Source organism: Physella acuta, unplaced genomic scaffold (assembly GCF_028476545.2).
Source record: "Physella acuta isolate Inbredline_101_S28 unplaced genomic scaffold, ASM2847654v3 ptg000544l, whole genome shotgun sequence".
Lineage (NCBI taxonomy): Eukaryota > Metazoa > Mollusca > Gastropoda > Physidae > Physella > Physella acuta.
The window spans coordinates 615,105-721,486 of record NW_026732063.1 but is presented as its reverse complement, the minus strand read 5'-3'; the positions used below and the strand labels follow the sequence as shown (position 1 = coordinate 721,486).

The 106,382-nt window shown below is 34.7% G+C and overlaps 11 protein-coding genes and 1 long non-coding RNA gene across 16 annotated transcripts in view; 7 read left to right on the top strand and 5 right to left on the bottom strand.

Annotated features, from left to right (window-relative positions):
• Positions 1–12,770: 12,770 nt before the first annotated feature.
• LOC131946061 (uncharacterized) lies at positions 12,771–17,049 on the top strand. Of its 4 annotated transcripts, none has more exons than XM_059306696.1 (8): positions 13,107–13,183; positions 13,455–13,662; positions 13,793–13,916; positions 14,133–14,198; positions 14,354–14,637; positions 14,790–14,885; positions 15,120–15,189; positions 15,453–17,049. In XM_059306696.1, exons 2-7 carry the CDS (start codon positions 13,552–13,554, stop codon positions 15,150–15,152), a joined length of 714 nt encoding a protein of 237 aa, XP_059162679.1. In that variant the 5' UTR covers positions 13,107–13,183; positions 13,455–13,551; the 3' UTR covers positions 15,153–15,189; positions 15,453–17,049. The 4 variants fall into 4 exon arrangements, with proteins under 4 accessions (XP_059162678.1, XP_059162679.1, XP_059162680.1 ...); XM_059306697.1 differs by having other exon boundaries at positions 15,303–17,049; XM_059306695.1 differs by lacking the exon at positions 13,107–13,183 and adding an exon at positions 12,771–12,852 and having other exon boundaries at positions 15,120–17,049.
• A 6,161-nt stretch (positions 17,050–23,210) lies between these two features.
• LOC131946058 (putative leucine-rich repeat-containing protein DDB_G0290503) lies at positions 23,211–28,815 on the bottom strand. 2 transcript variants are annotated; one of them, XM_059306691.1, is made up of 7 exons: positions 28,714–28,815; positions 28,421–28,523; positions 28,167–28,293; positions 27,276–27,410; positions 26,681–27,159; positions 25,913–26,057; positions 23,211–24,157 (listed from the first exon to the last, which is right to left on the bottom strand). In XM_059306691.1, the coding sequence occupies exons 2-7, from the start codon at positions 28,517–28,519 to the stop codon at positions 23,766–23,768; spliced, it is 1,377 nt and encodes a 458-aa protein (XP_059162674.1). In that variant the 5' UTR covers positions 28,520–28,523; positions 28,714–28,815; the 3' UTR covers positions 23,211–23,765. The 2 variants fall into 2 exon arrangements, with proteins under 2 accessions (XP_059162674.1, XP_059162673.1); XM_059306690.1 differs by having other exon boundaries at positions 28,421–28,536; positions 28,714–28,806.
• A 3,492-nt stretch (positions 28,816–32,307) lies between these two features.
• On the bottom strand, positions 32,308–36,448 carry LOC131946084 (uncharacterized). Its single transcript, XM_059306726.1, has 6 exons — positions 36,350–36,448; positions 36,095–36,221; positions 35,204–35,338; positions 34,615–35,088; positions 33,949–34,098; positions 32,308–33,170 (listed from the first exon to the last, which is right to left on the bottom strand). Exons 1-6 carry the CDS (start codon positions 36,446–36,448, stop codon positions 32,779–32,781), a joined length of 1,377 nt encoding a protein of 458 aa, XP_059162709.1. The 3' UTR covers positions 32,308–32,778.
• A 1,929-nt stretch (positions 36,449–38,377) lies between these two features.
• LOC131946083 (uncharacterized) lies at positions 38,378–39,811 on the bottom strand. The gene is made up of 2 exons (XM_059306725.1): positions 39,488–39,811; positions 38,378–38,591 (listed from the first exon to the last, which is right to left on the bottom strand). The coding sequence occupies exons 1-2, from the start codon at positions 39,775–39,777 to the stop codon at positions 38,378–38,380; spliced, it is 504 nt and encodes a 167-aa protein (XP_059162708.1). The 5' UTR covers positions 39,778–39,811.
• A 1,627-nt stretch (positions 39,812–41,438) lies between these two features.
• On the bottom strand, positions 41,439–42,266 carry LOC131946062 (uncharacterized). The gene is made up of 2 exons (XM_059306698.1): positions 41,981–42,266; positions 41,439–41,898 (listed from the first exon to the last, which is right to left on the bottom strand). Exons 1-2 carry the CDS (start codon positions 42,262–42,264, stop codon positions 41,709–41,711), a joined length of 474 nt encoding a protein of 157 aa, XP_059162681.1. The 5' UTR covers positions 42,265–42,266; the 3' UTR covers positions 41,439–41,708.
• Positions 42,267–42,972: 706 nt separating this feature from the next.
• On the bottom strand, positions 42,973–50,227 carry LOC131946060 (uncharacterized). The gene is made up of 7 exons (XM_059306692.1): positions 50,145–50,227; positions 48,408–48,506; positions 48,186–48,312; positions 47,741–47,872; positions 47,218–47,585; positions 46,169–46,223; positions 42,973–44,335 (listed from the first exon to the last, which is right to left on the bottom strand). Exons 2-7 carry the CDS (start codon positions 48,504–48,506, stop codon positions 43,944–43,946), a joined length of 1,173 nt encoding a protein of 390 aa, XP_059162675.1. The 5' UTR covers positions 50,145–50,227; the 3' UTR covers positions 42,973–43,943.
• An 8,879-nt stretch (positions 50,228–59,106) lies between these two features.
• On the top strand, positions 59,107–59,730 carry LOC131946082 (integumentary mucin A.1-like). The gene has a single exon (XM_059306724.1). The coding sequence runs from the start codon at positions 59,107–59,109 to the stop codon at positions 59,728–59,730; it is 624 nt and encodes a 207-aa protein (XP_059162707.1).
• A 5,726-nt stretch (positions 59,731–65,456) lies between these two features.
• LOC131946057 (synaptonemal complex protein 1) lies at positions 65,457–71,565 on the top strand. Its single transcript, XM_059306689.1, has 7 exons — positions 65,457–65,584; positions 67,230–67,328; positions 67,929–68,055; positions 68,196–68,327; positions 68,461–68,915; positions 69,830–70,304; positions 71,103–71,565. Exons 2-7 carry the CDS (start codon positions 67,230–67,232, stop codon positions 71,492–71,494), a joined length of 1,680 nt encoding a protein of 559 aa, XP_059162672.1. The 5' UTR covers positions 65,457–65,584; the 3' UTR covers positions 71,495–71,565.
• Positions 71,566–81,391: 9,826 nt separating this feature from the next.
• On the top strand, positions 81,392–84,233 carry LOC131946081 (heavy metal-binding protein HIP). The gene is made up of 4 exons (XM_059306722.1): positions 81,392–81,487; positions 81,702–81,803; positions 81,893–81,965; positions 83,842–84,233. Exons 1-4 carry the CDS (start codon positions 81,392–81,394, stop codon positions 84,231–84,233), a joined length of 663 nt encoding a protein of 220 aa, XP_059162705.1.
• Positions 84,234–87,360: 3,127 nt separating this feature from the next.
• On the top strand, positions 87,361–89,844 carry LOC131946147 (uncharacterized). Its single transcript, XR_009387664.1, has 3 exons — positions 87,361–87,487; positions 88,433–88,531; positions 89,807–89,844. It is a non-coding gene; the product is annotated as an uncharacterized LOC131946147 (long non-coding RNA).
• A 5-nt stretch (positions 89,845–89,849) lies between these two features.
• Positions 89,850–96,420, top strand: LOC131946146 (heavy metal-binding protein HIP). The gene is made up of 5 exons (XM_059306799.1): positions 89,850–89,933; positions 90,081–90,221; positions 90,357–90,805; positions 95,194–95,428; positions 96,015–96,420. Exons 3-5 carry the CDS (start codon positions 90,647–90,649, stop codon positions 96,404–96,406), a joined length of 786 nt encoding a protein of 261 aa, XP_059162782.1. The 5' UTR covers positions 89,850–89,933; positions 90,081–90,221; positions 90,357–90,646; the 3' UTR covers positions 96,407–96,420.
• A 9,033-nt stretch (positions 96,421–105,453) lies between these two features.
• The window catches only part of LOC131946150 (uncharacterized), a 1,015-nt gene continuing 86 nt past the window's right edge, over positions 105,454–106,382 (top strand). Inside the window, exons 1-2 of the mRNA XM_059306802.1 lie at positions 105,454–105,884; positions 106,364–106,382. The exon at positions 106,364–106,382 is cut by the window's right edge and continues 86 nt beyond it. Coding sequence (XP_059162785.1) covers positions 105,528–105,884; positions 106,364–106,382 — 376 coding nt within the window. The 5' untranslated portion in view covers positions 105,454–105,527. The remainder of the gene's footprint in view (positions 105,885–106,363) is intronic.

Here is a 106,382-nt window from a genome sequence, read left to right as displayed (position 1 = left end):
CAAAAGAATTCTATGATAGTATAAAAACTTGAATTTTTAAAATGGCGGATTGTTTACTTCCGTGGAAGTGAATCTTGATACAATTTGATTTTAATTTTATTTTTTTCAATTTTAAACATAAAATTTTAACATAGTATCACTCATCCAGTAAATTGAAAAGGTTAGTTAACTACGATTTAACTATTCGTCTTATTTAGAATTAAACGTAATTGTTAACAATATAACTTTAGTATAGAAGATATAGATCTACTATCATCGTTCAATGGTAGAATACCGGATATAAGATCTAGATCTATATACCAAACGTTAATAACTGCTTTTGTGTTACATCTTTTATTAAACCTACCAAACTGTCAATCATGGCATGCTAATCCTACATTTACTAAGTGAAAATGTTAAGGGCTGGCGTTCAAAACATGAGCTCGAAATTTAAACTATCAACTGTTTATTAATCAAAGGGCAGCTTTACCAAAGTATATGGTAAGTTGTATTTGTTGAATATAATTTTCACTAGAAAATTGATACTAAATATTATATTTTATAGAAGTAGTTAATCGTAACATTCTGCAGACATCTGATTTCCCCGCCGATGCAAGTCTCCCATTCCCGCTCATTTCACTGTACACGCCCGTTTAACATGATCTAATTAGAACACTTTGATTGTAAACATCTTTGCAAAATACTCGTACAGGGTTTATATATATATATATATATATATATATATATATATATATATATATATATATATATATATATATATATATATATATATATATATATATATATATATATATATATATATGGTGACATGACATATGATCTCAGACAAAATATCACAGACAAAATATATCACGGACAAATGATCTCAGGACAAATGATCTCAGGACAAATGATCTCAGGACAAATGATCTCAGGACAAATGATCTCAAGGTCTAATTATCCCATGGACAAAAGAGACCAGGACAAAATATATCAGGACAAATGATACGATGGACAATTGATTTCAGATAAAATATCTCACATATCTGTAGGCTAAGGGAAGCATGAAGGTGTGTGGGTTTGTGTGGGTGTGTTTGTGTGTGTATAACTTTAAGCCGAGATAATTATATTTATATATATGTGTGTGTGTGTGAGTGTGTGTAACTGTAAACGAAGAGGATTATATATGTATGTGTTTGTGTGTGTAACTATATGCTAAGAGAAATAAGTTGCTTGTGTTTGTATATAACTGTAAGAGTGGTGTGTGTCCTTCCTATGGTATCAGTGGGAGCGTGAATCGAGCAGTGTGTACATTCTCTGTGTACTAATCACAACAGGTACACCTAGCGCACTATTATTGAAACCACTAAACTCACAGACGGGTTTAAGTATTGTTATTTTCTTAGATGCGTCCAGAACTCCAGGTTAAGCAAGTTACAGAGAAAACAAAATATTTGGAAGAACATTTAACCATTCTGGAACGGGTTACTGAGTCTATGAAACATGTAAGACATAAGTGATTCGTAATGTATTCATTGTTGTACCAGTACTTTGTATATTGGAACTAACTGTGAATTATAGTTAAACACTGACATTGTTTCATTTTAGAAAGTTTTTATTAATTTTCTTATTTAATCAGGCATTAGAAAAAAGCAAGACTTGGATAGAAGATAAAAATGACAAGCCGTCTATCACCTACATAGAGCTATGCCAGGAACTTGATTCAGTGACCACGTCAGTGTTGGATGTAGCGGCAAAGATTATAAATAAACAGTTAAACAATAACTTGACATACGATTTAGGTAAGTACTAGAGTACTAAATTACCTCTCAAGACTTCCGTGATTCATAACTCCAAAATTAATTGACAACAAAATAGCAATTGATTAATTTAATAATTTTATTCATAAATTGTAAAACACATTTTTAGAGAACGCAAAATCAACGTAAATTACTTGTATTTTCTCTATTAACAATACGCAAGCGAATGGTGCAAAAAAACCTGAAGATAAAAGGAACAACTTTGACGAAGAAAACGGAAATTTCATTCAGTCTACACCCCAAAATATAACAATGGAAAAACATGATCATCAAATTACTGAACTATGTGAAAAAACAGATGATATAAATAGTTCTCTTTCACGGTTAAAATATAATAAAACAAGTACCTATCTATGTAATTATTAATTGAAGGGGTAATGGTCAAACTTAGTTATTAGAACACTAGGCAATTATTATTATCGATTTATTAATTTATAATATATTCCAGATATAGTGACTCGGCTGGAATTGATAGAGACAGCTCTCTCTTCGCTACAAGACACAAAACAAAAGACTGAAGACGATATATCAGAAATAAAACAATGGAGAGACACATTTGTGTCAGAACAAAATGATACGGCTTTAAAAACTGAGCAGTTTTTTAGACGCGAGATAGAAAATATTGAAAGCCTTAGAGAACAAATGAGTGAATACGAGAACCTAGTAAAGGAGCTGAACAAAGAAATTGAAAGCTTAAAAGAAAAAGATTTCAAGTCAAACAAAACGCTAGAGAAACTGTCTCTAGATATGAAGTGTAACGTTAACCTATCTATCAGCCAAATAGAAGGAGAACGTCCCCGGATTCTTTTTTCGGGGTCATATGCAAATGCCTTACGGCCAAAGTGGATGAACACTTAACACAATGACCACTAGGGCTCGAATTTAATGTCTAGGGAAGCTAGTGATACTATTGTAATTAACACTCATCCAATCTACATACGACCTTTTAATCAGCGAACTCAGAAGTGGCAGAACACAAAGATGAACTAGATAAAATATTTAATGTATAAAATATCAAAAACCCAACTTACACAATGTAGGAAAAAACACTATCACAGATTTCTACACTGTCTAAAGAACAGCTACAGGCCACACAACACGGCTGTAGCTCCAGGAATTACTTAACGACAAGTAATATTAAACTAGAAGATTAAATCACTTAAGAAAGCAAGGCACACACAGGTCTTAAGTACTCTCACGTTCAAATGGTCAGAGTCTATAGCCGGACAATATGGACGGCTGCCCGACTAAGGAAAACGGCCTCGTAGACTTTTAGGTCAAGAAAAACTGCCTCGTGTTGCGAGTTTGCAGGGCAATTAAAGACTTCTGTGACAGGGGAGGTTATCCTCAACTCATGTCGCCATTGGTTGGGATAATCATCTGATCAGAATCATTCAATCAGATTTTAATGGAAAATTTCTATGTCTCAAACACCTTAATAGTCAATGGAAAAACCCCAGGTGTTACACAATCATTCCATATAAGGAATTATACAATGTCAAAATAAAAATGACTCGACCTAAGTAGGTCACATCCCCTCCCTTTTTGGAAGTGACAGATAGGTTCCACAAAAACATACATAAGGAACCAATCTGGCAATGAAATAACAAAAATGTTTTACAAATGTAGGCAATCAAAATCATAATACCAGATGAAAATATCCCTGAACATAAAAGGGAAGTAACTCCAACTTTTACAATTGGTGAAAGGGGAGTAACCCTTCAAAAAGTAATTATACATCAAAATCCCTCAAAAAAGGGTATTACAATATTTCCATGTGGATATTAAAAGTGGTAAACCCGCCAGGGTAAGACCTTTATTTCAATGACTAGCTACAATATCAATTGAGTCATATGAGACATTTTATTATAACAGATTACATATAATCAAAAACTACCTTTAATTAAGGTTCACCTGAAAATAAACAAAATATTCAACAGGATTGGAATTTTGAAAAAAATTCAAAACTCACACCACTCATTTTCATATGAGTGACACTCAAACAAAACCTGTTTATGGTCCTAATGAACCACAAAGCATGTCACATGATCAATGTGTACAATAAGATTTTACATCCTTGACAAACAATCAGCCACAACATTATCACTACCCTTAATGTGTGAAATTTCCAGATTAAAATTTTGGAAATATAAGCACCATCTCAATATTCTTTGATTTGTCTGTCCTAACTTAGAGGTAAATTTCAGGGGATCATGGTCAGAAAACACTCTGACTGGATTGGTTGAAGAAGAGACATAGACTTCAAAATGTTGTAATGACAAAACTAAAGCTAAAGCTTCTTTTTCAATAGTAGAATAATTCTTTTGGTTCTCATTTAATTTCCTGGAAAAAAAGGCAATGGGATGGTCAATTCCCATGTTGTCTTCTTGAAATAGGACTGAGCCAATGGCTAAGTTGCTAGCATCAATGGCAAGTTTAAAGGGCTTGCTAAAATTTGGTGCAGCCATAACAGGAGCATTTGATAGAAATGACTTAATGGTTAAAAAAGCTTCTTGACATTTATCTGACCATTCAAACTCAACACCCTTTTTCAATAATGCAGTAAGAGGTTCAGCAATAGCTGAAAAGTTTTGACAGAACCGCCTATAGTAACCAGCCATCCCAAGGAACTTTTTGATCTCTTTACAATTTTTGGGAGGTGGCAACTTTACAATAGCATCTACTTTAGCTTCAATGGGCCGAACTTGGTTCGTTCCCACTTGATAACCCAAATAGGTAATTGAAGCTTTACAGAAATCACTTTTATGTAAGTTTACAGTAAAATTAACTTCAGACAATTTTCTAAAAAGGTTAGTCAATTGAACAATATGTTCTTCAAAAGTATTAGAAAATACAACTATATCATCTATGTAGGCCTCACATTGGTCTATGTCAGCAATGACAGAGTTAATGACCCTCTGGAAAGTTTGACCAGCATTTCGCATACCAAAGGGCATACGTTTGTATCTATAAAAACCATTAGGGGTTACAAAAGCAGATATTTCTTTTGCACGGTCAGATAAGGGGATTTGCCAGTATCCTGAAAGTAAATCAATTTTGGAAATTATCTTAGCCTGACCAACTTTATCAATAACGTCCTCTATCCGAGGTAAGGGATAGGAATCAGCTTTGGTGAGCGCATTCACCTTCCTAAAGTCGGTCACAAACCTGAAAGATCCACCGTCTTTCGGGACTAGGAGACATGGGGAACTCCAGTTGCTGAAACTGGGCTCAATGATATCATTCTTGAGCATATAATCAATTTCATCTTTTATCAAAGCAGCTTTTTCCGGGTTAACTCTATAGGGGTGTTGTTTAATGGGTTTTGCGTCACCAACGTCTACATCATGAGGTGGAACCTTCGCTTCTTTGGGGACATCCCCAAAAATAGAGGGAAATGTCTCAAATAACTGAGACAATCTATGGCTTTCCTCTGTGGACAAATGCATAAGGTGGACATTCAAATTATCTAAAAAGGAAGAATTTACCAATTTTGGGGGTTTCAATTTATCATGTATCACATCATCAGAAACATTTGAACATACAGGTAAAGTAATTTTAGCTGTGGAATGAAGATTGTTACAATTATCATAATACTTTTTCAGTGAGTTGACATGATACACTGTCTGTTTCTTTCTTCTGTCGGGCGTATTGACAACATAGTTCAAATCACTTAATTTTGAATGCACAGTAAAGGGTCCACAATATCTCAAGGATAACGCATTGTTCAGATTAGGTACTAGCACAAGAACTTTGTCGCCTGGATTGAATGTTCGTTTACAAGAACTCTTATCATACAGTCCTTTCATTCTCACTTGGGCCCTTCTTAAGTTCTTGTGAGCCATTTCGCACACGGCTTTCAGTCGAACGTGAAAATCGTCGAAGTTTTCCACAGGATGATCGCTGGTACCTGTCCACCGTTCGTGTATCAGCTTCAGGGGACCACGGACAGAATGTCCAAACACAAGTTGAAAAGGCGAGTAGCCTAAAGAGTCCTGGACACAGTCCCTCGCGGCGAAAATAATCCAAGGAACAGACTCATCCCATTGGGTGTTACTGTTAGCGAATGTCCTTAGCATGGTTTTGAGGGTTTGGTGGAACCTCTCAAGTACGCCTTGAGACTGAGGGTGGTAGGCTGAGCTGGTGATGTGGGTAACGCCTAGCTTGGCTAGCGCTTCCTGAAAATGGTGACTGGTGAAGTTGCTGCCTTGATCTGTTTGCACGATTCTAGGTAATCCAAAGGTAGTGAAGAACCGGGTCATGGCTCTGACTACAGTCTTTGCCTTAATGTTCCGTAAGGGAATCGCCTCGGGAAAACGGGTACTTGAACACATAAAGGTAAGTAGGTACTCGTTGCCCGCCTTGGTTTTAGGCAAGGGTCCTACACAGTCCATGACGATTTTAGAAAAAGGTTCTTCTAACACAGGAATCGGACTCAAAGGGGCCTTAGGAATTGTCTGGTTTGGCTTTCCGGCCAACTGACAGTTCGTGCAACTTCTGCAGTAACGCGACACATCTTTTCTCATTTTGGGCCAAAAGAACAGTTCTTTGATCTTCGCCGTCGTTTTAGTGACACCTGGGTGCGCTGACATTGGATGGTCATGTGCCAGCTTAAGTATTTCATGCCTATAAGGTGGAGGGACCCACAGCTGGTTTTTACCCAACCATGGTTCGGCCGGTGAGGCAATCACTGGTATAGCGCGACGAAAGAAGAGGCCGTTCTCGGCGAAATATTCTCCATCGTCAGATGATAGAGATTTTTCGACCGTTGCTTTGAGTTCCGCGTCGACTTGTTGAGCTTTAATGATGTCTTCCTGAGATATCCTCAGGGGTAAGCCCAGGCTTGTGTTTTCTGGAAGCATAGACTCCAGTTTGGGAGTCGAATTTCTTGACGATGATGGTAGATGTGGTTCAGACGTTGTGTCAGCCAATTGTTTGGTCTGGCTTCTTGTCACCGCACATGCAGGATACAGTTCATAATCATTATCTGGAACTGTTGACGAAGGGTCTGAAACCGTACAGGGGTATACTTTGCTTCCCGCAAGGTCATTCCCTAGAAGTAGGTGTACTCCTGGGACTGGAATACTATCTATCACACCTAAAATGACCTCACCTTCGACGAGATGATGTTTCAGGGCAAACTTGTGTAGAGGGACGACAGTAGATTTCGTCCCTACTCCCTGGATAATGGAAATCCTTCCGGTGTTCGTCTCAGGTGAAATGTCCATTGAACTTTTCAAAAGGAGTGATTGCGACGCTCCTGTGTCTCTTAGAACGGTGATATTCTTCTGAGACAACGGATCACCTGGTTTGCTAATGATGGCTTCGGCAATAAAAGATGAAAAGTCAACTTTTCTCGATCTCTCGAGATCGGTAGACTCGAAAGAAACTGGATGGTGGCGAGAACAGTCAAAATGTGACTGCACATAATGTGTGGAGACTTGACTACCTTCTTGCGGACACTTAGGGTTAGAGTCCTTTTGAATTCTAGAGTTCATAGTTGAACTGGCTGCTTGAGGGGATAGAGCATAGTGCGCGGAAGTACGCACCACCTCTCTGTTATTCTGAAGACGTTTGTAACAGTCCTTGACAAGATGCCCAGACCTTTTGCAGAACTGGCATACTGCTCGACGATTGAGAGTTGATCTTGGTTTCTCTCTGGACTGTGATGCCTTCAAATGTTGGCCAACAGGATGATTGCTGCCAAAAAGGGGAAGCACGGGGTTGAGGCGGTTTCCTGACACTGGTGGTTTCTTATGCACCAACATATATGTGTCAGCCGACTCAGCAGCCTTCTGGATGTCAGTTATCTTGTTATCCAGTATGTGTAGTCGTATCTCTTCTGGCAGGGACGATAGGAATTCTTCCCTTAGGATAAGAGACCTGAGTTTCTCAAACTCAGAAACTTCCTCAGAGTGTAGCCACCTTGAGAATATTTTCTCCTTTTCAAAGAGAAATTCCACATATGATTGTGTGGGTAACTTGCGGAGTGTTCGGAATTTTGTCCGATAGGCCTCGGGCGTCAGTGCGTAGGCCTTTAAAATGGCAGTCTTGACCAAACTATAGTTATTTTGAACGTTGTGAGAGAGTGCCTGGTATGTTTTTGCAGCTTTCCCAGTAAGGACAGAGCTCAATAAAGCAGTAATGGAAGTTTCGGGCCATTCACATGTCTTCGCTAAACTCTCAAACGAGTTAAAGAAAACGACCAAATCTGTTTCATCAAATTTAGGAACTAATTTCCCAAATTTGGCAATCACTTGCCCTACCGACAACTTTTTTGGATCTACCAGAGAAGTGACATCACTAACTTGACCAAACTCTAATTCCAACCTCCTCTTATCTAAAGCAATTTTAGCCTCTAACTCCTGTTTCTCTAGAGCAACTTTCTCCTTCTCTAGAGCACTTTTAGTTTCAAACTCCTTTTCTTTTAATAGAAGCTCCCTCTCTTCTATAGATTTCTCCTCGCGGAGCAACACACTAGCTAACAAACTTTCGTCAAATACTCCTTCATTAATGAAATGAACAACAATTTTATCTCTCAACACCTCTGACTTCTGCGTAACAGAATAATCCAATTTCAATTCCTTAACAACACTAACCAAAACTTTTCTACTCAACTTTTCTACATCTTCAACAGTAGGATTAGCCAAAAAAGACTCCATAACACTACTTGAAAATCACAACAAGCCTAGATCCTTTAAATTAACACACCGTGTAGGGCCGTGTACTCGACCTCTAAATGTAGGACGACACGTCTGCTTATTTGACCTAGATACTCTAGCCTGAGCGCGCGTTGTAAGAACACTGCGCTACTGGATATAAAAACAACTAAATCCAACTAACCTTAGTATTCAACTGATATAACCAACAACTGGAACGACAGATTAAATCTCGGCGAGCTCCCACTTTGTAACGTTAACCTATCTATCAGCCAAATAGAAGGAGAACGTCCCCGGATTCTTTTTTCGGGGTCATATGCAAATGCCTTACGGCCAAAGTGGATGAACACTTAACACAATGACCACTAGGGCTCGAATTTAATGTCTAGGGAAGCTAGTGATACTATTGTAATTAACACTCATCCAATCTACATACGACCTTTTAATCAGCGAACTCAGAAGTGGCAGAACACAAAGATGAACTAGATAAAATATTTAATGTATAAAATATCAAAAACCCAACTTACACAATGTAGGAAAAAACACTATCACAGATTTCTACACTGTCTAAAGAACAGCTACAGGCCACACAACACGGCTGTAGCTCCAGGAATTACTTAACGACAAGTAATATTAAACTAGAAGATTAAATCACTTAAGAAAGCAAGGCACACACAGGTCTTAAGTACTCTCACGTTCAAATGGTCAGAGTCTATAGCCGGACAATATGGACGGCTGCCCGACTAAGGAAAACGGCCTCGTAGACTTTTAGGTCAAGAAAAACTGCCTCGTGTTGCGAGTTTGCAGGGCAATTAAAGACTTCTGTGACAGGGGAGGTTATCCTCAACTCATGTCGCCATTGGTTGGGATAATCATCTGATCAGAATCATTCAATCAGATTTTAATGGAAAATTTCTATGTCTCAAACACCTTAATAGTCAATGGAAAAACCCCAGGTGTTACACAATCATTCCATATAAGGAATTATACAATGTCAAAATAAAAATGACTCGACCTAAGTAGGTCACAGAAGGAATATGAAAACAACTTACTCAAAATAAATAAAGAGATGCAAGATCACACAGATAAAACAGACAGTATAACACAAGAAGTTAGGATCCATTGCTCAATTATTTCTACTCTACAAGATAATACAGCATTCAAATGTGAGGATAATTTTAAAAAGGTAATGCATTTTATTTTTTGCTGATTAAAGTGCAGTATAATGAAGTACAGTTTCGAATCGATATTCCATGTCCAGGTAGAGTTGATTTGAAGTGACCACCGCATTTTTGCCAGGTACCCATCAGAGCTAAGATGAGAAACCGCGAATCGAACTCGAGACTTTTAAGTTCGCAGTTGTATGCTTTATTATCCGACCACACCGTCACACACAAGTGCAGTATGATAATAAAAAAAAGTTTGTAACAATGTGTTTTTTAAATGTTGAATCAGCGGGACATATACAACAAGGTATAAAAGACCACTGCGCAGAATGTCGTATTCGGTTCTCAATGAATGAATTTTTTTATTGTAATTAAACCTTCTATTTTCCATTTCAAAGCTTGAAAACCAAGTGAATGGTGCACTCAAGTTCTCAGAAAACCTTAAAGCTTTTGGTAACTTTGGTAGATAATTTAAAAATAATTAAAACAACTCACTGGCATGTTCATCTTTGTTAAAAAAAAAACATGTCGCTAGTAACGGGTATGTTACAGATAACTTACAGATGTCATATACATAAATGCCAGCAAAACTTACAGATGTCTTATAAAATAAGTGTCAGTAGAACATACAGATGTCATATAACTCTATGTCAGTGGAAATATTATACGCTAAAGAAAAAAAAGTTAAGCCTCCCTCGACACAAAAACACAAAACTATCTCAATTTGTATTCTAAGTCATCACTATTGTAATATACTTTGACACAGAGACCAGCATATGTCACCACTAATGTAATATACTTTGACACAGAGACCAGCGCTTGTCAGCCTTACGTCTGTCAAATCCACCTTGACAACGACACACTTGTGACTGTTGGAAATATTATGGCTAGATTCTATGTAGTGTGGGAATCTTACGGCAGATGTTTCAACAAAACAACAGGAAAACTTGTAGCTCCAGAGGACGGTTTATACCTCGTCAATGTCAACCTACTGGAGAATGAGGATCATTTTATCAAAGTGGCCGTTTTTTTGGGCGATGTTTTATGCAATGAAATTTTTGTCAATTCTGCCTTAACATCAGCTTGTGGGTCGACGGTTGTTCCCATGAAAAAAGGGGAAGAACTTTTCTTTAAAGTGGCTGAGGCGGATGAGGGGGCTAAGTTACAGGGTGGAAGTGGTTTTACCATTGTCGGATTATAAACTTATTGTGTTTACCTTACCAAATACATTTGCTTGTATGAAAATACACAACAGTTAATAAATATATAGGTTTAGATTTCTTACCATCTGACGCTATATTTACAATAGATTACACTTATGTTAAACAATTTTAAAATATCCGACCGTATATGTTACTGATATGTAAAATGTGAATATGCTGTCCAAGATGGCAATGTTTTAGCATTGTAAAGTTTTGGTTTAACTTAATTAAAGTTTTTCAATAACATGTTTTCAATTGTTTATAACATGTAGTATTGTGCCGAGTGCCTATTTAATAGAAGTGATGTTTTGTGTATGTGTATTTTGTGCTTGCAAGACGTATAAATACTTGGAGTTAATGTCTGTTTCTTAAAAATTAAAACGTATATTATGCATAAATAAATACTGTATTTCTATGTTGAATTATTTTATTGTAACCGTCGGTGCGTTTATTAGATAATGATATATTTTAACTAGTGAGCTTTAATATATCAATTCAGGCGAAAACATTGGATTATTTACAAATATTATGTTTTCTACTAAAGAAGTCTATTTTGTTAGAGAAACGCCACTGAATGCAGGTTAATTTATTTTTTAAATGTATCTAGTATAAAAATTAGCTCTAAACCTAGCGCAGTGCAATCCCAGTCAGTGAGTAGATAAAGATGTGGGCCATCCGATGTGTTGTAGTTCGGCAGCTGATGACGTCCATTATCTGCTGCACCTTAAAACTACAACATACAAGACAATCTGTCAACCTTTCTTGCGGCCAACCCGGAATGGGTGAATGGAACCACCCCATTTGTGGATGGGGATGTGGAAGTTTCTACCACAGAGAGCTGTGTTGCTAACCTCAGACTCGTCTACAATATCAGCCCTGTGTACAAAACGCCTGTCACAGTGGCCTACTCAAAAAAAGGAGCGGGGAGGGAGTTTTTTCCCAGCTATGTAAGTTTTCAATCACACATACATTTTCAAGCATACAGACATTTCCGAAAAATGGTAAACGTATATTTTCTATATAAGCTGTATGTCGTTATATCAAGAGTTGCCTAAAAGTAACTTGAAAGTTGACCAAGCTTAGCCCCCGCCAAAATGCCGATTCTTGATAAACATCCATTTTCAAAGACATTTTTTTGTCGTTTCCGGTTACAATTGTAGTTTGAGATGGTGATTTTGATTTTAGTTTCGGTTTAGAGTAAATAGACAACAAAATCAACCCAGCGCCCGTTGCATTTTACCTTCAACGGACTATTTATCTCGTAATTTGATATTTACTCTAATCTATGAACATTTATAGTATGCTACAGTTTGTATATATATATATATATATATATATATATATATATATATATATACATATATATATATATATATATAGGCCTATATATCATATAGTTTTTGTGTCGAAATTAGAATATTATACATCCTTATACTGTCACAAGCTATTAAATTCATTAGTTCTTATTTTAAAACACAATTTAAACCATTTAAATAGGGATTTCCCAATGTGATATTCTAAGGAAAACTGAAACTATTTAAAATACGTACATATCAACAGACAGAACCTTATTTAAGTTCATAAAGTGTTTATAAAAACAACAATTATGTGCTTCATGTTATTCGTCGTTCTTAATTTTTAGTGCTGGAAGGGATCAAGCCTTATCTGCCCGAGGGTTCGAACTTGAGACTTTTCTGTTTAGCAACCATGAGCTTTACCGACTCGACCGCGCTATGTATTTATACCGTAAAAACATAGTTTTTTAATATGTTAAAATAATGTGGAAGCACATCGATATATGTCATTCCTGGAACAACTTGTACAAATAAACCTACACACATGCCACATAGCTGTCATGTTGAATATCTAGCTGCTGAAAATGTTTCAATTTAGGATTTTTGTTACATAACACGCACCCAACAAATGGAAAGTGAAACTGTTTATATCGACAAAGGTCGGAAATTCCCGATAATGATTCCTAGAATCTCGCCACGTAGAAAAATCTAGTGTTGTTTACCTATGTAAGGTAAGTTAAACTACATTTTGTGGACTATCAATATGTTACCATCATAATTTTGTTACAATGTATCAATATAGAGCTATATATTAGTAACACGGTTTATATATTTAATGATTGTATGCTATTGTAGTGTTATAGTTATAAGCATCCTATAAACCCAACACAACAAAATATTTCTGAGAGTAACGCTATGTAAAGTTTACAAGCACCTAAATAATTTACTGCAATTTAATAAGTACACACATAGTAATTTATGACCGTATATGATCTGTGTCGTAGCTAGATAGGAGAGGAGGGCGTTCGCCCCAGGCGTCGCCTTAGATGATCAATAAACAGGGTAAGAAAACATGGTATATTCAATTAAGGCTGCCTGACACAGGTACACATAAAAAGAAACAACACTTACACACAGACAATTTTCTTAAACTCTTTAGATTGTAGGAAGCGCACTTTCGATCTTTTCATATTTATTGTATACTGCTATTTGTATGCATTTAGTATTACAAGAGCAATGTTATGTTAGTTGCACACCATAACAGATTATAAATTTAAGCCAGTGAATTTCATACATCATGGTGGATAAGTATTTCTCTTGTGTTTGTATTCAGCCCTGTTGTTTAAAGAAGCAATAAGGATCGTCCATAGAAAGTTCACACTAGTAGAGAACTGTGCGTATTGGACTTTACCTAATCAACAGGATATACAATGGCCAGCCAAAGTGAAGAGAAAAGAGCCACGTTCGTAAAACAACGGCTAGAAACCCTGCTCACAGAGAAGGCAACTTTGTATGAAAAAATAGACCAACACGTCAAAATGGTAATACAAAATTACAGTTGTACAAATTTAAATCAATTTAGTTTGTTTACATGATTCAATGGCTTTAAATTAAATGTCAGAGACTTTAATTATATTTTAAGCATTCACTTTTGTCTATTACATATTACAGGTGGAAGATAGAACAAATGCTTGGATGAACAACCCTGGCTCATCTCTTGAGAGCTACCTGGATATCTGTAGTCTACTGGAGACAGCAGTGGATTCGATTTCACAGAAGGCTGATTGTTTTTCTGGTGATTCATAGAAATTTATTTTTTTACGTTTGATAAAAATCTAATTTAGGTCAGCATATATATTATACCGAGTTCAATTAAACTTATTCCGAATATATTACTTAAATATGTGTATATATATATATATATATATATATATATATATATATATATATATATATATATATATATATATATATCGAGATGTATAATATGTGATGTGTTATTTCCATATAGAGCCAGCAGGGGTTGGGAGTTTACCCAAAGGCCAGTGTGATACATCTTTCAAAACAAGAATATCTGGTAAATTAATATTTTGTATTTGGTCCCATATCAATGTTTTTAATAGCAGGAACCAAAATCAATTACAATTATGTACTCCAATATTTTTAAACAAAAGCAGACTTTTAAATTAACTAAACTATTGTATTTTAGAGTGTTTCTTTTTAACTTATTAGATGACAAAGAAGCCAATATATTCGATCGCCTTAAAAAGCTGGAAATGGCCATGTATGCCCGTTCAGATATAAAATCGACCATCCAGGAAGAATTCGAACAACTTTTAAGAGACCAAAATATAAAAGTTAAAACACTTGTTACTCAATTGAACCATCAGAGCCAGTCAATAAAGAGGATAAAAATGGAAATCAACTCCTTAAATGCAAGCGAATCCCATTTAAACCAAATAGTTGAAAATCTGGCGATTGACACAGAAACACAATTTCAGGACGTGATGTTGAAGGTAAAGTTAACACTTTTAAACACAAATACAGCAGATGTATGGCACAGTGATATGCTCATAACATCGTAATAATAATCACCCTATCGTTTATCACACAAAACAATAAAATTTACAAATATCTGATATTTAAAGCAACATGTATTACATTTAAGTATGGCGTGGTGTGTCAACTGTTTCAACAAAGATTGTATTCCATGGATAAATTGATTGAACTGTTCAATCAGAAAATGGATGTGAGTAAACAAACAGTAAGTAAAAATATTAAAAATTTAACACAATGTAACGTTGGGTACTTAGTTTGTAACAAACCTACGCTATTAGTGTTTGCGTTTAAAGTAGATTTAAAACACACAAAATATGCTCGTTTCTTATATTATGTTAGCTTATTCCATATAGTACAAGTTTTGGAATGTCTTTGTTAAATACACGTTCCGTTTATTGATTACCTCGTAAAGGTAAATGTTTTATGTTCTATATTTTAGGATGAAAATAAACCTCAAACGACCACACAATAATTAACCGTTCTCCTTGCTTCGAGTATCCTTTCATTTGGTATATTGCTGTTTTTTTACACCAAAATTTAAAGTGCTTTTTATTTCACGTGAATTAAACATTACTAAGATTTTTTTTTGCCGTTTGATAATTAATGATTTTATTACTTACAGATATTATTATATTTCTAACATAGGTAATTAATACTTTTATTTTTTACATACTCTTTTATAAATTATTGAGTTAGTGATATTTGCTGAAGTTAAGCTAAAACTAAATACAATATTTTAAAATAATTTGATTCAATAATTAATTATTATTAGCAATGCCGCAAATGATGGATCCAAATACTGGTTGTATTGCTTCAAGTGCATACAGAACAAAGTACATCATCATCATATCGTTCAGACAAGTGAAAAGTAACGTTGGAAACCACCTTAACCCAAGTACTGGGGTTTTTAAAGCCCCTTTTAATGGATCGTTTACTGTGGTCATTGCAATCAGACAAACAGGGATGCAGAATGTAATGGTGGAAGTTAACCGAACGGGTGGTGTTTCGTCTCCTTGGCAAAATCAAGTCGGTAAAGTTTGTACTACACAGAAAAGTGGAGAAGTTTCCATCTATCGGTTGTAAAATTTAAGGTTTTAACAGTTTCTGATCCGTAAATTTTGCCTATGTGTTCTCTTAAAAAGCATGTTTATCTTAAATGTATTCAAACTGTTGTATGTGCTATATTTTAATTTATGTATTGATTGCTATTTAGTTGCTAATGCACTCCCATATGTGTGGTGTATTTTGTAACAGTTCTAAAAGAGCTAAAACACTATACGAATGACAATGCTTTTTTTTTACTTTCTCGTACATACGAGGTATAGAAAAAGTCTTGTAATCGTGCAAAAAAGAAAAACGAATTTTTGCAAATCTCGACGTTTTCGGGCTCCCTGAGTCGTAAAAACATATTTTGCAATCTTGTCCGTATGTCTGTGTCTGTGTGTCTGTGTGTCTGTAAACAAGATAACTTGAGTGCCGTTACAGCTAGGTTTATGAAATTTCATACATAAGTATTATATCAAATCGTAATCCCTATCAGCTTTTGAGCGATTTCCGATAATCGGAAGTGGAACTTTTTCTACTTTTAATTTTACAAAAGCATATAACTTGAGTACTATTTTTAAGATAGATAAATGAATTTCACATGTAAGTAAAACATCTAATGCTCTGCCTTCTATCAAATTTTGAGTAATTTCCGTTGACCGGAAGTAGTAATTAACGCTATTTCCGATTTCTCAAAAAAACAACAAAAAAAAAACGCATGTGAATTTATAAAGTACTATTAATATCCCGCATTTTTTTGCACATTTTCATTAGCGTTCTTTTGGTGTGCAATTCTTTTTTCTACGAGATTATATTCTGTTATAAAAAGTTTAAGTAATGTCCCGAGTTGCCATCCAATGTAGTGTTATATTAGAATATTCGAGAAAGTATCGGGGAATCACTTCAGGTTTATTTTTATCGCAATGGTAACTGTATCCTGTGATGTAATTGTGTCTAGAGAATTTTAAAAATATCATTCTCAAGCTTATTTTAAACTTATATAAATGTGAGTATGCATGTAATATAAACGATTATTATTTATTTAAAGTTTGTAAAACACAGTTTAAAAAAAAATAATGTATTACATTTGGAGAAATGTATTTATTGTTTTATTGTCGTGTAAACAAATTCCTTACCCACTTGTATGTCTAACTGTATTACCTTTCTTGTGAGGTTATTATTATTCTTATTTGTATAAATTATCTTTGAATGTAATAATAAATTTCAGTTTCTAATGCATTATTCTTTGAGTATCAATTAGTTTCATACCAATTGGTGTAATTTTAAAATAATAATTTTAAAAATTTCAATTTAAAATAAATAATTTTCTTTTAAAGTGATTTTATTTTAATATATGTGTTGATTCATTAAATATACATATCAGAGTTGTGTATATATATATATATATATATATATATATATATATATATATATATATATATATATATATATATGTGTGTGTGTGTGTGTGTGTGTGTGTTTGAGTTAAAACTGACAGCACGGGTTCTGAAATCAACATTGATGAGTATATCAGGACGCCTGATTTCCAGAAGATAATGAAATATACCTTACGGGATTGTAATAAGCCGTCTGATGCATTTATTAGATAACGATATATTTAAATTAGTGAGTTTTAATATACCTACTCACCATTCAAAATGGCGAAAAACGTTTTGGAATATTTTGAAACATATTTTATAGTATTCTACAAAATAAATCTTTTTTGTTAAAGAAACGCCACTGAATGCTCTTAACTTAGCGCAGTGCAAGCACAGTCAGTGACTATATGAAGATGTTGTAGTTCTGCAGCTCATATATCTGCTGCACCTTAAACTACAACATACAGGATAAACTGTCAATTTTTCTTGCGGCCAACCCGGAATGGGCGAATGCAACCACCCCATTTGTGGATGGGGATGTGGTAGCTTCTACCACAGAGAGCTGTGTGGCCAACCTCAGCCCTGTGTACAACATCAGCCCTGTGTACAACATTAGCCCAGTGTACAACCTCAGCCCTGTGTACAACCTCAGCCCTGTGTACAACCTCAGCCCTGTGTACAACATCAGCCCTGTGTACAACATCAGCCCTGTGTACAACCTCAGCCCTGTGTACAACATCAGCCCTGTGTACAACATTAGCCCAGTGTACAACCTCAGCCCTGTGTACAACCTCAGCCCTGTGTACAACCTCAGCCCTGTGTACAACATCAGCCCTGTGTACAACATTAGCCCAGTGTACAACCTCAGCCCTGTGTACAACCTCAGCCCTGTGTACAACATCAGCCCTGTGTACAACATCAGCCCTGTGTACAACCTCAGCCCTGTGTACAACCTCAGCCCTGTGTACAACCTCAGCCCTGTGTACAACATCAGCCCTGTGTACAACATCAGCCCTGTGTACAACCTCAGCCCTGTGTACAACATCAGCCCTGTGTACAACATCAGCCCTGTGTACAACCTCAGCCCTGTGTACAACCTCAGCCCTGTGTACAACATCAGCCCTGTGTACAACCTCAGCACTGTGTACAACCTCAGCCCTGCGTACAACCTCAGCCCTGTGTACAACATCAGCCCTGTGTACAACAATAGCCTGGCACCATGGGACCCTGCCTGCCCAGTGACCTACACAAGAGAGGATTGGGGAGAGAGCTTTTTCCTCAGGTATGTAAGTTTTCAGTCATACAGACATTTTCAGTCATACAGACAATTTCAGTCATACAGACATGTTCAGTCATACAGACATTTTCAGTCATACATACATTTTCAGTCATAGAGACATTTTCAGTCATACAGACATTTTCAGTCATACAGGCATTTCAGTCACACAGACATTTTCAGTCATACAGACATTTTAAATCATATAGAAAACAGGATGGCTACATTATGGAATCACTAGATAAGAACGATACAAATACAATGTTTTAAACGTGAAAGATAAGATTTTAAATAGGTTAACATTTTTAAATAAACATTACATAATAGTCTAGTTCGCTCTCTGAAGCTTGTAATATTCATTTCATATTCTACACATAATTGCGAAAGACTATGAAATTTATTACGAATTAGATATACAATATGCATTCAAGTTTAGATTTTCAAGTTGCAGAAATAATTTGAAAACTTTAAACAAATTTACGTCGATGTTTGTTAAAAAAAAATTTAGATCGACAATAATTAAGTCACTGGCAGATAATTTTTTTTTCGTTTTTTATAGTATTTAAAATCGAGGGCAGAGTGGTTCAAAGATAAACCGTTTAAGTAGTTGTGAGTTATAAATAAGATTGTATGTCTGTAAGCCCAAATCATTTGAGGCGATTTGCTTTGGGACAAATCAAAGGCTAGATTACTCCAGCATGCACGAGAGATGCTCGATGCTTAACATCTTTCTAGGCTTCTTTGCTAATAAGCTGGAAATTAATTTTGTATTCCACATAGAAAACAAAAATTTGAGTTAAACTCTAATGATGTGATTACGGTGATTTTTTATTTTAATTGTACAAATTTCAGGTATATAGTTCAGGCACAATGCCTGTGTAACTATTGTGAAGGAAGAAACGCGTTTCCTTGTACTAAAATAAGAAAGAGGATGAGAATATGAAAAGCTACCTGTGTCTCCGGCAAGCCATCTTATGAGTACTTCAATGCGACCTTGAGCGTGGGGTGTGCGTGTGAGTCATACATCTCCTGCCCATACGAAGGATCGCCAGTAGCTGAATAGCATTAGCGGTTGTAACCCGAATTTGAATATCCTACGCTTTGGTTTTTAAATGTACGCAGACATGAACAGTCTTGAATAGTTTTTTAAATATTTAAAAAATTGTCTGAGTGCCATTAAAATAAATATAGTTATAAATACTGTATTGTCAGGTTTTTGTATGAATTTATAAAATATTGGTTGTCTTTAGTGTTTTTTTTTATTTAGGTTGAATCAACTAATTTTAAAAAACCAAAACCATTGTGGTTGCTTTAATTTTATCAATGAATATGCTGTATAAAAACATGGCTGAGCTATATAATATAGTGCTTTAAAAACAAAACAATGGTATAAAAAATTTATCGGCAACGTTTTGAGCATAAAGTGTAAAGTGGAGTACATAAGATCGAACACGGAGTGCCTGTCTAGCCAATGAGTGTTCATGTTTGCCCGTGTTTATGTTGGCCTTTGTTTATGTTGGCCTGTGTTGGCCTTTGTTTATGTTGGCCTGTGTTCATATTTTACACATACACGTACACGTACACCTACACCTACACCCACACCTACACCCATATCCACACCCACATCCACATCCACATCTACATCTACATCTACATTACAATGCTTATACCGAGAAAATAAATATTAATGCCTTTTACAATAAATTGATGATGTCATAATACTTCTAAAACAATTAACACATTTGCTAGTGAGATGAACCCACCATTTGAGTCAACATTGAGATCCAGTCATTTCCAATCCAGAAATCGCCAGAACTTGAACCAAATCCATGCTTGTATTCGTTCCACGTTCTGTGGAAATCTACGTCTCCAGTTACACGTCTCTGAGATATACATTTCAGATTACGTTTACAACTGGAACTATACTAGTCTCAATAATACACGCTGTACTGATCTATTGATGGAAATGTACATCATAATCATACATACATACATATATTTACCTCACAAACAGTTTCGACTAATGTTGTCACGTGATTAAGATCAAGTAACTAAAAAAACGTGAATGACGATCCATCCACCACCGTCAGTGTGACTATCACAAACCAAAAACTTTTCTTTACTTAGTTGTGTAAGCACGTTTTCCACCATAGGTTGTCCGTTTCTGTAACACTTTTTATTTTCATTGCCAGTGTCGTGTTCAATCAGGTCTAATTCAATCATAGCTGTATCAGAGATGATTTAAATAATCAAAACTAGACAACTTGTACTTAGTTCAAACACATTTACAAGCTTTCTCACTAGTGTCACATGCTACCCTAATCTACCCAGATTTAATTATTACTTAGAATTGGAGAAGGGAAATTGAATTAATGGTGGTTTGCTGACCAGGTCAATAGTATTGACGTGCTGATGTAGATAGATAAACTCTACTGTATCTACACTAAGGACCTTAAGGTGCATAAATTTGAAACAATTACCGTTTACGAAAAGTCAATTAAAGTTGTTTTTGTATTGTTAAAGATGAATTATTGGTTTTAGTATAAACAGAGTAATATTTAATCTCAACTAAACACACCAACACATACCAATGTTCTATCTAAACTAAACTTACCAACACATAGATGAATGGTCACAGCTAACACGGCTGTAATAGATCTAATAAACGCTTTCAGAGTCCCCATGGCAATAACGGCCGTATAAGCAGACAGCTAATTGCATTTACTAACAATAAATTCCTGGTTGAGTTCCGTTGAGGTCGTCCTTCGTGCCGCATCTGGCTACCAACATGATAATGGTTGTGTTTTTAGTGTACCATTTGTCATTTAGCGTTTATATTTATAACCACATTTTTAGGGTTTTACAGCAATTCAATCAGGATTTCCGACAGTTCATCGTTAATAATAAATTGGTTATTGATTACATAATGAAATCCGCCTAATACACGCTAATATTAAGTTAAATAAACCGGGAGTGATCTCCCATAAACTTTCTCCAATATTCTTATATAAAATAACAGGGGATGGGAACTCGGGTTATAGACATGATTTTTAATCCAAATATTTTTAAAATAGAATAAACTCTCGTAGAAAAAAGACCTGCACACAAAGTGAATGCCAAATAAAATGTGCATAATAGTGCGCAATATTATTAATACTTTATAAATTAAAATTCATTTTTTAGAGAAATTGGAAATAGCGTAAATTACTACTTCCGGTCAACGGAAATTACTCAAAATTTAGAAAAAGGTAGAAAATTATATCTTTTACTTACATGTGAAAATACATTTATCTATCTCAAATAGTACTCAAGTTATAGGCTTTTGAAAAATTCAAAGTAGAAAAAGTACCGCTTCCGGTTATCGTAAATCGCTCAAAAGTCGATACGGATCTACGACTTTGATAAAATACTTATATTTGAAATTTCATCAACCTAGCTGTAACGATACTTAAGTTATCGTGTTTGCAGGCACACACACATACACACATACACACACGCAGACCTACGGACCAAATTGCAAAATTATGTTTTTCCGACTCAGGGAGGTGTAAAACGTCCACATTTTTAAAAATCTAGATTTTTTTTGCACTTACAGGGTCTGCAGTGGAGTAGCGAGGTCGGGTGTCACCCGGTGCGGCACTTAATGATGTCACCACCCTCCCCCCCCCCCCCCCCCTAGGCTTAGTGGCGACCCTTCCCGGGGACAAACTTTCAAATTTTCGATTTGCACCCCCCCCCCCCTCAAACTTTCGATTTGCACCCACCCCTCAAACTTTCGATTTGCACACCACCCCCCCTCAAACTTTCGTATTACACCCCCCCCCCCCCTCAAATTTTCGATTTGCACCCCCCCCCCTCAAGTTGTTCTCTATATATTTTGCTATTGTTTGCCTTGGTGTCACCCCCCACTAAATGGTGTCACCCGGTGCGATCAGCACCCCCGCCCCCCCTAATGCTACGCCTCTGATGGTCTAGCTAACTGGCAGGGTCTGGCTAACTGGCAGGGTCTGGCTAACTGGCAGGGTCTGGCTAACTGGCAGGGTCTGGCTAACTGGCAGGGTCTGGCTAACTGGCAGGGTCTGGCTAACTGGCAGGGTCTGGCTAACTGGCAGGGTGTAGCTAACTGACAGGGTCTGGCTAATTAGCAGCTCCCTTTCGGCAACTACATCAACAAAACGAATGTTTACACCATTCCTGTTACAGACTAAAGATTGATCATGAAGTATGGAAAAACGAATTATCTCTTCATCTGATGCCCAGTTACGCGTATCTTTTTCTCCCAAGTTAAATGAAGAACGTACTACTGACAGAAACCCAAGTTTTGGATACGTTGTACAGTATAAATTTTACATAATCTGTTAACAAATATGCGTTTTGTCTGTGTAGCTTAATATATATATATTGGAGGGGAGGGGTGGGGGTACATGTGAAAAATGTAGTTGTCTGCTTTAGAAATTGTAAAATCCAGTTACATGTTTAATATACGAGATTTCTTATTGCTGTAGTGTAACATTGGAACCTAGCTGTATAACATACAAACGTTGTGATGTATCATTAGAACCACTTTGTGTAACATAATGCCAAATGTTATGGAAAGATCCAGCAATGTTAAATTAACCCAGAAAGATAAAACCTGTTCAAGTAAATAAAACATGAGCATCAACTAACTCAACATCTAAACATCAGCTTCAACTAACTCAACATTTAAAACACCATCCTTAACAAACTAAACCTTTAAACCAACCAGCATCAGCTAATCAAACTTTTAAAAACATGTTCAATGCCACAAATAATTGAATTAACACCATCAAATAGTCTAGCAACTATGTATTAAAATTCTTTCTTATCGTAAAATCGTAATATACAAAATGTAGAAACAATTATATTTGACACACGATTTAATTAATGTTGTTACAAATGTAATACTAGTTGGATAATTTCGACAAGTTTCCATGTAATCTTGCAACAATGTCAAGTTTTGTCAGGATTAATGTAAAATATGTTGATTATATGTATGTAGCAAATAACAAAATCACGTGGTTGTATAATTTACATAATCCCGAAGAACAATAGATCTACCACATATCATGTAAGATATAAGCACACCAATCAAATATTAAAGACACTCCTAAACATATTATTGAAATTATTAATTTTTAAAAAGACGCAGTGCCTTTATATTCAACATGTCCCATGGTTTCAAGCATTTATTATACACCTTACGACAATAAATATATTTTCTAATATTTGAGTGTTTTCTAAATATATCAGATGTCATTTTCGTATCATCCAAAGCGGAAATATATTGTCATTTTGTCACTGAATTAATAATCAAATGTTTATTAATTAATTATCATGTTTGTACCATCTAGGGAAGACATTAAGTTTATAATCTAACAATGGTAAAACCACTCCCACCTTGTAACTTAGCCCCCACATCCGCCTCAGCCACTTTAAAGAAAAGTTCTTCCCCTTTCTTCATGGGAACAACCGTCGACCCACAAGCTGATGTTAAGGCAGATTTGACAAAAATTTCATTGCATAAAACATCACCCAAAAACACGGCCACTTTGATAAAATGATTCTTATTCTTCAGTAAGGTGACATTGACGAGGTATAAACCGTCCTCTGGAGCTACAAGTTTTCCTGTTGTTTTGTTGAAACATCTGCCGTAAGATTCCCACACTACATAGAATCTAGCCATAATATTCCCAACAGTCACAGGTGTGTCGTTGTCCAGATGAATTTGACAGACGTAAGGCTGACATTTGCTGGTCTCTGTTTTAAAGTATATTACATTAGTGGCGACATACGTATGCAAATTGAGATAGTTTTGTGTTTTTGTGTCGAGGGAGGATTAATTTTATTTTTGTTTAGCGTATGATATATCCAATTACGTAGAGGTATATGACATCTATATGTTTTAATGACACTTATTTTATATAGCATCTGCATGTTTTACTGGCACTTATTTATATGACATCTGTATATTTTGCTGACACTTAATTTATATAACTTATGTATGTTCTACTGACAGTTAGGTTGTTAAGTAACATGATGGTGGGATGTTAATTCTGGATAGTTTTAGTATAGATATGTTGCCTACTGTCTCTTCAGACAGAATGCTGTATAAAAATTATGTTTTAAAACTACATATGGGAGAACAAATATGCTTTTAAACAACATATGGAATAGCAAATGCATTTGTAACAGCATAGAAATATTAAAGTAAAAACAACACCCAACGATTTTCAGTGACAACGTTTAAAGGGCATACAAGTTCGACTCTCACAAAAGTACCAGTCGAAGCAGACAGACAGGACGTCAGGGCTTTCACTAACACCTCACCCATCCCTCACAACTTTCACTAACACCTCACTCATCCCTCACAGCTTTCACTAACACCTCACCCATCCCTCACAGCTTTCACTAACACCTCACCCATCCCTCACAGCTTTCACTAACACCTCACCCATCCCTCACAGCTTTCACTAACACCTCACCCATCCCTCACAGCTTTCACTAACACCTCACCCATCCCTCACAGCTTTCACTAACACCTCCCCCATCCCTCACAGCTTTCACTAACACCTCACCCATCCCTCACAGCTTTCACTAACACCTCACCCATCCCTCACAGCTTTCACTAACACCTCCCCCATCCCTCACGGCTTTCACTAGACTTCCCCCCAACCATCCCTCACAGCTTTCACTAACACCTCACCCATCCCTCACAGCTTTCACTAACACCTCACCCATCCCTCACAGCTTTCACTAACACCTCCCCCATCCCTCACAGCTTTCACTAACACCTCACCCATCCCTCACAGCTTTCACTAACACCTCACCCATCCCTCACGGCTTTCACTAGACTTTCCCCCATCCCTCACAGCTTTCACTAACACCTTCACCATCCCTTACGGCTTTCACTAACACCTCCACCCATCCCTTACGGCTTTCACTAGCACCTCCCTCCATCCATTATAGAAAAAACAGATACCATAAGAAAGCACCTGCGTTTTTACATCTGCATACATGGACTATTATTGAATGTAGCGGTTTGTAATTGTGTGGGGCTTGGGTTTGGGTGGAGGATTTTTTGTGTAGGTGGGGAATTGTTTTTTTGCTATAATCGTGTGGGGAAATTGTTTATTAGTGGGGATTTATTTCTGAACGTTAAGTTGTGTGTATGTGTTGGGATTGTGTGTTTGTTTTGTGATTGTGCATTTTTCAGGGGATTGTGTGTTTGTTTTGGGATAGTGTGGTTTCGTTGTGATTGTGCCTTTTTTGGGATGTTGCTTTGGTTTCGAGCTGATAACATTCAATATTGATTTAAACTTTTACTCACGATTTAACGCCAATTGATCTAAGACCCCATGTTTACAATACTGTATAATGTACTTAATGGCTGTAAATCTGATAAACAAATCGAATATTTTCTGAACTTGCCAATGTTGTTTTTAAACTGCAAGTTCTTATTTACGACACATCTAAACATTTAGTTTATATTAAAAATAAAACTTCTAAACTTACCAGTTATTTTAAAATCGGTTAACATCCTTAAAATATCATGTACTCGGTGTTTAAGTTTCAAAACATCACATACTTGGCTACTGAACTCTGATAATTCATGTAGTTGATTTTCGAGCTTTGTAACACCACTCGCTTGTGTTTTGAGCTTTTGATTTGAAAGAAAAAACATTGTTTTTTTTTAAACTTTTAAATGCATTTTCCCTAAAGATTTAGATAAAATGTCCAACATTGTATAAACTATAATAAATACAATGCTAATCTTTTTGATATATTTTGTAATAAATGGTGTTATATAGCCATTTTAAGAAAATTAGTTTTATTTTCTGTCTTTTTAGTGTATATTGTATGCCTGTTATAGAAATGTTATATATATGAGCTGGAATTTAAATTTACTTAGGTCTGAAAATTGTTTTTATTACTCTAGCATCAGCACATGTAATTAATCCACTACTTTTAGTCCAGCCGTTTTTGAAACTTGGAAATTGATATATGAAAAATTTGCATCATAATGTTTATTAATGAATGGGATAATTTGGCCGAGGACATGCATTAAATTATTAAATCTTCCTCTGATACTACGGCCCAGACCACTGGTCAGTTATACTCTGGTAATGTCCAAAAAATATAATGTCCCATAAACGTACGTCTACACGTCTACAAGCACAGTTGGTAAACATCGTTTTGGTGTTAAATATTTTAGAATTTCTACCATTTAATAACACTACTCTGTTATTTACATAATGCTCTTTAATTAAAAAAAACTGTTACCTTAGAAAATATGTCATTAAGCTTGCAAGTTGTATTGACAATATTTTGTTGCACGTCGTCTTGGAAAAGGGAAATAATTGAGCAATGAATTCTAATTGCATGTGCTATGCTGTCTGTTTTATTTGAGTTATCGTTCATCTCTGTATTTAATGCATGTAAGTTGTTTTCATATTCATTTATATCTACAGATAGTTTCTCTAGCACTTTGTTGGACTTTGATTCTTGTTGTTTTAAACTTTCAAGTTCTTTGTTCAGCTCCTTTACTTTACTATCTTGTTCATTTATTTGCTCTCTAAGGCTTTCAATACATTTTTCCTCTTGTCTACAAAACTGCTCAGTTTTTAAAGCCGTATCATTTTGTTCTGACACAAAGGTGTCTCTCCATTGTTTTATTTCTGATATATCGTCTTCAGTCTTTTGTTTTGTGTCTTGTAGAGAAGAGATCGCTGTCTCTATCAGTTCTAGTCGAGTCAATATTTCTGGAATATATTTAAATTAATTCATTGTAATAACAATATTTTAAAAACTGAAATTAAACGACAATTCACACGTTTCGATTATCAATTATATTTGATATAAGTAAAATTGATTATACCAGCTGTGTGTTTGACTTGTTTACTGATTTGATTTTTCAACTCGCTATTGTCTGACGTATTTGTTGATATAGTTAGTGACGTAGACAGAGATGATGTACTTGATTCAGGCTCTACATTAACCTTGTCGTCATCGTCTAGCAGAAACAAAAACATCATTGAACGTTGTATTAAAGGGAAACTTTATTGACATTGAATTGTTGTTAGTGTAGAGTACCACTGGTGATCCCAAGTCTGTATTTTAATACATGAATAAAAATAATACGCGAAAGTTATGGGAAATAGGAGAACAATTTAATCCCTCAATAAACGTTTCTTCTTACTTTTCAGGGTATTTCGAAACTTTTCCAATCAATAAATATTATATTGATTATAGTCGTTTACACTATGGCTAAACATATAGGATTACATGAGACAAAATTAATTTAAAATATTACATTGGTGAGAAGTGGGACGGTCAGGAATATATCACATGGTGAGAAGTGGGACGGTCAGGAAAATATCACATAGCCATAAAAGAGAAGACGTTATGGCCACAAACAAACATCGTTACAAATGAACACAATTTTTATTGAATGTTAGACGGCAAACGTCTTGGGTGATAAGTGGGACGTATTATTTCTCACCGTAGCTAGTTTTTTTACAACTTAGACAAAACGTTTGTTATAATCAGCACAAACCACACAAAAAAAATAAGAATACGTCATGAAATGAAAACAGATCTAACCCTAACATACCCAGTCAGGATCTAAAAAATATTTACAGGGTCCATATGATTGTGCAGTACATGGGGCCATTGAAATTTTGGTCCAAAAATAACTGTCCCACTTCACATTTGTCCCACATCTCACCATTCCCCCTATCCACTATACAGATATTAATAAATCGGTTACTTAAAATTTGTGCCGCTGCGTCCAACATTGTGGTTGTGGCTGATTTAAGTTGCTGGCGTAGCTCAGTGTAGGTGATAGACGGGTTTACGTTTTGATCTGCTATCCATGTCTGACTTTTTTCTACGGCCTGATAAATTTAAAAAAATTCTTATTGTAATTCACACAAGGGTCTGTGAGCTTATTGTTGACTATTTTTTCCGTATTTAAAGTGCCGTTTAAAATACTAAACACATGACATATCAATGACGTCTTACATTTTTCATGACTTCAATAACAGGTTCCAGAACTTGCAACTTTTCTTCTAAGTACTTCGTGTGCTCTGTAACAACGACGGCTTGAAGTTCTGTACTCATCTGTCTGATTTAGTTTGCTAAAGTATGTAACACGTTCATATTTTCACATTGCATTACACTATTTCATATCTATCTAGTTCTAGATCTAGGCCTATATCATCACTAAACGTTAACATAACGATGTTATTGAATAAAATATGGTTTTAAATCAAAATGAGTTGTAAATCAAGAATACATTTTCTAAGTATACTTACATATTAATTTTTCTAAATGAGCGGTACTTATCGTAGAATAATAAGATGGAGATAAAACTTTTACCAAGTTACACAATGCTTGCAACTACGGAAGTAAACAATCCGCCATTTTTAAAAATCGGATTTTGGGAAATGAAACTTACTTTTTTCTGAAACAAACATACTTTTTCCTCTTGTTACTTAAAATTTAATTAAGTAAATTATATAGTTTTTTTTGTAGTTTATATATTCTGTTACAAAATAAAGATTTGTTGTTATTTTTATATTTCTATCTTCAATACAAATATGCAGACGTTGAGTATAACAGTATCACATATAAAGACGTCCGTTTTAGACTCCTTGACTGAGGCCCTAACGTACAATGTACGCTAGCAGGTAAATATGAGAATAAACTGGATTTGATGCTGACACACTGGTTTTTGTGTTGATGGATTGTGTACAGCACATGTGTTGTGATGTGTTTAGATGCTGATGGTTTAATTATATAGATGTATGTGATGGTTTAATTAATTATAAGGTATGCGTTGTTTTAGTATGTTTTGTTTTTTAATTATGTTTAGATTTTAATATAGATCCTTTTTTTAATGTATCTCTAGGCTAAAAATAAATGTGTTTAGTTTTTACTTTTTCGTATATACGAAGTATAGAGAAAGTATTGTAATAGTGCAAAAAAATCTCTTGAAATTTTAACAATTTTCACCGTATTACACCTCAGTCCTTCATCACATCTGAAGTATAGAGGACTTATTTTAATCGGGCAAAAAATATCAATCCAGGTTTATCAAAATTCAGAGGTTTTATGTGTAATCCAGTCTGAAAAACTGGGCTTTGCAATTCCGTCCGCATGTCTGTGTGTCTGTCTGTGTGTCTGTGTGTGTGTGTAAACACGATAACTTGAGTACCGTTACAGCTAGGTTGACGAAATTTCATATATAAGTATTTATCAAAATCGTAGATCCGTATTAACTTTTGAGCGATTTCCGATAACCGGAAGTTGTACTTTTTCTACTTTGAATTTTTCAAAAGCCTATAACTTGAGTACTATTTCAGACAGATAAATGAAATTTCACATGTGAGTAAAAGATCTATTTTTCTACCTTCTATTAAATTTTGAGTAATTTCCGTTGACCGGAAGTAGTAATTTACGCTACTTCCGATTTCTCAAAAAACTAATGTAAAATTTTAAAGCACTAATAATATTGTGCACTGTTATGCACTTTTTTATTTGGCGTTGACTTGGTGTGCAATTCTTTTGTCTACGAGATTTTATTCTACTTTTAAAACTTTAAGTATTTAAAATGGATTAAAAATCATGTCTATAGCCCGAGTTCCCATCCCCTGTTGTTTTATATAAGAATATTCGAGGAAGTTTAGGGGAGATCACTACCGGTTTATTTTTTAATTGTGTATAAGATTTATTTTTGGAGCAGGTGTTGTGGTTCTGTTTTACGATGATATGGTTGGGAAATTTGTCTCGGATTTTGCTTTAAGCAGTTATGTCATTCCATTGATGATTATTTCTTTGTTTTATTTATAAAGAAAGATAATTCGATAGTGAAGTAAGATGTGGAATTGTGAGATGGTGAGAAAGTGAAATAGTGAGGTAGTGAGGAAGTGAACTAGTCAGCTAGTAAGATATTGAAATAGAACGCAACAATAAAAAAGGAGACATCACAAGCAGTATTAATTATACAACATAACACATTGAAGCATGTTTAATTTTAAAACCAAATCAGCACAAAAATTAGAGATTAGGGTGACCACCCTAAACGCTATTCAGTAACTGGCGGCCCCTCTTCTGTGCGAGGTATGTATGGATCACAAGCACACCCCACGGTCAAGGTCTCATTGAAGAACTCATAGGACGGCTCGCCGGAGACACATGTAGCTCGCATTACTCTCATCATCTTTCTGGCTTTAACAAAACCGTGCGCGTTTCTCTCTATACAGTAGGTACACAGGCATTTGGCCTGAACTCTATATCTACAATGGACATGAAATATATAAGTAATTGTAAGGTTCAGGTTCAGGTTTAGGTTTAGGTTTAGGTTTAGGTTTAGGTTTAGGTTTAGGTTTAGGTTCAGGTTCAGGTTCAGGTTCATGTTCATGTTCATGTTCAGGTTCAGGTTCAGGTTCAGGTTCAGGTTCAGGCTTAGGTTTAGGTTTAGGTTTAGGTTTAGGTTTAGGTTTAGGTTTAGGTTTAGGTTTAGGTTTAGGTTTAGGTTTAGGTTTAGGTTTAGGTTTAGGTTTAGGTTTAGGTTTAGGTTTAGGTTTAGGTTTAGGTTTAGGTTTAGGTTTAGGTTTATTTTTAGGTTTAGTTTTCCCTCCCCTATCTTCCTTTTCGTAGGACATGGTCCCATGTTGCCAGACTGTTTTTGAACGGAGAGGTTAGTTTGGCGACACATCTCTCGTAGGTAGAATCTACCACATACTCCATTAGAGCTGCCCTGTCAATGAATGGGTCGATTCCACTGGCCCACTCTGGGTTAGCAGCAAGAAAGGCTGATCTATCGAAATGCAAGCTGCAGTTGCTGGCGATGATTGGTGTCACTAACTGCAGAGCTACTGCACATCTGATGCGCCTTGTGATGAACATCGATATCGATTTGTCAAATACGTAAATTGCGCTTCAATGCGTGCAATTATTTTTTACCTGAGTCAATACAAACGGTCGCTGTGACCAATATCTAACTGTAACAGTTGAGTTTATTTGTGTTGTGTGCGATTTAAAACTGCGATATATAATATTGATTGAGTTATATGCCCATGTGCTGGTTGAGATGGACATGATGTAATTTTTGATACCAAATGTTGACAAGTTTAGTTCGCAATACCTCTACAAATCAGCACTGACATGGGTGATACATTAGTTGAACCAAATTAAATTGCAGTTGGTTGATTTATTAGTGGAGCCAAATTTGATTAAAGTTTTTTGATAAATTACTTGATCCAAGAGTTGACTACAGGTTTAGACTTGTATGCGTTTTTTTACGTCTGTCCTTGTTTGTATATGGAAAAACTGCTGTTGTAAACTAAGAGTTATGGTAAATTTATCCTATAGATGTATTAGTTTGAGGATTAATCCTTAGTATTCACAATTATTTGTATTGAAAACACACCAAAAAACCCATCAACTAAGAAGCGGTGAGATATATCTTAGTCTAAGACCCAATTTCGAGTTCATGCACAATAAAATATTGAGTTCATTCACATGCAATCTTGAGTTCATTCAATGCAATCTTGAGTTCATTTAATGCATCTTTGAGTTCAAGTTAATAAAACATCAGCCTCAACTAACTTAAGATTTTAACCATCAGCCTCAATTGACTCAAAATTTAAAACATAAGCCTCAACTAACTCAAAATTTAAAACATCATCCTAAACAAACGCAACCGTTATAGCATCATCCTGAACAAACTTTGTTTTTTTTTTAAACCAACCAGCCTCAACTAATTCCAGATTTAAAACATTTTCCATGCCATAACTAATTGAATTAACACCACCAATTGTTTAGCAACAATGTATTAAAATTCTTTTTTATTGTAAAATCGTAATATTAAAATTTAAAAAAAAGTATTATAGTTGACACAAGTTTTAACTTAGTTACAAAATGTAATACTAGATGGATAATTTCGACACGTTTCGCTGTAATATTGCAACAATGTCGTTGTATCGTAGACCCTATGTAGCAAATAACCAAATCATGTTTTAGTATAATATAAATTATCCCGAGGTAGGACAACAGTAGATCTACAGTATGTATATCAGATTTAAGCACACCAATAAATTACCTAATAACTAATTATTAAATATTAAAATACATTCCGAAATATGTTATGGAAATTAAATCAAAAAGTATGCATTATGTGCCATGGTTTCTAACATTTATCATGCATCTTTCGACAGTAAATATATTGTCTAACATATGCGTGTTTTCTAAATATACCAGCTGTCATTTCCGTATCATCCAAAGCGAAAATATGTCATCCGTTTGTCATCGAACTAATAATTAAATGTTTATTAATTAATTATCATGTTCGTACCATCTAAAAGAAGACATTAAGTTTATAATCTAACAATGGTAAAACCACTCCCACCCTGTAACTTAGCCCCCACATCCGCTTGAGCCACTCTAAAGAAAAGTTCTTCCCCTTTCTTCATGGGAACAACCGTCGACCCACACGCTGATGTTAAGGCAGATTTGACAAAAATTTCATTGCATAAAACATCGCCCAAAAACACGGCAACTTTGATAAAATGATCCTCATCTTCCAGTAAGGTGACAGTGACGAGGTATAAACCGTCATCTGGTGCTACAAGTTTTCCTGTGGTCTGATCAAAATGTCTGCCGTTTGGTTCCCACACATAATAGAATGTTGCAAGAATGGACCCAGTTGTCACAGGTGTGTTGTTGTCCAGGTGGAGTTGACAGATGTAAGGTTGGCAGGCACGACATTCTGTTGTTAAGTAGGTTAGATGGGTTTTTACATCTTGCATGCATGGACTATTATTTAGTGTAATGGTTTGTAATTGAGTGTAGGTGGAGATTGTTGGGTGGAGGATTGTAAATTTTGGGGGAATTGTGCTTTGGTATAATTGTGAGGGGGGAAATGTTTATTAGTGTGAATTTATTTATAAATGGGGATTATGTGTGTTTGTGTGTGAGGCAGGATTGTATGAGTAGCTAGCGATTGTAAGACAGTATGAGAATTGTGTGTGGGAGTGAGGTTTCTTTATGTGTTTTATCATTGCATGAGGGGTGAGGAGTTTCAATGTCATGAGATTTGTTGTGTATTGAAAGTGTAAGGGATAGAAATTGTTTTGTATGTGTGTTTTGAGTGATCTCATTGATTTCAATTTTATCGGATGAATACGTATTATTTTCGTTAATGTGGGATTATGTAAATAGGTTAGGATTATATGTCTGGCTCTTACATTGTGTGTTTGTGGTGGGGCAATGTGTGTTTGTATTTTCATTGTGCGTTTTGTTGGGATTTTGTTTTGGTTTCGAGCTGATAAACTGAATATTGATTTATACTTTTACTGACGATTCAACGACAGTTGATCTAAGACCGCATGTTTACAATAAACTGTACAATGTACTTAATGTCTCTAAATCTGATAAAACTATTCGAATATTTTCTTAACTTGCCAATGTTGATTTTAATCTGCAAGTTCTTATTCACGACACATCTAAACATTTTGTTTACATTAAAATAAAACTTCTAAACTTACCAGTTATTTTAAAGTCTGTTAACAGCCTTAAAATATCATGTACTCGGTGTTTAAGTTTCAAAACATCACATACTTGGCTACTGAACGCTGACATATCATGTAGTTGATTCTCGAGCTTTGTAACACCACTCGCTTGTCTTTTGAGCTTTGGTTTTAAAGAAAAAGACATTTTTAAAAAAGTTTTAGGAAAATTTGTTTTATTTTCTTATTCTTGTTATTGAAATATTATATATACGTGCTGGAATTTAAATTTACTTTTATTGTTTTTATTTCTCTGGCATCAACACATGTATTTAATCTTCTACTTTTAGTGCATCAGTTTTTTAAACTTAGAAATTGATGGATGAATAATTTGAATCATAATGTTTATTAATGTATGGGATAATTTGGCCGAGGACAAAAATTAAATTATTAAATCTTCCTCTGATACTACGGCCCAGACCACTGGTCAGTTATACTCTGGTAATGTCCACTCTGAGTGTCATTTAATACCATCAGATCTGTCAATCGTACAAAAATATAGTGTCCCATAAACGTACGTCTACACGTCTACAAGCACAGTTGGTAAATATCGTTTTGTTGTTAAATATTTTAGATTTTATACAATTTAATAACACTACTCTTTTATTTACATCATACTCTTTTATAAAAAAAATGTTACCTTAGAAAATAAATCATTAAGCTTGCAAGTTGTTTTCACAATATTTTGCTGAACATCGTCTTGGAAAAGAGAAATAATTGAGCAATGAATTCTAATTGCATGTGCTATGCTGTCTGTTTTATTTGTGTTATCGTTCATCGCTGCATTTAATTCATGTAATGTGTTTTCATATTCTTTTATATCTACAGATAGTTTCTCTAGTACTGTGTTGGACTTTGATTCTTTTACTTTTAAACTTTCAAGTTCTTTATTCAGCTCCTTTACTTTACTATCTTGTTCATTTATTTGCTCTCTAAGGCTTTCAATACATTTTTCCTCTTGTCTACAAAACTGCTCAGTTTTTAAAGCCGTATCAACTCGTTCTGACACAAAGTTGTCTCTCCATTGTTTTATTTCTGATATATCGTCTTCAGTCTTTTGTTTTGTGTCTTGTAGCGAAGAGAGAGCTGTCTCTATTAGTTCTAGTCGAGTCAATATTTCTGGAATATATTTACAATTAATTCTTTTTAATAAAAAACATTTTAAAAACTGAAATTTATTAAACGACAACTCACACTTTTTTATTATATTTGATATAAGTAAAATTGATTATACCAGCTGTGTGTTTGACTTGTTTACTGATTTGATTTTTCAACTCGCCATTGTCGGACGTATCTGTTGATATAGTTAGTGATGTAGACAGCGATGGTGTACTTGATTCAGGCTCTACATAAACCATGTCGTCATCGTCTAGCAGAAACAAAAACATCATTGAACTTTGTATTAACGGGAAACTGCATTGACATTGAATGCCATTGTTGTTTGTGTACAATACCGCTAGTTATCTCAAGCCTGTATTTTAATCCATAAATATAACTAATAGGGAAAAGTTATTTTATCCCTAAAAAAGTATCTATTTTTCTTTTTCCAGAGTAATTCGAAACTTTTCCAATGAGTTAATAATATATTGATCACAGGCGTTTATACTCGGAATAAACATATAAGATTATGTGACACAAAATTTAAAAATTATCTTATTGAATGTCAGACACCAAACGCCTAGGGTGATTAATGCGCTATCGTGTCTCGATTCTCACCAAGCTAGTGTTTGTACAATTCAGAAAAAACAAATTCGTTGAAATCGCCACAAAACATGCAACAAATAATGAAACTACGTAATAAAATGAAAACCGAAATTACCCTAACTATACCATAGTCAGGATCAAAGAAATATGTACACGGTCCAAAGAATTCTGCAGTATTTAATAATATTTTTGGGCACCTCTCAGTACTGCTAAAACTAAACTTTTTATTTATGTTGAATGTGAGTGCATTAAATTTCGGTCTAAACATACTAAAATAATGCTGTCCCACATCTCATTTGTACAACATCTCATTTGTCCCACATCTCATTTGTCCCACATCTCATTTGTCCAACACATTATGTGTCCCACATCTCACCACTCCCCCCCCTACCCATTATACAGATATTACTGAATTGGTTACTTAAAATTTGTGCCGCTGCGTCCAACATTGTGGTTGTCGCTGATTTAAGTTGCTGGCGTAGCTCGATGTAGGTGATAGACGGGTTGTCATTTTTATCTTCAATCCAAATCTTGCTTTTCTCTACGGCCTGATAAATTTAAAAAATTCTTATTGTAATTCACACAAGGGTATGTGCAGCGTATTGTAGACTATTTTTTCCCGTATTTAAAGTGCCGTTTAAAATACTAAACACATGACATATCAATGACGTCTTACATTTTTCATGGCTTCAATAACAGGTTCCAGAACTTGCAACTTTTCTTCTAAGTACTTTGTGTGCTCTGTAACAACGACGGCTTGAAGTTCTGTACTCATCTGTCTGATTTAGTTTGCTACAGTATGTAGCACATTTATATTTTCACATTGCATTATACTAGTTCATACATCTAGATCTGTATCAATTAACGTTAAATTAACATAACCATGTTATTGAATAAAATGTTTTAAATCAAAATGTGTTTTACTAAATCATATAGTCTAAATCTACTTACATTTTAATTTTTCTGAATGAGCGGTACTTATCGTAGAATAATAAGATGGAGATAAAACTATTAACAAGTTACACATTGTTTGCAACTACGGAAGTAAACAATCCGCCATTTTTAAAAATCGGATTTTTGGGAATGAAACATACTTTTTTCTGAAACAAACATACTATTTCCTCTTGTTTCTAAATATTTTAGTAAATTATTTAGTTTTTAGCGCAATTTCCATTCTGGAGAATTGCGTTTATTAACTCGTCATTTCTGGGAATGGATGGATGGATGGATGAATGTGTGTCCGGGCTTTAAGTCGTATCTCCTCCTCAACGAAGCAATATCGATGAATAGTTCCAAAAGCAATTATGTTAAGCAAGTTACGAGAATGAGCATAGGCCTTAAAAATTCCGGGTTTCTTTCATGTATTTCCCGGAAAAGCCAAAAAACTTCGAAAAAATTCAGTTTTTGGCCCATATCTCGGCAACCAGACCACTTAGCGACTTGAAACATGTACCAATCGATTCCTGTCATAATTTAGAACAATATTGCCGAAAAAAGTTTTCAAAAATATTCTCTCGTTCGGTCACAAATTTTAAAATTACATAAACACCTACAAACCGATTGTTCTTCTAGCTTGAACGCACCCCAACATTATACGTCAGAGCTATTTTTAGATAACATAAGGAAATTGCGCACAAATGTCACTAGACTTTTTTAATTAACTTGTTTGTACATATTCTGCTATAAAATAAAGATTTATTGTTATTATTATATTTCTATCTCCAATACAAGCCTGCAGACGTTGAGTATAACAGTATCACATATAAAGCTGTACCGCTTTAGACTCCTTGACTGAGGCCCTTGTGTACAATGTACACTAGCCGTTAAATATGAGATTTAACTGGATTTGATGCTGACACACTGGTTTTTGTGTTGATGGATTGTTGATGGATTGATGGTTTAATTATATAGATGTATGTGATGGTTTAATTAATTATTAGGCATTGTTTAAGTGTATGTTTTTTGTTTTTTTTTAATTTGTTTAGATTTTAATATAGAACATTTTAGATTTTTAATGTATCTCTAGGCTAAAAATAAATGTGTTTGGTTTTTTTAATTGTGTATAAGATTTTTTTCTGGAGCAGGTGTTGTGGTTCAGTTTTACGACTGTATAGTTGGAGAATGTGTCTAGGGTTTTGTTGTAAGCAGTTATGTCATTCCATTGATGATGATTTTTTTTATTTATTTATAAAGAAAGATAGTTCGATAGTGAAGTGAGATGTGGAATTGTGAAATAGTGAGATAGATAGTGACATAGTAAGATAGTGAGAAAGTGAGATAGTGAGATAGTAAAGTAGTGAGGACAGAGGCGTAGCGACCCTTCCCGGCGCCCGGGAACAAACTTTCATTTTGGCGGCCCCTCGGGAACAACTTCCGAGTTGCGTCCCCCTCCCCCCGATGTATTTTTTATATTTATAATAAAAAATTGCAGCTAAAGTGAGATTTTAGTTTGTTTTTCCAAACCATTTTGGTGCCCCTTAAGATTGGCGCCCGGGGACATATGTACCCCGCCGCCCCCCCCCCCCCCCCCCACCTAGCTACGCCACTCCTCTGAGTGAAAAAGTGAGATAATGAGATAGAACGAGACAATAAAAAAAGGAGACATCACAAACAGTATTAATAATAAAACATAACACATTAAAGCATGTTTAATTTTAAAACCAATCAGCACACAGATTTCAGATTAGGGTGACTACCCTAAACGCTATTCAGTAACTGGCGGCCAATCTTGTTGTGTGCGAGGGATGTATGGATCACAAGCACACCCCACGGTCAAGGTCTCATTGAAGAACTCATAGGACGGCACACCGGAGACACAGGTAGCTCGCATTACTCTCATCATCTTTCTGGCTTTAACACAACTGTGCGCGTTTCTCTCTATACAGTAGGTACACAGGCATTTGGCCTGAACTCTGTATCTAAAAAGGAAAATGGAATATCTAATACAATTCTCCTGTTCATGGTTAGGAGTTAGAGGTTATGGTTCAGGTTTAGTTTAGTTGCAGGCTTAGTTGTAGTTTCATGTTCATGTTCATGTTCATGTTCATGTTCATGTTCATGTTCATGTTCATGTTCATGTTCATGTTCATGTTCATGTTCATGTTCATGTTCATGTTCATGTTCATGTTCATGTTCATGTTCATGTTCATGTTCATGTTCATGTTCATGTTCATGTTCATGTTCATGTTCATGTTCATGTTCATGCTCATGCTCATGTTCATGTTCATGTTCATGTTCATGTTCATGTTCATGTTCATGTTCAGATTCATGTTCATGTTCATGTTCATGTTCATGTTCATGTTCATGTTCATGTTCATGTTCATGTTCATGTTCATGTTCATGTTCATGTTCATGTTCATGTTCATGTTCATGTTCATGTTCATGTTCATGTTCATGTTCATGTTCATGTTCATGTTCATGTTCATGTTCATGTTCATGTTCATGTTCATGTTCATGTTCATGTTCATGTTCATGTTCATGTTCATGCTCATGTTCATGTTCATGTTCATGTTCATGTTCATGTTCATGTTCAGATTCATGTTCATGTTCATGTTCATGTTCAGATTCATGTTCATGTTTAGATTCATGTTCATGTTCATGTTCAGATTCAGATTCAAATTCAAATTCAGATTCAGGATCCGGTTCAGGTTCCGGTTCAGGTTCCGGTTTCGGTTCAGGTACAAGTTCAGGTTCAGGTTCAGGTTCAGGTTCAGGTTCAGGTTTAGATTTAGGTTCGAAAGTACTATAAAATAAAATAACGAAATTTTAATATACCCATCGAATTGTCTAACCATAAGAATAAAACTGCACATACCTGGGGAAAAAGTTCCCTCCCCTATCTTCCTGTTCGTATGACACTGGGCAGACGGGGTCCCATGGCGCCAGACTGTTGTTGAACGGAGAGCTGAGGTTGGCGACACAGCTCTCGTAGGTAGAATCTACCCCGTTCTCGATTGGGACTGCCCCATCCACGAATGGGCTGATTCCACTGACCCACTCCGGGTTAGCCGCAAGAAAGGCTGATCTATCGAACTGCAAGTTGCAGTTGCTGGCGATGATGGGAGTCATCAACTGCAGAACTACTAAACATCTGCTCAACGACATCTTTCATTAGTCCCTGATTATGAATACACTACGCTAAAACAGGAGTCAAATCTACATTAGCACATTTATATTTTTAATCGTGCTGGATCAGTTAATTACACATCTGTTTTCATGGGCGTTTCTTTTACGAGGCTATTTATTAGTTGTAAAAAATATTCACTAAATGATTTTTTCACTACTGTAACATAATTATATATATATATATATATATATATATATATATATATATATATATATATCGTTTTTAAATCTAAAGTTGTTTTAATAGGTGTCTGACCTTTATCAGTAATTAGTTACCTGACACACGCCTTGTGATGAACATCGATATCGATTTGTCACATACGTAAATTGCGCTTCAATGCGTGCAATTATTTTTTTACCTGAATCAATACAAACGGTCGCTGTGACCAATATCTAACTGTAATAGTTCAGTTTAATTGTGTTGTGTGCGATTTAAAACTGCTTTATATAATATTGATTGAGTTTTATGTACATGTGCTGGTTGAGATCGAAATGATATGATTATTGATACCTGTTTTACGATTATCAAATGTTGACAAATTTAGTTTGCAATACCTCTACAAATCAGAACTAACATGGGTGATACATTAGTTGAACCAAAGTTGATTGTAGTTGCGTGATAAATTAGGGTTGATTGCATTAGTGGAGGCAAAGTTGATTAAAGGTTTGTGATTTAGAAATTTTAAACTAGACTTGTATGCGTCGGCTGCATTACGTTATTTACGACTGCTCTTGTTTGTATATGGAGGTAACTGCTGTTGTTGACTAAGAGTTATTTGAGGGTTGATCATTAATGGTCACACTTATTTGCATTGAAAACACCTCCAAAAAATAACCATCAACCAAGAAGCGGTCTAAGACCCAATCGTGAGTTCATACACATACAAGCTTTAATTACGAACATGTGTACCTACCACTTTGCTTGTATCACTCTGATATTGACGTATCGTACGGCAGTTTTTCAACAAAGAACTAGCCCCGAACGGAAGGAATGTTTTGATGAAAAAGTAAAGGATTTTAAGCCAACTATACTTTGTTCTTGTATGCTAATCTTCATATTGTACGGTCATTTCGTTGAGTTGTGTGTGAAAATATTGTACGATAATTTTGTTAGGTTGTGTTTCAAACTGGCAAACACAAGACTTAATTGGAACAATCTAACACACATATTTCAAGATAATCTATCAACACAGTTTAATTTAGAAGACAAAATAAAATAAGTGTAATACTTTGTATTTTGAAGTTTATTGTAATCTAATAAAATATAAATAACTTTATATGCAAGAATACTTCAAGTTACGGATATCGGTATAATATAAATAAATAACCAGTTAACTTCACAGCTAGTATAGACAATGTTTGTTATAATTAACGTGATTTTGATTTATGTGACATGTGTGGATGTAACGAGATGAACTGGTCAAATTATACTTAATTAAAGCTCACGTGATCAGATTTTAATCACGGAACCAAAATAATTAGAATGGATAAATCATGTAAATTACTTTTATAACCAGCCAGGAATGAATATATTTAAGTGTATGTGTGTAATGGTGTATTTAACTTCCAGTGTGTGATGGTGTATTTAACTTTCAGTGTATGTGTGTGATGGTGTATTTAACTTTCAGTGTATGTGATGGTGTATTTAACTTTCATAATATGTGTACGTTTTATATGTATGTGTTTGTTGGCGTAGTTGAGTTGCGTATATTTTTAAGTACAAGTATTTAAAGTTAATTTAGGTGAAGGCGTAGTTTGGAATAAAAATCCTACGTCAAAACAAAAAATAGAACAGCTTCACTTAACCGATAAATGACTCTCTAACGTGGGATACACCAGCGTCATGGCTTGACTCAGTTGAACACAGACCACACAATGGTCGCTGGAACACATCAGACAGGATGAGAACCTCAGGCACCAATCCTGTCCGTACACTCACAGGCTACAGGCACGTTGTAAGATTTGTATGTAAAGGAAGCGATGCCGTCATCTGAGCAGTTGTCTATATACAGAACTTTCACAACTCTAATAACGACGCCACAATTCGTATTAGTTTTCCGGATACACGAATCGCATAGACATCTTGCATAAACCGCATGTCTAAAGCAAAAAAAAAAAAAACATATTATCCACTATAAATTTTATAATTTAAAGATGGTTTGAAAATATAGATTTAACTCACCTGGGAAAAAACCGCGGTCCTCTGTCTTTTTTAGAGAAGGTAGTTGGACATTCGTAGGACCAGGGTACCACGGTCTCATTGTAAAGCGGCATCAGGCCGCTTTGACACTTCTCGTACGTCCGCACTTTTCCATTGAGAAACGGACTGGTTCCGTTCACGAGCTCAGGATTCATGGCGAGAAAAGACTCTTCAGCGTCACGCTGCTTGAATTCGCACCGCAGTCCCCCCTCCACACCAACCACCAAAGTAAACAGTAAAGTTAAAACAATGCAGCTGTCCAGCATCATAACCATCCCAGCAAACTGATCTATGTTATGTCATAAGCTGGAGATACACTTAACCAACCTTTAATAAATTAACTTCAGAAGTTCAGACATTTCAATTACATATTGTCACATAAAATATATTTAACTGTGGAAAGATAACAAAGGCTCTACATTAGGCCGAGATCGATTCAAACCTATTTAGGAAATTAAATTTTAGTCCAGAATATATCGTACTTTTTCCTTTATAAAAATACATACTTTAATTTTTTTTCATTGATGAAAATTAACATACTTTTCTATGTCGCTCAAAATGATTATTTTCTTTTTAATCAAATAGCACCTTTTGTAAAAGTATTTACATTAACATAAGTCGTTTAAATAAAATGTAATTGATGTTTGGTTTTGAGTAAAGAATCAGTTCGAATAAAAACCAGTGTTTTTTGTTGTGTCAACATCGTTCTACAATGTTTGTTTAGTTTTTTCACTGTTAAATATGTGCACTATAAATTAATTGATGATAATTGCTTAGTGAACTTGAATCATTAGGCTCAAAACAGAAGAACTCAAACACAATTTAATTTGAAAAAAGACTAATTTACGTAATGTATAACTCCGAAAATTGAATGCTTTAACAAAAGTAAACTGTTCTGACTGTTGAATGACTTTTAATAAAACAAACGCTTCATAACATGTACACTACAATACTTTTTTTAATAACAGGCTAGATCGAAATATGGTTTACAATGGTATTTATATTGCAACAAACGTTTTACTTTTTACAAAGTAAACTTTTAAAACTTTTTTTTAAAGGAAAAAGTAAATTATACTATATGATAATCGTTGCCCGTTCGTGCCCAAGTAGAGTAGAGTTCACCTGCTTCAAATCTGGGCGGAATCCACTGATTTCAACAAGGATCCAATCTCGAGACTCTTGGGTTAGCAGTCTAGAACTCTACCGCTAGGCCAAGCCATACCATATGTTACAGAATATACACACAATTTTAGGATTCGACTATAATCAGATAGCCCTAAATGTATTACATTTTATGGATAGCAAGGAAACATTAGTGTGAAAATGTATGCAGTTATCATATTGTCAACACAATAATAATTTACAACATGCAGCCCTTAATAGTCTCTTTACAAACATTATTAAACTAATAAACTAAGAGAAACGTTATACTTGAAAGTTCAAATATTACTAGACCGTAACACTATTATGAATGTGTGATGAACAAAAGTCGAAGGTCCATAAATATTCAGACAAATATCAACATATAGTCATAAAGTCACAAACGGTGCAAAAACTACTGTATATGTTGTGTTGTACTTCTATAACCTAAAGATACAAATACTGTATATGTTGTGTTGTACCTCTATAATCTAACGTTAAACAAACTACTGTATATGTTGTACCTCTATAACCTAACGCTACAAAAACTACTGTATATGTTGTCTTGTACTATAACATAACGCTACTAAAACTGCTGTTTATGTTGTGTTGTACTTCTATAAACTAACGATATAAAAACTACTATATATGTTATGTAGTACTTCTATAACATAACGCTATAAAAACTGCTGTATATGTTGTGTTGTGCTTCTTTAATCTATCGATAATAAAACTACTGTATAACTTGTGTTGTACCTCTATAACATAACGATACTAAAACAACTGTATAACTTGTGTTGTACCCCTATAACATAACGATAGTAAAACTACTGTTCAAGGACAACCAAGCGTCCTCTTCTGTCTGAGTTACTTGTAAGTAAAGCTCTTCGCCTTTCTTCATGTCAATCACAACTGATCCAGAAGCTTTGGTACTTGCACTACCAACTTTGACAATCTGCCTCAACTTGTCTTCAAGGAACACACCAACGCGAATCATTCTATCCGACCATTCATGTAGAGTGATACAGACCAAGTATAAACCATCGTGTGGTGATACAAATTTGCCAGTTGTTGAGTTGATATGTTGACCGTTATATTCACGTACGTCATCAAATCTGGAAATGATTGACCCAATACGAACAGGAGGGTTTCTAGTGATGCGACTAAAACAAGCGTATCTTTTACAGTCACGTGACCCTGATCAATAGAAAACATGCATAGTTGATGTCTTCAGTTTATCTAAGTTGTGTCGATATTAACTATGTTCTACTACATATAATTTTTTTTGTTTAAATGTAAACCCACACATCAAAATAAACATAATAATCAAATACAAATCTATATATATATATATATATATATATATATAATTCTCTTCTTGGAGACCCTAGAAAACAAGCTGTAAGCGCGCCTTGCAGTCCCCTCTCTTCTTCACTAGGCATAAATCAACCTCCCCCACCCCCACATGTGTGAGCTGTGGTTCACGCTAAATGTTTACAACTGTAGAGCCGGGTTTATTGACGGCTATTAGGGGCAGATAATTTAGTTTGAAACGATTTAAACTTAGGGGAGGTAACTAAGACGAGGCTGCTTTCGGGGGGTGGGAGGAGGGGGGGGGGTATCGTCCTTAACGAGCTACTAATAGTGTTTTAAAGCAAATATTTTCATTGGCAGCATTGGTACTGTCGAATTCACAAATTATGAATTACTGAAAAGTACAAAATCAAACAACTAAATCGCGGCGTGTGATACGCCGCGAGTCGGCTCGTTTAAAATAAAACACAATTATTCGTGTCGTGATCATTATTCAAAGCACGCACTTCTTGCTGTTTGGGCGCAATAAATAAACGCATTTTTACAAGCTTTTATTTAACTTGTCAGATTGTGTTTAGTGAACGAATATAATACTTCTTTTTATCCATATTCAACCACACTATTTAAAACCTACGTATGCGCCTTAGCGCTACCGGGATAGCTCGGGGCGCAAAACTGCACCCTGTACTGAGCCGACAAATGCGCCTGAGACAATTTATTGAACGACTAAACGTTCCATCTTATTCATTGTCTATCGCATTGTGTCAAATGAACGATGGCGCCATAGCGCTCATGGGATAACTCGGGGAACCAAATTGCACCCTGTGCGAATTTGATAAATCATTTTTCGCAGAAACCTCCCCAAAAGTATTTAGAAAGACATCCCTAAGTTTCATGGCGATCGGATGAAAGGTGTAGTAATGCATAGAAGACACGCAAACAAATAAACAAACAAACATACATTGCCATATATATATATATATATATATATATATATATATATATATATATATATATATATATATATATATAAGCATTTTTGTCCAAATTAGTAATCAGGCGTATACAACTATTTTATATTTTTATACGCGCGTTATCACGTTCATTTGGTGCGCTATGGCTTTTAGCCATGCAACTCTATTGTACTGAAAAAACCTTCATAAAAACATGTTTTAGTAACATGCTTTTATGTAATAATGTACTAAAAAGTAGAAGATAAATAAATATATAATAGTAAACTATTATTGAAATAACTATAAGGAAATGTTCAGATAAGGTTCAACTTTTATAAAGATTTATGCCCCTATCTGCAGACACATTCATGACTTAAGACAAGCTACAATTTGTTCTGCAGACACATTTAAGACATGAGACAGGCTAAAATTTGTTTTGCAGACACATTTATGGCATGAGACAGGCTAAAATTTGTTTTGCAGACACATTTTAGACATGAGATGATCCTAGCTACAAAAAACTAGGTCTGGACCAAACGCATTCAACTATCTTCCATTACAAACATTCAGCCATCCGCCCCCTCCCATTATAAACGTTCAGCCTATTCCCATTACATACTTACAGCCACCTACCCTCACCCTCCTCCATTACATACATTCAGAGTATACGTGTAAAAGAGGTCAATATTGCAAACAAGTAGAAAAAATTATCAAACTAATTCACATTGTTTTTTAAATATTAAAATAACATTTATAAACTCACCCATTGTCTGAAATGCTGTTGAAAAGCTTAAAACATCATTTACTGTGTGTTCTATCTGTAAAATATCATTAACATGCCATTGAAGCTTAAAAACAGAAGAAAAATGCAAAATGCTATTACATTTTTTTTTAACTTTACACAAGGAAAGCATAAATACATAAAATTAAAATATAAAAAACTATTTAGTGTTATTTTTTATAAATAATAACGTAAGTTTTCACTCTTAGAAAGTTATTTCTCTTCAGTTTAGTTAGCCTACATACATAAAAACTAGTTATAAAAAATATTATGATTTCCATTAGGTAATTTATTAAGTTATAAAATTGGAAAACAGCAAAATACTAACTAGGATCAAGTTTCACCATGTGTGTTGTTTGACTTAGTATGTAAATGGTGTGTCAAAGGGGTGGGGGGAGGTGGTCATGATGGCCTTGGGTGTGGATAAGGGGTGGGGGGGGGTGGTCGTGATGGCTTTAGGTGTGGATAAGGGGTGGGGGGGGGGTGGTCGTGATGGCTTTAGGTGTGGATAAGGGGTGGGGGGGGGGGTGGTCGTGATGGCTTTGGTTGTGGATAAGGGGTGGACACCTGTGTGTGGACATTGTGTGAGAGCAGTTTATGCGGCGTAGTGCAGTTAATATAATGATAGACTAAATGTATATGTATGTCGGTTTAGATGATAATTTGGCTATTAACGTACTGTTACGAGTTTTCAATGGTGTCATTGAGTTATGTGTACTTAATCCGACAGGCTATGCAGCTAGATTTTAAAATAATTAATCCTCTAATGTATGTAATTACAATCACAACATTATTGGATAAAACCAGATTATCCACAGTTCCAGGAAACCATACAATAATTGGGTGATTTAATCTTACAGTTACATTCTCGTAAATTATTCTATTTCAATCTGTAATGAATGATTGATTTTACAATCGAAAAATATGTTGATTACCTTCGTAGAAATTTCATTGAAGGTCTCATTTGTTTGTACCATAATATGATGGACTTTATCTTGTAAATCGGAAATAAAAGCACAATGGATTCTAACCTCTTTAGCTATATTGTCTGTTTTGTCTGTATAAATCTCTGTATTTATTTTCTTTAAGTTGTTTTCATATTCTTTCATATCTAGAGACAGTTTCTCTAGTGTTTTGTTTGACTTGGATTCGTTTTCTTTTAAACTTTCAAATTCTTTGTTCAGCTCCTTTACTTTATTATCTTGTTCACTCATTTGTTCTCTAAGGCTTCCAATATTTTCTGTCTGTTGTCTAAAAAACTTTTCAGCTGTATCATTTTGTTCTGATAGAAAGTTTTCTCTCCATTGTTTAATTTCTGATATATCGTCTTCAGTCTTTTGTTTTGTGTCTTGTAGCAAAGAGAGAGCTGTCTCTATCATCTCTATTCGAGTCAGTATTTCTAGAATATATTTAAAATGATGTAAAACTCGATAATAAAAATATAAACAAATTACGAATTAAATTATTTAAACACATAGCTTACAAGAATCTATTACATAAGACAGATCTCTATTTTATTGCATTTATTTCTGGGAAAAACAAAATCCAACATACGCGCAGTTTGTTGTTTAGTCACGTGATGTGCTAATAGGCCTAAATCACCATCAGCTTTTTCAGTTGCTGTAGTTTGTGGTGCAGTCGGAAATGCAGTTGCTTTATTGTCACAGCAGTTGTTTTTGTTTCGTCCTTTTCATAAAAAACACAATTTACATTTTATATAATAATTTACTTTTTAAAAACTGTGTTGTTTTTTTTTTTTATTTTCCTTAGCCAGAGATAAGTACATTTATACCTACCGTCATCTTTAATTAAACGCATACTTTATTTATTTTTCGCTCCCTTTGCTAATGTATTTTACCACTGATAATGTTTAGTCAATTATTTAGTAAATAAATACATAGCAATAAATTAAGTAATCATTTTTAATCAAAATTTTAAATCAGATTTAACATAAATTTGCTTATCAAAATCAACAGGGCACTCGTTAATTAAAATTTACCGATAATGTGTGACGCAGCACCCAACAAAGCCGTGGTCACTGATTCAAGTTCCTGGCACAGCTCCATGTGTGTGATAGACGGGTTGTCATTTCTATCTTCTATCCACGACTTACTTTTTTCCAAGGCCTGATAAAATAAAACACGTATTCTAGTATGTAGCGTTTGAGTAAATTTAAACCTTCCGTATACACTAATCTCCGATTAAAAAAATATAAGCTTACATGTTTCATCGATTCAACGACAGGTCCTAGGACTTGTAGATATTCCTCCAAATGTTTCCTCTGCTCTGTTATAAGATTGACCTGAATTTCAGGACGCATCTAAAAGTAAAACAAAAATTAAGTTTTTATGTTTAACCACCAGCTTGATTGCTAAGTCTACGTCTGTTTTAAGTAATAATATTCTAAAGCAATGGTCGCTTTTCCGATGTGTGCATATCAGATTATTTTTAACTGAATCTGTGCGCATGTCCCTTGACATTTGGTACACAGCCGTCAAGATAAATATATAATTTGATTCTCCTGAAAGTAGTCAAATATTTTTTTCTATGCAATAGACACTGGTTATTGGAAAAATGGCTTTGCTAATAAATCCCGCAGTTATTCCATTTCTTATTTAGACTGTCTTTTTGGCACCCCTGTATTTCATTTGATTTTTTAAAGCAAAATTAGCTTTATATATTAGTTTTTCTTACTATTTGTGAAATCTACTTAATTCTCAATTTAAACATGACAACTGAATAAAAAACGTCCATACTTTATCCTCTAGGCACTAAATTTGGGGGTTGTAGCGAGTTTAGACTAAATTATTGAATTTTAAATTTATTTGTCACTCACAGCTATGATATGACGGATCATCCATGACAACCTGGTTAAAAGTTGAAAGGTTTAACTTTTTAAGTGACCGTGAAATAGATCTAATTTTTTTTCACAAGAGAGTTCCTAAAAGTAGAATTGGCCCGTCTATCGTCGGGTAATATTTTTAGAGGAAAAAAATTTAAGAGAATGTCATCAGAAAAGAATTTAAAAAAAGACAAGACAGAAGTGATTTTTGAATTCTTTTATTTCTTTAATTTTATGACATTTTTTATTGTACAAAAGAGCAAAAAAAAAACCATGCCAGGTAAACGTATCCATTCAAATAGCGGTCACGTGGTCAAAAAAAATAAAAAAAATTTGGTTGTCATTTCTCGGTCGATCTTATAAAAAAACGGTTGAAGATATTTGATTTATTTTTTCATAGAATGATAAAACTAATAATGCTTTACTGTGGAAATCAATTTTGTGATATGGAAATCTATATTTAAAAAGTTATATTATTTTGAATGACACCGACTTTAAATTTAGCCAACATCCCCCAAAGCAATTTTTGAAAATGCTTTTCTGGCATATTTAGCCTTGCCACCTATAGCATGTTTTTATAACGTGAAAACCCGCCATTTTACTCGTGATAAACATTTTTAAAAGTAATTCTAAGAAGGTCTCTGGAACTAAGTCGAAAAACTCGCCGGAAGTCATGGTCCGATCCTTACGCCATGTTCTGGTTAGCAACCAAGGACGCTTTTAAGTTAGTGAGCCTCCCTATTATATATTAGTATATGCTTTTCTTTTCCCACTTAAAATAAACAATTTTTTACAAAACTAGATCTAGTAAGAATTAGGTAGACTGGGTGAAATTTAGACATCTTTAGCTAGCATTTTTTATACACTTTTGTTTTACAATTGGTTATTTTATTTTATTTCGCGCTAATTGAAATGACATAACTCTATAAATGTCAAAATGTTTTTTATTTTATCGAATGTTCACATGTTTTCTTTGATTAGTGTATTATCTAATACAATATTTAAAGTTATGTATTTTTATCAGATGTACCAAATATCGATACCCAAAATCTTACTTTGATAAATTAAGTCTTAAACAATCAAACCTGACCTGTCTTTTTCTTTCCGTCAACTTACTTTTTTTTTTAAATTTAATGCACGAGCTTCGCTATATTTTAGTTTTCAGAATTATAAAATCGCTTGAAAGCTTTTGAATAAGCCGCTAACAAAATATGAAACTACGGAAGTAAACAATACGCCATTTCAAAAACAGTGACGCTTTGAAAAATAGAATTCTCATGGAGAAACAATTTAATTTCCACTTTTTGACTTATAGATAAACTATAAGATAATATAGAAATTCAAAATGTTAATTATTTAAAAAATAATAATGAGATTAAAATAATGTCACCAAGTAATTATTTTAAAGTATAACAGCGCAAATTTTAAAATCATCTTTAATAATTATCTTTTATTTATCTTTGAAATTAAACTTCCATTTTATCAGCCACTTTCACTTGTCGTTATATTTATATGTAGCTCCCGACAGCAACTACCCAACCCCCAACAGCAACTACCTGACAGCATATACCCGACAGCAACTACCTGACAGCATATACCCGACAGCAACTACCTGACAGCAACTACCTGACAGCAACTACCTGACAGCAAGTACCCAGCCCCCAACAGCAACTACCTGACAGCAAATACCTGACAGCAACTACCTGACAGCAACTACCTGACAGCAACTACCTGACAGCAACTACCCAGCCCCCAACAGCAACTACCTGACAGCAACTACCTGACAGCAACTACCTGACAGCAACTACCTGACAGCAACTACCTGAAAGCAACTACCTGACAGCAACTACCTGACAGCAACTACCCAGCCCCCAACAGCAACTACCTGACAGCAACTACCTGACAGCAACTACCTGACAGCAACTACCTGACAGCAACTACCTGACAGCAAGTACCCAGCCCCCAACAGCAACTACCTGACAGCAAATACCTGACAGCAACTACCTGACAGCAACTACCTGACAGCAACTACCTGACAGCAACTACCCAGCCCCCAACAGCAACTACCTGAGAGCAACTACCTGACAGCAACTACCTGACAGCAACTACCTGACAGCAACTACCTGAAAGCAACTACCTGACAGCAACTACCTGACAGCAACTACCCAGCCCCCAACAGCAACTACCTGACAGCAACTACCTGACAGCAACTACCTGACAGCAACTACCTGACAGCAACTACCTGACAGCAACTACCCAGCCCCCAACAGCAACTACCTGACAGCAACTACCTGACAGCAACTACCTGACAGCAACTACCTGACAGCAACTACCTGACAGCAACTACCCAGCCCCCAACAGCAACTACCTGACAGCAACTACCTGACAGCAACTACCTGACAGCAACTACCTGACAGCAACTACCTGACAGCAACTACCTGACAGCAACTACCTGACAGCAACTACCCAGCCCCCAACAGCAACTACCTGACAGCAACTACCTGACAGCAACTACCTGACAGCAACTACCTGACAGCAACTACCTGACAGCAACTACCTGACAGCAACTACCTGACAGCAACTACCTGACAGCAACTACCTGACAGCAACTACCTGACAGCAACTACCTGACAGCAACTACCTGACAGCAACTACCTGACAGCAAATACCTGACAGCAAATACCTGACAGCAAATACCTGACAGCAACTACCTGACAGCAACTACCTGACAGCAACTACCCAGCCCCCAACAGCAACTACCTGACAGCAAATACCTGACAGCAAATACCTGACAGCAACTACCTGACAGCAAGTACCCAGCCCCCAACAGCAACTACCTGACAGCAAATACCTGACAGCAACTACCTGACAGCAACTACCTGACAGCAACTACCTGACAGCAACTACCCAGCCCACGACAGCAACTACCTGACAGCAAATACCTGACAGCAACTACCTGACAGCAAATACCTGACAGCAACTACCCAGCCCACGACAGCAACTACCTGACAGCAAATACCTGACAGCAACTACCTGACAGCAACTACCTGACAGCAACTACCTGACAGCAACTACCTGACAGCAAATACCTGACAGCAACTACCCAGCCCACGACACCAACTACACAGCCCACGACAGCAACTACCCAGCCCACGACAGCAACTACCCAGTTGTTTAAATAGTAATGTATTATATGTATTTAAAAATAATAATTTATTTTATACTGTTTAGTGCATCATTTGATGAAAGCTTGCTATTAAACTGTTTTATGCATTTATTTCAGTACTTAAAATTTTTAATACAATAGAGTTTCATGACTAAAAGGTATTGTGCACCAAATGAACATGATAATGCGCGTCTACTAGTGAAAAATAATAGAAGGCCAACCTACTAATTTCAGAAAATCGAACCGATTTAATGTCAGATTACAGTGTCGTCGGGTCTTAACCGACGTGCCAAGTTTGAAATGAATCGCTCAGTTAGAAATTTATATACATACATATATATATATATATATATATATATATATATATATATATATATATATATATATATGTATATATATATATATATATATATATAGTCATGTATGTATGTATTAACACATCGTGTCATCTGTCTTGACAGGGTTTCACTGAGCTGAGATTTGACATGGCATTTCAAGGTAAATCCTACTACGCCGTGTATAGTAATGTGATAGTCGGCAACGAAGCAGATTTCTATAGGATCAAGTTCACATTCAAGTCATCCCACACAGTAAATGACTTTATACATCACAACAACATGGCCTATTCCACTCCCGATAGGGACAACGATGGCAACTCTGGCAGCTGGCCGGGGGTTACAGGGGCGGATAGTGGTTTAACTGCTGTTTTGTCGTCCATTTGAACGGGAAATGGGCAAGTACAGCAGGCTCTTAGGGCGTCGTGTGGAAAAACATAAGCAAGTACAAGCAGAAACAGTAGTCAACATACACTCAGGCCAACATAATAAATGACAAACTTGAACATAGAGCAACATGAGCACAGGCAATATAAACACAGGCCAACATATACACAGCCAATATAAACACAGGCCATTATATACACAGGCCATCATTTACACAGGCCATCATATACACAGGCCATTATATACACAGGCCATCATATACACAGGCCATTATATACACTGGTCATCATATACACAGGCCATCATATACACAGGCCATTATATACACAGGCCATCATATACACTGGTCATCATATACACAGGCCATCATATACACAGGCCAACATATACACAGGCCATAATATACACAGGCCAACATAAGCATAGGCCAATATAAACACCGGCGAACATAAACACAGGCCAACATTTACACAGACCAACATATACGTAGGCCATCATATGCTCAGGCCATTATATACACAAGCCAATATTAACACAGGCCAACAAATACATAGCCCAACATATACACAGGCCAATATTAATACAGGTCATTATATACACAGGCCATCATAATCACATACCAACAGGAACAAAAGCTAAAATAAACACAGGTCATCACGAGCATTCATTGGCTGTACATAAACTAAGTAATCTATCTTCTTCCAAATTTGAAAAGAATTCGCCTGTAAAAAGAGCTCGAAATTTCGTTCGGCAGTTTCGATCTATCACCACATAGAGAGCAAGTTAGAATAAAAGCTTATTTATAAACAATGCAGAAAAAAACTGTTTGATAACAAGCTTTATGAAATAATGCACTAAAATGTAGAAAATAAATGCTTTTCTTTACATATATAATAATGCTGTACTATTTAAACAACTTAAATTAAATGTTTTATGCAATAGGGCTGGTAAGTAGGTCACCAACCAGTTCTATGACTCATGTATGGCTCATGCAGGTTTTAATGAGCCGTAGAACTGGTTGGTGACCTACTTACCAGCCCTATTGACAATCTATTGTATAAAACATTTTAAAATACTGAAAAAATTCAAAACCGTTGATTTGGATTCTGGAGAAAATGTAGGAATATTCAAAATTCGTATGAAACTATTTTCTATAAGGTTTATGAAATGTATATTCTTTAAATAAAATGCTCTATTCTAGTACTAAGCAAATAGCATTGTTACACGTAGTACATTTTGTTACACATATAATTTACATACTGCTTGACCGAGGGAGGTGAAACCTGGTACACGGTGATAGGTTGCAGACATTATTATTTTCCATACATGTAATACATTTTGGACAAAGGTCCTAAGGTAGTCTTGGAAGGGGGTATACAATACTTATCAGCATGTAAGTATGCATGTTCTTTATTTTACTTGCGACAAAAAGATGCTCATACATTAGATAAAGAGATGATTTATTTGTCGATACTTCATGGTCCCACTTTCGACCTGAACAGGATTGGTACAAACATTATTCGTTTAGTTACTAACGCACTCAAGTTCTATTTAATTTTGGAGGTTTGCAAAAAACTGAAAATAAGTCAAACACTGACGTCATTTAACCATACGCTGACAACTAGCCAGAACCTAACCACAATCCACATGACAACTTTAAACTTTGTAATCAATAACCAATTTATTTTTAACTTGTGATGGTCAGAAAAGCTGAACAAACTGCCGTAATACATTAAAATGTATATCCTCCATTTTCTAGATATGCTATTTTCATTTACGATTAAGAGGAAGGTTTATCTCATGCACACGACTTACAACCAACCAAGAGCATTGATATTAACAGATTATATAAAAGGAAAAAATACACAATACTCTATAAAATGAACAAGAAACAATGCATTGAAAACATTATAAACAGAACAGATTGTAAAGCGTTTTACAGTAAATTTTGAAATATAAATGACGTAAACGAAATTCACACGGAAATGGATGTAATATGTTAGTAAATACAATCAGAGAACACGTCAGCTGTCTGCTTATACGGCCGTTATTGCCATGGGAACTCTGAAAGCGTTTATTAGATCTATTACTGCTGTTTTAGCAGTGACCATTCATCTATGTTTTGGTATGTTCAGTTTAGATACAACATTGCTATGTGTTGGAGTGTTTGGTTTACATAGAACATTGATCTGTTAATGTATTTTAGTTAATTTTGAACATACATAATAGTATGTTTGTTTAGTTGATTTCAACATTGCTCTGTTCCTGTATGTTTAATTTACTTTGACCATTGCTCTCTTTTGATATAACCAATAAACCTTCAATTTATGTTTAATAAAACAAGCACATATGTCTTTTATAGCCGTATTGAAAACGTTAGTTATTTAAAATGTAAACCTTTAAATGTTTTAGTGTGGATAGAGTTCATCTGTCTCATTTTCCATGTCAATAATATGTACCTGGTGTAAGACTCCCCCCCCCCCCCCCTCTACCCTTATGGTCTAATTAATCTCCCTGCTCTAATCAAGTAATAATTTAATCTGGGTAGATTAAGGTAACATGTGATGGTCATGATTAATCGTGTTTCTACCAGTGGGATAATTTGTAGATTTGCTCTGATATTTCTGATACAGCTAAACTTGAATTAGACCTAATTGGACACAGTCTTAATTATGGCATATAATTTGTCTAGTATTGAGTTGTTTTTAATAACATCTCTCATACAGCTAAAGATTAATTAGACCTGATTAGATAGGACACTGGCAATGAAACTGAGAAGAGTTACAGAAAAGGACAAGCTATGGTGGAAAACGTGCTCACACAACTAAGTAAAGAAAAGTTTTTGGTTTGTGATAGTGACACTGCCGGCGGTGGATGGATCGTTATTCAGGTGTTAATCAGTTACTTGATCAGTATGCACAGTAGTCGAAATTATGTGAATTATACTTGTGTAAATGTTGGGGTCTTCTGTCAAGGGTATTCAGATAACACAACCTACAGCGTATGATACAACAGACCAGATAACACTATTTTAGAAGTTTGATGGCATTTTCTCACCAGACAAAAGGAATCACGCATTAAAATCAATTATTTTCCACCATAGATCTAAAAAAATACATTGCATCGGAAAATAACATTTTCATTAGTTTGTTTTGATGTTGGATAAGAACAATTATATTGTTATTATGGTTTGATAAAGTGCAATGTGATAGGTAAAACACGCATATTTTAAATACTACCTTTTATTTATTTTGTAATACACTGAATGTACTTTTTACTGATTATTTTTATCCATAACAGCTAATATATAAATATATATATATATATATATATATATATATATATATATATATATATATATATATATATATATATATATATATATATATATATATATATGGGTCATGTCGGATGTCTTCACAGGGTTTCAATGAGCTGAGATTTGACATGAAATTTGAAGGTAAATCGTACTACGCCGTGTACGGTAATGTAAATGTGAGCAATGAAGCTGACTGGTATAAGCTTAAATTTGATTTCAAATCCACCAACACAGAAAACGACTTAAAAAATCACAACAACGTGGCCTTTTCTACTCGCGACAGAGACTACGATTACAATTCTAGGAGCTGTGCCGACGGTTACCGAAGCGGATGGTGGTTTCACACTTGTTTAACTGTCAATTTGAACGGGCAGTGGGCGAGTAAAGAGTATGCTAAGGGCATTATCTGGCTCAGCATAACAGTATTCCATCGCTCCTTGGACAGTGCTGAGATGAAGTTACGTCGGCCGTGAACTTCTCACACTCTTCTAGCAGTCAAAAATTTTGCTTGCTTCCCTGTAATCTCATTAAAATAATGATATTATTTTGATTTTCTTTTTCTTGTTCACATGTCAAGTAATATGCTTTTAATTTTTAAAAACCCATTAAGTTTTCTAATAAGAAGCAGAAACATTAGAAAACATAAATGCAGGCTAACACGAGTTGTGGCCAATATAAACACGGGCCTCTAGAGATCAAAATAAGCACAATCCTAAAGTAACAGGCCAATATGGAGACGTTTTATAATTTTTATATATTAACGCATGATATCAAATTTTTCTTTTCATTCAATTTTTGAGCGATTTCCGATAAACGAAAGTGTACGTACTATCCTTTCCCATTTTTCAAAACCTGCTATTCTGAGTATTAATTCAAGGTAGACTAAATTTCTACTTCAGTAACCGGAAGTGCTACGTTGCTCTATATTTTTTAGGGAATACAAGTGCCTTCCTAAATAGGATCCGCAGACCTTTGACCACAGGTGCTTTGACCATAGGGGGTTCGACCATAGGGGGTTTGACCACAGCGGAGCTTTGACCATAGGGGATTTGACCATAGGGGCTTTGACCATAGGGGGTTTGATCATAGGGGGTTTGACCACAGCGGGGCTTTGACCATAAAGGAGCTTTGACAATAGGGGATTTGACCGCAGCGGGGCTTTGACCATAACGGAGAAATCGGAAGTAGCGTAAATTACTACTTCCGGTCACCAAAAAATTAATCAAATTTTAAAGAAGGAAGAGGAGTCGATCTTTTACTTACGTGTGAGATTTCATTTACCTATCTGAAATAGTTCTCAAGTTATAGGCTTTTGAAAAATTAAAAGTGAAACATACCACTTCCGGTTATCAGAAATCGCTCAAAAGTTCATCAGGATCTACGATTTTGATAAAATACTTATATTTGAAATTGCATCAACCTAGCTGTAACGGTACTCAAGTTATCGTGTTTAAACACACACACACACACACACAGAGAAAAACAGACATATGGACAAGATTGCAAAATTATGTTTTTCCATATCAGGTAGATGTAAAACGTCGAGATCTGCAAAAATCTCATTTTTTTTTTTGAACGATTACAAGACTTTCTCTTTACTTCGTACATACGAGAAAGTAAAAATGTAAAACTACTGTGGGAAAATGCATAAAAAACGGTTTAATAGAAAACTTGTGTGTAGTAATGCACTAAAAAGGAGAAAATATATGACTTTCTTTAATTATATAATAATACACAACTATTCCAAGAGTTGTACAAAAAGCATGGGTCTCTTTCTTAATATTAGTTAAGGTATCTAAAAGATAATATAGTGACCCACGCTTTTCTTTTTTTGTGAATTTGTTTTTACTTTCTCGTATACAGAGTATAGAGGGAGTATTGCAATCGTGAACAAAAATCACATGAAATTTTCACAGTTTTCACATCAGTACTTCATCAAATACGGAGTATATGGCACTTGTTTTAATCGGGAAAAATTATAAATCCAAATTTATAAAAATTTAGGCGTTTTATGCGTAATCGAGTGTGAAAAACTTGGTTTTGCAATTCTGTCCGTGTGTGTGTGTGTATGTTTGTAATTACTCACAAAACCCTTTTAAAGCCCCTGAGACTGAAAGAATGTATGGCCTACATAAGTATTCCCACCGAGCAATACCCGAACATACACATATGCAAGCTAACATTAACAACGATATATTTAAACTATTAGCATCGGGCTGATAGCAACATCTGCTGGTGTATACATTCTATGAAAACAAAACCCATTGTGATCACATTATATCCAGTTTGATGGTCAGAGTTAGCTGCTAGTGTACACTGTATAATAGGGCCTCAATCAATAATTCTTATACGGTACAATCTTGTAGTTGGAAAATTTATACACAGCCACTTAATTTTATATAGGACAAATTAGGGTTTAGTGGATAATTAGTATCCCCTTAGAAATAGATTAAATAAAAAATAAAACAAATAAAAAACCGAAAACGCTTTATTTTTTTAAGTGAAGTAATCTATTGTTAACTTAACAAAAATGTCGTGCTTTTTAAAATGTATTTTTTTTTTAAATCCAAGAATGGATATCGATTAAGCCTACCTCTAATTAAATAGTCGATACCTTTATTTTATAAAACTAAAAGAGGTGATCAATCTTGTCCAACAATTCTTTTTAGTTTTGTGATAGATGTTTTGACATTACGCTTGTTGCACTTGAGTTACATTAATATTAACATTAACGGGGAAAAAAAGAACGAAAAAAAATGTGCGTATGTATTTAATGTTAAATAATACGGAGATAATTGCAAAAAAAATTGAAACCTCATTTAAAATAAGTATATATCTAAACTTCAACCTGAATTTTATCTAAAATGTGACATGCCCTACCTACCCTCCACATGTGACATGCCCTACCTACTCTCCACATGTGACATGCCTTACATACCCTCCACATGTGACATGCCTTACATACCCTCCACATGTGACATGCCTTACATACCCTCCACATGTGACATGCCTTACATACCCTCCACATGTGACATGCCTTACATACCCTCCACATGTGACATGCCTTACATACCCTCCACATGTGACATGCCTTACATACCCTCCACATGTGACATGCCCTACACACCCTCCACATGTGACATGCCTTACATACCCTCCACATGTGACATGCCTTACATACCCTCCACATGTGACATGCCTTACATACCCTCCACATGTGACATGCCCTACACACCCTCCACATGTGACATGCCTTACATACCCTCCACATGTGACATGCCTTACATACCCTCCACATGTGACATGCCCTACACACCCTCCACATGTGACATGCCTTACATACCCTCCACATGTGACATGCCTTACATACCCTCCACATGTGACATGCCTTACATACCCTCCACATGTGACATGCCCTACACACCCTCCACATGTGACATGCCTTACATACCCTCCACATGTGACATGCCCTACACACCCTCCACCAGTCATTAGCCACCTGATCATTTACAAAATTGTATATAATTGATTACACCCACACACATTTAAATTACATTCTAGAACTTCCGTTATTTTCTCATGCAGAGGAGCAAACAAAGACTTGGATGAAAGATAAAAATGACAACCCATCTATTATCTACAAAGATCTATGCCAAAAACTTTAATTTTAATTACATTTTTTTAATCAATAATCAATTAGTTTTAACATTTAACTGTCTGAAAAGCTGACTGAACTGCTATAAATACTTTGAAATATCCCCTCCCCCCCCCATTTCGCTAAATTAGCTTTTTTATTTACGATTGAAAGAAATGTTTAACTCAAGCACACGTCTTACAATCAACCAAGAGCATTGATATAAACAGTTTATATAAAACGAACAATACCCTGTAACAAAAACACACTACGAAAGATAATATACCACAGGCATTGCATTGAAACCGCAATAACAAGAACAGATCGTGCAGAGTATTACAGTAAATATTTGAAACATAAGCGACATAAACGAAACACATACGGGCAATGGATGTAGCATGTTAGTAAATCCAATCAGAGAACACGTCAGCTGTCTGCTTACAAGGCCGTTATTGCCATGGGAACTCTGAAAGCGTTTATTGGATCTATTACAGCCGTGTTAGCTGTAACCATTCATCTATGTGTTGGTATGTTCAGTTTACATAGAACATTGCTCTGTATTGGTGTGTTTTGTTTACATAGAACATTGCTCTGTGTTGGTGTGTTTAGTTGACTTTGAATATTACCCTGTTTTAGTGTGTTTAGGTGACATAGAACATTTTTCTGTTCATGTACTTTAGGTAATTCTGAACATACATAATAGTATGTTTGTTTAGTGGATTTCAACATTGCTCTGTTCATGTATATTTGAACATGGCTCTGTTTTTTAATATCCAAGAAACTGTCTATTTATATTTAACAAAACAAGCACAATTGTCTTGTATGGCCGTATTGTAAACGTTTATTTTCTTAAAATGCAAACCCTTAAATGTCATAGCTTAAGGTCCACATTTTAGATAGAGTAGAGTTCATCTCTCCAAGTCCCATGTCAATAATATGTATCTTGTGTAAGACCCCTAACAACATCTGCTGGTGTATACATTGAATGAAAACAAAACCCATTGTATTCACATTATTATCCGGCCTAGTTAATCCCACTGCTGTAATCAAGTAATAATTTAATCTGGGTAGTTTAGGGTAAGATGTGATGGACTTGATATAAACGTGTTTGTACAGGTGGGATAGTTTGTAGATTTGCTCTGTTATCTCTGATACAGCTAAACTTGAATTAGACCTGATTTGACTCAATCTTAATAATGACAATGAATTTGACTAGCATTGAGTTTTTGTTATAACATTTCTGATACAGCTAAACTTAAATTAGACCTCATTGGGCACAGCCCTTATAATGACAATTAATTTTGTCTAGTATTAAGTTTCTTATAACATCTCTGATACAGCTGAACTTGACATAGACACGTTTCAACACAGCCCTGGTAGTGATAACCAAAAAAAAACATCAAGGAGAGAAAAGAAAACTGGAGGCGAATCAAAACCAACAAGGGGTAGGCCTACTAACATTCATACATTATAACAACATCAAATTAAACTGTGAATTTTAATTCAACACATGTCCAATACAGAAGATGTATAGTACTTTAAGATATTTTCTTCTGTCCAGTTGACTTCGACAATAAAGTGTTACAGAAATGGACAAGCTATGGTGGAGAACGTGCTCACACAACTACGTAAAGACACGTTTTTGGTTTGTGATAGTGACACTGACGGCGGTGGATGGATCGTCATTCAGGTTTTATTTAGTTACTTGATCTTAATCACGTGACAACATTAGTCACATCTGTATGATTATGGTGTATGTAACAATCGAAAACTGTAAATGACTTTAGTGTATATTACCATCATTTAATAAGTAGTGCATGTACGGAGTAGCGGGAATATTGTAATCGTGCAATGGTAAGAAATCAGAATTTTCTCTAAAACTTAATTTTGAAATCGTATCTTTATGTCTGTGCTTGTGTGTGTGTGTGTGTGTGTGTGTGTGTGTGTGTGTGTCAGTGAGCAAAATTACTTGAGCATCGTTACAGCTAGCTTGATGAAATTTCGTATATAAGTACTACAACAATTGTGTAGCTCTTTTTCAACCTATAAGCGATTTCCGGTAAACGGAAGTTGAACTTATTCTACTTTCGGTTTTTTCAAAAGCCTAAAACTACATCAGATAGATAGATGAAATTTCATATATATGTAAAGGATCTAAATATCAGATTTCTATTAAATATTGATTATTTTTCCCTGACTGAAAGTAGTAATTTACGCTATTTCCATTTTCTCAAAAAACCGCTTATGAATGTATAAAGTACTAATAATATTCCGTACTAATGTTACGCACTATTATAAGCACATTGTTTCCTAATCATTTGATGCGCAATTCTTTTTTCTACGAGATTCTATTTTATTTTTAAAAAGTTTTAAATAAGTATTTAAAAATTGATAAAAAATTATGTCTACATCCCTAGTTTCAATCCCCGTAATGTAATATAAGAAAATTCGAGAAGTATTTTGAGACTAGTATAGGTCTAGTTGTAAAATTAATTTAAAATTTGCACATCAGAGACGTATAGCTGGAGACGTAGATTTCTTCAGAAATTGGAACGAATACAAGCAAGGATTTGGTTCAAGTTCTGGCGATTTCTGGATTGGAAATGACTGGATCTCAATGTTGACTCTAATGGTGGGTTAATTTTACTAGGAATAGGTTTAAGTTGCGGGCATAGTATGTCATTCTCACTTGAATTTAAACAGCATACAATTTTTAGCGCAATTTCCATTCTGGAGAATTGCGTTTATTAACCCGTCATTTCTGGATGGATGAATGGATGGATGAATGGATGAATGTGTGTCCGCAGCTTTAAGTCGTATCTCCTCCTCAAAGAAGCAATATCGAGGACTAGTTCTAAAAGCAATTATGTTAAGCAAGTTACGAGGATGGACAAAGGCCATAAAAATTCCGGGTTTCTTTCATGGATTTCCCGGAAAAGCCAAAAAACCTCGATAAAAAGCAGTTTTTGGCCCATATCTCGGCAACCATACCACTTAGCGACTTGAAACATGTACCAATCGATTCCTGCCATAATATTGCCGAAGAAAGTTTTCAAAAATATCCTTTCGTTCGGTCACAAAATATTTTTTTAATTAATTAAAATTTGGACCGAATTAGTAGGCATTTTTATCCAACCACACCACACGCGTCATCACGTTCAATAGCTGCGCCATAACGTTCAATGGCTGCGCAATGGTTTTTAGTCATGTAACTCTATTGTAAATAAAACAAGTAAAATACTGAAAAAAAATTAATAAAAAACGTTTTAATAACTAACCAATGGTTTTAGTAACCCTACTCTTGATTTACGCTACGACAGAGCTATTTTTAGATAACATAAGGAAATTGCGCTTAAATGTCACTAGACTTTTTAATTAACTTGTTTTATTGAATTTATAATTATTATAATAAATATTATGATTCCCGGACGTAAATCCGTTGTGTTACAAGGCAAAAAGAGTTATATATTATTATTATAGAAAGCGATTGGGAAAATAATACATAGAATTGAAACAAGAATTTAATAAACGCAATGATTTTAAATAGATAGGCTTATTTTATGAGAAACATTCATGGAAAAAAAAGAATATTTGTCTCTGTATATATACCTATACATTTAGGTTTATATATATATATATATATATATATATATATATATATATATATATATATATATATATATATATATATATATATATATATGTGTGTGTGTGTGTGTGTGTGTGTCTGCATGTAAGTATGTATAAGCACATTATATCGTCTATAATGACAGGGTTTCACTGAGATGAGATTTCGCATGAAGTTTCAAGGAAAATCCTACTAGGCCGTGTATAGTAACGTGTTTGTAGGCAATGAAACATTTAAGTACTGGCTGAAGTTCACATTCAAGGATGGCAACACAAGAAACGACTTTGAGGATCACAACGGCATGTACTTCTCCGCTCACGACAGGGACCACGACTACGCCTTGGGGAACTGCGCCGGTGGGTACCTGAGCGGCTGGTGGTTCAAAGCCTGTTTTCAGGTGCATCTGAACGGGGAGTGGGCAAGTTCAAAGTACCCCCAGGGGATAGTGTGGACTAGCATAACAACATGGGAACACTCGTTGGACAGCGCTGAGATGAAGTTACGTCGACCGTGAGGAGTGGGTATTGTTGTTTGCTCGGACCTCAGCACATTAAACATATATTCTATTTCCAGTTGTATGGGTTTGTCTTTTTTTTTACAGTTTAACCAGATAAAATCCATTAAAGGATTTATGATAGTAAGAGGATAAACAGGCCAACATAAACACAGGCCACCTTAAACACAAGCCAACATAAACACAGGCCACCTTAAACACAAGCCAACATAAACACAGGCCAACATAAACACAAGCCAACATAAACACAGACCAACATAAACACAGAACAACATAAACACAGGCTTTAACTAATCGGCTTATTCTACGATTTTTAATGAAATTATGGATGAAATGTTATACGTATAAAATGTCGTTATACGTATAAAATGTCGATATACGTAGAGTCCTGTATGAAGTCCTGTGCAACTGTATCTATAGATAACATATACCAGAGTTCAGATAACATAGAGACGTATACTCAGATAACAGAGAGACGTGTACTCAGATAACAGACAGACGTGTACGCAGATAACAGAGAGACGTGTACTCAGATAACAGAGAGACGTGTACTCAGATAACAGACAGACGTGTACGCAGATAACAGAGAGACGTGTACTCAGATAACAGAGAGACGTGTACTCAGATAACAGAGTACGTGTACGCAGATAACAGAGAGACGTGTACTCAGATAACAGACAGACGTGTACGCAGATAACAGAGAGACGTGTACTCAGATAACAGACAGACGTGTACGCAGATAACAGAGAGACGTATACTCAGATAACAGAGAGACGTGTACTCAGATAACAGAGAGACGTGTTCTCAGATAACAGAGAGACGTGTACTCAGATAACAGAGAGACGTGTACTCAGATAACAGAGAGACGTGTACTCAGATAACAGAGAGACGTGTACTCAGATAACAGAGAGACGTGTACTCAGATAACAGAGTACGTGTACGCAGATAACAGAGAGACGTGTACTCAGATAACAGACAGACGTGTACGCAGATAACAGAGAGACGTGTACTCAGATAACAGAGAGACGTGTACTCAAACAACAGAGAGACCTGTACTCAGATAACAGATAGACGTGTACTCAGATAACAGAGAGAAGTGTACTCAGATAACAGAGAGACGTGTACTCAGACAACAGAGAGACCTGTACTCAGGGTAAATCTGGACTGTCAGATAAATCTAGTGGACGGACATGGTATAACTATCGTTGAATAGTCCTGCTTAAAATTAAAAATAAATTATTGTAATAATACGCCTGCACACATATCTTACACTACAACATACCTCAATATAAATAAACATCTCATTAATCAAATCACTAGATATTAATTACTTATCAACACACATGTTTTTGTCATGACAATATGTTTTATCAGATTCTGCTATCAAAATGAAAACAATAGTTCCGTTTCAAGAGAAATCCAAAATTTGAATGGCACAACATATTCAAAATGGCGAATAGTTTACTTCCGTAGTTGAGATTTTTTATACATCGCTATTTTAAATCTGAAAAGTTACACATTCTTGAAGTACATACTAGCTAATTCCTGAGGTCCAAGCTCAAGTATTGAATAAGTAAGTGCTTTCAATTAAATAATTAGCTTTGTTAAATTACGTATGACTTATTGATATAAAAAACAATTAAATGCTGTAAACATTGCTATTGGTGACGGGTAGCCTACACTTTTGAGGAAATAACAATCCAGCATCTAGATCTAAGTGTTATTGTGTTATATATTGCACTAAACAAGGATTAAAGCAAGCACACTAGTAAACATGAGATGGTAATTCTACACATGATTAAACCAAGTAGACATAAGATGTTAATCCTACATACGGTAATACTACATCCAGTAGTTCAACATCCGGTATTCCTACATAAGGTAATCCTACATACGGTAAATCTAGACCTAGACCTAGACCTAGACCTAGACCTAGACCTAGACCTAGACCTAGACCTAGACCTAGACCTAGACCTAGAACTAGACCTAGACCTAGACCTAGACCTAGACCTAGACCTAGACCTAGACCTAGACCTAGACCTAGACCTAGACCTAGACCTAGACCTAGAGCTAGACCTAGACCTAGACCTAGACCTAGACCTAGACCTAGACCTAGACCTAGACCTAGAACCAGACCTAGAGCTAGACCTAGACCTAGACCTAGACCTAGACCTAGATCTAGACCTAGACCTAGACCTAGACCTAGACCTAGACATAAGACATGACATAAGACATGACATAAGACATGACATAAGAAGTGACATAAGATATGACATAAGACATGACATAAGACATGACATAAGACATGATATAAGACATGACATAAGACATGACATAAGACATGACATAAGACATGACATAACACATGACATAAGACATGACATAACACATGACATAAGACATGACATAAGACATGACATAAGACATGATATAACACATGACATAAGACATGACATAAGACATGACATAAGACATGACATAACACATGACATAAGACATGACATAAGACATGACATAAGACATGACATAAGACATGACATAAGACATGACATAAGACATGACATAAGACATGACATAAGACATGACATAAGACATGACATAAGACATGACATAAGACATGACATATGATATGACATATGACATGACATAAGACATGACATAAGACATGACATAAGACATGACATAAGACATGACATAACACATGACATAAGACATGACATAACACATGACATAAGACATGACATAAGACATGACATAAGACATGATATAAGACATGACATAAGACATGACATAAGACATGACATAAGACATGACATAAGACATGACATAAGACATGACATGAGACATGACATAAGACATGACATAAGACATGACATAAGACATGACATAAGACATGACATAAGACATGACATAAGACATGACATAAGACATGACATAAGACATGACATAAGACGTGACATAAGACGTGACATAATACATGACATAAGACATGACATAAGACATGACAAAGACATGACATAAGACATGACATAAGACATGACATATGACATGACATAAGACATGACATAAGACTTGACATAAGACATGACATAAGACATGACATAAGACATGACGTAAGACATGAGACATGAGACAGAAGACAGAAGACAGAAGACAGAAGACTTTGACATAGCTAAAAGGTTCATTGTTTGAACCAATCAACTCATGTTTATTTCTAGATGAGTTCCCCTGATCAAGTCAAGCATCTCACAGAGCTTATGAAATATTTGGAAGAACAGATACGAGTTATGGAACCTGTTATTGAAGTTATGAAAAATGTAAGATGTCATTAATAACATTGTTTTTTCGCTATTTATCAGACACATTTATAGACCATGTAGCCGAAACCATGCCTAGTTTGAGGACGGTGGTCCGTCGGTGGTTATTCTATAACAACGATTACAGTGTGTCCTTATATTTCGGTTTATAATTTTAATGAATGCCTGCATAAAGGTGTATGTCCTATAAAAGTAAAAAAAAATTTACAATTTATCGTTTTTGCTACAATTATGAGAGAGACCTATGGCTTTCTACGTAGGTCTTGATGGGGGAAAATGCTCTTGGAAAATTCTAATCTGGGGTCGGGTACCCCGTTTAAAATTGCCTGGGACTCTGGGAAACAGCAAGTCAATCTCTGGTCACACGGTCACGATAAATGTCAACTGTCACAATATATGTTGGTGTTAATGTCAACTGGCACAATATATGTTGGTGTAAATGCCAACTGGCACAATATATGTTGGTGTAAATGTCAACTGTCACAATATATGTTGGTGTAAATGTCAACTGGCACAATATATGTTGGTGTAAATGTCAACTGTCACAATATATGTTGGTGTAAATGTCAACTGTCACAATATATCTTGGTGTTTTATCAGGCTGTAGAGAAAAGTAGGACTTGGGTAGATGATGAAAATGACAACCAGTCTGTCACCTACACCGAGCTATGCCAGGAACTTGAGTCAGCGACCACGGCAGTGTTGGACGTGGCGTCACACATTATAAGTAAACAATTAATTATGTATAGGAGACATTTACACTATTTTAATATCTATTTCGGTTACTGTAAACAGGCCAGCTAAAATTACATGCAACATCAGATCATATTTTTTTCAACAACTTTTAACATTGTGTTTTTTAATCAGGTAAGAACAAATGCAATTCTCGTGTTGAGGCAGGACTGACATCTCAGTCAACACCACAAACTACAGCAACTGAAAAGTGTGACAATATTGAATTAAAAAATCAAATCAATCAACAAGTTCAGCATACAGCGGGTATAATCATTTTTTTAATAGAAATCGAATATGATAAATCAAGAAGTAATCTTAAGTAAATTAATTTATAAAATGTATTTAATAGCTCATTAAATTTTTGTATTATAAAGTATTAATGCTAAATATATTCCAGAAATATTGAGTAGACTAGAACTGATAGAGACAGCTCTCTCTTCGCTACAAGACACAAAACAAAAGACTGAAGACGATATATCAGAAATAAAACAATGGAAAGACACATTTGTGTCAGAACGAGAGAATACGACTTTAAAAACTGAGCAGTTTTTTAGACGCGAGACAGAAAATATTGAAAGCCTAAGAGAAGAAATGAGTGAACAAGATAACAAAGTAAAGGAGCTGAACAAAGAATTTGAAAGTTTAAAAGAAAAAGAAACCAAGTCAAACAAAGCACTAGAGAAACTGGCTCTAGATATGAAAGAATATGAAAACAACTTACTCAAAATAAATAAAGAGTTACAAGATCACACAGATAAAACAGACAGTATAACACAAGAAGTTAGGATCCATTGCTCAATTATTTCTACTTTACAAGATACAGATTGCAAACGTGAGGATATTTTTGCAAAGGTAATAAATACATTATATATATATATATATATATATATATATATATATATATATATATATATATATATATATATATATATATATATATATATATATATATAAAGTGTAGGGTGGTAAAACAATTAAGCTACTATTAAAAGATAAAGTAGCTTATGAAGATTTATTAGATTTAACAACAAAGAGATTATAGTGTGTGTGATTTCAAATGGTAGGCCTTACGCGGTGGAGATTATTCTAGAATAAGGAAAATCAGTTAAAGAAGTACAGACAACTTCGGCACAGCTAGAGTGATCGTTACTCTGAAAGATGATCAGTTGTTTTAGTAGGTAATTATTGATTAGGGTACACGAGCCTAACCTCGGCGTACGACATGCCGATACAATATCCACACCCTATCTTCCAAGCCCCTCACCCCCCCCCCCCTCCCCTGTGAGAGCAGCCGTCCATAAACGAAAATATCAAGCAGAACTTGTTACGATTAGTTTCAAACCGTTTAAAAATCTAAATTATCTCCCCCTAATAGCCGTCACTAATTCAACCCAGCTCTACGATCGTAAACATTCGGCGAGAACCGCAGCTCACCAGACCGGTGGGTGGTGAGTGTGATAGCGATAGCGATAGCCTGGAGAGCGAAGGAGGGGGCGGTAGAAGGTTTAGATATTCACCGTGCGAGCGTGGTGGTGGTGTCCCGCATGGTTGGGTGACGAAGAGAGTTATATATAGAGATTGTTGAAACAAATTGTCCATAGAAATATCTTGAGAATAGATTTAAGTGTAAATACATATCAGAGATTTGATTTGTAATTTGAATGTACGTTTTAATTGTTTTAAACAATATTACAATTGTTTTTCACTAGTTACAAGACAACGATAATGTTTAATTCGACATGTAATATGTTTCTTCTGTTCCTCAGATTGATAAAAAAATGCAAGATGTTTTGAATTTTGAAGCACAAATACAAGATGTTTTGAAGCTGGAAATTAAAGTCAACAATGTTTTGAAATTTGAACAGAAAGTGAAGGATCTTTTGAAACTTGAACAGAAAGTCCACGATATTATGAATTTTGAACTGAAAATGAATGAAATTTTGAAACTTGAAGAGAAAATCATGGACATTTTGAAACTTGAAGAGAAAATCATGGACATTTTGAAACTTGAAGAGAAAATCATGGACATTTTGAAACTTGAAGAGAAAATCATGGACATTTTGAAACTTGAAGAGAAAATCATGGACATTTTGAAACTTGAAGAGAAAATCATGGACATTTTGAAACTTGAAGAGAAAGTCAAACATATTTTGAAACTGGAAGAGAAATTCATGGACATTTTGAAACTTGAAGAGAAAGTCGTTGATGTCTTAAAGCTTTCACCAGTCGTTCATGCTATTGGTAAGATTGTTAGATTTATTTTAGATGTATTTTAAATATTTTAAACTATTAATTAATTAATTACTCAAACTGTTCAACAAATCTTTTAGATATGTCTAGATATTAAGCATGTATGTGTAATTAATGTAGGATATAACTTGAAAAAAATATTTTTTTTAAAATTTTAATACTATTATTTTACAGATTCTTTTTTTTCGTTCTTAATTGTAATATTGTATAGCATTTTCTCCAACTTAATTAACATGTCGACATGTTGTGCGCCATATCACCGTTGACTCCGATTTCGGCCTGCTTTTTAAAATTGATTTACTTTCTTATCCTATTTCCGCCCGAGAACAACTTACAAGACAGCAGTTGTTTGATTTTTTTTCTCCAAGATGTGTTGCGGTCACTACGTATCGAATCTCATCTGCCAGTGGGTTTGAACTCGTGACATTTTGGTTTAGCAACCATGAGCTTTATCGGCGCGAATCGTATATTTATTAAATAAAAATAATAGTGTTTTGTAGAGAAACTGTACAGATGCACCATAAAATTTCTTCTATTGTAGAGAAACTGTACAGATGCACCATAAAATTTCTTCTATTGTAGAGAAACTGTACAGATGCACCATAAAATTTCTTCTATTGTAGAGAAACTGTGCAGGTGCACCATAAAATTTCTTCTATTGTAGAGAAACTGTACAGATGCACCATAAAATTTCTTCTATTGTAGAGAAACTGTACAGATGCACCTTAAAATTTCTTCTATTGTAGAGAAACTGTACAGGTGCACCATAAAATTTCTTCTACTCTGCAGAGTCTCGTGTGTGTAACAGGTACCTGTGTCACATCCAGCTGGCACATAGCACACCCGTGGGTCGGGGCTCAATCATTGCAACATTCAGCGAGGTACGGGAATACTACGGTAACTGCTTTAATCAAACCACCGGGAAGTTCGTCGCGCCCCAAGACGGACTGTACCTGCTATGTTTGACCCTACAGCAGTGGGCGGATAAACAGATAAGAGTGGGCATTTATGTGGGGGAGAAGTGGAGCCAGACTGTCCAGGTGAAATACGCAGGGACAAGCGCTTCTGGATCAGTTGTGGTTGTCATCAAGAAAGGTCAGAGTATTTATCTTCACGTAGACTTCGCGGACCCAGGCGCCAAATTGTCAAGTCTCAGTTCTTTCACAATAGTTAGTTTATAGATGGCCGAATTATCAAGTCTCAGTTCTTTCACTTTAGTTAGTTTATAGATGTACAAATTATCAAGTCTCAGTAATTTCAAGTTAGCTTATAGATGTACAAATTATCAAGTCTCAGTACTTTCACTATAGTTAGTTTATAGATGTACAAATTATCAAGCCTCAATACTTTCACTATAGTTAGTTTATAGATGTACAAATTATCAAGTCTCAGTACTTTCAAGTCAGTTTATAGTTGTACAAATTATCAAGTCTCAGTACTTTCACTATAGTTAGTTTATAGATGTACAAATTATCAAGTCTCAGTTCTTTCATTATAGTTAGTTTATAGATGTACAAATTATCAGTTCTCACGATCTTCATTATAGTTTTAATTTATAGAACGCCAAATTATTATGAGCTATTTTTGGAATATTGAAGAACAAATTATCTAGTCTTCGTTGTTTCATGATCGCTATTTTATAGGGGTGTAACACGAAATATTGGAAATGGTATATTCTTAAACTGTAGTACAGTGAAACCTTGCAGATTAAATACATGATAATTTGCTCATTACTTTGATGCGCAAACCAGTGTTAGTTGTAAATGTTGGATTTTTTTTAACCAATTGTAATTATTTTTCAATTAAACCTGACAAGTATTTTTAGCTTGTAGTATTTTTTTAATTTTTTTTTTTTTGCTTTTCAAAAAATGCATTGGTTTGATTGTAGTAAAAATTGTATTTATAATAAATACAACTGATATACTACTTCTGCGATACATTAAGATTTAGTTATTACAATACTGGAAACAATACTGCAAATGGTGTTTATTGTGGGGCGTTAGTGCAAGATCATAAAGATATGAGTAAAAGTTTTAGCTAAAGGGCCATATGATAGTTTAAATTAATTACGAAATATTGAATAAAACGTACCAAAATTACTCTGAATTTTTTCAACAAACTATTCATGTTAGAGTTATGTAACTATCTGGTTAGTATTGAATGATATTTGTGAGCTCTTTAAATAGCCAAAACCCACATGGTATTGATGTCTTTAAAATATATTGAACAAAACTCACCCATTCATAGTCTGGTTGTTGTATTTTGTAACATTTTAAAACTAGCATTACGTTTCTAACGTGTTTAAAATATAGTCGTTCTACAGTTCTTTGTTGTTCAGTATATCTTTTCAATTAAAACTGCACAAACTTATTTTGTTTGAATTCGTTTTGTTTACATTTGATTTACGTCATGAATGTGTTTTGTTTACATTTGATTTAAGCCATGAATCTGTTTTGTTTTACATCTGATTTAGGCCACGAATCTGTTTCGTTTTACATTTTATTTAGGCCATGAATGTGTTTTGTTTGCATTTTATTTAGGCCATGATTGTGTTTTGTTTACATTTGATTTAGGCCATGATTGTGTTTTGTTTTACATTTGATTTACGTCATGAATGTGTTTTGTTTATATTTGATTTAAGCCATGAATCTGTTTTGTTTTACATCTGATTTAGGCCACGAATCTGTTTCGTTTTACATTTTATTTAGGCCATGAATGTGTTTTGTTTGCATTTTATTTAGGCCATGATTGTGTTTTGTTTACATTTGATTTAGGCCATGATTGTGTTTTGTTTACATTTGATTTAGGCCATGATTGTGTTTTGTTTACATTTGATTTAGGCCATGAATGTGTTTTGTTTACAGTTGATTTAGGCCATGAATCTGTTTTGTTTACATTTGATTTAGGCCACGAATGTGTTTTGTTTAACATTTAAGTGACATCACATGGTGTATAATAAACTCAAACAGATGGCGCTGTTGAAAATTTGTAGGAAGTTTCTTTTTTTAAAATGTTCTTTAAAAAACATTAACAAATGGCGCAATAAAAAATCTATAGGTATTATAATTAAAAAATTTAGTTTTCTTCAAAAACATTAACACGGTGAAAGAATACTAATTTAACCATTATGCTGTTCAAATAAAATATTTCAATAACTCATAAAAATATGCTGCCTCCAATCCCCCCCCCCCCCCCTCTTTCCCCTCCTTTCCGCATTTCTCTGAGATCTACGAAAAATAAATCATGCACGCAAAGCTGTAGGTCGATTGGCACAATAAATTACCCAGACATCACTGAACAACTGCAGTAGCATACATCTTGTGCTGGCTACTGCTGTTTACAATCACCGTCAGTATTTCAATAAATGAGATAAGCCGATGACCTAACGAAATGTAATCTGTGACGTATTTAATGAAAACATCTGTTTGGCCAAATACCGTCAGCATCAAATACACACATAGAAATAAATCGACACACCACATTCAATAACTAATCTGGATAAATCAACTTAACCATTGGACATCAACAATAGAAATATGTGTGGATCTACACACATTCCCTCCAGTTTCAGTTAGGTGGGCAAAAGTTAATACATAGGTACGAATGTCTTATTTTCTTGGCTCTGTCAACTTTTGAGCGATTTCCCGTGACCGGAAATAGCACTTTTTGCTATTTCCGACTTCTCTGAAGACTTAATTCTCTGTGACTTAATTAGATGTTATATTTAACTTTTTTAAATGTAATCACTGGTTCTTTTTAAAGTACTAACTTTCCACTCTATTATTCACAAACTGTTTGCGTTCGCCTCGTGCGAAATTATTTCTTCTACGTTATTCAGTTCTATTAAATATATTAACGTTTAAAAAAAAACCTGCTATTGAACAGTTGCATTATGAACGGCTTCTCTTACTATTCTAGAAATCTCTACGACAAAGTTTAGGGCAGATCACTCCTCTGTAATTTTTGTTTTCTTTTTAAAGAATAGATTATTTAAGTCAACCACTATTTGATTATTATGTCTGTACTGAGTTCAAGAAAGAAAAGCAAGCAGTTAAAATTATCATAAATCTGACATTAAAAATATTATGGGAGACAACTTGCTAATTAAAAGCCAAAATTGAAAATATGATCTATAAAATTGTTATTTAAAAATAGTATTATTATTAATAATATTATTTATAATCCATACATTATTTTTTTAAATAAATCTATTTAATCAATGACCTTGAAGCATTCAGCACATATAAATTGTTTCTTATTTACTTAAATGCAAATCTGTTAACATGTGTATTTTTCCCTAATCTTTTTGTATCCCTTGAAATTAAGGGCGCATTTAAGAAATCGATCCCAAGTAACATCTGACGAATTTCCCAATGTTCTCTAACGCGAACACCATTAGCTGTTAATTTACAAAACTGTACCAAAAGTTCCCTGAATCAAATGTGTTCTCTAAACACACGATTTACATCACCAGTTCCCCCCCCTAGTTCGTCATAGTTTCGCATCTTCGGGTAGTGAGTAGAATCTACTAAAAATATTTTTTTTTAAATGGCTAAACAATGAACTAAACGTAAACTAGTAATATAAAAGACATGTGGAATGATGGAAAATAGGCGGACAAAAAATTATTTTTAAACTTAATCGTAGATTAAGATTTGCCTTACTTGAGCCATCTGTTTGATCCAAACCTTATTCTACGATTTTTTATGATATAATCGATGTAAAGTGGTTATACAAAATGTTTTAGCAGTTTCTGCTACCAAAATGAAAACGATAGTTTCGTTTCAAGTTAAATCCAAACTTTTAATGACACAACATATTCAAAATGGCGACTAGTTTACTTCCGTAGTTGAGATTTTCGATTCATCACTATTCTAAATCTAAAACGTTAAAGATTCTTGAAGTCGAACTAGCTAATTGAATAAATAAGCATATTCCTGAGGTCCAATCTCGAGTATTGAATAAGTAAGTGCATTCAATTAAATAATTAGCTTTGTAAAATTACGTATGACTTATTGATATAATTTTTTTTTAAATGCTGTCAAAATTGCTATTGGTGACGGGTAGCCTACACTTTAGAGGAAATAAAAATCCAGCATCTAAGTGTTATTGTGTTATATTTTGCATTAAACAAGGATTAAAGCAAGCAGATTAGTAAACATGAGATGGTACTTCTACACATGATTAAACCAAGCGGATATAACATGTTAATCCAACATCCGGTAATCCTACATACGAGAATCTTACATCCGGTAATCTAACATATTATGGTCATACTACATCCGGTAATCCTACATATTATGGTCATACTACATCCGGTAATCCTACATATTATGGTCATCCTACATATGGTCATCCTACATCCGGTAACCCTACATATTATGGTCATCCTACATCCAGTAATCTTACATATTATGGTCATCCTACATATGGTCATCCTACATCCTGTAATCCTACATCCGGTTATTCTACATATTATGGCCATCCTACATCCGGTAATCCTACATATTATGGTCATCTTACATATGGCCATCCTTCATACGGTAAGTAAAAATAGTCATAAGTGCGAAATTTAAGTGACCTAGACCTAGACTTAGACCTAGACCTAGACCTAGACCTAGACCTAGACCTAGACCTAGACCTAGACCTAGACCTAGACCTAGACCTAGACCTAGACCTAGACCTAGACCTAGACCTAGACCTAGACCTAGACCTAGACCTAGACCTAGACCTAGACCTAGACCTAGACCTAGACCTAGACCTAGACCTAGACCTAGACCTAGACCTAGACCTAAACCTAGACCTAAACCTAGACCTAAACCTAGACCTAGACAGACATAAGACATACATAAGACATATGACATAAGACATATGACATAGGACAAAGGACATACGACCTTGACCACGACCTAGACGTGAGACGTGAGATGTGAGACGTGAGACAGAAGACAGAAGACAGAAGACATAAGACCTTGACATAGCTAAAAGGTTCATTGTTTAAACCAATCAACGCATATTTATTTCTAGATGAGTTCCCCTGATCAAGTCAAGCATCTCATAGAGCTGATGAAATATTTGGAAGAACAGATACGAGTTATGGAACCTGTTATTGAAGTTATGAAAAATGTAAGATGGCATTAAAACATTGTTTTTTCGCTATTTATCATACACATTTATAGACCATGTAGCCGAAACCATGCCTAGTTTAAGGACGGTGGTTATTCTATAACAATGATTACAGCGTGTCCTTATATTTCGGTTGATAATTTTAATAAACGAGCCGACCCGCTGCGTATCATACGCCGCTATTTAGTTTTTTTTTCTACTTTTCAGTAATGTATAATTTGTGAATTTAACAGTACCAATGCTGCCATTGAAAATATTTGCTTAAAAACACTAACCCCCCCCCCCCCCCCCCATGTGAAAGCAGCCTCCTCTTAGTTACCTCCTCTAAGTTTAAAATCGTTTCAAACTAAATTATCTTCCCCTAATAGCCGTCAAAAAACCCGTCTCTATGATTGTAAAATGTAAACAGAGTGAACACCGCTCACCAGATCATGTGGGGGTGGGGTGGGGGTGGTAGTGATAGTGATAGTGATAGAGAGGAAGAGAGGGGAATGCAAAGGCGCGCTTGCAGCTTGTTTTCTAACTGATCCCAGAAGAGAATTATATATATAGATGCCTTCTTCTTCTTCTTCTTCGTTCTTAATTATTGGTGTTGAAGGGGATCGAGATTTATCTGCCAGTGGGTTTGAACTCGAGACTTTGTTGGAATTTATCAACCATGAGCTTTTTTTTTTTTTTTTGCCGACTCGACCACGCCTCGAACACAATTAAGCGTTACGTGTCAACTGGTTATGCGCCATTGAGGCCATTGACTCCGATTTCAGCCTGCTTTTCTTTTTGGATTTGCTTCCATAGCTTTTGTCCAACCAAGAACAAACTACAATGCAGCAGTTGTTTAATTTTGGAGTTGTCTCTCCTAGAAGAGTGGCTGTCCCCAGCATTTTTTGCTATAATTATGAGAGAGATCCGTGGCTTTCTACGTAGGCTTTGATAGGGAAAAATGCTCTTTGAAAATCTTAATCTGAGGATGGGTGCCCCGTTTATAATTGCCTGGGACTCTATATATGTTGTTGTAGATGTCGACTGTCACAACATATGTTTGTGTAAATGTCAACTGTCACAACAAATGTTGGTGTTTTATCAGGCTGTAGAGAAAAGTAGGACTTGGGTAGATGATGAAAAGGACAACCCGTCTGTCACCTACGCCGAGCTGTACCGGGAACTTGAGTCAGCGACCACGGCAATGTTGGACGTGGCGTCACACATTATAAGTAAACATTAATTAATTATGTATAGGAGACATTTACACTATTTTAAAAATCTATTTCGGATTCTGTAAAACAGGCCTGAGAAAATGACATGCAGCAACAGATAATTTTTTTTTTAAAACTTTTAACAATGTGTTTTTTATTAATCAGGTAAGAACACATGTAATTCAGGTGCTACGGGGGTTGAAGCAGGACCATCTTCACAGTCAACACCACAAACTACAGCAACTAAAAAGTGTGACGACAATGAATTAAAAAATCAAATCAAGAAACAAGTTCAACATACAGCAGGTATAATCATTTTTTTAAATAGAAATCAAATATGATAAATCAAGAAGTAATCTTAACTAAATTTATTAAAAGTATTTTATAGCTCATTAGATTTTTGTATTATAAAGTATTAAATGTTAAATCTATTCCAGAAATATTGTCTCGACTAGAACTGATAGAGACAGCTCTCTCTTCTCTACAAGACACAAAACAAAAGACTGAAGACGATATATCAGAAATAAAACAATGGAGAGACAACTTTCTATCAGAACAAAATGATACAGCTGAAAAGTTTTTTAGACAACAGACAGAAAATATTGGAAGCCTTAGACAACAAATAAAAGAACAAGATAACAAAGTAAAGGAGCTGAACAAAGAATTAGAGAGCTTAAAAGAAAAAGAATCCAAGTCCAACAAAACACTAGAGAAACTGGCTCTAGATATGATAGAGCATGCAAACAACTTACACACAATAAATAAAGAAATGCAAGTTCATACAAATAAAACAGACAGTATAACACAAGAAGTTAGGATCCATTGCTCAATTATTTCTACTTTACAAGACAATACAGCAAGCAAATTTAAGGATATGTTTGCAAAGGTAATAAATACATTATATATATATATATATATATATATATATATATATATATATATATATATATATATATATATATATATATATATATATATATATATATATATATATATATATATATATATATATATATATATATATATATATATATATATATATATATATAAAGTGTGTGGTGGTAAAACAATTATGCCCCTTTTAAAAGATAAATAGTTTATTGAAATTTACCAGATTTAACACCAAAAATTTATATTGTGTGTTTTTAATTTATCGTATATACGAAGTATAGAGAAAGTCTTGTAATCGTGCAAACAAACTTGACGTTTTACACCTCACTGTTACGGAAAAACATAATTTTGAAATCTTGTCCGTATGTCTGTATGTATTTCTGTGTGTGTGTCTATGTCTGTAAACACGATAACTTGAGTACCGTTACAGCTAGGTTGATAAAATTTCATATATAATTATGTCATCAAAATCCTAGATGCGTATCAACTTTTGCGCGATTTTCGATAGACGGAAGTGGTACTTCTTTACTTTGAATTTTTCAAACACCTATAACTTGAGTACTATTTCAGATAGATAAATGAAATTTCACATGTAAATAAAAGATCTAATTCTATACCTTCTGTTAAATTTTGAGTACTATCCGTTTACCGGAAGTACTAATTTACGCTATTTCCGATTTCTCAAAAAATAAATGTAAATTTATAAAGTACTAATAATATTCCGTTCTGTTATGCACATTTTATTTGGAGTTCACTTGTGCGCAATTCTTTTTTCTACGAGATTTTATTCTATTTTAAAAAGTTTAAGTATTTAAAAATATTAAAATGGATTAAAATTCATGTCTATATTCCGAGTTCCCATCCCCTATTTTTTTTTTATTTAAGAATATTCGAGAAAGTTTAGGGGAGATCACTCCCGGTTTATTTCATACTGTAGTCCTTTCGCGATGGATATCAATAACCATTTGTTGGAGATTTTTTCTCACATAAGATAAATCAGTTTCAGAAGTACAGACAACTTTAACATAAGGTCGGCACCCGGGGACATATGTCCCGTCCCCCCTCGCTACGCTACTGCAGTGTTACTTATCGTCACAAAAAAACAGAACCCACATTCAAAATTATGTTTTTATCTTTTAAAAACACAGAAAACACCGATTTAGGACTATCTCTTCATATACTGACGTCACAGGTGACCTACTCAACTCTACTTCACCTGCCCAGTGTCCTGCCAAGTCTCAGACAACATGTTTTTATCGTTTAAAAAACGATTCCAGCCGAGCATGTCTCTGACCACACTATCCCTTCATATGCTTAGCACAAAGAAACAGATGAACTCTACTTCACCTGCCCTGTATCCCGCCAAGTTCAGATAGGCAACTTTATCATTCACATCTAAAAAATAAAATAAAAATTGAAAACACAATTATTATTGACGTATTGGTCTAGAACCTGTGCCACCCGCATGAAAGCCATTTACAATAACATCTTAGCTATTTACTCGTGACGTCACAGATGAATTTTTATACTATACTATACTTTAATACTTTGAGTCTCCTTATGCAACTTGATTTACGCGCATAGATCTAGATCTAAGTCTAGTATTTGTAACTTTCAAATTAAATTTTATCTTAAATTAGCCAAACAAAGATTTATATAAAATAATGAATGTTTAAAATTATCTAGATCTAGATAGAATTATCTAGATCTAGATTCTACGACTCGCTTAGCATGTTTATATAACGTGAAAACCCGCCATTTTGCTCGTGGTAAACATAGCCTAAAAATAGTCGGAAGTCATGCGTCCGGTCCGGACGCTATTGTTGTTAGCAACCGACCACGCCTCCAATAAAGCGAGTAATCCTACTATATCTATCTCTATAACCTAGATAGATAAATCCGATGTATTCTCGAATTAGATGGTCATTAAAGCTAAACAAAGATTTATATAAAATAAGGCCTGAAATAGATTCTAGATATAGAATTTGCATTTAGTCTAGATCTAGAATTTACGTAAAGTCTAGTGTCCTAGAGCTAGATTTCTAGATCTAGAATCTAGATTTCATAACATTATTAACATGTTCTTCCTTCGACAGCTGATCTGTAGATCTAGAGAAATTTATCGTAAAACTAAATGAAAAAGACAGTTGAAAATTGATTTTAAGTGTTGGAACGTAATAAATACAGCAAACGGGCGTATTGTTAAAGTTATGGCCGACAGAAAATTAGATTTAGAACGCGTTAAACTTTTGAATGGGAACACAATCTTCTTCGATAGCACCGCCATTTTATTGTACTAAAATGTAAAAAAAAAAAATGTGACGTCACAGTTCCGTCGAGTCTAGTGATTTTTCTAATCTTTTTAAAAAAAATGTGGTTAATCTACCTATGAATAAATCAATAAATTAATTAACGTCTTTAAATAAATTGTGATTAACAGTCTGTCTGCAATAAAAAATTATTCTCTACCTACATACTATTTTACAGCTCTCCAGATAGAGTAAAACCATTTACAATAGTCAATCAGACAAATAAATATTCATGTAAACAAAGTTGAGTTTTAGCAGTATTAGATAGATAACTGATTAGGGTACACGAGCGTACCCGTGGCGTACGACATGCCGATACAATATCCACTTCAAAGCCCCCCCCCTCCCCCCACCTCCCCCCTGAAAGCAGCCGTTCGTGACAACAGTAACAGACGAAAATATCAAGCAGAACTTGTTACCGTCCCTTAGTTTCAAATAATTTTAAAACTAAACTATTTCCCCCTATTAGCAGTCACTTTTTCAACCCGGCTCTTCGATTGTAAATATTCGGCGTGAACCACAGCTCACCAGACTGGTGGGTGTGGAGCGTGACAGCAATATGATCTATTGCGCATGCGTGGAGAGCGAAGGAGGGGGCGGGAGAAGGTTTAGAGATTCACCGTGCGAGCGTGGTGGTGGTGTCCCGTATGGTTGGGTGAAGAAGAGAGTTATTTATAGAGGTTGTTGAACCAAATTGTCCATAGAAATATCTTGGGAATAGTTTTAAGTGTAAATACATATCAGAGATTTGATTTGTAATTTGAATGTACGTTTTAATTGTTTTAAACAATATTACAATTGTTTTTCACTAGTTACAAGACAACGATAATGTTTAATTCGACATGTAGTATGTTTTTTCTGTTCCTCAGATTGATAAAAAAATGCAAGATGTTTTGAACTTTCAAGCACAAATGCAAGATGTTTTGAACTTTAAAGCACAAATACAAGATGTTTTGAAGCTGGAAATTAAAGTCAATAATGTTTTAAAATTTGAACAGAAAGTGAAGGATTATTTGAAACTTGAACAGAAAGTCAATGATATTATGAATTTTGAACTGAGAATGAAGAAATTTTAAAACTTGAAGAAAAAGTCATTGATGTTTTAAAGCTTTCACCAGTTGTTCATTCTATTGGTAAGAATGGTAGATTTATTTTAGACTAGAATACCCGTCATCCGTTGGATAACTGTGGGTTTCGGGGGTCATCCATCAAAAAACATCACGTCTGTCACTCAGAGGCATAGCGACCCTTCCCGGCGCCCGGGGACAAAGTTTTCGATTTGAACCCCCCCCCCCCCCCCCGCAAGATTTCGATTTGACCCCCCCCCCTCAAACTTTTGATGTGCACACCCCCACCCCCACTCAAACTTTCGATTTGAACCCCCCTCAACCTTTCAATTTATTTTTCCAAACCATTTTGGCGCCCCAACATATGACCCCCCCCGCCCCCCCCCCCCTTCCCCCATCCACCTTGTGACGTCACAAGTGAATTTTTATACTATACTATGCGTCTCCTTATGCAACTTGATTTACGCGGATAGATTCTAGATCTAGATCTAAGTCTAGTAGTACTAACTTTAAAATTAAATTTTATCTTAAATTAGCCAAACAAAGATTTATATAAAATAATTAAGGCCTGAAATAGATTCTAGATGTAGAATTTACATTGAGTCTAGTGACCTACATCTAGGCTAGATCTAGATCTAGATTTTCTAGGCTAGATTCATAACTTTCCTTCGATAGCTGATCTTTAGATCTAGAGAAATTTATCGTAAAACTAAATGAAAAAGACAGTTGAAAATTGATATAAGTGTTGGAACGTAATAAATACAGCAAACGGACGTATTGTTTAAGTTATAGCCGGCAGAAAATTAGCTTTGTAACGCGTTAAACTTTTGAATGGGCCACAAAGTCTATGATGGAGTCCGCCATTTTTATTGTACAAAAAAGTTAACACATCAAGGGACGTCACTATCCCCACAAAGTTTATTCAAAGTATTAACATTTTTAAAAAAGTACGGTTAATTTAACAATGAATAAATCAATAAATTAATTAACGTCTTTAAATAAATGTGTGATTAACAGTCTGTCTTAAAACAAAAATTTTTCTCTACCTACATACTATTTTACAGCTTTCCACGATGAGTGCAACCATGCGAGATAGTCAATCAGGCAAACTAACAAACAAACAAAAAAAAAATATTCAAACATGTAAACAAACTTGACTTTTAGTAGTATATAGATGTATTTTAAAAATTTTAAACTATTAATTAATTAATTAATCAAACTGTTCACCAAATCTTTTAGACCTGTCTAGAAATTAAGTATGTATGTGTAATTAATGTAAGATATAACTTGAAAAAAATGTTTTTTAAACATTTTTATACTATTATTTTACAGATTCTTTTTTTTTCGTTCTTAATTGTAATGTTGTATGGAATTTTCTCCAACTTAATTAACATGTCGACATGTTGTGCGCCATATGACCATTGACTCAGATTTCGGCCTGCTTTTTTAAATTGATTTACTTTCTTATCCCATGTTCGCCCGAGAACAACTTACAAGACAGCAGTTATTTGATTTTTTTTTTCTAAGATGTGTTGCGGTTCTTAGGTATCGAACCTCATCTGCCAGTGGTTTTGAACTCGTGACATTTTGGTTTAGCAACCATGAGTTTTATCAGCGCGAATCGGATTAAATAAAAACAATTGTGTATTGTCGAGAAACTGTACAGGTGCACCTTAAAATTTCTTCTATTGTAGAGAAACTGTACGGGTGCACCATAAAATTTCTTCTATTGTAGAGAAACTGTACAGATGCACCATAAAATTTCTTCTATTGTAGAGAAACTGTACAGGTGCACCTTAAAATTTCTTCTATTGTAGAGAAACTGTACAGATGCACCAAAAAATGTCTTCTATTTTAGAGAAACTGTGCAGATGCACCATAAAATTTCTTCTATTGTAGAGAAACTGTACAGATGCACCATAAAATTTCTTCTACTCTGCAGAGTCTCGTGTGTGTAACAGGTACCTGTGTCACATCCAGCTGGCACACAGCACACCCGTGGGTCGGGGCTCAATCATTGCAACATTCAGCGAGGTACGGGAATATTTCGGTAACTGCTTTAATCAAACCACCGGGAAGTTCGTCGCGCCCCAAGACGGCCTGTACCTGCTATGTTTGACCCTACAGCAGTGGGCGGATAAACAGATAAGAGTGGGCATTTATGTGGGGGAGAAGTGGAGCCAGACTGTCCAGGTGAAATACGCAGGGACAAGCGCTTCTGGATCAGTTGTGGTTGACATCAAGAAAGGTCAGAGTATTTATCTTCACGTAGACTTCGCGGACCCAGGCGCCAAATTATCAAGTCTCAGTTCTTTCACTGTAGTTAGTTTATAGATGTACAAATTGTCAAGTCTCAGTTCTTTCACTGTAGTTAGTTTATAGATGGCCAAATTGTTAAGTCTCGGTAATTTCAAGTTAGATTATAGTTGTACAAATTATCAAGTCTCAGTACTTTCACTATAGGAAGATTATAAATGGCCAAATTATAAGTTCTCACAATTTTCATTATAGTTTTAATTTACAGAAGGCCAAATTATTATGAACTATTGTTAGAATATTAAAGCCCAATTAATCTAGTTTTCGTTGTTTCATAATCGGTATTTTTTTTAGGAGCGTAACACGAAGTATGGGGAATGATATATTCTTAACCTGTAATATAGTGAAACCTTGTAGATTAAATACCTGATAATTGGATCGTTACCATGTTGTGCAAAGCAGTGCTAGTTGTAAATGTTTTTTTTTTAACCAATTGTAATTATTTTTTAATTAAACCTGACAAGTATTGTTTAGCTTGTAGTAATTTTTTTTTAATTTTGTATTTCAAATAATATATAGGTTTGATTGTAGTAAAAATAGTATTTATAATAAATACTTCTGATATACTTTTTCTGCAATACATTTAGAATTAGTCATTACACGGGTCGAATGAAACGACATCAAACAATACTGCAAATAGTGTTTAATGTGGGGCATTAGTGCAAAATCGTAACGATATGAATACTAGTTTAAATTAATTACGAAATATTGAATAGAACGTACCAAAATTACTCTCTGAATTTATCCAACAAATTGTTCATGTTAGAGCTATGTAACTATCTGGTTAGTATTGGATTATATTTGTAAGTTCTTTAAATATTAAGCCAAAGCCCCACAGGTTATTAATGTCTTTAAAATATTTTGAACAAAACTCGCCCTTTCATAGTCTGGTTGTTGTATTTTGTACTATTTTAAACTAGCATTACATGTTTGTAATGTGTTTAAAATATAGTAGTTCTACAGATCTTTGTTTTTCAGTACAATCTTTTCAATTAAAACTTTACAAACTTATTTTGTTTGAATTCGTTTTGTATAGAGTTGATTTAGTCCATGAACGTTTTTTGTTTATATTTGATTTAGGCCATGAATGTGTTTTCTTTTACAGTTGATTTAGGCCATTAATGTGTTTTGTTTACATTTGATTTAGACCATGAATGTGTTTTGTTTTAACATTTAAGTGACATCACATGGTGTATAATAAACTCAAACAGATGGTGCTGTTGAAAATCTGTAGGAAGTATCATTGTTTTTAAAAACATTAACAAATGGCGCAATTTAAAAATCTATAGGTTTTATAATTTAAAAATGTAGTTTTCCTCAAATACATTAACACGGTGAGAGAATACTAATTTAACCATTATGCTGTTAAAATAAAATATTTCAATAACTCATTAAAACATGCTGAATCCAATCTCCCCCCTCCCCCCTCCCCTTCTTTCCGCATTTCTGTGAGATCTATGAAAAATAAATCATGCTCGCAAGGCTGTAGGTCGATAGGCAAAATAAATTACCATCACTGAACAACTGCAGAAGCATTCATCTTGTGCTGGCTACTGCTGTATACAATCACCGTCAGCTTTGCAACCAATGAGATAAGCCGATGACCTATTATTTTGCAATGACGTGTTTAATGAAAACATCTGTTTGGCTATCAGGCCAAATACCGTCAGCATCAAATACACACATAGAACTAAATCGACACATCGCATTCATTAACTAATCTGGATAAATCAACTTAACCATCGGACATCAACAAATTAACGTAGAAATATGTGTGGATCTACACACAATCCCTCCAGTTTCAGTTAGGTGGGCAAAAGTTAATACATAGGTACGAATGTCTTATTTTTATTGGCTCTGTCAACTTTTGAGCGATTTCCCGTGAACGGAAATAGCACTTTTTGCTATTTCCGACTTCTCTTAAACAAACACTTCCAGCGGACCGATATATATCGCACTTTTCACATAGGTAAAGTCTCGATGACAATGCACTGTGATTTAAATTGTGACTTACTTAGATGTCATATTTAACTTTTTTTTATGTAATCACTGTTTCTTTTTAAAGTACTAACTTTCCACTCTATTATTCACAAACTGTTTGCGTTCGCCTCGTACAAAATTAATTCTTCTACGTTATTCAGTTCTATTAAATATATGAACGTTTAAAAAAAACCTGCTATTGAACAGTTGCATTATGAACGGCTTCTCTTACTATTCTAGAAATCTCTACGACAAAGTTTAGGGCAGATCACTCCTCTGTAATTTTTGTTTTCTTTTTAAAGAATAGATTATTTAAGTCAACCACTATTTGATTATTATGTCTGTACTGAGTTCAAGAAAGAAAAGCAAGCGGTTAAAATTTATCATAAATCTGACATTAAAAATCTTATGGGAGACAACTTGCTAATTAAAAGCCAAAATTGAAAATATGATCTATAAAATTGTTATTTAAAAATAGTATTATTATTAATAATATTATTTATAATTCATACATTATTTTTTAAATAAATCTATTTAATCAATGACCTTGAAGCATGCAGCACATATAAATTGTTTCTTATTTACTTAAAAGCAAATCTGTTAACATGTGTATTTTCTCTAATCTTTTTGGATCCCTTGAAATTAAGGGCGCATTTAAGAAATCGATCCCAAGTAACATCTGACGAATTTCCCAATGTTCTCTAACGCGAACACCATTAGCTGTTAATTTACAAAACTGTACCAAAAGTTCCCTGAATCAAATGTGTTCTCTAAACACACGATTTACATCACCAGTTCCCCCCCCCCCCCTAGTTCGTCATAGTTTCGCATCTTCGGGTAGTGAGTAGAATCTACTAAAAAATATTTTTTTTTAAATGGCTAAACAATGAACTAAACGTAAACTAGTAATATAAAAGACATGTGGAATGATGGAAAATAGGCGGACAAAAAATTATTTTTAAACTTAATCGTAGATTAAGATTTGCCTTACTTGAGCCATCTGTTTGACCCAAACCTTATTCTACGATTTTTTATGATATAATCGATGTAAAGTGGTTATACAAAATGTTTTAGCAGTTTCTGCTAACAAAATGAAAACGATAGTTTCGTTTCAAGTTAAATCCAAAATTTTAATGACACAACATATTCAAAATGGCGACTAGTTTACTTCCGTAGTTGAGATTTTCGATTCATCACTATTCTAAATCTAAAACGTTAAAGATTCTTGAAGTCGAACTAGCTAATTGAATAAATAAGCATATTCCTGAGGTCCAATCTCGAGTATTGAATAAGTAAGTGCATTCAATTAAATAATTAGCTTTTAAAATTACGTATGACTTATTGATATATTTTTTTTTTTAAATGCTGTAAAAATTGCTATTGGTGACGGGTAGCCTACACTTTAGAGGAAATAACAATCCAGCATCTAAGTGTTATTGTGTTATATTTTGCATTAAACAAGGATTAAAGCAAGCAGATTAGTAAACATGAGATGGTACTTCTACACATGATTAAACCAAGCAGACATATGATGTTAATCCTACATCCGGTAATCCTAGATACGAGAATCTTACATCCGGTAATCTAACATATTATGGTCATCCTACATCCGGTAATCCTACATATTATGGTCATCCTACATCCGGTAATCCTACATATTATGGTCATCCTACATATGGTCATCCTACATCCGGTAACCCTACATATTATGGTCATCCTACATCCGGTAATCCTACATATTATGGTCATCCTACATATGGTCATCCTACATCCGGTAATCCTACATCCGGTAATTCTACATATTATGGCCATCCTACATCCGGTAATCCTACATATTATGGTCATCTTACATATGGCCATCCTACATACGGTAAGTAAAAATAGTCATAAGTGCAAAATTTAAGTGACCTAGACCTAGACTTAGACCTAGACCTAGACCTAGACCTAGACCTAGACCTAGACCTAGACCTAGACCTAGACCTAGACCTAGACCTAGACCTAGACCTAGACCTAGACCTAGACCTAGACCTAGACCTAGACCTAAACCTAGACCTAGACCTAGACAGACATAAGACATACATAAGACATAAGACATATGACATAAGACATAGGACATAGGATATACGACCTTGACCACGACCTAGACGTGAGACGTGAGACAGAAGACAGAAGACATAAGACCTTGACATAGCTAAAAGGTTTATTGTTTAAACCAATCAACGCATGTTTATTTCTAGATGAGTTCCCCTGATCAAGTCAAGCATCTCACAGAGCTGATGAAATATTTGGAAGAACAGATACGAGTTATGGAACCTGTTATTGAAGTTATGAAAAATGTGAGATGTCATTAAAACATTGTTTTTTCGCTATTTATCAGACACATTTATAGACCATGTAGCCGAAACCATGCCTAGTTTAAGGACGGTGGTTATTCTATAACAACGATTACAGCGTGTCCTTATATTTCGGTTGATAATTTTAATAAACGAGCCGACCCGCTGCGTATCATACGCCGCTATTTATTTGTTTTTTTTTCTACTTTTCAGTAATGTATAATTTGTGAATTTAACAGTACCAATGCTGCCATTGAAAATATTTGCTTAAAAACACTAACCCCCCCCCCCCCCCATGTGAAAGCAGCCTCCTCTTAGTTACCTCCTCTAAGTTTAAAATCGTTTCAAACTAAATTATCTGCCCCTAATAGCCGTCACCAAACCCGTCTCTATGATTGTAAAATGTAAACAGAGTGAACACCGCTCACCAGATCATGTGGGGGTGGGGTGGGGTGGTAGTGATAGTGATAGAGAGGAAGAGAGGGGACTGCAAAGGCGCGCTTGCAGCTTGTTTTCTAACTGATCCTTGAAGAGAATTATATATATAGATGCCTTCTTCTTCTTCTTCTTCGTTCTTAATTATTGGTGTTGAAGGGGATCGAGATTTATCTGCCAGTGGGTTTGAACTCGAGACTTTGTTCGAATTTATCAACCATGAGCTTTTTTTTTTTTTGCCGACTCGACCACGCCTCCAACACAATTAAGCGTTACGTGTCAACTGGTTATGCGCCATTGAGGCCATTGACTCCGATTTCAGCCTGCTTTTCTTTTTGGATTTGCTTCCATAGCTTTTGTCCAACCAAGAACAAACTACAATGCAGCCGTTGTTTAATTTTGGAGTTGTCTCTCCTAGAAGAGTGGCTGTCCCCAGCTAACGAGCCTCATCTGCCCGAGGGTTCGAACTCGAGACTTTTCCGTTTAGCAACCATGAGCTTTTACCGACTCGACCACGCCGAACCCAGTAAATGCCTGCATAAAGGTGTTTGTCCTATAAAAGTAAAAAAATGACAATTTATCATTTTTTGCTATAATTATGAGAGAGATCCGTGGCTTTCTACGTAGGCTTTGATAGGGAAAAATGCTCTTTGAAAATCTTAATCTGAGGATGGGTGCCCCTTTTATAATTGCCTGGGACTCAATATATGTTGTTGTAGATGTCGACTGTCACAACATATGTTTGTGTAAATGTCAACTGTCACAATATGTGTTGGTGTAAACTGTTACAATATATGTTGGTGTAAATGTCAACAGTCACAATATATGTTGGTGTTTTATCAGGCTGTAGAGAAAAGTAGGACTTGGGTAGAGGATGAAAATGAAAACCAGTCTGTGATCTACAGCGAGCTATGCCAGGAACTTGAGTCAGCAACCACGTCAGTGTTGGACGTGGCGTCACTCATTATAAGTAAACATTAATTAATTATGTATAGGAGACATTTACACTATTTTAAAAATCTATTTCGGATTCTGTAAAACAGGCCGGCGAAAATGACATGCAGCAACAGATAAATTTTTTTTTAAAACTTTTAACAATGTGTTTTTTATTAATCAGGTAAGAACACATTTAATTCAGGTGCTACGGGGGTTGAAGCAGGACCATCTTCACAGTCAACACCACAAACTACAGCAACTAAAAAGTGTGACGACAATGAATTAAAAAATCAAATCAAGAAACAAGTTGAACATACAGCAGGTATAATCATTTTTTTAAATAGAAATCAAATATGATAAATCAAGAAGTAATCTTAACTAAATTAATTTACTAAAAGTATTTTATAGCTCATTAGATTTTTGTATTATAAAGTATTAAATGTTAAATCTATTCCAGAAATATTGTCTCGACTAGAACTGATAGAGACAGCTCTCTCTTCTCTACAAGACACAAAACAAAAGACTGAAGACGATATATCAGAAATAAAACAATGGAGAGACAACTTTCTATCAGAACAAAATGATACAGCTGAAAAGTTTTTTAGTCAACAGACAGAAAATATTGGAAGCCTTAGACAACAAATAAATGAACAAGATAACAAAGTAAAGGAGCTGAACAAAGAATTTGAAAGTTTAAAAGAAAAAGAATCCAAGTCCAACAAAACACTAGAGAGACTGTCTCTAGATATGATAGAGCATGCAAACAACTTACACACAATAAATAAAGAAATGCAAGTTCATACAAATAAAACAGACAGTATAACACAAGAAGTTAGGATCCATTGCTCAATTATTTCTACTTTACAAGACAATACAGCAAGCAAATTTAAGGATATGTTTGCAAAGGTAATAAATACATTATATATATATATATATATATATATATATATATATATATATATATATATATATATATATATAGTGTGTGGTGGTAAAACAATTATGCCCCTTTTAAAAGATAAATAGTTCATTGAAATTTACCAGATTTACACCTCACTGTTACGGAAAAACATAATTTTGAAATCTTGTCCGTATGTCTGTATGTATTTCTGTGTGTGTGTCTATGTCTGTAAACACGATAACTTGAGTACCGTTACAGCTAGGTTGATGAAATTTCATATATAAGTATGTCATCAAAATCCTAGATGTGTATCAACTTTTGCGCGATTTCCGATAGACGGAAGTGGTATTTCTTTACTTTTAATTTTTTTAAACACCTATAACTTGAGTACTATTTCAGATAGATAAATGAAATTTCACATGTAAGTAAAAGATCTAATTTTATACCTTCTGTTAAATTTTGAGTAATTTCCGTTTACCGGAAGTACTAATTTACGCTATTTCCGATTTCTCAAAAAATAAATGTAAATTAATAAAGTACTAATAATATTCCGTTCTGTTATGCACATTTTATTTGGAGTTCACTTGTGCGCAATTCTTTTTTTCTACGAGATTTTATTCTATTTTAAAAAGTTTAAGTATTTAAAAATATTAAAATGGATTAAAATTCATGTCTATATTCCGAGTTCCCATCCCCTATTTTTTTTAATTTTAAGAATATTCGAGAAAGTTTAGGGGAGATCACTCCCGGTTTATTTTATACTGTAGTCTTTTCGCGATGGATATCAATAACCATTTGTTGGAGATTTTTTCTCACATAAGATAAATCAGTTTCAGAAGTACAGACAACTTTAACATAAGGTCGGCACCCGGGGACATATGTCCCCCCCCCCCCCCTCGCTACGCTACTGCAGTGTCACTTATCGTCACAAAAAAACAGAACCCACATTCAAAAATATGTTTTTATCTTTATGACTATCTCTTCATATACTGACGTCACAGGTAACCTACTCAACTCTACTTCACCTGCCCAGTGTCCTGCCAATTCTCAGACAACATGTTTTTATCGTTTAAAAAACGATTCCAGCCGAGCATGTCTCTGACCACACTATCCCTTCATATGCTTAGGACAAAGAAACAGATGAACTCTACTTCACCTGCCCTGTATCCCGCCAAGTTCAGATAGGCAACTTTATCATTCACATCTAAAAAATAAAATAAAAATTGAAAACAAAATTATTATTGACGTATTGGTCTAGAACCTGTGCCACCCGCATGAAAGCCATTTACAATAACATCTTAGCTATTTACTCGTGACGTCACAGATGAATTTTTATACTATACTATACTTTAACGAGAAAAATGGCCCGTTGAGGAAGGATACACCGGGCGCTAGGTTGATAGTGCTGTCTCTTTTCTCTAAACTAAAACCAACCCATCCCCCACACACACCTACCCCCAACCCCCAACCCCACCCCCACCCACCCCACACACCCCACCCACCCCACCCCCACCCCAGCCCCACCCACCCACCCCCACCCCCACCCCCCAAAAAACATGTCTACCGTCCCATTCAACGAAATATAATTATATACTTTTTCCAGTGTCCGCCCCTCCCCGAAAATTCTACCCCCGCCGTCGAAAATTTCAAGTACCCCCACCCCTCTCCGGGGAGGAAAAAGTCTGAAAGAAACACTGGTGTTGCGCTTAGCCACTACGCGAAGAATTGCATCAAAGAAAGTGCGAGAAAACCACTTTTTAGATTAGACACATTAGTTAGGCGGTAATTTTATTATAGAGTATCGATGAGGAAACCACCCCACCCCACCCCCCCCCCCCACACACACACACACCACCCCCACCCCCACCCCCCACCCCCCACCCCCACCCCCCACTCCCAAAAAAAACATGTCTACCGTCCCATTCAACGAAATATAATTATATACTTTTTCCAGTGTCCGTCCCCCACCCCGAAAATTCTACCCCCGCCCCCGAAAATTTCAATTACCCCCACCCCTCTCCGGGGAGGAAAAAGTCTGAAAGAAACACTGGTGTCGCGCTTAGCCACTACCCGAAGAATTGCATTAAAGAAATTGCGAGAAAACCACTTTTTAGATTAGACACATTAATTAGGCGGTAATTTTATTATAGAGTATCGATGAGGAAACCACCCCACCCCCCCCCCCCCACCCCACCCCCCACCCCCCACCCCCCACTCCCAAAAAAAACATGTCTACCGTCCCATTCAACGAAATATAATTATATACTTTTTCCAGTGTCCGTCCCCCACCCCGAAAATTCTACCCCCGCCCCCGAAAATTTCAATTACCCCCACCCCTCTCCGGGGAGGAAAAAGTCTGAAAGAAACACTGGTGTCGCGCTTAGCCACTACCCGAAGAATTGCATTAAAGAAATTGCAAGAAAACCACTTTTTAGATTAGACACATTAATTAGGCGGTAATTTTATTATAGAGTATCGATGAAGAAATTTCTTTTGAGTTGGGGAGGGGGGGGGGCTCAGACGTTCTTACGCGGGGGGTGGGGCTTCGCCCCTACCCGAAGAATTGTATGCAAGAAACTCTTCACGCAAACCATTAAGATTAGACAACATTTCCTTTTTATTCAATGTTAACGCGAAAATCAATGACGTCATATAACTGTGAGCACTCTCTGGGTTTGAGATTATTTTCTACTCTGTGCGCTAAATGTGTCGACGTCATACTTCGTTTTTCGAATTACTGTGCATGTTTTTATTTTCCTTGTGTTTTCTCTAGAGCGTTCTTGTCAGACAGATAGATAGATAGAGAGACAGCGAAACTATTATTATAGATATACTTTGAGTCTCCTTATGCAACTTGATTTACGCGCATAGATCTAGATCTAAGTCTAGTATTTGTAACTTTCAAATTAAATTTTATCTTAAATTAGCCAAACAAAGATTTATATAAAATAATGAATGTTTAAAATTATCTAGATCTAGATAGAATTATCTAGATCTAGATTCTACGACTCGCTTAGCATGTTTATATAACGTGAAAACCCGCCATTTTGCTCGTGGTAAACATAGCCTAAAAATAGTCGGAAGTCATGCGTCCGATCCGGACGCCATTGTTGTTAGCAACCGACCACGCCCCCAATAAAGCGAGTAATCCTACTATATCTATCTCTATAACCTAGATAGATAAATCCGATGTATTCTCGAATTAGATGGTCATTAAAGCTAAACAAAGATTTATATAAAATAAGGCCTGAAATAGATTCTAGATATAGAATTTGCATTTAGTCTAGATCTAGAATTTACGTAAAGTCTAGTGCCCTAGAGCTAGATTTCTAGATCTAGAATCTAGATTTCATAACATTATTAACATGTTCTTCCTTCGACAGCTGATCTGTAGATCTAGTGAAATTTATCGTAAAACTAAATGAAAAAGACAGTTGAAAATTGATTTTAAGTGTTGGAACGTAATAAATACAGCAAAACGGGCGTATTGTTAAAGTTATGGCCGACAGAAAATTAGATTTAGAACGCGTTAAACTTTTGAATGTGGAACACAATCTTCTTCGATAGCGCCGCCATTTTATTGTACTAAAATGTAAAAAAAAATGTGACGTCACAGTTCCGTCGAGTCTAGTGGTTTTTCTAATCTTTTTTAAAAAAATGTGGTTAATCTACCTATGAATAAATCAATAAATTAATTAACGTCTTTAAATAAATGTGTGATTAACAGTCTTTACTCTGTGATTAACAGAGTAAAACCATTTACAATAGTCAATCAGACAAATAAATATTCATGTAAACAAAGTTGAGTTTTAGCAGTATTAAATAGATAATTGATTAGGGTACACGAGCGTACCCGTGGCGTACGACATGCCGATACAATATCCACTTCAAAGCCCCCCCTCCCCCACCTCCCCCCTGAAAGCAGCCGTTCGTGACAACAGTAACAGACGAATATATCAAGCAGAACTTGTTACCGTCCCTTAGTTTCAAATAATTTTAAAACTAAACTATTTCCCCCTAATATCAGTCACTTTTTCAACCCGGCTCTTCGATTGTAAATATTCGGCGTGAACCACAGCTCACCAGACTGGTGGGTGTGGAGCGTGACAGCAATATGATCTATTGCGCATGCGTGGAGAGCGAAGGAGGGGGTGGGAGAAGGTTTAGAGATTCACCGTGCGAGCGTGGTGGTGGTGTCCCGTATGGTTGGGTGACGAAGAGAGTTATATATAGAGATTGTTGAACCAAATTGTCCATAGAAATATCAGAGATTTGATTTGTAATTTTAATGTACTTTTTAATTGTTTTAAACAATATTACAATTGTTTTTCACTAGTTACAAGACAACGATAATGTTTAATTCGACATGTAGTATGTTTTTTCTGTTCCTCAGATTGATAAAAAAATGCAAGATGTTTTGAACTTTAAAGCACAAATACAAGATGTTTTGAAGCTGGAAATTAAAGTCAATAATGTTTTAAAATTTGAACAGAAAGTGAAGGATTATTTGAAACTTGAACAGAAAGTCAATGATATTATGAATTTTGAACTGAGAATGAAAGAAATTTTAAAACTTGAAGAAAAAGTCATTGATGTTTTAAAGCTTTCACCAGTTGTTCATTCTATTGGTAAGAATGGTAGATTTATTTTAGATGTATTTTAAAAATTTTAAACTATTAATTAATTAATTAATCAAACTGTTCACCAAATCTTTTAGACCTGTCTAGAAATTAAGTATGTATGTGTAATTAATGTAAGATATAACTTGAAAAAAATGTTTTTAAACATTTTAATACTATTATTTTACAGATTCTTTTTTTTTCGTTCTTAATTGTAATGTTGTATGGAATTTTCTCCAACTCAATTAACATGTCGACATGGTGAGCGCTATATTGACCATTGACTCAGATTTCGGCCTGCTTTTTTAAATTGATTTACTTTCTTATCCCATGTTCGCCCGAGAACAACTTACAAGACCGCAGTTATTTGATTTTTTTTTCTAAGATGTGTTGCGGTTCTTAGGTATCGAGCCTCATCTGCCAGTGGTTTTGAACTCGTGATATTTTGGTTTAGCAACCATGAGTTTTATCAGCGCGAATCGGATTAAATAAAAACAATTGTGTATTGTCGAGAAACTGTACAGGTGCACCTTAAAATTTCTTCTATTGTAGAGAAACTGTACAGGTGCACCTTAAAATTTCTTCTACTCTGCAGAGTCTCGTGTGTGTAACAGGTACCTGTGTCACATCCAGCTGGCACATAGCGCACCCGTGGGTCGGGGCTCAATCATTGCAACATTCAGCGAGGTACGGGAATACTACGGTAACTGCTTTAATCAAACCACCGGGAAGTTCGTCGCGCCCCAAGACGGCCTGTACCTGCTATGTTTGACCCTACAGCAGTGTGCGGATAAACAGATCCGAGTCGGCATTTATGTGGGGGAGAAGTGTAGCCAGACTGTCCAGGTGACATACGCCGGGACAAGCGCTTCTGGATCAGTTGTGGTTGACATCAAGAAAGGTCAGAGTATTTATCTTCATGTAGACTTCGCGGACCAAGGCGCCAAATTGTCAAGTCTCAGTTCTTTTACTATAGTTAGTTTATAGATGTACGAATTATCAAGTCTCAGTACTTTCACTATAGTTAGTTTATAGATGGCCAAATTGTAAAGTCTCAGTTTATTCACTATAGTTAGTTTATAGATGGCCAAATTGTCAAGTCTCAGTTCTTTTACTGTAGTTAGTTTATAGATGGCCAAATTGTCAAGTCTCAGTTCATTCACTATAGTTAGTTTATAGATGGGCAAATTGTCAAGTCTCAGTTCATTCACTATAGTTAGTTTATAGATGGCCAAATTGTCAAGTCTCAGTTCTTTTACTGTAGTTAGTTTATAGATGGCCAAATTGTCAAGTCTCAGTTCTTTCACTGTAGTTAGTTTATAGATGTACAAATTATCAAGTCTCAGTACTTTCACTATAGTTAGTTTATAGATGTACAAATTATCAAGTCTCAGTACTTTCACTATAGTTAGTTTATAGATATACAAATTATCAAGTCTCAGTAATTTCAAGTTAGTTTATAGATGGTCAAATTATCAGTTCTCATGATCTTCATTATAGTTTTAATTTATAGAAGGTCAAAATATTATTAACTATTGTTAGAATATTAAAGCCCACATTATCTAGTCTTCGTTGTTTCATTGTCGCTATTTTATAGGAGTGTAACATGAAATATGGGAAATGATATATCCTTATACTGTAATACAGTGAAACCTTGCAGATTAAATCCCTGATAGTTTGCTCATTACCTTGTTGTGCAAACCAGTGTTAGTTGTAAATGTTGGATTTTTTTAACCAATTGTAATTACTTTTTAATTAAACCTGACAAGTATTGTTTAGCTTGTAGTAATTTTTTTTTAAATTTTGCTTATCAAAAAATGCATTGGTTTGATTGTAGTAAAAATTGTATTTATAATAAATACATCTGATATACTACTTCTGCGATACATTAAGATTTAGTCTTTACAAAGCTGCAAACAATACTGCAAATGGTGTTTATTGTGGGGCGTTAGTGCAAGATCATAAAGATATGAGTAAAAGTTTTAGCTAAAGGGCGATATGATAGTTTAAATTAATTACGAAATATTGAATAGAACGTACCAAAATTACTCTCTGAATGTATCCAACAAATTGTTCATGTTAGAGCTATGTAACTATCTGGTTAGTAATGGATGATATTTGTAAGTTCTTTAAATATTAAGCCAAAACCCACAGGTTATTAATGTCTTTAAAATATTTTGAACAAAACTCGCCCTTTCATAGTCTGGTTGTTGTATTTTGTACTATTTTAAACTAGCATTACATGTTTCTAATGTGTTTAAAATATGGTCGTTCTATAGTTCTTTGTTTTTCAGTATATCTTTTCAATTAAAACTGCACACACTTATTTTGTTTGAATTCGTTTTGTTTACATTTGATTTACGTCATGAATGTGTTTTGTTTACATTTGATTTACGTCATGAATGTGTTTTGTTTACATTTGATTTACGTCATGAATGTGTTTTGTTTACATTTGATTTACGTCATGAATGTGTTTTGTTTACATTTGATTTACGTCATGAATGTGTTTTGTTTACATTTGATTTAGGTCATGAATGTGTTTTGCTTACATTTGATTTACGTCATGAATGTGTTTTGTTTACATTTGATTTAGGCCATGATTGTGTTTTGTTTACATTTGAATTAGGCCATGATTGTGTTTTGTTTACATTTGAATTAGGCCATGAATGTTTTTTTGTTTACATTTGATTTAGGCCATGAATGTGTTTTTGTTTACATTTGATTTAGGTCATGATTGTGTTTTGTTACATTTGATTTAAGACATAAATGTGTTTTGATTACAGTTGATTTAGGACATGATTGTGTTTTGTTACATTTGATTTAAGTCATAAATGTGTTTTGATTACAGTTGATTTAGGCCATGATTGTGTTTTGTTACATTTGATTTAGGACATGTTTTGATTACAGTTGATTCACGCAAGGCTCTAGGTCGATGATAATAAATTACCCATCGACTACTGAACAGCAGCAGTAGCATAATCTTGTGTTGGCTACTGCTGTTTACAATCACCTTCAGTATTGCAACAAATGAGATAAGCCGATGACTTAAGGAAATCTAATCTGTGAGGTATTTAATGAAAACATCTGTTTGGCTATCAGGCCAAAATACCGTCAGCATCAAATACACACATAGAAGTAAATCGACACATCGCATTCAATAACAAATCTTAATAAATCAACTTTAACCATCGGACATCAACAAATTAACTTAGGGATATTTTCAATCGAGCATCAGTTATTATTTTTACAAACCAGGGGTAATTATAAACACTATCAAATTATATACATTGTAAAATCTGTCGATCCATATTTGATATGGTATGACGTGTAGTCTAGTGCTATTTACTAACTTAATATTTGATATGGTATGACGTGTAGTCTAGTGCTATTTACTAACTTAATATTTGATATGGTATGACGTGTAGTCTAGTGCTATTTACTAACTTAATATTTGATATGGTATGACATGTAGTCTAGTGCTATTTACTAACTTAATATTTGATATGGTATGACATGTAGTCTAGTGCTATTTACTAACTTAATATTGGATATGGTATGACGTGTAGTCTAGTGCTATTTACTAACTTAATATTTGATATGGTATGACATGTACTCTAGTGCTATTTACTAACTTAATATTTGATATGGTATGACGTGTAGTCTAGTGCTATTTACTAACTTAATATTTGATATGGTATGACGTGTAGTCTAGTGCTATTTACTAACTTAATATTTGATATGGTATGACGTGTAGTCTAGTGCTATTTACTAACTTAATATTTGATATGGTATGACGTGTAGTCTAGTGCTATTTACTAACTTAATATTTGATATGGTATGACGTGTAGTCTAGTGCTATTTACTAACTTAATATTTGATATGGTATGACGTGTAGTCTAGTGCTATTTACTAACTTAATATTTGATATGGTATGACGTGTAGTCTAGTGCTATTTACTAACTTAATATTTGATATGGTATGACGTGTAGTCTAGTGCTATTTACTAACTTAATATTTGATATGGTATGACGTGTAGTCTAGTGCTATTTACTAACTTAATATTTGATATGGTATGACGTGTAGCTACGTGTCACTCACTAATTCTAACAGTCTCTACCTTAAGCAGTGCCTTACGCTCCAGTACTCACGCGACTGGGTATCAAATATTTGAAGTAACCTGGAAAGTTAATCTGTAATATTTTGTCGACAACATCACTAAAAACACAAATTAGACTACTGAGAATAATTTGTGTATACATCTATGCTTCTTTACATTCATGTTTCTTGTAAACAATACATTATACAACATCAACTATACAAAAACGTTTTAGTTTTTCAAAGAAGCAAGTAAGTAGCCTGCATAAACCCAAATCACACAGAGTAGATCCTAGAACTATGTTTATTTTTAGATGCGTCCGAAAATTGAGGTCAAGCTTATTACAGAACACATGCGATATCTGGAGAAGCAGATACGAGTTATGGAACCTGTTGTGGGCATGTTGAAGAAAGTAAGCAAGAATTGATCTTGTATTAATTCTCTACTTTAGACTTAAATCTTCTTTACATTGAATAAAATATTAATGGTAATGTTGCCTGTAGCAGATAAGCGGGTGGGGGGGGGGGGGGGGAATCATGGTGTGAGATGAAACTGATTTATTTTATGTTTGTATTAAAGATAATTATTTTAATGAATTAGGTAGTTGAAAAAAGTAGGTCTTGGACTGAAGAAAAAACTGAGCATCTGTCAGTCACATACAGCGAGATATGCCAGGAACTGGAGGCAGCGACCACGGCCATTTTGAAGGCATCGTCACACATTAGTAGTAAGTTCTTTCAATTTTGGCAATGTTGAAAGTAGCGTCACACATTAGCAGTAAGTTCTTTCAATTTTGGCAATGTTGAAAGTAGCGTCACACATTAGCAGTAAGTTCTGCAATTTTGGCAATGTTGAAAGTATCATCATACATTAGCAGTAAGTTCTTTCAATTATGGCAATGTTGAAAGTAGCGTCACACATTAATAGTAAGTTCATTCTATTTTGGCAATGTTAAAAGTAGCGTCACACATTAGCAGTAAGTTCTGCAATTTTGGCAATGTTGAAAGTATAATCATACATTAGCAGTAAGTTCTTTCAATTATGGCAATGTTGAAAGTAGCGTCACACATTAGTAGTAAGTTCTTTCAATTATGGCAATGTTGAAAGTATCATACACTCATTAGCAGTAAGTTCTTTCAAATATGGCAATGTTGAAAGTAGCGTCACACATTAGCAGTAAGTTCTTTCAATTTTGGCAATGTTGAAAGTAGCGTCACACATTAGCAGTAAGTTCTTTCAATTTTGGCAATGTTGAAAGTAGCGTCACACATTAGCAGTAAGTTCTGCAATTTTGGCAATGTTGAAAGTATCATCATACATTAGCAGTAAGTTCTTTCAATTATGGCAATGTTGAAAGTAGCGTCACACATTAATAGTAAGTTCTTTCTATTTTGGCAATGTTGAAAGTAGCGTCACAAATTAGCAGTAAGTTCTGCAATTTTGGCAATGTTGAAAGTATCGTCCCATATTAGCAGTAAGTTCTTTCAATTATGGCAATGTTGAAAGTATCATACACACATTAGCAGTAAGTTCTTTCAATTATGGCAATGTTGAAAGTAGCGTCATGCATTAGCAGTAAGTTCTTTCAATTATGGCAATGTTGAAAGTATCGTCACACATTAGCAGTAAGTTCTTTCAATTATGGCAATGTTGAAAGTATTATACACTCATTAGCAGTAAGTTCTTTCAATTTTGGCAATGTTGAAAGTAGCGTCACACATTAGCAGTAAGTTCTTTCAATTTTGGCAATGTTGAAAGTAGCGTCACACATTAGCAGTAAGTTCTGCAATTTTGGCAATGTTGAAAGTATCATCATACATTAGCAGTAAGTTCTTTCAATTATGGCAATGTTAAAAGTAGCGTCACACATTAATAGTAAGTTCTTTCTATTTTGGCAATGTTGAAAGTAGCGTCACACATTAGCAGTAAGTTCTTTCAATTATGGCAATGTTGAAAGTATCGTCCCATATTAGCAGTAAGTTCTTTCAATTATGGCAATGTTGAAAGTATCATCATACATAAGCAGTAAGTTCTTTCAATTATGGCAATGTTGAAAGTAGCGTCACACATTAATAGTAAGTTCTGCAATTTTGGCAATGTTGAAAGTATCATCATACATTAGCAGTAAGTTCTTTCAATTATGGCAATGTTGAAAGTAGCGTCACACATTAGCAGTAAGTTCTTTCAATTATGGCAATGTTGAAAGTATCGTCCCATATTAGCAGTAAGTTCTTTCAATTATGGCAATGTTGAAAGTATCATACACACATTAGCAGTAAGTTCTTTCAATTATGGCAATGTTGAAAGTAGCGTCATGCATTAGCAGTAAGTTCTTTCAATTATGGCAATGTTGAAAGTATCGTCATACATTAGCAGTAAGTTCTTTCAATTATGGCAATGTTGAAAGTATCATACACTCATTAGCAGTAAGTTCTTTCAATTATGGCAATGTTGAAAGTATCATACACACATTAGCAGTAAGTTCTTTCAATTATGGCAATGTTGAAAGTAGCGTCATGCATTAGCAGTAAGTTCTTTCAATTATGGCAATGTTGAAAGTATCGTCACACATTAGCAGTAAGTTCTTTCAATTATGGCAATGTTGAAAGTATCATACACTCATTAGCAGTAAGTTCTTTCAATTTTGGCAATGTTGAAAGTAGCGTCACACATTAGCAGTAAGTTCTTTCAATTTTGGCAATGTTGAAAGTAGCGTCACACATTAGCAGTAAGTTCTGCAATTTTGGCAATGTTGAAAGTATCATCATACATTAGCAGTAAGTTCTTTCAATTATGGCAATGTTGAAAGTAGCGTCACACATTAATAGTAAGTTCTTTCTATTTTGGCAATGTTGAAAGTATCGTCACACATTAGCAGTAAGTTCTTTCAATTATGGCAATGTTGAAAGTATCATCACACATTAGTAGTAAGTTCTTTCAATTATGGCAATGTTGAAAGTATCAGCACAAATTAGTAGTAAGTTCTTTCAATTATGGCAATGTTGAAAGTATCAGCACAAATTAGCAGTAAGTTCTTTCAATTATGGCAATGTTGAAAGTAGCGTCATGCATTAGCAGTAAGTTCTGCAATTTTGGCAATGTTGAAAGTATCATCATACATTAGCAGTAAGTTCTTTCAATTATGGCAATGTTGAAAGTATCATCATACATTAGCAGTAAGTTCTTTCAATTATGGCAATGTTGAAAGTAGCGTCACACATTAATAGTAAGTTCTTTCTATTTTGGCAATGTTGAAAGTAGCGTCACACATTAGCAGTAAGTTCTTTCAATTATGGCAATGTTGAAAGTATCGTCCCATATTAGCAGTAAGTTCTTTCAATTATGGCAATGTTGAAAGTATCATCATACATAAGCAGTAAGTTCTTTCAATTATGGCAATGTTGAAAGTAGCGTCACACATTAATAGTAAGTTCTGCAATTTTGGCAATGTTGAAAGTATCATCATACATTAGCAGTAAGTTCTTTCAATTATGGCAATGTTGAAAGTAGCGTCACACATTAGCAGTAAGTTCTTTCAATTATGGCAATGTTGAAAGTATCGTCCCATATTAGCAGTAAGTTCTTTCAATTATGGCAATGTTGAAAGTATCATACACACATTAGCAGTAAGTTCTTTCAATTATGGCAATGTTGAAAGTAGCGTCATGCATTAGCAGTAAGTTCTTTCAATTATGGCAATGTTGAAAGTATCGTCATACATTAGCAGTAAGTTCTTTCAATTATGGCAATGTTGAAAGTATCAGCACAAATTAGCAGTAAGTTCTTTCAATTATGGCAATGTTGAAAGTAGCGTCATGCATTAGCAGTAAGTTCTGCAATTTTGGCAATGTTGAAAGTATCATCATACATTAGCAGTAAGTTCTTTCAATTATGGCAATGTTGAAAGTAGCGTCACACATTAGCAGTAAGTTCTTTCAATTATGGCAATGTTGAAAGTATCGTCCCATATTAGCAGTAAGTTCTTTCAATTATGGCAATGTTGAAAGTATCATACACACATTAGCAGTAAGTTCTTTCAATTATGGCAATGTTGAAAGTAGCGTCATGCATTAGCAGTAAGCTCTTTCAATTATGGCAATGTTGAAAGTATCGTCACACATTAGCAGTAAGTTCTTTCAATTATGGCAATGTTGAAAGTATCATACACTCATTAGCAGTAAGTTCTTTCAATTATGGCAATGTTGAAAGTATCATACTCACATTAGCAGTAAGTTCTTTCAATTATGGCAATGTTGAAAGTAGCGTCACACATTAGCAGTAAGTTCTTTCAATTATGGCAATGTTGAAAGTATCATCACACATTAGTAGTAAGTTCTTTCAATTATGGCAATGTTGAAAGTATCAGCACAAATTAGCAGTAAGTTCTTTCAATTATGGCAATGTTGAAAGTAGCGTCATGCATTAGCAGTAAGTTCTTTCAATTATGGCAATGTTGAAAGTAGCGTCACACATTAGTAGTAAGTTCTTTCAATTATGGCAATGTTGAAAGTATCATCACACATTAGCAGTAAGTTCTTTTAATTATGGCCATGTTGAAAGTATCATCACGCATTAGCAGTAAGTTCTTTCAATTATTCCAGAACCATCTATATGATTGTATATTGATGGTCTTTTTATCTGTGGCCTGACCCGTACATTACACACATTCCGAAAGGTCCGATATGTGGTCGGAGTGATGACCTACACAATTACAATTTAAGGGGGAAGGCTCCGGTAAAAAAAAACTTTTTTAATACTCGTTAGAAAACAGTTATTTCTTTATAGTTTTATTAAGATACATCCGCATATGCATTTCCACTTTAAAAAATTGGTGGAAAAATCTTGGTAACTATGACAACGGCGGCCATCTTGGAAAATTAACCCCTTCGTAGGTTTTCCACCATTCATAAAATATTACATTTTAAGCCCAATAAACAATCAATTCATAATCTTCTTCCATATTTTGGGGTAATCAGCTAAAAATTTTAAGTGCATATCTTCAAACTAATTTTTTATGAATTTTCAAAATATGTGTCCGTTCAAAACACTTAACTTTGGGGAATTTTGGGGCATTAAAACTAGTGTTTTGAACGGACACAAATTTTGAAAGTTCATAAAAAATTAGTTTGAAGATATGCACTTAAAATTTTTAGCTGATTACCCCAAAATATGGAAGAAGATTATGAATTGATTGTTTATTGGGTTTAAAATGTAATATTTTATGAATGGTGGAAAACCTACGAAGGGGTTAATTTTTCAAGATGGCCGCCGTTGTCATAGTTACCAAGATTTTTTCAATTTTTTTTTTCAGTGGAAATGCATATGCGGATGTATCTAAATAAAGCTGTAAAGAAATAACTGTTTTCTAACGAGTATTAAAAAAGTTTTTTTTACCGGAGCCTTCCCCCTTAAAAATTATTGCAGCAAGAACGAATCAAAGGCAAATGTACAATTTCTAAAGTTCGATCAACCAAATGTAAAAACAAAATGTTAGAAGAACATTTTAGCACTTACAACCATATTTGCTTGTTTTGATATTTAAAATTTTAAAAATATTATAATTAAAACCTTTATTTTTACTTTTTTTTAAAAAAAGACGAAAATAAAGAGCGTGTAGTTATTGAGGAAGGAACGCCATCTTTATCTCAGTCTGCACCACAAACTACAGCAACAGAAAAACATGACCAGAATGAATCAACAGATCAATCCTCTCAACATGTTCACCGTTCAGAGGGTATGAGCGATTTTATTTCCAGTCAATCAAAAGTTTAAAATAAAAACAGGAATAAATCCTGTTCAGCTAAAACTTATTTGTAGACCGTTGGCACTTTAGCATAGTATTTTGATCATTTAAAAAATTTGACATGAATGCATTTGAAATATATTACAGAAATATTCAGTCGGCTAGATCGTATAGAGACAATTCTATCTTCGCTACAAGACAAAAAACAGAAGACTGATCTAGACATATCAGAAATAAAACAATGGAGGGACAATGCCGTAACAGAGAAAATGGACATGCAGTTACAAAATGAAAACTGGATTAGGAAAGAAAAACAGAATTTGAAGAACGTTGAAAAACAAATCATTGAACAAGATTACAAGCTTAAGGAGCTGAGTACAGAAATTAAAACTGTAAAAGAAAATGAAACCAAGTCCAACAAAACACTAGAGAAACTGTCTCAAGATATAAAAGAATATGAAAGCAATTTGCACAAAATAAATGAACAGATGTATGATTACACGGATAAAACAGACAGCATAACACAAGAAATTATAAAACAATCTAATGTGGTTTCTGTTTTACGAGTTAAATTAAAGAAAAACAAGTCTAGTTTAACAACTAAGTGTGAGGATTTGACCGCTAAGGTAAAATCTGATTTTAAGGTATTGGTGCGTTGGTATGGTGTTTGCATAGGGTTGCCAGATACCTTTTCCGAAAATACTGGACACCTTTCCATACTTCCCTTCTCAGGTATGCCGCAAAGCAGAAGAAGGGGGGTACCAGAGTATTATTATATACTTATTACCCATGGAAAAATGTTGTGTCCAGTATTTATATTTATTTTATCCTGGACAGTCTGCTCAAATACTGGACTGTCCAGTTCAAAACTGGACACCTGGCAACCCTATGTTTGCAAAATTATTAGTACAAACAGCTATGTCAAATACATAGCCACATTTAATTTGAGTAATTAACACTACCTTTATAATTAATGCTTTAACATGTTGTTTAGTATTTCAAGGTTTTTTTCAGTCATAAGATTATATCACAGATATATTTTTACATACGCTGCATAATCTGTATGAATAATAGTTGGAATTTTGTTTTTAAATCTCTTTTCTAGTATAATTTGATGAACAAAC

What these genes read in the sequence shown, in the direction of transcription:
- LOC131946061 (XM_059306695.1), top strand. Translation starts at nt 13,552, where the DNA reads ATGGCCAGCCAAAGTGAAGAGAAAAGAGCCACGTTCGTAAAACAACGG. An exon ending in TAGACCAACACGTCAAAATG is followed by an intron (nt 13,663 to 13,792) that starts GTAATACAAAAT and finishes TACATATTACAG; the next exon opens with GTGGAAGATAGAACAAATGC. An exon ending in TTCAGGACGTGATGTTGAAG is followed by an intron (nt 14,638 to 14,789) that starts GTAAAGTTAACA and finishes ATTACATTTAAG; the next exon opens with TATGGCGTGGTGTGTCAACT.
- LOC131946058 (XM_059306691.1), bottom strand. Translation starts at nt 28,519, where the DNA reads ATGAGTACAGAACTTCAAGCCGTCGTTGTTACAGAGCACACGAAGTAC. An exon ending in TTATTGAAGTCATGAAAAAT is followed by an intron (nt 28,294 to 28,420) that starts GTAAGACGTCAT and finishes TAAATTTATCAG; the next exon opens with GCCGTAGAAAAAAGTCAGAC. An exon ending in ACAAGTCAAACACACAGCTG is followed by an intron (nt 27,160 to 27,275) that starts GTATAATCAATT and finishes AATATATTCCAG; the next exon opens with AAATATTGACTCGACTAGAA.
- LOC131946084 (XM_059306726.1), bottom strand. Translation starts at nt 36,448, where the DNA reads ATGAGTACAGAACTTCAAGCCGTCGTTGTTACAGAGCACACAAAGTAC. An exon ending in CGCAGCGGCACAAATTTTAA is followed by an intron (nt 35,339 to 36,094) that starts GTAACCAATTCA and finishes TGTTTCTGCTAG; the next exon opens with ACGATGACGACATGGTTTAT. An exon ending in ACAAGTCAAACACACAGCTG is followed by an intron (nt 35,089 to 35,203) that starts GTATAATCAATT and finishes AATATATTCCAG; the next exon opens with AAATATTGACTCGACTAGAA.
- LOC131946083 (XM_059306725.1), bottom strand. Translation starts at nt 39,777, where the DNA reads ATGTCGTTGAGCAGATGTTTAGTAGTTCTGCAGTTGATGACTCCCATC. An exon ending in GGAGGGAACTTTTTCCCCAG is followed by an intron (nt 38,592 to 39,487) that starts GTATGTGCAGTT and finishes TTTCCTTTTTAG; the next exon opens with ATACAGAGTTCAGGCCAAAT.
- LOC131946062 (XM_059306698.1), bottom strand. Translation starts at nt 42,264, where the DNA reads ATGCTGGACAGCTGCATTGTTTTAACTTTACTGTTTACTTTGGTGGTT. An exon ending in GGACCGCGGTTTTTTCCCAG is followed by an intron (nt 41,899 to 41,980) that starts GTGAGTTAAATC and finishes TTTTTGCTTTAG; the next exon opens with ACATGCGGTTTATGCAAGAT.
- LOC131946060 (XM_059306692.1), bottom strand. Translation starts at nt 48,506, where the DNA reads ATGCGTCCTGAAATTCAGGTCAATCTTATAACAGAGCAGAGGAAACAT. An exon ending in TGCTGCGTCACACATTATCG is followed by an intron (nt 47,873 to 48,185) that starts GTAAATTTTAAT and finishes TTTTATGAAAAG; the next exon opens with GACGAAACAAAAACAACTGC. An exon ending in CAGACAATATAGCTAAAGAG is followed by an intron (nt 46,224 to 47,217) that starts GTTAGAATCCAT and finishes GATATTTTACAG; the next exon opens with ATAGAACACACAGTAAATGA.
- LOC131946082 (XM_059306724.1), top strand. Translation starts at nt 59,107, where the DNA reads ATGCCCTACCTACCCTCCACATGTGACATGCCCTACCTACTCTCCACA.
- LOC131946057 (XM_059306689.1), top strand. Translation starts at nt 67,230, where the DNA reads ATGAGTTCCCCTGATCAAGTCAAGCATCTCACAGAGCTTATGAAATAT. An exon ending in GTGAGGATATTTTTGCAAAG is followed by an intron (nt 68,916 to 69,829) that starts GTAATAAATACA and finishes TCTGTTCCTCAG; the next exon opens with ATTGATAAAAAAATGCAAGA. An exon ending in ACCAGTCGTTCATGCTATTG is followed by an intron (nt 70,305 to 71,102) that starts GTAAGATTGTTA and finishes TCTACTCTGCAG; the next exon opens with AGTCTCGTGTGTGTAACAGG.
- LOC131946081 (XM_059306722.1), top strand. Translation starts at nt 81,392, where the DNA reads ATGATCTATTGCGCATGCGTGGAGAGCGAAGGAGGGGGCGGGAGAAGG. An exon ending in GTGGTGTCCCGTATGGTTGG is followed by an intron (nt 81,488 to 81,701) that starts GTGAAGAAGAGA and finishes TCTGTTCCTCAG; the next exon opens with ATTGATAAAAAAATGCAAGA. An exon ending in TTTTGAAGCTGGAAATTAAA is followed by an intron (nt 81,804 to 81,892) that starts GTCAATAATGTT and finishes TTTTGAACTGAG; the next exon opens with AATGAAGAAATTTTAAAACT.
- LOC131946146 (XM_059306799.1), top strand. Translation starts at nt 90,647, where the DNA reads ATGATAGAGCATGCAAACAACTTACACACAATAAATAAAGAAATGCAA. An exon ending in TTAAGGATATGTTTGCAAAG is followed by an intron (nt 90,806 to 95,193) that starts GTAATAAATACA and finishes TCTGTTCCTCAG; the next exon opens with ATTGATAAAAAAATGCAAGA. An exon ending in ACCAGTTGTTCATTCTATTG is followed by an intron (nt 95,429 to 96,014) that starts GTAAGAATGGTA and finishes TCTACTCTGCAG; the next exon opens with AGTCTCGTGTGTGTAACAGG.